This window comes from Megalobrama amblycephala, linkage group LG24 (assembly GCF_018812025.1).
Source record: "Megalobrama amblycephala isolate DHTTF-2021 linkage group LG24, ASM1881202v1, whole genome shotgun sequence".
In the NCBI taxonomy this organism is placed as follows: Eukaryota; Metazoa; Chordata; class Actinopteri; order Cypriniformes; family Xenocyprididae; genus Megalobrama; species Megalobrama amblycephala.
The window spans coordinates 18,965,330-19,088,947 of NC_063067.1; the positions used below are offsets into that span (position 1 = coordinate 18,965,330).

General features: G+C 37.7%; 2 protein-coding genes across 15 annotated transcripts in view; both read left to right on the forward strand.

The window, feature by feature from the left end:
• scn8aa (sodium channel, voltage gated, type VIII, alpha subunit a) overlaps positions 1-37,117 on the forward strand; it is a 76,115-nt gene extending 38,998 nt beyond the window's left edge. For 5 of the 10 annotated variants that reach the window (XM_048177341.1, XM_048177338.1, XM_048177337.1 and 2 more), the window contains 19 exons: positions 1,571-1,712; positions 3,475-3,681; positions 3,907-4,194; positions 4,754-5,059; positions 7,295-7,430; positions 7,515-7,753; positions 8,824-8,997; positions 9,846-10,202; positions 10,792-11,262; positions 11,761-11,878; positions 11,987-12,141; positions 16,693-16,866; positions 24,533-24,655; positions 32,134-32,418; positions 32,527-32,580; positions 32,652-32,789; positions 32,905-33,009; positions 33,106-33,376; positions 33,489-37,117. In XM_048177341.1, the coding sequence (XP_048033298.1) occupies positions 1,571-1,712; positions 3,475-3,681; positions 3,907-4,194; positions 4,754-5,059; positions 7,295-7,430; positions 7,515-7,753; positions 8,824-8,997; positions 9,846-10,202; positions 10,792-11,262; positions 11,761-11,878; positions 11,987-12,141; positions 16,693-16,866; positions 24,533-24,655; positions 32,134-32,418; positions 32,527-32,580; positions 32,652-32,789; positions 32,905-33,009; positions 33,106-33,376; positions 33,489-34,636 (4,891 nt within the window). In that variant the 3' untranslated portion in view covers positions 34,637-37,117. The remainder of the gene's footprint in view (positions 1-1,570; positions 1,713-3,474; positions 3,682-3,906; positions 4,195-4,753; positions 5,060-7,294; positions 7,431-7,514; positions 7,754-8,823; positions 8,998-9,845; positions 10,203-10,791; positions 11,263-11,760; positions 11,879-11,986; positions 12,142-16,692; positions 16,867-24,532; positions 24,656-32,133; positions 32,419-32,526; positions 32,581-32,651; positions 32,790-32,904; positions 33,010-33,105; positions 33,377-33,488) is intronic. The other 5 variants (XM_048177343.1, XM_048177342.1, XM_048177346.1 and 2 more) reach the window with 3 other exon arrangements.
• Positions 37,118-55,620: 18,503 nt separating this feature from the next.
• Positions 55,621-121,002, forward strand: fignl2 (fidgetin like 2). 5 transcript variants are annotated; one of them, XM_048178398.1, is made up of 4 exons: positions 55,621-55,933; positions 60,425-60,574; positions 107,676-107,817; positions 117,502-121,002. In XM_048178398.1, exons 3-4 carry the CDS (start codon positions 107,793-107,795, stop codon positions 119,556-119,558), a joined length of 2,082 nt encoding a protein of 693 aa, XP_048034355.1. In that variant the 5' UTR covers positions 55,621-55,933; positions 60,425-60,574; positions 107,676-107,792; the 3' UTR covers positions 119,559-121,002. The 5 variants fall into 5 exon arrangements, 4 of the variants coding, with proteins under 4 accessions (XP_048034355.1, XP_048034356.1, XP_048034357.1 ...); XM_048178399.1 differs by lacking the exon at positions 55,621-55,933 and adding an exon at positions 56,240-56,302; XM_048178400.1 differs by lacking the exon at positions 55,621-55,933 and adding an exon at positions 56,569-56,627.
• Positions 121,003-123,618: the final 2,616 nt, after the last annotated feature.

Consider the following 123,618-nt stretch of genomic DNA (forward strand, 5'->3'; position numbering starts at 1 on the left):
GAGAAAATCATTCAATGTTCTTGATAGCTTTAATAAGTATTAATCTATATTTAATTTATACAAATAAATATGTCTGCTTGAAAGATTGAAGAATGTTATGCAAGTTGTTATAAAGAATTTATCATTAATTAAATTTTTTTTTAATTTATAAAAAGTGGTTTATTTAGTTATTTAATTGTAAGATAAATAAAGATATGTTATACATCACAGCAGTTAAATCTATGTCTGTATTGCATGTTTAAACCTTAATATCATTCATATTAACAGACTAATAGATGTTTTCTCCAGGACTATGAGTTTGGACATTTTAGAGAAATGCTTAAAGGTGCCATCGAACATTTTTTTTACAAGATGTAATATAAGTCTAAGGTGTCCCCTGAATGTGTCTGTGAAGTTTCAGCTCAAAATACCCAATAGATTTTTTTAAATTCATTTTTTAACTGCCTATTTTGGGGCATAATTAAATATGCACCGATATATAGGTTGCGGCCCCTTTAATTCTCGTGCTCCCCCACCCCCGGAGCTTGCGCTTGCCTTTAACCAGCATAAACACAGTTCACACAGCTAATATAACCCTCAAAATGGATTTTTACAAAGTGTTCGTCATGCAGCATGTCTAATCGCGTAAGTACAGTGTTTATTTGGATGTTTACATTTGATTCTGAATGAGTTTGAGGCTGTGCTCCGTGGCTAAAGCTAACATTACACACTGTTGGAGAGATTTATAAAGAATGAAGTTGTGTTTATGAATTATACAGACTGCAAGTATTTAAAAATGAAAATAGCGACGGCTCTTGTCTCCGTGAATACAGTAAGAAACGATGGTAACTTTAACCACATTTAACAGTACATTAGCAACATGCTAACGAAACATTTAGAAAGACAATTCACAAATATCACTAAAAATATCATGATATCATGGATCATGTCAGTTATTATTGCTCCATCTGCCATTTTTCGCTATTGTTCTTGCTTGCTTACCTAGTCTGATGATTCTGCTCTGCACATCCCGACGTTCTGCCCTTGAACATGAGCTGGCATATGCAAATATTGGGGGCATACATATTAATGATCCCGACTGTTACGTAACAGTCGGTGTTATGTTGAGATTCGCCTGTTCTTTGGAGGTCTTTTAAACAAATGAGATTTATATAAGAAGGAGGAAACAATGGAGTTTTAAACTCAATGTATGTCTTTTCCATGTACTGAACTCTTGTTATTCTTGTTATTCAACTATGCCAAGGTATACTAAATCTTATATTTAGTTGACTAAAACTAGACTAAGACTAAAACAATTCAGATTACAAAAATATGACTAAAACTAAATGGCATTTTAGTCAAAAGACCATGACTAAAACTAAATTTGTTGTCAATATTAACACTGCAAACTTATTTTATTAAAGACAAAACATGAAGGAGCTGCAGTTGGAGGAAGATGCCTTTGTGCATTCATATGTATAAATAACATCAAGAATAGCACACGTAATTCATTGAGATTCTTCTTTGACTGACGTTGTACATAGAATGATGCCAAGTCATTATGGGTTGTGTGCACTTTTTCCCCTCTCAGTCGCTGTCCTGAAGGCTACACATGCATGAAGGCTGGTCGCAATCCAAATTATGACTACACCAGCTTTGACAGTTTTGGCTGGGCTTTCCTGGCTCTCTTCCGCCTCATGACGCAGGACTTTTGGGAGAACTTGTACCAGCTGGTAAGGGCGTGGTCTTTTTTTCCTCTTTCATCACTTTCAGTCCCATTTAAAGACTTTTTTTTTTCTCAGAAGTACTAACCAAATGATTCTTTTCTAAATCAAATGGTATATATTTTATCTTCCTAGAAGAATCTACTTTGAACAAAAATAAATAAATTGTAGTTTCTGTGTAAATTAAATTAAAATGGCAAAATTTTGCAGTTGCAACTTTACACAATTAAACAGTCAGTTGAATTTAATCATTTGAATTAAATGTAAATTAAATAAACTCAGTGCTTGAGTTATTCTCATGCCTTTAATACTTAATACTACATTTGTAAACAACAGGAAACGATATGCGATTAGCAATCATGAGGATCTGGGCCCCTCTGAATCCATCTTCCCAGATATTTTGTCACAGTGTTTTGCATTTAAAGTAGTTCAATATGCCTTGTTAATTATACTGTTAATTCATGCATGGAGGAGTGTTTAGGATAAGCCACAATATTTATGCTGCTGCAGACGGCCCTCGTTCTCAGGATGTGCACAAACACACTGAACCCTCTGGGATCAGGAGCAGTAATGGGCAGCTAGAAGACTAAATAGTAGAATGCTAAATATATCCTGAGCTCTAGTTCATTCTGTACACTTATGTGGAGGTACAAGCATAGGTATCTTGACCCTGTCTTTCATCTCAGCTTCCCTAAAATCTGTGATAATGCTGATGTTATTTCATTCAGAATCTTTCCCCTCACCAATTAAAAAATGTACATATTTGAAGCTTTTTACATTGCTTACTGTCCTTCAGTCTAGTCAGAAAGAGAAAGTTGTGATGAACAATTAATCCGTGTGAGTTAATGCACAGACAAAAAAAATTATTTTGTCACAGTAAACTTTAATCAAAATCGGAAAATTTGCTTTCGCTCTGGAATGGCGTTCCTTCTCTAATGATGTCAGTTTGACGGCTTGGGTTGAATATCCGTAACCACTCCCCCTCCATCCATCAGTCTGCTATGAGCAAGGGATTGAGAGGATGTGCGCTAAAATAAAACCCTGCCATTCAATATTCAATATAGTTGCAACTTCCGGTTTACGGCGACTATAAATACAAATGAATTATATTATGTTATATTATGTCACTTGAAATTTGTATTAAATTAAATACATTGAATAAAATGGCATAATTGTCTCTTAACAAGTAGTTTTAATACTCACAATGAACTAAATGTTATACACCCCGTATTCAGCAATTGAATACATTTTGTTTCTAGAAGACACGTAATTGCAGTTCTTTTAAAGCTGAGGAGAAGAAATGTCACTCCTCATAAGTTAGTCTTAGTATTTTCTCATTATTTTGTCAGGCAAACCAACCGTATTGTTAAAAACCATGAAATTACTGGTTATCTTTCTGTTCTTCTCTTTTTAATTTTCTCACTCCAAACAATCTGTCTTTCTGTTTGTGCACCAGCATCTCAGGGTGCCAGTGGCTGCCTTAAGTCTGTCTGTTTAATAGTATGTATGCATGAATGTATTTGTGTATGTATGTGTATTTGCATTCTATGCACAAGTAGGTCAAATGTTCTGAGGCTCAGAATAATGAACTGACATTTGAATTTTTCCAGAGAGTTCTCTTCAACATGTATGTAAGTGAAATAGCACAGACAAAATCCCTGAATATTATGTTTATGAGTGTTTAGAAATTTGTCAGTGTGTATGTGTGTGTGAAAACAAATTATTTTCTATAGTGATTTATGAATGCTCTCGATCTGTCCCTCATCCACAGACCCTGAGAGCAGCAGGGAAGACCTACATGATTTTCTTTGTGCTGGTAATCTTTGTTGGATCGTTCTACCTTGTGAATCTGATCCTGGCTGTGGTGGCCATGGCATATGAGGAACAGAACCAGGCCACTATGGAAGAGGCAGAGCGAAAGGAGGCGGAGTTTAAAGCCATGCTGGAACAGCTGAAGAAACAGCAGGAGGACGCGCAGGTCAGGCACTGTTACAGTCACTGTTTAATGCTAATAATATGGGTCCTCTTTGTGCAATTTCAAATGTACTCTTGTCAAATATTTGCCCGGTATATTGGATGGCTGCTTTGCATTTCGTTATTCTCTAGTGATCAAGTGTGGTTTTTAATTGTGGACATTTTTGTAACCATGATGGAATCAATATAATTTATATCAGTGAATGATTGATACATTTTGTGATGGCAGGCTAATGCTATGGCAACGTCGGCGGGGACGGTGTCTGAGGACGCGGTGGAGGATGATGGTGAAGGAGGTGGGAACTTGTCCTGCAGCTCATCTGAGATGTCTAAACTCAGTTCCAAGAGTGCCAAAGAACGACGCAACCGCAAGAAGAAGTGGCGGCAGAAAGAGCAGGACAAGGAGAAAGGGGACAGTGAAAAGTTTGTCAAATCTGAATCGGATGATGGAAGCAGGAGGAGCAGATTCCGTTTCCCTGACAACCGTTTAGGGCGTAGGAGTTCCATAATGAACCAGGTAAAGAATGAAATCTGTTTATTGTCATGGTTTATAGTTTTGAGGATTGTTAATGGTGCTTTCTATGAATAGGGTACAAAATAGGGTCTTGAAGGGATAGTTCACCCAAAAATGAAAATTCAGTCATAATTTACTCACCCTCAGGATCTTCCAAACCTGTATAAATTTCTTTGTTGTGTTGAACACAAAGGAAGTATTTCGTAATACATTCCTTAATAAAAAAAAATCTGAAATTATGATTTTGTGTGACTTTAAACGTTGGACTCAGTTGGGCAAGAAACTGTGCCTAATTCCACTGTTGAGAGCAAGTGTGTAAAACCAAAGAAGTCAGTAGTTACACTTTATTTTAAGGTACCCTTGTTACAGTGTAATTATACAAATAAGTACTATTAATTAACAACATGTTCTGGATATATAAATAGGGTTTGGTTTAGGGTTATTTGCTTGTAATTATGCTGTTATTATTATAGTACATCTAAGATGTGTAACAGGGACACTGTTAATAAAATGTTACCAAGTTAACATTTCACCCTGTTTTCACTGTTTTTCCTGTCTCTAGTCTCTGCTCAGCATCCCAGGCTCACCATTCCCCTCAAGACGCAACAGTAAGAGCAGCATCTTCAGCCGCTGTAAGGACGGAGGCTCGGAGAACGAGTTTGCAGATGATGAGCACAGCACGGTTGAGGAGTACGACGAGAGGCGTGATTCATTCTTAAGCCCGCAACGTCGCAGCAGCTACACGGGTTACTACGGCAAGCGCAACAGCACTGTGGATTGCAATGGAGTGGTCTCTCTCATCGGGCCGGGGCCTGGCGGACGCCTACTGCCTGAGGTGATAATAGATAAGGCAGCCACTGATGACAGCGTAAGGAAGTCTAAGAGTAGATCAGTCTAGGCATGGGCATCATCTATCTCTAAACCTTGGCTCTTTCTCTGTTTGGCTCTTGCTCTTTCTGATGCATTTGTGTAATGGTTATTTTGACTTTGCTCTAAAATGAGCTCGCTTTCAGTTGAGGACTGCTCTCAAAGCCTGTGTGATATGCTGCCCTTCTATGCCAGTTTGAAATTAGTGAACAAGCTGCTAACTATAGATTGACCTCACTGTATGAATTCTAAGATTCAGGTGTTTCATACATTCATTGGCGTTACTTTGTTTTAAAAAGTGGGTGAGACGGGGGGGGGGGGGAGGCGTTGTCGCCTCTCGTCGGCTGCGTCTGGACCAGCTGACTGCAAACTAGCATGTGCGTTCTGCATGTAAGGAATTTAGGGCTGTCAAACGATTAATCAGGATTAATCGCATACAAAATAAAAGTGTGAGTTTGCCTAATATATGTGTGAGTACTGTGTATAATTATTATGTATATATAAATACACACAAATTTATGTATATATTTAAGAGAAATTTGTTATTTATGTACAAAATATTTTATATTTATATATAATAAAAATTATATAAAAATAAATAAATACATATACTTGTAATTATTTCTCAAATATATACATGAATGTGTTTGTATTTATATATACATAATAATTACACAGTACTCACACATATATTAGGCAAACTCAAACTTTTATTTTGTATGCGATTAATCGTGATTAATCATATGACTGCCCTAAAGGAATTAACTGTCTATATCAGCAGGTATCTATAGTAGTGTTTCAAATTACCAAGTCGGTACTGAAATTTTAAAAATGTGAGGCTTTGAGTGCTGTTGAGCAGATTCGTAAACGCCTCTGATTGGCCACTGTGTTCACGCACTCAACAGATATGTCTGTGATTGGCTACAATGATCAACGCAAAGCACACGGAAGTGTTTGAAAGCTTGGGGCTGTGAGCGTTTGAAAGCAGGCGTCTGTCAGGGGACCGGTCACTCGACAATTCTCATTTCTCGTGATAAAACTTGATGAGTAAATAATTAAATAAGCAAGTAAATAAAGTAAATAGATGATCTAATAATAAACTTTTGCACCCCCCTCCCACTCCTCTCGCATTAAAATATTGTGTTTTTGGGTATCTCAGAGGTTGACGATAGAATTTCTTTTAAAAATGTTACTGACCCCGACTTTATAATGGTAATAAATGTTTTAGTATTTATTTTGCGGGATTTCTGCAGTCATGTTCATTTCTTGGGGAATTAGTATTCAGTGCATCATCTCATTACACACGAGTTTCATTTCATTTTCTACATTTTTAATATGCTTTTTTTTTAACGTAAATGTCAGCTCAATGTCCTTTGTAATTGTATTTTGGTTTATATTCATGTAGGTGAATTAACCATGAAATAATTCCACCACTTCCACCCTCCAGCCTACAGTTCTCTTTTAATTTTTTCTCTTCATCTACAATGTTTCTTTTCTTTTTATGTGTTGTATATAATTTTTCTATAGTGTTTCTTCATTACAGTTCATACGTGTTTTTTTTAATGATCAGCACTGTTGCATCCTAATTACAATGGTAGCATTGTACAGTAGTTAGCATGGTAGTCTGCCTTCTTTATGAATCTTAAAGAGCTCTGGTATATCTTCAGATCTACAGCATGAGGTTAATGGATCATGATATTTATTCTTTTCCTCTCTTCAAACTTCTTTGTATGAATGCATGCAGATGCATGCTGACTGGATCTCCTAAAAGCTGGAGATGCAGGGGCTTCAGATGAGGGGAGGAAGGGAGCGGAGGACAATGGCTGATTTATAATGTGATGAACTTGAATAAGTTACTAATTCTAGCCTTTCCAGCATTCTGGATATTTTAAGCAGTTTATAAAACAAATAGACTGTTTCAAATGCCCAAATGAGTGCAAATCCTTCCTGATGTTCTATATTTGAGCATTTTGATAACATGTAGCATGTTAGTCACATGCTTATGTTTCGTACAGAAACTAATGACAAATACCTATGTATCTCCACCCTACCTTCTCTCCTGTGAGAGTCCAGCATGTTTCCGCTTTAATGCATTCAAATGAAAATGGTTCCTTTGGACCAAATGTGTAAATTATCAAAAATGTTGCTCTTTTCCTAACCAACCTTTCTTAAACTCACAAGCTGCACTATAATTTTGTGATGGGTCTATTTAACCTCATTGTTTTCCTCCTGACAGCAAACCACTGATCTTGAAATCAAGAAGAAACTCTCAGGCTCTCTAATGGTTTCCATAGAGCAGCTTAACACATCGTTTGGGCGCAAGGAACGAGCCAACAGCGTGATGAGTGCGTTAACCAACACATTGGTTGAGGGTATGTTCACATCTTGTAACCTAGGGAATTACAGAAGGAAATCCACTGGTATCATGGTACCATAATTGTATTTTTTACTTCCAGAACTGGAAGAGTCTCAGAGGAAGTGTCCACCATGCTGGTACAAATTCGCCAACATATTTCTTATCTGGGATTGTGGCCCCGTTTGGATGAGGATTAAGGAGATTGTGAACATGATTGTGATGGACCCTTTTGTGGACTTGGCTATCACCATTTGTATTGTGCTGAATACTCTCTTCATGGCCATGGAGCATTACCCTATGACGGAGCAATTTGAGCATGTGCTAAGTGTCGGAAACCTGGTGAGGATTCTACATAACCCCTCTAGAAAGTCTTTTTTTTTCTTTCCTTTTTTTCAAGAGACTGAATTAAAATATGAAGAATTCTTTCATCGCTTGGTGAAACGGTCCCCCTCCCCCACAGCTTATATTTTTGTAGTCTCTGTAGGGACGTTGTTGGAACACTCAAAGCCATTTTTATGCCTGGCATAGAGACAGTGCTAAGCTACTGGCTGAGTGTGGTGGTGCAGAGCCAGCATAAATATTTCATGTAGCCTAATCAATGAGCAGCTCTAAAATGGTGGTGGTTTCATAGCTCTGGTGCTCGAACCTGGTAGAGAAGAGCAGATTATCTTCCCCGCTCATGAATCGTTGAACCAAATTGCTTTTCATATTACGTAGCCAAGTGATGTTAGGGCTCATAAATTCTGTCTGTCAGTGTGGTGCCGTAGACTGACCGCAAATCATGATTTCCCAAGTCACGTGACCTGCCTCATGGAGTAAATCATATGCATGCCTCTCATAGTGAGGCCTTTCTCAATGAAATTTCAGCTCTGCTGACATGGTGATATAACGATGCAAGTTTTAAACTGGTTCGGTACACCTGTGAATGCTCTGTTGTCATGGTAGCAGGGGGCGTTCTGGGATGGAGCAGGTCGTGGCTGTGCAGGCGGCAGTGTGAGTCACGTTCGCTAGCTGTGCAGACACACGGCAGGCCTCCTGGAGTCAAGGCCACCTTGTACCCTCCCCCAGATCACCCGCCTGCAGGGTGATTAAATGTACCCTTCAACCGTGACAGCAGGATGATCTGTTTGACACTTTAAACGTCACCGAGTCTTCTGGGGATTTGTCAGGAAGTTATTGTGAATGTGTGGGCCAGGATTGTGCACAGCTAGTTGTCATGCAATGTCAGGAAAGAGCTGGTGTGTAATAGATAAAATGCAAGTCACAGTTGAGTATGTATGTGCCTTTTGGTTGGTTGATATCAGATTGTTTTTGTAAATTAGTCTGGCATGTTAAATTTATAAAATGGGATTAAATAAGTCTGTCTTTTAGTCAGCATTCCATCTAAATTTTAGTTTTTTTATTTCTAGGTGTTTACTGGTATCTTCACTGCCGAAATGTTTGCCAAACTGGTTGCAATGGACCCATACTACTACTTCCAGGAGGGCTGGAATATATTTGATGGCATCATTGTGAGCTTGAGTTTGATGGAGTTGGGCTTGGCTGATGTGGAAGGTCTTTCTGTGCTGAGATCCTTCCGATTGGTAAACCTTTTTATTGCTTCAGAATTTTAATGCATTAATAATGTAATGCTTGATAATTATGTGAATCAGGTCACAAAATCAGTTCGCATGAAATGCATATTCACCTTATTTTCTAATTACGTCTTATTATGAATGATTCATCCATGCCTATTCTTCTTTCTTTTTTTTGACCTTGTAATTTTTAATCAAGATTTCATAACTCGATCTTCCAGTGAAAGATCGAGACTTCAGATTCAGACTTCTCTCTAATGATGTATGCCAGACTTCACAGCTTACAATCGACTAAAGCTCACATTCAGATCTGCTGCTACCCAATCAGCAACTGATGTAGAGAATATATATATATAAATATAAGCAAATTTTGAGCACCATGCTCTACTCATTGACCTACAGGAACAGCTTATATACTGTATGTCTGTATGTACAGTATGTCAGTTATAACTTTTTCATAATTCTATTATCATTTGATGAATTACTACTTCCAATTCCCAATAAAAAATGTGTAAGCACACATCTCTCTTAAATAAAATTCTGTTTAGCACCTTCTTTCCGTGGGCGGTAATGGCACAACGTTAATTGCATCAGGCAGACAGTGAGTATAATAAGTCTAATTTACATAGAAAGGAGGCGTGTTTGAACTGAAAAGAATGACAGTTATTTAATTTAAATACAGAGCAACATTTGTTCAATGCATTCAGCGTCTGGTTAAACTGGATTGTGCGTGGATAGTGAATAAGACATAATGAATATGTGCTGTAAATTTGCTCTTTGTTTTCAACAGCACACATTCAAAGAGTAATATTGAATGTTCATGGTATTTTAATCCTCCTTTTTGTCACTTTTAACAGCTGAGAGTGTTTAAGCTGGCTAAGTCATGGCCCACCCTCAACATGCTGATAAAGATCATTGGTAACTCAGTAGGAGCTTTGGGGAACTTGACCCTGGTGTTGGCCATCATCGTCTTCATCTTTGCCGTTGTGGGCATGCAGCTGTTTGGGAAGAGCTACAAGGACTGTGTGTGTAAGATCTCTCAGGATTGTGTGCTTCCCCGCTGGCACATGAATGACTTCTTTCACTCTTTCCTAATTGTGTTCCGGGTGTTATGTGGAGAGTGGATCGAGACCATGTGGGACTGTATGGAGGTGGCTGGACAGGCCATGTGTCTCATCGTCTTCATGATGGTCATGGTCATAGGGAATTTGGTGGTAAGTGTGCTTCGATGCAGAAAATGCATTTTTGTTGTGAAATCTAAGATGAGTTGTACTGAAAATATGGCGATAACACAAAATCTGTTCCAAAATTTAGTGTGGCAGCATCCCAACAGTCTTCATAATTCATAACCCTTATAAATGTTAGTGTTACTTAGCTAATATATTCTGTATATTATGAAATATGTATTTTTTTTAATTATATAAAATATATGTATATATAAAATTATATACATTAAAAAGAATATATTTTGTTATATGTATTATATACAGTGTATATATATATATATATATATATATATATATATATATATATATATATATATATATATATATAATCCATTTAATATTATAATATTATTTTATTAATGTTTATAAAAATAAAATAACAAGCCAGTTTTATATTATAATAATTTTTTTTAAATTAAATGTATATGAAATACATTTCAGTATATTAAATATTTTATCAATATGCTTCAGTATACATTTATGATTTATAAAATGTCTCTAAAGGCAGCTGTCTAGGTTTTGAACTGAGATATCAGTGTGAGACTAACTTATATTACTTTTTTCTCATGCCAATCAGGTCTTGAATCTGTTCCTTGCCTTGTTGCTGAGCTCATTCAGCGCAGACAACTTGGCAGCTCCCGATGACGACGGTGAGATGAACAACCTGCAGATTGCAGTTATCCGCATTAAGAAGGGAATTGCCTGGGTGAAGCTCAAAGTTCGAGAAGTGGTCAACATCATCCTCGGGAGGAAAGTCACCGATGAGGCCAAGCCACTAGACGACATGTACGACCGAAAGCTAAACTGCATCGCCAATCACACGGGCGTGGACATCAGTCGTGACCTGGATTATCAGAAAAATGGCAACGGAACCACCAGTGGTATCGGGAGTAGTGTGGGCAAGTACATGATTGATGATGACCACATGTCCTTCATCCACAACCCCAATCTGACAGTATGTGTGCCTATCGCTGTGGGCGAGTCTGACTTTGAGAATCTCAACACTGAAGATTTCAGCAGCGAGTCTGAGGCAGAGGGCAGCAAAGAAGTGAGTATGCAAAAGAGCTGATGCTGTGATGCTTTCAGGCTTTGACCTAGATGCTAGCGGGTGAAATGTAATTCTTGTGGTTATTGATTTGGCCTCAGGAGTAAATGCTCAGTGATTCTAAATGGAGGTATTTGCAAATTTCTGTCCATGATATTGATATATATGCAGTAAAGTGTGGTATATTGTTTCAAAATGATGTTCAAACGTATGTAGGCCATTAAGAAAACTACATTGTGAAACATGAATACAGATTCTTGACGTTTCATTCTTAAAGTTAAATGTATAATTTCTTGGCGTATCGCAAAAAAAAACAGAATTGCAAAAATAGTGATTTTCAAACTGGTTTACAAACACTTTTCTTGACTTGCATTGGTCAAGCAAACATATACTCCTGCCCGAAACTCTTGTTATTGATTGCTCTCTTTGTTTGAGCATCATGACCAATTACAATTTTTTTTTTTTTTTTTTTTAACACTTGTGACTTCTCTTCTCAATTAGTTGGATGATATCAGCTCATCAGAGGGCAGCACCATAGATATTAAACCAGAGGTAGAGGAAGCAGTGGTGGTGGAGGCGGTAGAGGAATATGTTGACCCAGAAGCTTGCTGGACCGAAGGTAAATTGGCTTATGCATTTTTTTCTACTTCTCAGTTTGCAATTTTTACATTAAATATAGAAAGTGTAAAGGATTGTGAGAACAAGTATAATTTGTGTCATTTTGCAGCTTGTGTGGCCCGATACAAGTGTTGTGATGTGCCCATCACGGAGGGCTGGGGAAAGAGTTGGTGGTGGCTCCGTAAGACCTGCTATCTCATTGTGGAGCACAACTGGTTTGAAACCCTCATCATCTTTATGATCCTCCTCAGTAGTGGAGCATTGGTGAGAATGTACACAAACACAGCTTTCTTATAAGGATGTGCACAAGTATTTTGTTCTATAATTAATTACTTCAGTAGAGAAATACTGCTTAAAGGCCATGTACACACTGCAGCTAAATTTCAGTTTTAAATTTAAATTTCCCTTTTTCAGTAGGGATGTGATGGTGAGGAAACTTTTCCACTGGTTAATCAACGAGTGACAACACCAGTAATACTGGTATCACTGGGGGTGGTGGGAGTTTTTCCCTCTTTTCCACCTCACTTTTAAATCGCTTATGAATGCCAGTGCGCATCTACTTTCACTTTAGAATTAGCGGCAATTTAGGGGCGGCAATTGCTTGAATGGTGGGTTCACTGTTATTCTTAATGAAAAACACAACAACTAAAAAGTACAATGACAAACTCGCTTATATTAAACATAGAACTTGTATTAATAAAAAGAAGTTTAAAATGGCTGTAATAAATAACAAATAACTTGCACATAGTTTAAATAAAAAAACTGAAAATCAGCAAACACTGTGGAATCAAATAAATAAGAAACAAATATAAACTCTTCTAAATCTTCCGCCATTCCTCCTGCTGCTGATCTGTGCTGCCACTCTCGTTCGTCTCGCACTGAATTGAGCAGACGTGTTTAGTTTTTAATTTTTGTGTCTGTTCTCTAACTGAACTAAATGATTTTTATTACTATAAAAAATCAAAACGGGTAGGCAAGTGGTGTAATGGGTGTGCTGCTGAACACCATGTAACATTGGTAACACCTACTGTTGCAGCAAGCCTAGTTGTCTAATTTTTTTTCTCGCTGAGCCAAACTTTTCTCTGTTGAGCGCACATTTTGGCCACCCGAGCAAAAACATACTTTATATTAGACCTGTACAATCAACGTAAACACACACAAAAAAATGGTTTTATCATGCAACTGTAACATTTAACTTTAATGTGCCGTTTCTATTTTATTTGACCCTTGATGTGACTTAGTGATATATTAAATAAACAAGCAGTTCAGTCACTAAATTAAGCACATTTTAGGTTACTTGAGATTTTTTCACATTGCTGTATTAACTGTACCAGTCTTTACCAAGAAATTCTATTAAAAAATGTCCTCCTTGAGTTTGTCCTCCTGCAGGACAGTTCAATTCTTTATAATAATATAATATGAGCAGTTCCAATGATGGTTTGGGACAACCATAATGTGTTTTTGTACAGTCAATTATTAGCAACAGACAGTGTTAAACCATCAAAATTACAGATTTTATATACCAGGAGGTTTCAAGAATTTTCGTGGCAAGGAGCCCTAAACAATCCCCTTGTGAGATCATTTTTTTATTAGGCTTACATTATAATATAATAAAATATAATATAATATTTAAGTATTTAAACTGATATACAGTATTATATCAGTTTAAATGCTTCCATTTGTTTTAATATATTATAAAGTAAAAACAAACTGAAGCATTTAAACAGATCTGATAGCTAAATATTTTTAAGAAAAGTGAACATGTTAACTCTTTTATAGTTATCTAAACATCCCTGAAACCCACAGCACCACCACCACACACAAAAATCTATTTAAACTGAGGTATATCACTGATGTATTTTGAGTTTGCAAGCTACACCTTTGGTGGGTGTGGAATTGTAAATGTCTCAGAGTTTTGTTAGCATTCTGTGCCCATCATCCGTTATTTCCGCCACTTTTCATTAAAACATGACGTTTTATTTCACATTTCTTTTCATTTCGCGTTGCCTCTCGTATTGAGGTATTTAGTCCGCAAACATTACAGTATTCTTACCGCTCAGGGCCAGCCAGCTCACACGCGCTCAATCGTTCTCTTTCTATGAAACCTGTAAACCGCATTCACCAGTTCCAACTCTATAGCGTTCGCCAGTTCACCTTTTAGTGCTTAATCCTGTTCTCTACAAACATAGTTCACTAAATTACAGTGTGACAGTTAATTAAGTTAGTCAATTCTACATTTGAATTAACTCCCGAAAAGTGCAGGTATTGACAACCGCATTAACAAAAATTAGTGTGTATGGAACCAAACTGAACAGATAGTTGATGTATTTAAATGCTCATCAGAGATGTGTCTCTTTTCTGTATTCACGGTGCAAGAAAATCACAGGGAAATAGGTATGAGTCTTGACTCTTGCTAAATAAAAAATCAGCAAGTAAGAACAAGCCCATAAAAAACCAAAATAAATCTAAATGCTTTATACTGAAAACAAGACTAAAATATCGCAACCTGCACCTGCTCACTTAAATAACACACATAACCCTGATCGGTTTATGAGCCAAGACCAAACAACAATCCCAAAAACGTTGCTATGGTTACGACAATCGTGTCAATCATGTTCCGTACACCCATGGAACGATAATTAAAGGGATTCACTTCCACATTTAAATGCAGTTTATCCTGAAACTTTGCAGTGTGTGCATGGCAAAATATTGCATGATTTACTGTAGTTGGGATTTAATTATTATATGGTCTATAAAATTAAAAAAATAGTTTTTTTTTCTTATACTTGACAACAAAATAAAAACTGGATTCTGTTTGGATTATTTCTATCTGACCATTGTATTAATGTCCAGGTGAGATTTGTATAATGTGTAGTTCAAGCAGGCATTGTCTCATTGTAGAGACCTGGCGCCAGAGCTGGGTGATGTGATTAATGGACTGTACTATTCATTCAATTGGATCTATTTCTGGCACTGGAAATGTTCCTGTCTTTAGCACTGCTAATGTTGCCAAAAAAGGAATATAATAGAATCAACAACCTTACCTTATACAGTTGGATTTTGAAAGCTGACTCTAACCTACAGTACAGTCCAAAAGTTTGGAACCACTAAGATTTTTAATGTTTTTAAAAGAAGTTTCGTCTGCTCACCAAGGCTACATTTATTTAATTAAAAATACAGTAAAAAACAGTAATATTGTGAAATATTATTACAATTTAAAATAACTGTGTACTATTTAAATATATTTGACAAAGTAATTTATTCTTTTGATGCAAAGCTGAATTTTCAGCATCGTTACTCCAGTCTTCAGTGCCACATGATCCTTCAGAAATCATTCTAATATGCTGATTTGCTGCTCAATAAACATTTATGATTATTTTCAATGTTGAAAACAGTTGTGTACTTTTTTTTCAGGATTCCTTGATGAATAGAAAGTTCAAAAGAACAGCATTTATCTGAAATACAAAGCTTCTGTAGCATTATACACTACCGTTCAAAAGTTTGGGGTCAGTAAGAATTTTTATTTTTATTTTTTTGAAAAGAAATTAAAGAAATGAATACTTTTATTCAGCAAGGATGCATTAAATCAATCAAAAGTGGCAGTAAAGACATTTATAATGTTACAAAAGATTAGATTTCAGATAAACACTGTTCTTTTGAACTTTCTATTCATCAAATAATCCTGAAAAAAAATATTGTACACAAATATTTTGTACAATTGTACACATTAAATGTTTCTTGAGCAGCAGATCAGCATATTAGAATGATTTCTGAAGGATCATGTGACACTGAAGACTGGAGTAATGATGCTGAAAATTCAGCTTTGCCATCACAGGAATAAATTACTTTGTGAAATATATTCAAATAGAAAACAGTTATTTTAAATTGTAATAATATTTCACAATATTACTGTTTTTTACTGTATTTTTAATGAAATAAATGTAGCCTTGGTGAGCAGACAAAACTTCTTTTAAAAACATTAAAAATCTTAGTGGTTCCAAACTTTTGGACTGTACTGTATGTTTTTAACTGAATTATTGCACAGAAGTAGCCTTCTGTTCAGTTGTTTTCCCAGATATTCTTGTGCATAATAATAATAATTATACATATTATAAATAATATATTATTTAAATTACAATTCTCTTATTTTAAAGGCATTATATTTTAGTTTTTCATTTGAAATGAAATCCACTGACAGGTATTGTTACACTCTAAAAAATGCTGGGTTAAAAACAGCCCAAGTTGGGTTGAAAATGGACAAACCCAGCGATTGGGTTGTTTTAACCCAGCGGTTGGGTTAAATGTTTGCCCAACCTGCTGGGTAGTTTTATTTAAACCTATTGCTATATGGCTAGCTTAAAATGAACCCAAAATAGTTGGGAAATTAAAAACCAGATGCAATTAGAGGCAACAATAATAGACAAAAGGTGAATGTTTATTAATAAGCTTTAATATTTTATTAATATAAATTTAATAGTTTAATAGTTTATTAATATAAATGTATTAATAAGCAATTTAATAAATGTTTATTGTTTAATAATTATTCATTGAACTTTAATAAATGTTCATTTCCAACATACTTTGGGTTAATTTTAATTAAGCAATACAGTAATTTTTAAACAATAGTTGAGTTAAATAAAACTACCCAGCAGGTTGGGCAAACATTTAACCCTACCGCTGGGTTAAAACAACCCAATTGCTGGGTTTGTCCATTTTCAACCCAACTTGGGTTGTTTTTAACCCAGCATTTTTTAGAGTGTAGCAGCTGATAGTACTTGTGGTATTAATAATGCATCCATATGTTGTGTGCTGCAGGCTTTTGAGGATGTGTACATTGAACAGAGGAAGACTATTCGTGTCATTCTGGAATATGCTGACAAGGTCTTTACCTACATCTTCATATTGGAGATGTTGTTAAAGTGGGTAGCCTACGGTTTTGTCAAGTACTTCACCAACGCTTGGTGCTGGCTGGACTTCTTCATTGTTGACGTAAGTCTACTACTTCAATTGTGCTATGTTTGTTGTTCGTTTAATAAATGTCCTTGACATGCGCATCTTGTTGATGGGTTCTATCCTGCCAAAAGCAAAACCTAGCGTTCAGTCGAGTCACACCTGAACAGCAAAATGCAGTGCCAAACATAACATATTCATTTCTACTGTAAAGTTCTGTTGAGCAAGATTTTGCAGCAATGAGGCGTCACTGTGGGGTGGGGCCACGACGTGTGACGTGACACACCATATGGCTGCTTTGGATAAAAAAAAAGCATGTAAGGGATTTTATGTTTTTTTTATTATTATTATTATTATTGTTTGTTTGTTGTTGTTTTTTTTACGTGGGAGAGATTTGTTGTCACTTTGTGTTAAGCGGACCTAGTTTAGAAAGTGTTGACTGCTAGTAGAAGTTAACGATTAAAGATTGATGAAAATTGCTATTTCAGCATATTAGCACAGAAAAGCAGGAATGAAAGTCTCACCTTTCAGTTAAAAAAGCCAATTGCTTTATGTTAGTGTTCTTTTTCTCTACAACACATGCACATTAACTGAACCAACCTGAAAAATACTTATTTATTTATTTTAGCTTACATGATTTTAGTTTTTATGAACAATTAAATTATCAGATTTTATTTGCTATTTTAAAACGTCAGTTTTGACAAACAGCTTTGGACATTTTCTGTCTTTTCCCATTCAAGTAGATAGGAGCTGTATGTCTTTTACCTACATCAAAATTAGCTGCAGTGGGCGTTACCTAGATGGCCGTCGAGTGACTTGTCTTAAAGGGACTTTAGGAGCTTTGTTTAAACTGATAAAATAAATTCTTTGGCATTTCAAACAGTATAAACTCTGCATATTCATAGACCTGACAATAACATTTGCCAGTCACAGCAAGGTAAATTTAAAAGATGGCTTAAAAATAGCTGAACACTGGTGTAGTACTTTCTTTGAGCTGTCAGTTTAAAAAGGTGTTGCAGGGGAGATGAAAAGACAAATATCTGCCCACTGTCTTGTTTCTATGCAGATGTCTTACATGGTAAACAAAAAAACAGGATGGTTAATTTTTCAACAAGATGTGAATGTTTTGAGAAGAGTCAAATATGATCTTTTATATGAAGAGTGAAGCTGTGTGGTGTTATGCAGGGGTGAAGCTAGAAGAAAAATGGTGTGCTTATCTTGAATATAACTGATTATGTAATATATATTATTTGTGTCTAAATCGTGTTATTTCTTAAGATTACATCACCTCTTTAAGATCTATCACCCATGCATAGCCATGCAAAAATGCTAGATTTCTGCGTGACCCTGAGATGCTTGAATATCTGCCATCAAGAATGATAAACTGGCTTTAAAAATCACCATTATTGTGCAAATAATTGTACTTTTCGTTTTCCCCTTTTGTATGCAATCAATAGTGAGTTCCTTGTGTTAAATGACAGATGCCATATCCATCCTTGTATGATTTAAGTGTTGGAATGGAAACAACTAGCCAGAATCAGTCTATCAATAACAAGGATTATTGATCTGTGATATTCAAGCAATTCACATTCTAAATGAACCTTGTTTTTAATTCTAGTACATATGTGTATGATGTCTATATTGTGTGAACAATAAGATATGTGTGGCCTCTGACTGGTTTCATTTTCTGCCCTGCCCTTATTGTGGGAGACTCACCAAGTGTAACATGCATTTTAGAGTCCGTTATAAGTTATGAGTGGAATCAGTTCTTCCATAAACACAGGATATTTTATATAACAAATGACTGATGTTAATGTAGATCTACATTATGAATCAAAGTATTTGATGGAAACATTTTAAGCAGTTTAAGTGACTAAAATGCTCACACTTGGACTCCATACTAAGGGATTCAGAGGAATGTGATGTGGATGTGCTTTTCTCATGATATGTGGAGGACATGTTACAATTGCAGTGACGATGTCAAGATACAAATTGATTGTATGTGTGTTCTGACCTTGTTCCTGAACTAACCAAGTTTTAGCAGAACTCGTACACCTACTGTAATACTGTTTAATGAGCTGCTGTGGATATTTTTAGATGCAAACACAGTCTATCTGGTGTTTTTTATATTATTTTTATATGTCCTTAAATGTGATCAGAAGTGAAATTCCATTTGCCAACCGTTTTTGTCCACCTGAAATCTTTCCAGAAGCATAGAAAAGATCTGTTGTTTAGCACTATATAAAGAGAAATTTAGTCATTAACAAAGAATTAAATATAAAATTAATTTATTTGCATACTTATTTATACACACAGCCTGGTCCCTAAATTATAGCTGATGCTGCATTCCATTCCAACTCAGAAAGTCGGAATTTCCTGCTAGGACAATAATAATAATATAATTTTTCCAAAATTGTTTGGTTATTAGCTAGCTAGGCTAGTCTAACAGTGTACTATCTAGCTTTAATAACATGATCAGTGTGGGCAATATGACCAAAATCTTATAAGAAAACCACAAAAAATGCCTAATATAACACTCAAGTAAACACCCAGGACTAAAATAAGAACAAAGAAACAAATGACAATAGTACAAATAAATACAACATAATGATGCATATACGTATAAACAGTGTTTTTTCCCTGTTGTTGCTGTTTAACATTAACGACTCAAGACAGCAGCGGGCAAATTAGGTGTCAATTTAAGACTTACACCCCCGGTTTCACAGACAAGGCTTAAGCCTAGTCCCAGAATAAAATGCATGTTTGAGCTGTTTTAACTGAAAGTACAGTAACTTGCACTGACATATCTTAAAATATGTCACTCCCATTGTTTTGTCTCAAGATGCACACCAGTAATGCATTTTTTTAAAGCACGTTTAAACAAGCTTCTTAACTGTCCTAATTGAACTAAGGTCTAATCCTGGTTTAATCTAAGCTCTGTCTGTGAAACCAGGCCACAATAATGCACAAATCCAAAACTGACATGCTTTCCAAACTGTTTGTTCACTTAAAGTTAGTGTAGGCAATTTCGGAAACATCCCACCCTCCCTTCGGAGCGCTCTTCAAAGCCACACCTCCTTCAAAACACATGAGCGCCAGAGCAGATTCTGCAAAGTGTCACGAGAGACGCTGTTAAATTACCTCATATCTCAAAGCACATCATTTTACAATAATAATGAACGTAAACAACTTACAGAGCTCAGTTTTGTACCAACTGATTCATTTTGGCTTTGATAGTGTTGCCAGAGAAACGCATAACCGAATGCAATGATTGGATGAACATTTTTTGGTCCTTAGACTTCCATAGAAGATATATGTAAATTTTTTTTTTTTTGTATATATTTAGACAACTTCTATTACTGATTGCTATTAAGATTTGAAGAGAGTTTCAACCAGAATAACAAAGTGTTTATTAAAAAAAACTGCCTACCCTACCTTTAAGACACAACCACTAAGATGGACATTTTGACGTAATTATGTGTGTAATCTGACTGTTCAAGTGCAATAAGCCTAGAAAGAGAACACAATTTTGTACCCGCATGCTGACAGGCAGCAAGCGCACAGAAATGCACAGCTAGTCTTACATCGGTCAGTATGTGCCGAATTAAATTCTCTTTCGCGGTATACCGCGCTTTTAAAGGTGCCCTAGAATTAAAAATTGAATTTATCTTGGCATAGTCAAATAACAAGAGTTCAGTACATGGAAATGACATACAGTGAGTCTCAAACTCCATTGTTTCCTCCTTCTTATATAAATCTCATTTGTTTAAAAGACCTCCGAAGAACAGGCGAATCTCAACATAACACCGACTGTTACTTAACAGTCGGGGTGTACGCCCCCAATATTTGCATATGCCAGCACATGTTCCCAACATTATGAAAGGCATTACACAAGGGCAGCCAGTAACGTCTGGAGCAGCACAGCCGAATCATCAGACTAGGTAAGCAAGCAAGAACAATAGCGAAAAATGGCAGATGGAGTGATAATAACTGACATGATCCATGATTACATGATATTTTTAGTGATATTTGTAAATTGTCTTTCTAAATGTTTCGTTAGCATGTTAATAATGTACTGTTAAATGTGGTTAAAGTTACCATAGTTTCTTACTGTATTCATGGAGACAAGAGCCGTCGCTATTTTCATTTTTAAACTCTTGCAGTCTGTATAATTCATAAACACAACTTCATTCTTTATAAATATCTCCAACAGTGTAGCATTAGCCCGTTAGCCACAGATCACAGCCTCAAATTCATTCAGAATCAAATGTAAACATCCAAATAAATACAATACTCACATAATCCGACGCATACATGCAGCATGCATGACGAACACTTTGTAAAGATCCATTTGAGGGTTATATTAGCTGTGTAAACTTTGTTTATGCACTGTTTAAGGCAAGAGGGCGGAGAGCACAAGAATTAAAGGGGCCGCGCAGCATAAATCGGCTCATATTTAATGATGCCCCAAAATAGGCAGTTAAAAAAATTAATTAAAAAAAATCTATGGGGTATTTTGAGCTGAAACTTCACAGACACATTCAGGGGACACCTTAGACTTATATTACATCTTGTAAAAAACGTTCGATGGCACCTTTAATAACTCTGTTTAGTACTAACAAGCATACTTTTCATTTGGTCATTCATCCATGTTTCTTAATCGCTTCACCCGGTCCTTGGAACTTATGTGAGATGGCAGGTCACAAGTTAGCTTTCACTGCTTCACAAACCACTGACATCATGTGCGTGACATCTCTATCCTCATGAAAATAATGCATTACAACTTTAATTAAATTAGGGAAATCACAATTGTAGATATTTTTTGTGAGTGTTAATGATGAATTATGCAGGATCGCTGATTTTGTTGACTTTGCATTGTATTCAGCGATAGTGGAATCGTGACAAACTGAATGGGCGGTGTTGTGTTCCTGTAGTTCAAGAGAACAGAGAATGACATTAGTAACATCAGGGTAATGGGTTTGATTCACAGGAAATGCATTAACTAATAAAATGGAAATTCCTTTTAATAAAAACATCTAACAAATGCATTAATGGATCTTGATACTGTATGTCTTGCACATCTTCTGAGCACTGTGGCAGTGCAATGCTTTTTTGTTCTGAAGTCTTAAGATTAAGTAAGAAAATCCCACATCTGACTTAAAATGGAATGCAGCATAACACACAATCTGACCATCCAGCAATTGACCGAGTCATCCCACTGCTAAAAAAACCCCCCCTCAAGTTTGTGAGTTTGCTCTTACTACAGTCCATACCCACCCTCTGTCCAAAAACCCCTATACCTCAGCCCTAATCGAGGCTGATGGGAGCTATAGTCCTCCGTGACTATTCCCGGGGTGCTGGACTAACACTTGTGCTAGTTGGGAAGAACTCCATATCCCATAGATGGATCAAAAGTTCATTCCTCCCTTCCCCACTCACACCTGCTCTTCCCTTCCTTGAGGTAGTGCTGAGATGTGTTGATGTTGAGGACATGCAGCAGACGGTGAGTTGTCCTCCTGACTAGTCTATGCTCTGTTCCTCCACTGTTCTTTGCTTTTGCTTTTATGGGTGTGATGCTCAGGGGGCTTTCACAAGGGGCCGGCATCATATCTAGCATGTGTTTGTGTGTTTATGTATATTTATATACTGTATATGTGCCATTATTTCCTATAGTCTGTGTCATACTATATATCTGTGCCATCAACCATACAGCTTATTATTTGACTGCTCATATTTCTAGTTTGTGTGTGTGTGTTAAGGGAGTGTGTGAGTTATAATCCAAATTCCAAATATATATATATTTATATTATCTTTATATAATTCTTTATTAACTTAATTTAATCTGGGGAAAATTCACTTAATAGCCAAAGCATTGATCACATAATGGTATGAGTGACAAACATCAGCCATTTTTGATTATGTTTTGAATCTATTCAGTTTCAGTTGACATTTTTTTTTTTTTCCTGTCTTCATTTGGTCACAGCCACACATCTCATTGACCTTGCCTTGCAGAGCGAGAGTGCTGGCAGATGAAGAAAGCTTACACTGAGGGGCCATCTCAGCCGGTTCAGGGGGCCCCGGGGCCCTCCATAAAGGGGCGCTTGTGGGTTCCGACTGAGGCTAAAGGTGACAATTACCCCCAAAGATCACATGATCTGTAGATGAAGGAGAAAGCTTTATTGCACAGAATCTCCTGTAAAGGACTGATTTTGTGAAGATACAATGTATAGTATAAAACGAGAAACTCTTGAGAAAAACTTTTTTTTTTTTTAAATACAGTAAGTGAAACAAAAATGTAGTTCATTTTAATTTATGACCTCAAATCAATACAATTTTTTTTTTTCAGGAGAATTTAACCACGGATATTTTTTGTGTGCAGAGATTATTGATGCATACGGTGCCCTTGTGGGTCAAACCTATTGAAGACTGTCAGTTCTTGGCTTGTGGTTTCTAAAATGACAGCTAGCATGGTTTCTTCAGTGAAGGAACATGATATCGTCGTGCCATTGAGAATAAAGCTTTCACCTTTAATAGAATCCCCTCTGTGAGTTGGTTAGCTTTCGATGTTGTGGACTTTTGCTGTGTTTTTACCAAGTCTTCGTCAGTGGTTGGTTGGAGGTGTGAAGGTCTGTTTGTATTCCTTTTCAAAGGGGTGCTCAAGCCTGGTGTCCCAATGCCACTGCCTATCCATCAACATTTTTGGTTCTGAACAATTACAAGCTTTTGTGACGTTCTTGTTTGCACCAATCCTTTTCATTGACACCTTTGACGCATGCAAAATAATCAATACGGTTCTCTGGAGAGCCATTTTGACCGATATGACCTTTCTGCCCTTTGCGTTCACATTCGTTTTATCCATCCTGCTAGCATGGAGGGTGTTTACCTTTCCACAATGGATGGCATTTTGAGATTCACCAGGGCTTGAGTTCCCGCAGAGTGATTTTTGTCCTTTCAGTGCTGTCTAATGTCCATTTACTATCTGCGACCCCCTGATCTCCCCCTCTGCTGTCACTTTACTGTGTCAATGTGATGCTCTTTAAACTGTAAAATCAATGTAACTTGCAATTTGGCATACATGTACATGTTTACCTGTATTCTTTCTCACAGGTTCCATTAGTTTGTCTGTCTTAAATTAAATGGGATTAAATGCCTCAGCCAAGAGCCACATGGAGAGACAATGTTAGAAGGGCAAGGGTAAGGTTCTTGCAGTATGTTGGGTTGTTTTTATTTTAATGCATCTGCAGGGGTCACCTCTATCTTCTCAACCCCCACGTCCCCAAGGTCTCCTAACGTACTTCATCAGCCATGTGTTTTGCGCTTCTCTGTCTTCTTGTGTTGGAGTCTTATGCTTCTCTCTCTGTCTCTTTCTTTCAATCATACGTTTCTCCACAGGTGTAAGGAAGCTCACAAGGGTTGGTGACCTCCCAAAACTAATAGAGCGCAAAATCCTGGGTTTATCCTCTGCCTCTAAACCCCTATCTGTACCTGTAACCAATACTAAACATGAGTCTTTATATATCTCTCTCTCTCCTTCTTGGGGATATATACATGTATAAATGCAGTGTTATATATGTATATACCCATCCGAACTGTTGTGTATGTGTGTAAACCAACGTTCCAGCAGCTCTAGAGGCCATCTCTTCCCTCAAGAGCTTTCTCCCGTCTAACAGTATGGATCCTTTTTTGCTTCTCTGTTTCTGTGTAGGTGTCTATAGTCAGCCTTATAGCTAATGCGCTGGGCTACTCCGATCTAGGGCCCATTAAATCACTCAGGACACTAAGGGCCCTGAGACCCCTCAGAGCATTGTCACGTTTTGAAGGGATGAGGGTAAGATACAAAGCTATAGAGCTGATCTCTCTGCATGCCCATTCAGCAGTTACAGCATGCTAGAACTGATCGAGAAAAAAAAAAAAAGCGAACGACAAGGACCACCAAAACCATACCGGGGGATTTTTTTTTTAAAGACAGCCGCCAATGAAAAGGACCCATCCTTTTCATGCACACCTCTTCTGTACCACATTAATGATCCAGTCATGACGCAGCTGAGATAACTGTGAAAAATATGATGTGAAAAGCATCTAACTGAAATTGGGTGTATGATTGATAACTAGTTAACTTATGTAATTCTCAAATTGATCAAAGCTGCCTCATTACAAATAATATTTCAAATTGGCCCTGGAGGAAAAAAAATAGCATGAAAAAATGATTTACAAACCAAACACAACACCATTCAAATCCCTTCTCATTTCACACAGCATTTGATCTGCAATTGGCTGTTCATTTAGCCTGACCTCTCAACTTCTGCTTTTGATGGAGAGCCCCCTTCCTTCCATTTCTCCTCTGTTACACTGACCCTGTCTCTCAGAGAACAACCAGCAGCACAGAACACTTTACCACTGAGGTCCCCGCTTCACTAGTACTGCAGCATACTAGATACTCTCGTACACTAAGGATTTAGAGCACATTTAATATAATTGACCTTTCACTAAGCATACACATCATGCACTTCTAAAGATTGATTTAACGATTAGAAAAAATGCTTAATGTGTATCTTCTTTGGTTTATCCTTGGCAGCTATGTTTTACCATAATTTTAAAATTTATTAAAATAAAAAAAGGTATTTTTGTCTAGATAAATGCACCTTGGTGAGCATAAGAAACGTCTCTAAAAAACAATTATCGACCTCACACTTTTGGAATGCTAGTGTTAAAACTATTTAAACACAGATCCGCCATTGACAAACTATAAAAGAGCCAAATCCTGATGTGGCATATGTGACCTTGGACCACAAAAGTACACACAAGTCACATGGGTGTATTTGTAGCAATAGCCAACAATACATTGTATGGGTTAAAATTATGCCAAAAATCATTAGGATATTATGTAAAGATCATGAAGATATTTTGTAAATTTCCTACTGTAAATATATCAAAAAATTATTTTTGTGAGTGGATATGCATTTCTTTTCTCAATATTTTGATTTGTTTTTTTTGTTTTTTTTGCACCCTCAGATTCCAGATTTTCAAATAGTTGTATCTCCTAACAAACCATATATTAATGGAAAGCTTATTTATTCAACTTCAGATGATGTATAAATCTCAATTTAAAAAAATTCTCCTTATGACTGGTTTTGTGGTCCAGGGTCACATATAGCAAGAAGGCGGGGCTTAGCAAAGAGTCAATTGGTCATGGTGAAAAAATGCTTTATTTACTTTAGTCAAAGTGCAAGAATACATCAGAGTGACCGTTTAACCAGAAACAATAACCACCTGGCAGTGCCGAATGTTTCAACACATACAGGTCATCCATAGTCGTCATCTTAACAAATTTGGCAAAGATAGGTACCTAACCCCTTTGATGGTTGTGAACAGTTGCACCTGGTTGTTGTCACTTTCAGTCTTTCTTCTCTTACCTGTGGACTGGTTGCCCTGAGCTTCTGTACCCTCTCCTCACCTTCTCCCTGCCCCTCATCTGCAGCACCGTGCAGCGTCCTCCTTCCCTCCCTCCCTCCCTTCATTTCACACTGTTCACTTCAGCCCATCTGGCCCCGCGCTGCCCAGCCCAGAGCAGCGGTGAGGAGCCAAGCCGCTGGAGGCTCACCTCACCCCTCTTTGCTTGTCTAGGATCTGCACATGGGACTGTAAAAAGAAAAACCCTGGGTCTGAGAGGGGAGATATTTGCTAAGCTTCTGTATCTCTCTGTATTTTCCAGCTGGTTTCCATTTGAAGCCTTTAGCAATGTGGAGTGATGTCTTTTAGATTTGATTTAGTTTAGACATTTATAATAATTACTAGTCAGTGGTTTTATAAGCAGCTAACACAGAAGCTTAGGAAATGTGCGAGACTATGGAACAAATAGCAAGTGAGAGGTTTGTGTTAGTGTTTACTTACAAACAGTGTGAAGCATAAAGAGATTCTGCAATCTCACACTGCTGTAATGACTAAAGGTATACCAGAACCCAAAAATGATAGACAAGGTTTCTCAGTTATCAAAATTAAAGCTGTATTTGATGTTATGTTTGCCCTCATGTATATAAATCTACTAACAGGGCTCCAGACTGCAACTAAAATGGTTGCAAATGCGACAAAAAAAATCTAGTGACCATTGTGTTTGCGTCCATATGCGGTTTTGTCAGATATAATCATGTTATAATCATGTTAGATCATGTTAGACGGTTCTTTTTAATGTTTAAGATTCATGAAACAAATTTAGTCGTTTGAATCAGACTTGCTCAGTCAGGGTATCATTCAGGCAGTAAGTTCCCTCGCTGAACCCAATTCATTTTTCAATCCAATTTGAAATGAATCAGGAACTGTTTCTTATATAATTAAAGACAAAACAAACAAAAAAAACATTTCAATATTTTACTTTATTTTTAATCATCGGTTAGCGTAGTCAAAGACATTTGGCTCCTAAATGTTTTATTTTAAGAGCCAGTGGCTCCCTAATCATTTTTATTTTAATCTGGAGCACTGTTATAGTATTTTATGCCGTTTTATTTTATAGTTTTTTGTAGTTATTTTGTTTCTGTCTTTCTGTCTTCTATCTCTTAATACTTTTAGTATTGTACTTAGATTAGACTGTCATTTTTGGGTGAATCAAAATGGTTTTCATAGATTGTTCTGTTTATGTACCTATAATTGGATTCATGAGGGTGTGTGAAATCAATTTTATGTAACATGTAGTAACATATTAGTCAAAGTACAGAGAGAACAATGAGTTCTTACCCTAGTGAATAATTGATTTCAATGTTCATCAACTGATATGCTGTTTTGTTTGAAATTAGCAAAAAAAAGTTAAAAATTAATAAATGATTTGACAAAGAGACACAACTTTGGAGAGAAAAACCCCCACTTAGACTGGAGTGTTTGCCATGTTTAATAGCCAATTCTCTGGCCTGATACAACAACCCAGTATAGGAAATAATTCTTGTTTGATGTATGTTTTAAATTAACTGGAAATCGATTTACCGTATTCAATTACAAAACATTTATCAAACCCCAGCCAGCTTTGAAACGGCAGAAATCTCTCCATACTGCTGCCTCTCCTGTCCATTTATTTATTGATTTTAACGGTTCTTGAGATTGCACAAAGATGTCATGTAACACGCATGTCCTGTTCAATTGCCAATGCACATTATGCACTTTTGAAAGCCATTTTCCCTCACTTTTAATATCTGTGTCGATTCTCACAAAGATATTTTATGTCTATGTGACATTTGAACATGTAGTCTCTATTGAAAGATGGACAGTAATTCTCCTGACAAGTGCTTTTTCCTGGGGGTCTTTTCCTTTAATCTTAAGCACTCCAAATTCTTATTACTTGTCCTGTATTTCCTGTACTTTTACATTTTGAATATGTAAAACAAATCAGCACTCAAAAGCATAAACTAAAGCATAAAGCTAAAATCAGACTGGTCCCCTGCACTTGCTGAGAGAATCCTGCCGTCCTTTGTGCCTCTCTGTGTGTTTAAGGGGGGAATATGGCTCCACTTTTCAGTATGTGAGAGATCTGCATGCTCAGCTGCCTGCCTGAGAGCTGCGGCTCGGCTGCCTAACACAGTTAGTGAGCGTCTCCTGGCACGCTCTGCTCATCGCTAATCACTGATGGACAGTGTCCTGACTGGGACAGTGGGGGAGGGGAGGGACGTGGAGGCAAATGGGGTTGCGGGGAGGATGGGTTGATGTAAAATGTTTTATGTTTCTCAAGCTTGCCATGGCTACGTTAAAGTAGTTGGGTGGTGGGTTGTAGTTTTAAAGGTGCAAATGTTTGCTTTGGGTATGTAGAAGTCGTTGTGTGAGTCTGTGTGGCATATTTGTATGGAAGGTGTTGCATTCATTTTTATAAATATACTGCTAAATCAGAAGGCTACTATTTAGGGCCATGGTCCTGGAAGACCCCAGCACCTCACAGTACTTTAGGTCTCAATATGCATAAATTACATTCGTAAAGGAGAAAAAATATTAAAATAACCTGCTGTTTCCACAGAGAATCTGAATTGTGCATCCTCTACAGTGGCCTCATAGGTCACATAACAGTGCGAGCATGGTGGATGTAGTGTGTCAAGATTGTACTCGTACAACACACCTGCATACTTACTTCTCGACTGCTTAAAAAAAAGTACATTCTGTAAGTTCTTCATCAAATACAGTATGTAATTTTGGACGCGTCTATCCATGTTGTGCAGTGCTGGGGTAGTTCAGGACCAGAAAAGAGAATCACTTATTTTTGGGATTCAAAAGATTTCTTGAAACTAGTACTTACTTTTTGAAACTAGTATATGCAAAGAATAGTATTACCAGTGTCGTAAGGCCACCCAAGAAAAACAGAATGTCAAACCATGCTTATGTATATGCTAAATTCCACCAAATTACAAACTGATTGACAAGTTAATTTCTTGACTCTTTATAATAACCCTAAAGAGACTTAATAACTTGCTTTTGAATTAATATTCATGAACTAAACGTGCACTGTGTTGAGACATCTCAACCAGTCTATACACTGCGTTCCAAATTATTATGCAAGTGACATATCAGTAAGATTTCAGTAGAATAAACATTCAGATTTTAGTTTTTTTCTAAGAAAATGTTTGTTTGTTTATTCATCTATGTCTTTTTAGATAACTGGTATCGATCTCAGACAAAATAATTTGCCGGGTCTATGGAAACCCTACTTAGAGGTTGTTCCACATTATTAAGCAAGTCACAGTACTCATGCAATATGGAGAGGAAGAAAGATCTTTCTGAAGATGAAAAGCATGAAATGGTGCAATGTTGTGCAAAAGGCATGAAAACAACTAATAATGGAGAGCTTCTTGAGACTCCAGAAACACCAGCAGCTTCAAATACCTGTTTGCTGCTCAACACTGGCTTTTTTTTTTTATAGCTGTCCTTTTAATACAATTAATTTTTTTGACAGGAACTTTGCTTAATAAGCCTTTATCTGACTGAGTTCTGCTGTGCTTTAAATCACTCACAAATCTTATGATAGTTTGATAATCTCCATTCAGTTTCACACAATATTAGTTGTTTTCATGCCTTTTGCACAACATTGCACCATTTCATGCTTTTCATCTTCAGAAAGACTTGCTTAATAATGTGGAACAACCTCTAAGTAGAGTTTCCATAGACCCAGCAAATTATTTTGTCTGAGATTGATACCAGTTATCTAAAAAGACATAGATAAATAAACAAACATTAGCCTGACTTCGTCATACTCATATTCTAGGCAGAATGTGAGTCTGATACTGCTCCATTGCACTTGAATTATGGGGCGTGTCTTAACCGAACCAGTAAAAAAAAAAAAACTCTGCACTCAGTTGGATAGACCTACAACCAATCAGAGCAACGCAGTAAGTGACGTATGTTGAACTTGTACTTAAACTTTTGCCGAATCCCGTTGGAAGGACGGCAAACACATCTTTCCCATCGACAAATGCCTTGATTGCGGTTCTTTGTTCGTCTTTTAAAATTAATGCGCTGTCGATTTCTTTTATTACAGACGTGATAGCGGAATCTAAACATCTTACTTCTCCAGCTGCAGTCATCGTTGGTGAAAACCAATTCAACCCAAGCGCTCTTTGATGACGTGGGTGGTTACGTAACCGCAGATAGCCTGTCCATCATCGATTAAAGCCCGCCCTGGCAATTTGATTGGCTCGGCCTTCTGGGAGCCGAGCATAATTACTCCACAATGGATCGAGTCCAGACCGAACTTCCCGTCCAAAAAATGTTGGGGGCGGGGTTTGGGCTGGCACCCAGGCTAAACAAACATACATTTTCTTAGAAAAACTAAAATCTGAATGTTTATTGTACTGAAATCTTACTGATATGTCACTTGCATAATAATTTGGAACACAGTGTAGTCAGCAAGCAATAGCCCACCGCACTGCAGACATCTTAGAAGAACTGGTGTTGAAAACCAAAAGAGACTTTAATATATGTGCAGGAATACAAATGAATAATCTTTGGTTGCCGGTTTTGTCACAGAGTATGTTGATGCCTGTCTGCAGCCTTACATAATGCAAGGTGACGGCATCTTTCATACTTTTTAAAAAATGACCTTGGGAATGAATAGGCAGAAAAGTTATCTTTTGGTATAACAAGGCTGAACACCTTGCAAACATAATGAAAACCTGCTTGCAGCCAAAGTCGGCTGTAAGACTTATAAGCATTTGTTTCGGAACCTGGTGCATTTTCTCCATTGGTTTGGTTTGTTTAGGCATATGTGATGGCAATTGCGCTCGGATCCGCACCGAAACAATCAGTCTGAGATCGCCTGAATGAGGTGGTCTCAGCCCGATTGCAAACGAACTCTTGAGGCGATTCGCTTGAGATTTGAAAGCAATCTGACCCAACGGACCAATGAACCAAACGATATCATAATTCATAACGGGAAATGTTATATAAAATGCACCTGTGTTTGATTCTGTGAGTAAGCACATTAGTTACTGCAGCTGAAACCAAAGAGTACCTCTTCATCTTAAAATATTGTGTAATCACGCTTCTTTGTGGGAAAATGCTGTCCAGATGAAGCCTTGATTCCCGCTCTGCTGCATTATAACATTCGTATAGTGTTTGTATGCGTCTCGACACAGCCTGCTAGACAGTGCTGGGAGATCCAGAGAGAGCGCGTTTGAATTTACCACAGCAATAATACGAGTGTAGTATATAATTTAACAGCTGGAATGATGGCGACATTCGTATAGTGTTTGCGTGTGTCTCGACAGTTACAAATAAAGCCACAATAAGCTCATGGAGCGAACTTGTCAATCATCTTGATGGATGATGCATAGGAAACTCTGACCAATAAGAGTACAGTTTTACTTGCATAACATGATTTGCATAAACAAATTTTGGTACGCTTTGAAATGTTGCCTTGTGAAAGCAAACCGAACCAAGAAAAAAATGCAACATTGTCCCTTTTTCAGAACAAAACAAGGTGTGTATTGGCCTTCGTTTTAGCTTAGATCCCTGAGCACAAGTTTGTTGCCTGTGTGAGACGACAACAACAAAAAAACAAGTTGAGCAAAGAATTATAGCAAGAACTTAAAAAAACATACCGTTCAGACAATGAGCTTAAAGCAGTTTTCTTGGATGGCCATGTGACTGAAACATGAATCAAAAATAGTATATAATTTGTTAATATTTGAACATGTGAGCAATTTTCATAGTGGCATTCTTTTTTTGTTGTGCCATCCAAATATGCAGCCACAAATGTGAGTGTGTTTGAATGTGTTTCTGTGGATTCTGAGCCATTTCCGGTCTCTTACACTATACCGCCTTGTCTGTCCTACTCTGCTCTAGGTGGTAGTCAACGCCTTGGTGGGTGCCATCCCTTCCATTATGAATGTGTTGCTGGTTTGCCTCATCTTTTGGCTGATTTTCAGTATCATGGGCGTCAACATGTTTGCGGGGAAGTACTACTACTGCTACAATGAGACCGAAAAGGCGTACTTCGATCCCGATACGGTCAACAACAAAACAGAGTGCCTAGAATTGATGAACCAGAACTTCACTGAGGTGCGCTGGAAGAACGTCAAAATCAACTTTGACAATGTGGGCGCTGGTTACTTAGCTCTACTGCAAGTGGTAAGTCTACATGAGTGTTTTTAGTCTCTTGTTAGATGGTACACTGGCTAAAGAAATATGTTAGTGTTGATATAACACTGATATTAACTTTCCCTTTCTACCTCTAAGGCAACCTTTAAAGGATGGATGGACATCATGTACGCAGCAGTCGATTCGCGAAAGGTGAGATGTTTGAGCAATCTTAACTGCCACCTGAGTCAAAGTACCGGTTTAAAATATCTTTCTCTCCTCAGGTGGAAGACCAACCAAAGTATGAAGACAACATCTACATGTACATCTATTTTGTCATCTTTATTATATTCGGCTCTTTCTTCACCCTCAACCTCTTCATTGGTGTCATCATCGATAACTTCAACCAGCAAAAGAAAAAGATAAGTGTCTACTTTTTACCTTCACTTTAAACAATTTGCTCATTCTGAAGAGCGGTTTTCACAGTAACTTTTGACTTCTGAGTAGATTTTAACCAAATATTGTTTATGACTATACTTTGGAGGTCAGGATATATTCATGACTGAGGAACAGAAGAAGTACTACAATGCTATGAAAAAGCTTGGCTCAAAGAAACCTCAGAAACCCATACCCAGACCCCAGGTACATCACTGTTGACAAGTGAGACTTTGCCTACTGACTTGACACAAATAGAGTCCTATTCTCTAATTTGTGCTATTTTTGTCCCCTCTTCTTTAGAACAAGCTCCAGGGGATGGTGTTTGACTTTGTGACACAGCAGGTCTTTGATATTTCCATCATGATCCTTATCTGTTTGAACATGGTCACCATGATGGTTGAGACAGACGATCAGTCACCAGAGACCGAAAACATTTTGTACTGGGTCAACTTCATCTTCATTGTGGCCTTCACCTCTGAATTTGTCCTGAAGCTCTTTGCACTGCGTCATTATTACTTCACCAACGGCTGGAACATCTTTGACTGTGTCGTGGTCATTCTCTCTATCGTGGGTAAGTGAACGGCGTTTCATAGACTTTTTCATTTACGCTTTGAAATACAGTGCTTTATTTTTGGCTCATTTCGTCCTCTTCTTCTCCTTGTTTCTTATCACCCAAACCACAGGTATGTTCCTGGCTGACCTGATTGAAAAGTACTTTGTGTCACCGACGTTGTTCAGGGTAATCCGTCTGGCTCGAATTGGACGTATCTTGCGTCTGATCAAAGGAGCAAAGGGCATTCGGACTTTACTGTTTGCCCTGATGATGTCACTGCCGGCCCTGTTCAATATCGGCCTTCTGCTGTTCTTGGTCATGTTCATCTTTTCTATCTTCGGCATGTCAAACTTTGCCTATGTGAAGCGGGAGGCTGGCATAGATGACATGTATAACTTTGAAACATTTGGGAATAGTATGATTTGCCTGTTCATGATTACCACCTCAGCGGGATGGGACGGCCTTCTCGCTCCCATTCTCAATTACCCACCAGATTGCGATCCGAACAAGGAGAATCCAGGTACTACGGTGAAAGGTAACTGTGGAAACCCTTCGGTGGGCATCTTCTTCTTCGTCATGTACATCATTGTCTCATTTCTCATCGTGGTAAACATGTACATCGCCATCATTCTGGAGAACTTCAGCGTCGCCACGGAGGAGAGCGCTGACCCACTTTGTGAGGACGACTTTGAGTCCTTCTACGAGATCTGGGAAAAGTTTGACCCCACTGCTTCCCAGTTCATCACCTTTGCCAAGCTGGGTGACTTCGCTGACACTCTGGAGCACCCGCTGCGCGTTCCCAAGCCCAACACTATAGAGCTGATTGCCATGGACCTGCCCATGGTGAGCGGCGACCGCATTCACTGCCTAGACATCTTGTTTGCCTTCACCAAACGCGTGCTGGGCGATAGCGGCGACCTGGACATGATGCGGCAACAGATGGAGGAGCGATTCATTGCTGCCAATCCTTCCAAAGTGTCTTTTGAGCCCATCACCACCACTCTGCGGCGCAAGCAGGAGCATATGTCTGCCTCAGTCATCCAGCGTGCTTACCGTGCCCATCTTATTCGGAGAGGCTTCATCTGCAAGCGCTTGCTCAGCAGCAGCAGGCTGGAGAATGGCGGGACCAATCAGGAAAAGAAAGAGAGCACGCCTTCTACTGCCTCGCTGCCGTCCTACGACAGCGTGACCAAACCTGAGAAGGAGAAGTTGGAGGAGAGTGACAGCAAGGGCAAAAAGGGCAAAAACCAAAAAGATGTCAAGGAATCTAAGTGTTAGGAACGATGGAGACGAACTCCCGAGTCAAGACTGAAACTATCTATTCCAACAAATGTATAGAAAATCATTTGCAACAAAAAACAAAGAAATCTTTGGAGAAAAAGGTTGTTTACAGACAACAAAGGCACCAGTGCAAGAGGGAAGCAGCTTGGTTTTTACAGATTTAATGATGACCAAACAAACCTATGAGCTTACTGTCTTACATTTGTGCTCAGTGACCAAGATTTTACTGTTCCAACTGCAGCCAAAAGGCACTTACAAGGAGAAACAAAATAATGACCTATGGCAGACATCTTCGATAGGGACCACCTGCCAAAGGACGAAGCAGTACAAAGCAAACTCATTATATGGATTCCTTTGCACCACCATGCGTGGAGTTCAGCATTCCTCCTCTACGGACATCCCTTTCAAACACTACACTGCCGAAATCCGACGGAAACCTCCCGCTCATCCCTGGAGGATTCTGGGACGTTGTATTTTAACCATAAGAGAACCAGTAATAATGATGTTAACTCAATCATGTGGAGTGTCCGCAGAAAAAAACAACAAAAAAAAACAAAACAAAACAGAACAATATGCAAGGGTTTTCAGTTGTTGTGATGAATATCTCACCTTATTTGACCCACAAAAATTAGGGGGAAAAGTTCAGCCCATGTCATTCATCTCGTCATCATCTCTTTGTTATACTTACAGGAAGAAAAAAAAAAAGACATTTTATACATGGGCTTTCACATCGATATTGGGTTGGGGATTATCAGGGTTTTGACTTGGGCTGAAAGGGACTTACTCAGACCGAGTTCCTGGTAAATAAATAATTAATTGTGCTCGTTCAATGCATAGAAATGACTTGCATGGTGGCATGTTTTGATCAGGAATCATGCATGTATAATCATAGTCCACTTGACACTGCTACTCAAACCACATCAGTGGCTTGACCATACTTTCGATGCTGTCCACTAGTAATCAAATTAAATAGATATAGCTGGGAAATGATTGGTCAATAGCAACATATTTAACTACTGGCTATGACAAGTATGTTTATACTTACCCCTCGTAAAGCTTGCTTCCTGATTAACCGATTCTCACACCATGCGTCATGTGCGTATTTCAAGGTGGCCGATCAAAGCTATTCCTTCGTTTGGATGTACAGTATGGCAACTGCACATTCGTCCACCCGTAGAGGTGTTTCACTGCCCTGGACTTGAGGAGAAGTTGGGATGAAAATTTGGAGAAACAATTTCACTCTGATCAAATCTTGGGTTCATAAACCTTGATTTGCTTTTTTGCACCAGCAATATGATTCAACTGCCCCTCAATGTGCAGCTGAGGCTCCAGTAGGGCCTTCAAAAGGTACAGCCACTAAGGTACATGCCATTTTAACCCTTACAATGCTTTGTCAGGCCTTGGTGGGAGGCAATCTCTTCGATTTTCCTGGAGGTACTTGTCTTCATGTCAGCACATTCTCATGTTTACCATTTAGGGGTTGTCAGTTGTGTTAGCATCTTGTTTTGTCTTAAAGATGTTGAGGAAAGCACTCGAGTAGCCATTTTAATGCATCCTGTAGATGTTAATAGCTTTCTCCTTGTTGAATGAAAAAGTGACTCATGAGTATTCGGTATAGCTCGGATTATACATGTAAACTGGCCTTACCCAGGAAAACAAAGCAGGCGGCAGTTTTAGAATGAAGTGATGAGTACTTGTGTTGTCTGATAGCATGCGGTTTATGATGGTGATACTACAAATTGGCTTTTTTACCTATGTTGCGACCTCTTGAGCAAACTGCCATCCCTTCTTGCTCTGGGTGCAATGGAAATTGATTCGATTTGCAACAGTAATTCTTCCGTTTACAGTTTTTTGAGTGTCGTTTCATTACCTCTTCTGTTCGGTAGGAACGAATGCTTATTCTGGTGTGGGCTAGCCCAGTACAAGATGTTACGGTGGACCCCAGACAACATAATACAATGCTGATACATACTCTGTTGGTATGGGATTATGAAAGATCATAGGACATTTCAAACTGCTGGGTCAGTAGACGTACGCCACCAGAGCCGGAGTGCTGGAGAGCGCACCAGTTTACAAACCCACTTCCTCTACTTCTCAGACCCATAGGTCTGCTTACTGCCTGAGATCTCTAAATCAGCGTGGGTGCTGTGGACTTAAACCAAATGAAGCCTGGTGAAACACTTAGACTACCATGTAGTTTCCCCCAACTCCCATTTTAGTTCAGATGTGAAATGGAAAAATCACTCTCACTCACTGTATGACAAGTTAATGTATCATTCAATGTACAGGATGGGGCTATGATGTACATGGCACAATTGCTGAAAAGAATGAACTTTTTGAGGAAAACTATAAGCATTGTAATATATTATTTTCTTTTAAATGGCATGCTTTGTTGTGGGTTTTGTAAATACAGAATTTTAAAGAATTACTGCTATTAATCTAATAATAAATTATAACAATGATATAGAATGGCTTTCAGCTGATGCCCTTGTCACATATTTTAATTTTTTGTTTTTCTAACACATTTCACTTTTATTAAAGGGAACCGAATGATATAATGTATCAAGAATACTCTATTAGACAAAGAATATACAATACCTGTCAAAGGTTTGGAAAATTACATTTTTTTTTTTAAATGTTTTTGAAAGAAGTCTCTTATGCTCACCAAGGCTGCATTTATTTAATTGAAAATACAGTAAAAACAGTAATATTGCAAAATATTATTACAAATTAAAAGAACTTTTTTTTCTATTTGAATATATTTTAAAATGTCATTTATTTCTCTGACGCAAAGCTGAATTTTCAGCATCATTACCTTCATATGATCCTTCAGAAATCATTCTAATATGTTGATTTGGCACTCAAGAAACGTTTTTAAATGTATTAAAATAGAAAACAATTATTTTAGATTGTAATAATATTTCACAATATTACTGTTTTTACTGTATATTTGATTAAATAAATGCAGCCTTGGTGAGAATAAGAGACTTCTTTCAAAAACATTAAAAAATAATATGTAATGTTTCCATACTTTTGACAGGTACTGTATATATATGTATAATATATGTATTATATATTATATATATATATATGTATGAAAGGATATACAAATGAGCACTGTAATATTTCATTTATATGCAACATGTCCAGTGGATGTCGAAAAAAATTATGTTGGAGACGAACTCACGCACGATTGTTATCAGTGCTGCTTGGATATTTTAATCTGATACTGTATGATGAGAGGGTTATGCAACCAGCACACCTCTGTAACCTTGAGGTTTTATAGACACGCATACAAACACACATTTTCACGTGAATGCACATATATGCGCCGTCCTGCCTATGGACATTGTTTGGTCACCCACCCGAGCCTGAAAGTCTAAAACAGTCAGCGAGCAGTTCATGTATTGTACTCTAAAGGCCTCCCCGAACACTTCAGTGCCGATACTCGTGGGCCTGAACAACAGTTTTGTATGCATTTCGTATCCGGTTTTTATGTGTTCAGTGGTCTGTTTCTAGTGCTACTTCACTAATTGTCGTGTGCCTTTTTCTGCATTTTCTCCATGTTCCTACATTTTCTGAATTGCATTTCACTGCAATTTTGGAGGATGGTGCCATATTTAACATTTAGTTGATGGTGGGGGGAAAGACAGGAGAATACAAAATGGAGCACAATGCAAATCAGGGACTATAGTCTGAACAAGGCGTATGGTATACTGCCAGAGGAACACTGAAACCTACCAAGAAAACAAGCCCACTTCTTCCAGATTTGATGTTACGAAATCTTCTGATGTTCTGTTTTCTGTACTTTGTGTATCATCCACTTGGCTTGTAAAAAAAAAAAAAAAAAGTATAGCTTGCCTTCAGACTTTTATGTTTTTTCCATCTTTGAAACTCACTTTTGTATCGATATTCAGTTACTGGACTTCCATTTTTAGCATGACTAAAATGCTTTCCATTTTGCTGAAAAGATTTCAAAAGTGCTTTTCAAACTGTTGTTTTGTTTGACACAGTGTTGTAGGAGGACATATAATGGTGTGTATGGCACAACCACTGGAACTCTTAGTAAGAACATATAAAAGATTGTCTTCATTTGAGCACGAAACTTTTTAACAATAAAGCAGCCTTCCAGTTGCACAGAGTCGTCACTGATTTTGTTGAACGTGAATGAGAAGACACACATTTAGGGTGCGTTCACACTTGTCATGTTTGGTTCGATTAAAACGAACCCTGGTGCGATTGCTCGGATAGTGCGGTTCATTTGAACATATGTGAACGCTGCCATCCGAACCCTGGTGCGAACCAAACAAGCGGACCGAGAGCGCTAAAAAGATGGGTCTCGGTCCGCTTCCAAACGAACTCTGGTGCGGTTCGAATGATATATGAACGCAACATGGACCAAAGACATGTAACCGAACCAAAAACAGGAAGACGAGACCCTAAAAAGGACAGAATCCTCACGCATGTCGGGTTTTCTTGTCATAGTCGCGAGTTTGCCCATCACAGGCATCAGACGCGCGTCTCCATGCAGCAGATCATTTGTGTGTGTGACGGATGGATTCCCGCCGCTGTTTTGACTACTTTACACATTTTATAAGCTCTTCACGAGTTCACAGCTGGCCAAAATACCATCACATGCAGGCTACGCACACACAACGAGCGCATTTACCTCAGCACACAGCATTGTTTTGGATGTTCGGTAAGTTCCGTCTCAAATACGGCAATACGTCATAAAATCCGACCAATCACATTGTGAATGTATCCCTATGCCTTAAGGTTCGGTATCTTTTGGTTCGGTGATAAAATTGCCAATGTGAACGCTAACCGGACCAGGACTAAATGTTTTTTTTTTTTGTTCTTCTTTGGTCCAGATCAAATGAACCAAACGAACCGAACTACAAGTGTGAACGCACCCTTAGTGCCCGTATAATGTCAAGAAATTTGTCCCAAAAATGAAACTTCTGTCATCATTTACTCACCCTCATGTCGTTCCAAACCAGTATGACTTTCGTTCATCACACAAATGAAGATATTTTTGATGAAATCTGAGAGCTTTCTGTCCCTCCATTGACAGCTAAAAGTTCATAAAGAGATCGTACAACTAATCCATATGAATCGAGTGGTTTAGTCCAAATTTTCTGAAGAGACTTGTTCGCTTTATATGATGAACAGAACTTTTACTCGCATATAAACATTTATCAGAGACATGTAAACAGAAGTTCCACCAAACCTGCATGACCCGTTAGAACAAACCTCATTCTGATGTGTCAGATGATGAATGTTTGTTAATAAAAAAACAAGAAAGCTCTCAGATTTCATCAAAAAAGATCTTCATTTGTGCTCCAAAGATGAAAGGAAGTATTATGGGTTTGAAACAACATGAGAGTAATTAATGACAGGATTTTCATTTTTGTGTGAACTAACCCTTTAATCTGCTGAACTCATGTCTGGCCCTCCATAAAACTATAGCCTATGCATGTTTTAAAGATAATTTTTATTTTACAATTGATTGATGACCAAATTTTCCATTTTGGGGTAAACTATTATTTATCCTCATATTGTTCAAATCCTGTATGAATTTCTTTCTTCTGTGGACCACAATAAAAGTGGTTTCATCCTCTTTTTTTTTTTTTTTTGCCTATACAATACCCACTATATGGACAAAAAACATACATTTTTAAAATATCTTTTGTGTTCTGCAGAAGAAAGCAAGTCATCTCAAACCCTTAATTTTGTGAGAATTTTGCATTTTTGTCATTGAGAGTTTGACACCATGATAAACATTCAAATAAGTCTCAGGGTGAGATGGGATCTGCATTAATAACATTTCTATCAGCGTCACTGCAGATTGTGGCAAGAAATGCTCCCTCTGTTCATCTAGCAAGTCATGGTTTACCAGAGAGATCAATAGAAAGCTATTAGCTTTGAGCTTAAGTTTCAATGACACTCATCTGACTAAACCTCAGGGGGGATTCAACCCAACCACTAGCTCTTGGTTGAATTGATTTGCACTTTTACCAGTATAGCAGTGGTTAAATGATTAGTTCAGCCAATAATGAAAATACAGTTATCATTTACTCAACCTTATGTTACTTTCCTCTGTGTAACCTGAAAGGAGTGTGTGTCATCATTTTCTGTAGAAGTACAATAAATGGGGACTTTAATGCTCAAAAAAAAAAAAAAAAAAAAAAATCATCATCATAAATGATGAATGATGAATTTGTGCATTATATTGCAAACTAAAGCCATACAATAGCTTTTGAGAAACAGACTGAATTTTAAGTCACTGTTCACTCATCCTGCCCACAAGTTGATATTGAGAACTGAATCTGTCTGATTTATGAATGAATGAGTGGTTCTTATCCAGGAAGCCTCAAGAGGACTTAAAAAAAAGATTATTATTATTTTAATTCACCCCCTCAACAACTGTCTTGAAAAACCTGGATATACTGTATAAGGAAGCCTAAAAACACGTAAAAGTGTTATTTCTAAACCTGGAAAAGTCATGCAAATTGTAAAACTTTATATTTGAATTTTTATAACGAAATATATGCCAAACTCTAAAATATTTCCTGGACAACCGGAAAACTCATCAGTGCCTTTGAATATTGTTGTGGACAACTGGGGGCCCTGGAGTCAATGGTTGAGAACCACTAGACGGATCAGCTGATTCATGAAAATATATGAATTAAAAGATTCACAAAACGGGCATTGCTACTTTTCATATTAACCGTTTTTTTCTTCTTCAGTAAATAATGACTTAATTTTTCGAGTCAGATGGATCTCACTTTTAATTTCATTTTGGAGATTGACAGCAACCAGTCCTCATTTACTTTCATATATATATATATATATATATATATATATATATATATATATATGAAAGTATTCTTATGAAAGAATGAAAGAAAGATGTTGAATAATTCTATGAAAGAATTAGTTCTTCATACAATTATTTTCCCTGAATGAAAGTCATTAGGCTACTGTGTTTCTACATTTCCCTCGCTTTTCCTCCATTTCACAGCTGAGCAGGATTCTGTCCCTGCTCCCTTTCTGCAAGTCACAGGGCTTGTCGTCTCGCTTCCCTCCTTTTACTCGTATCGCCAAATCTTTCGACGCACGATATCACCCATCGGTGCCACAGCCACTCGTGATACGGACCTGGAATTTATCTTAAAATGTCTGTCTCACCGCCCCCCGTTTCAGTATGCGCGAGGCGAGGTGGAGACAGCGCGGGGAAGAACAGCGAGGAGAGAGGGTGCGGCGCGGCGGAGCACTGCAGTGCAGATAAATGAATGCACCATTGGTGGCTGAGTCAGCAGCCCACTCCCAGTTTGGCCTACTGCCTGCACCAACTGTGTCTGAGGCGGAACAACATGCATGCAGTCAACACAGACATACACACATGCGGTCAGTATGCCTCTTGCCTGGTCGAAGACGCACCGAGCGTTTTGCTCTTAATGTTTCACTGGCCAAATTATAAATGTGCGCTTTAGTTATCGGTGATCTTGGAAGCTTACGGGCTTGACCCAATTTTTTGAACAGATTCAGCATGACATGTAAATATGACCTTCATTTCAGACTGTTTTTGAGGGGCTATTTATTCAAAATAAAAGCTGTCAAGTCACCATGATATCCACCAATCGCAGAAGCCACGACGGTTCCTGAACTCCATCACCTGAGCAGCATGAAACTGCACTGGAACTACAAGCTTAATGGAGAAACACCAACATAGTGCTGCTGGATGTTGTGGGTATTGTAGGCATACTGAATGAATACAGTGCTGAAGTCACGTCACATTCAATATGTTCTTGAAATATCCAAATAATTACATAAACCAATGACACACCTAACTGTTCTTCTCATAAGCTGCTTTTATATATTTATTCGTTTGTTTGAATTATTATTTATTGTAAATCTTTCAGGAAGAAGTCTTTGAAGTACAACCATGAATTTGCACTGTGAGAATATGTTTATGCATAGGCCTATGTATTGTTTGTAGGGTTTTATCGAGTTTTTAAAAAAAAGATTGCTAACAGACATGCACATTGCAATAAAGCTGCAGCTAGAGAACTGGTTCAGGCAACGAATTATATAAATCTTCCCTTCACTTGGGGTTTTCTGCACAAAAAAGGCTTAGTACAATTTATAGCAGTTCATATACGTTCAGGCTTGCATCATGGCATCTCTTATATTCAAATGTAAAAGACTGATTTTATCACTACAAAGAGTTTGAAAATTACTTACATTGTAGTATTATAGCAGGTTACTTGTATATAGGCCTATCAATCTTGGGTAATTAACTATTATCGCGGATCTTATTTTTTAGTATTAATAATTCGTTGAGCTCCATGCAACAAACCCGTTTTGAAGTAAAGCGCTCCAGCTAGTGGTGGCTAGCATAAGTGCATTTCCTCACATTTTACTAATGGTGTGAAAAGGTAGTTCTGTTGGAACAAACTTACTAAAAATGTTAATATTTCTGATAGAAATGTCAAAATAATGATGCTATGTAGGTAATACATCTGATCTCACATGTGTTTTTAGTACTGCAGTTATAGTGTTATAGGATGGCCTATAGAAAAATCTGAATATATTTTTAAAATGGATCAAATTAAAATAAAGAAATGGGGAAAAACGCTTTATTCCTGATATTTTTAAACCACTGAAACTATATTCCAGTGACAGTTCATTAAATGGGATGTACATGGGATGTGAAATAAGAATATATTTTCCTTTAAAAACATCACAGGTATGTTTTCTGTTGACAGATATTTGTTTAAATGTGGTTACAACTTTCTTGTTTGCTTCTCCATGTCATTGGAGGAACTAACATATTCTATATAAAATGTTACAAATCAAATGCAGTTCTCTGTTCATATGGGGAAACGGGATGTCAAATGCTTCATTATAGATGTTATCTGCTGAAGGAAGTGTGTTTTTATGTGAAACAGTATGACGAAACACCTTGAAACTGCTGTTGTACACTTGTCTGATTATGGTGTCTGCTCTTAAACATAAATGTTATTTTAATACAGACAACTCCGGGGTCCGGTATAGCCTCTCTCAGGTCATTTTAAGGTAGACTTTTTTGCTGTATGTGTTACATACTAAGATCCCTCATGAACTTTTCAACTAGTTCAAGTACTTGAAATACCACTGTGGATGTGTAATGTCTTTCTGACAGCTGCACAGCAGATGCTTTCAAGTAACAAGTCTGGTCCTGAGTGCACAAGTGACCCTTCATTATAGTTCATCTGATACTTTTATATTTTCAATTCAATGTTGCAAAATAATAACTTGTTTTTCTTTTGACCATTAGCAATGCATAAATGTCTGTTCCACTTCCCAGCTTATTCAGGCTAATTGTCACCTACTTAGAAAGACACTGATGTGGAAAGCAATCTGCTAAAAAGTAAGATAAAGTAAGTACCTCAGAAACAAATGTATCCATCCAGTCAGCACTAAGAAAAATAACATGACTTTGCTGTCAATGTGCTTCTACAGAAGTGGCCTGGCAATAGTTTACACCTGAATAATGACACAAATGTTAATTTAGCCATGAATACAGTTAAAACATATTTATTGAGACCAGTTAGCACATGACCAAACCCAGGCTCCTAAACCATTCAGTTTTAGATTGTCTTTTTTATGCTAATTATTATTCTATCTCCTTACAATTTCTTGATGTTTAATACACACAAGTATGGCCCGAGAAGAAGACAGAGGGGGAGGAGATGGCAGACATTGATATTTGAGAGTGAAGGCAGAATTGCAGGGAACTGAAATTACTTAAATCCAGCTGTTCAGTCATGCGCCAATTTGTAGGCCAACCCAGAAAGCTAATTTACCATGACTTCCTTTAAGAATTTCCTTTGAATTGTAGAATATAATATATTAATTAAAATTTATGAGTACAATAAAGTCTGTGGTTACTTGCAGAGATCAACATTTTATTCTAAAATAAAAATAACAGTAATATGTAAAATTTGGATTATTAAGCTGCTGTGATTTTTTTTTTAATAAGTTGCTAAAAATTTGGTGCAAGAACTAAAGCAGGTAAGATATGTTGTTAACATCTTATATTTTTAAAAACCTGTGGCTAAAGATTAAATTATTTTCTGGGGTTTAAGAAGACTACAAACTGAACATCACTATTTCATTCATATTATATAGGCTGGTTAGCGTTACAGCCTGGTACAAAAAGTGGTTTTAGTCTATACAGCTTATTTATAGTCTATGTCAGTGGTTCTCAACCTTTTTTGGGCCAGCGCCCCCTATCCATTATCTAGGTCATTTCACTTATTTAGTGATGGCCGATTTCAAAACAATGCTTCATGAAGCATCGGAGCATAAATGAATCAGTGTGTCGAATCATGATTCAGATCGCGTGTCAAACTGCCAACGGCTGAAATCACGTGACTTTGGCGCTCCGAAGATCTTATGGGTGTGGAACGGTATGAAGGTAAGTAATAAATGACAGAATTTTCATTTTTGGGTGAACAAACCCTTTAATTTGTGTCGGAACAAGCCGGATCCGGATTCGGATCCTTCGAAATCTGATCCAGCACCTCATTTAGGGGATCCCCCTCTCATATAACACCAAAACTGGTCCATGCCGTGTTTTTTGTTTTCCGACACATAAGCAACATATAAATCAATGGCGGTCAAACTTTTTTTTTAAAGAACGACCCTTTTTTTAAATTGACGCGACCAAACCAAGTCAAGCCAAGCATAAGAATACATAAAATATATAATATACATATACAGAACAAGAATAAAAACTAGCTATAAAGCCAAAACGAATTAATTCGAAGCAAAACTGAAAGTAAAAACCGGTGTTCTCAAGCAGCTACCTCTCTCGTTCGGCACGAATTCAAATGTTTCCATATTAGCAATGTATTTGGATGCTGAACTTTTATTTATTATGTCAAATAGGATTTGTACTTCACTCCCGTTTCAATATCAACGAAAAAAAAATCAACCTCTTCACATAAGCAAAAATGTGCTTGGAAGGACCGGTTTCACGCTGAATGGCACATAGGATAGCTACTACGGAGTATTTAAAATGAGCACTGTCATTTTTTAAATGTTTGGCTGATGGTAGGCCTATTTTATTTTGATAATGAACAGGCTGCGATGTCAGTTTGCAATGAATGTTGTGTGCGCACGCGAGGTGCCGGCGCGATCACTTCAACTGAGCAGAAACAACTTAAATACTATGAGTAAAACATTATTCGATACTGCGAAGTTTACTTAATTCCTTGAACTTTGTGGAGCGCCGCGCCTCACAAAAATGAATCAAACCCAGCAGTAGGCTATATTATTTGTCACAGTTTTTTCTTTCGCTTTGTTAATCAATTAAGTGAAATATATTTTGTTTATTTATTCAATTTAGACTATGCTTTTATGAAAAAGTTAACCCATTTTTTAAGTCTAATGACACAGGGTTTGAAACAGGCCCGACTCCACGGGGGGGCCAGGGTGGGCCTGGCCCACCCAATCAGAGGCTTGGCCCACCCTGGCCCCACACCACATAACAGCCAATCACAAAATTAGTGTGATATTCAATTCAGCTCCAGACCAAGCGGCAACCTCCCCCTTAGTAGTGCTGCTAAAATATATATTTTTTCTAAACATGTCTCTAAAATATGTTAAACCGTTCAATACCGCTTCTCTACAGTATCCATATGACAGCGAGTTCACGCACATCGCAGCCTCCTGTCACTCACTCAGCGCAGCGGCAGGCCTCGAGACTCTCGTTCGGTCCGGTTGAAGCGTTTTTGTTATGATAACAACTGATACGACAACTTTAGCATTCATTCATTCAGTGTTTCCCATTAATGACCCTGTGCGCCGCCACCGTTTCATAACGAACCGAAAATTTAAAACATAAATGGTCTCTAGGCTACATTGTATTTTGCCAATGAACTAAAATCAAAACCGTAATGGCTTTGTGCCTTAATAAAGCACCAAAATATATACAGTGATTAAGTATATACTATTTAGTCTGTTTGTGCTGCGTGTTTTAAAGAGAAGTGCGCACTTTGCTCACACGATCAGCTGGCGATTTGGTGATCAAAATTGATTAGAAATTGGCTACAAACTAGTATTTTAATTTTCCTATACGTTGTGTAAAGTAGCCTAACCAATATATATATATTAGATTGCATTTGTTACAATAGCCTATATGGATATTACTGTCATGTATGTATTATTATTTTATTGTTATAATTGTTCGGCATCCTAAAACACCTAAAACGATGTAGACTTTATATCACAACTAAAAATATGTTTGAACCCTCTTTAAGTCAATGTTGTTTTTGGTCAATTTGCACACTGTACATGAGTTGAAACTCTTAATTTTGAGCTTCCAAAGTGCACCAGATTGATGCATTTAACCTTAAAATGTACAAAATTTTCTTACGGGGGTGCATGCCCCCGGACCCCCCTAGAGGAGGTATTGGACAAAAGTTCTAATTTCATACAGTATAAACAGCTCGTGCAAAAAAATTTAAATAATAAATGTTGCAAATATTATTTATGTTATCTCACATTATATTTTGTAATGTGATTTTTCAAAATAGTATAATAGTTTATAACAATAACAATAACAAACAACCCTAACAATTGCCTTATCTATATCAATAGACATGTGAGATTAAAGCATTAAAGCCCCCCACCAATCCGACCGGCCCACCTGGAATATCATTTGGCCCACCTTTCATCTCATATCTGGAGCCGGGCCTGGTTTGAAAACGTGATATAAAGAATACATATAAACTTTAATGTTTTATATAAATTACATAAACTTGATTGATTGAAAAACTTGGATGGCTATGTTTTCTGAAACTTAATCATGCAAGTCGCATGCTTCGCATTATGAAGGGATCTGTGACTGCAGAGAGAGCTATTTGTGTTGTTGGACATCGTTTTATTAAAATGCTCTGAGGAGACGCAGAAGAACTGATGAAATAGCTACGGGTGATTAAATGCGTATATGGCCATACACTGGCAGCCTCCACATAAACGCGCTCGCGCACAAAATAACTACGAGTTTAAACATTGGATTTCTATGGGTGTGTCTCAATCAGTTCCCTAGCTCCCGAGCTCGTGAATCAGTATATCGTGTATACGAATTCGGGCACTGATAAGGACAGTAAAAGATGCTGGTTCACTACACATTGGGACACTTATGACTCTATTTCCGGCGACGTGACAACGTCCTCATTGTACAACATCACTACTGGTATTTATGAACAACAACAGAGCTGATATTTTCTGACATTACTTGTAATGTTATTTAAAGTACATTGTGATTAATTATTTGCTTGTTACATATACGTGCAACATTTCAGCCGTGAATAAATTATAAATGTTAGCTAGATTATGTTCATTACCTGTCTAGCGATGTATGTTTATGCTGAAATATAATAAAATAACGGTTTGTATTTTAAAAAACATCTATCGCGTATCGTTATGTGTAGTGAGTTGGCTCACGTGATTCAAGTTTCGCGCTTCAGAACTTCCGTTAAGGGAGCATAGTGAGCATCGATGCTCCCTGGTTTTCACGGTGCATTGTGGGAATTTTCAGGGAGCGAACGTTTCAGTGCCCTGGAAGGATTCTGCGATTGAGACAGCCCTTAAAATGGCCGACTCCCTGGTCAGTGCCCTGACTACTGAACTAGGGAGCTGATTGAGACACAGGGTAAGTGTTTCCCATAATCCACCCTGCCAGTCACCTGCACACACTCCACACTAATCACTAATCACCACACCCAGCTGCAGCACATTAACCGGACTATAAAAGACTCTCATTCACACATCATTGCGAAGTCTTGTTAACTCTGTTACATTTCTGAGCGTTGTTATTCTGTCTGCCTGTTACCGATCATGTCTGCTACCCGTTTATGATTCTATGCTGCATACCTTTGGACTGTGTATTGTTTCCTGACCTGTGAGTGATATCTGCCTGCCCCTATCTACTGCCTGTACTGTGATTACAATTCTGCATGGCCTGTACAACGCTCTTATCTAAATAGAGTGCCCCAGGGATGACGCGTTTTTGTAGGTCAACCTGGAAGTTAGCGGCGCACGGGTTCCCTCGACTGAAAGCCTATTAATTTTTCCCATAGACTTTTGGAAAATCGCAGAAAATAAGCTCTGTGTTTAACAAAGGGTTATGACACTTACACGTTTTGTCTATCAAGATAATCTTTACAAGTTAACACAACATTTATAGATTTTGAAGCCTAAATAAAGTGGTCAGATATAAAAGGCTAACAGTAGGCTATAAACGGACTACAGCACACCATGGTCGCGGATCAACGTCGTCACCACCAAGCTTCCTCAAACTTTATTTAGAAAACAACGTTATTTAAAAACATGCTCGCTGATTATGATCTGCGCTGTGTATGAATACTTATCCACATTTTCATGAGAAATGCTGTCCAAATGTCCTGTTTGTCATGATGACGTCTAAAGTCCCCGCCAAAGGAAGTAGTCCCTTTTAGCAATTTGTTAGCAACCGCCGAATTTAAGACACAGTAAAAGTTTTAAAAAATCACAAGTGGGTTATAACTGGTGTGTTTTATGTCATCGATCAAAACGTGAAAGTATTTAGAGGCTTTGTTAACCACAGACCTTATTTCAGGCGATTTAGCAAAAACCCATTCAAAAAACCCATAGACTTTACGGCGTTGGAACCGGAAGTCCTAAAATGCTAACTCGCTTCCGGGTTTTGCCTACAAAAACGCGTCATCCCTGAGGCACTCTATAAAGCTTGCATTTGGATTCCGCTTCGTCACAGTAGGGGCAACAAATCAACTTCCGACTCTCTCCCATGCCACTCAAAGTAGACATAAGATGGGCTGTCATTGGACAGTAAAAACGACCATATACGGTCATTTAAGCACTAATGTTTTATTATGCATTTAGGAGAATATTGCAAGAAGCTGCTTTAACATTAATCTTACTTCGAAAAAAATAAATAAATACAATCATGATTTTTCATGAAACATTATGTTATGATTATAGGCTTAAATACCTTGGTATCAGCTTGTTTTCATCAATGGTATATATTAATTAAATTCAAATTTATTTGGTTTGTCATGATTAATTTGTGTTCATAATCAGTAAAATAAAATAAAAATAAAAAAATCCTCTAACAAGAACACATATGAACAATTAGATTAAATTATTATTGTATTATTAATTATTTTTAACTAGCCTATCTTGAAACTATCCAAGCAGCGTTTCGCGCTCGGATGTGATGGTGGAATTAATTCATTACCTAAATGTGATTACAGAATATATTTAAATTAGTTATCCATCAAATTGTCATCTCTCCTTACATTCTTGCGAGTTAACAATAATGCCCAGTAAATTACTTTGTGAACAAAGAAAACATTTTGGCATTAGGCATTGGCATTAATGCCTAAAAATGTAAAAGTTTTACCTTATAAATAGAATTTAGTTTCATTAAAGGTACAATTTGTAGGACCTGCCACTAGAGGGCGCACTACCAAAACAATAACAATCGCGTGGTTTGATGACGCTAAGAAGGTGCGTGGAATGATGGGATTTGTTGTCTTCTACCCAACCGCTGACGGCCATCAATCAGACGGAAAGATAAATCATGGATTTAACGGATGAGGTAAAGTTTTATAAATGTATAAACTATGGATCAGACGCGTCCTCGCGCGGGTCTAGAGACGCGATGCTCCGCGTTTGGCGTGTATGCCCCATAATACTAATCGTGTTGATCGTTATAATGGCATACGTTTTCTGTAAAGATACGAATCAAAACAACTCACCTGTCGAGTAAAACACAAGTGAGATCGGCATCTCTTTCTAGGTGAAGTTTGTCGCGAAGCTCTCTCCATCTAGAAAATGCAACACTGAAATTGATCCTTGCTCTTTCTCTCCTCTTGTCCCAAACTCTTCTTTGGTCGTTTGGTTGGCCCGTACGCTTACGTTTACGGGAGCTGTCCTTGTCGACAGAACCAGCGGCAGATGGTAAACAGTAATTATGTTCCATAAATAAGTAACACAATCCACCATAAAACATGCAAGAAGTAAATAAGGAACTGCTTGAAGCAAGCTATTGTTTTGCTGGATGCTAGACACTACTTCCGCATTTGTCCACGACACTGTTGTCATGTGGTTTCTACGTCAGTAAAGGCGGTAACAAAGGGTAACTGACGTCATTGACAGGCGACTGCACTGCCCCGTTAGCCTGGGTAAACCCAGCCTGATCTGCCGGCGATTTGATTTCGCTCGGCAACTCAGTCTGGAAACCCGTGCATTCATTTCTGCTGCGCTGTTACACTTTTGCGGGAACCAATCACAGGCTGGCTTATCCACCTTGCTCGCTATTGGTGGGTATAACACAATGACGATAGAGAAGCGACGGCAAGCAGCTTTCAAACTCTATCTGATCTACCCGTCTCTCGCACGACCGTCACTCCAAAATAACAATGCACAATCACAGTGACGCCGATTGTGTTAAGCATTTACCTTATCTGAGAGAAATGTAGCAGAGCGTTGATCCGACAGTCTCTTCATAGGAAGATTACAAACAGCGATTAATGACACACAGATTCTCTGCTGTTATTTTGGTGGTTTGCTTCACGATGTGAGTACAGGACTCTTTTACTTCAATGCCCCTTGATGGTAGACAATATTTTTATTATTTGCTCTATATGTTTCGTCTCCCTGCTTCTTGAATCTCGCGCCGCCTGAGCTGACTGGAATTCTTTTTGGTTGTCATGACAATGACGTAGTTTAGGGCGGTTATATTCCGCGTTAATTTACACTGAACCAGAACAGTATCAGAGTCGCCTTTTAACCTCTCGACGATGCTGAATGACTTCTTTAGTGAGCAAACAAATCGCTCGAGTGGGTGTAAATACCACTCACTTTCATGTTTTTTTGCACAACCTGCAAAAATCGCTCGATGCCATTGCTGCTTCTGCAAACCGCGGATCAATGCTACAAACCAATACAAACTAACCCTGCGTCTCAATCAGCTCCCTAGTTCCCTAGGTCGTGAATCAGTATATCATGCAAGTGAATGTGGCTGATTCCCTGATCAGTGCCCTGATACTGAACTAGGGAGCTGACTGAGACACACGGTAAACCTGTCTGAAGTTTTCGCATCGCTCTGCAAAGTACGTCACCTGGATCGTTGATCTGATTGGTTGAAGGACTATCCAATTGTGTGACTAATGCTCGTTGATCACGCCTCTTGTGCAGTAGGAAATACATAGCAAACTCCCCAGACCAATGTTCAATTTTAAATTGAGCTTGGTCTGGTGATAGCCAGACTACTGCCCCGTGTCACTGTTTAGAATGGGAATTTTCTCATGATTTACAAGTAGTTGAAAACATTAGAGATATTGTTAGTAATCAGCTGGACATAATATATAACACACTAGCCTAGTGGTTTTTGGATATTTTACTGTGAATATCTTACAAATTGTACCTTTAATTTTAAAATTTGTCACTGGAGTGAATGGGAACATGATTTATTGAAAATATTTGAAAATATAAGTGGTTCTTAAATCAATACTTTTTTAATGGCTTGTCAACTTTCCATTCCTCCACTGTGTGTCCACCACCGGATAGTTGTCAGCGCGAAACACATTTTTTGTGTACGTGAATTCTTGTCAGCAGTTTAGCGCTGGTCTATGACTGGAAAAATAATCGTTGCAAAAGAAACGATACATAGCTTACATGTTGCGTTAAACTGGCAGATTTTAGAATGTTGTAGGCAATTCTTTTGCAAATAATTACAAGTTTAATCTGGTCTTGCTTGGATCTTTGGTGTAACCTAGTGAACGTCCCCCAAGAACACCTGAATGCCCCCCTTTTAAAAATCTTGCTTCCAACGCCCCCTGTTGTTCTCTGAACGCCCCCGTTGAGAAACACTAGTCTATGTTAAAAACATGTTTTCCCATTGACGGCCATTTTCCAAGAAACATATAAAGCTCAAATATTTTTGTAGGTGCCAACATTGACAAATTGTTTTGCTATATCACTTAATCTGATTGCGTGAAATGCTTAAGTGAAATGAACATTATATTAATTTGCCCTATCTCCGGATCAGTCACATGACATGAAGCAAAGATGGCAACATCCAATCACGTGATGCTCAAACGGAGCAACCTCTCCCTGCGTTCCATTCGGAAGGGCTCATCCCTATGCCCTAATCCCTTTAAAGGGTTTACCCTCCGGAGTGAGCTTCGAAGGGATGAAGGGTGTAGGGGTCAAAAAATGTTTGGAACGCAGTTCTGCGTCATCTTAACGAGACAATCAAGGAGGAGTAGATTGTGCAAGCTGCGCCTTTTGTTTAATGTTTATATATTTATTTATTTTTGGTTTATCGCACCATGTGTCTATGTATTTAAAAACATTTGAATGGACTGATAAAGGGAGCTGTAAGGTATTTTTGTTGAAGTACAATGTCGTTTTGACCATAATAATGTACTAAATCTAACTCGTATAAATATTACAGTAGTATAGAAAAATACTATAGGCTACAGGTAAAATCGAACTCCAACCCTGCGTCCCAATGTCCATACTATCTATCCTACATAGTATGTGAGATTAAAATAAGTGTGTCCCAAAGCAAATGCTGAAAAGAGTATGCCAAAAGTCCCTGGATGGTCTACTATTTCCGGTAGATTTTCGAAGTGTGGATCCGGAGGGCGATATATCCCGTTTAGAACGCATAGATGAATGGGAGCGCGAAATGCTAAAAGTACGATGGTAACCAAAGTTTTGGCCCAATAGTAGTAAGAACAATAAAATGCGTGTAGTAGGACTCAGCATAAATTCGCTCATATTTATTTTCCCAGCCAAACACTTTGCTGATTATAGTTTGCTCACTTCTATCATTTTTAAGTCTCTCTTTTTATGAATTCAAGAATACATCTACCAATTAACTTCTTAGAATTGTATTTTTTGGACTCCTGTTTTCCTCTGTCACGCCTAACTATGACATCAACATGGCAACAGCTCGTGAATTTCATGAATATTATAAGACAATTAGTTTATTTTAACACTCATATCAAAAGATTAAAACATGAAAATGGATATACTTTTTGGTATCTCTCAGGTAACGCTGCAATGCATACCTATAGCTCCCACAAGGGGGCGATATTTAGCTGATAATAGTCCATAATACTTAGGCTTATGTCATTTTAGTACTACTTCAATGTAATAACTTTTTTTAATGGTTCATTTTTTAAATATTTTAATATATATTATATTACTTATGACTAAGGATTTTCAGCCTTGTATTTTTCTTGTAAGATGTCAGAGTTGTGGTTGCAGTTCATTAAAATATCAGAAGATGGCATAGTTTCTCCTTTACGCTTCTCTGTCCCACTTGTCCAGCCACAGTACTTAATTGATTCAAATCCACGAGTCTGTTATTATTACTGTAAATGTAGAACTGGAAAGTGTATGCCAAATTGTCATGGATGTTTAATTCATCTCATGATTTATTCAGTGCATTTCCTCCAGTGTCTAGTACCCCAGTCAAAGTCATTATTGGATGAGGTATCAATTAGTAATGAATTTGTTTCTGTATTTTCTTCTCATGGTGTTTTTCTATTGTGCAACTAAAAGAATGTTTTGCAATGCACTTATGCATACATGCATGTGCTTGTATGTATGCGTTACTACACTCTAAAAAATGCTGGGTTATTTCAACCCATGTTTGGGTCATATATGGATAAACCCCAACTGCTGGTTTAATTAACCTAAATTCTAGGTTAATTTAAACCAGTGGTTGGGTTTGTCCATATTTTGTGCAAGTGTAAAAAATGTATATAAAATAGTGCATCCAATTTTTTTTTTTTTTCCATAATTTACTTTCCCTAATGTCACTCCAAACATATGGCTCTTTGTTCCATGGAACACAGCCAGCTCTATGAAGATTGAAAAGCTATCTTTTTACACTTTTGCACAAAATATGGACAAACCCAACCATTGGTTTAAATGAATCTAGAATTTAACCAATGTTTGGGTTTGTCCATATTCGACCCAAACATAGGTTGAAACAACCCAGGATTTACAAATATATGTTTGTATTCACTTGTGTATTGTTTTGTATTCATGTGTATTGCTTGTGTGAGTGAGTGTGTGTGTGCGAGGCATAGCAATATTAGCACGCGGCGCCTGGATGTCCTTTCTAGATTTGTAATAAGCAGACTGCATGTATTATTCAGGACTGTATGGACAGGTCCTACTCTGCTCCGTGCTCTCTCGTCCTGACCCGTCCCCTAGGGACTGGATGCCTAAATTACTATTTCTATTTGATATATTCCCATAGCCCAGCCCTTAAAATGCATAGGGAAAGAATGGCTTGTTCCATGGGGGTCACAATGTAGCGGTCACTCTCTAGAAGTCAAAGGTGGACTAGTGGATACAGATTTATGCATTCATTTCTGTGATATCATAAAAGAGCAATGTCACCTTTCCTCACATATGCCGATCTGAAGAGGTCAGAAAGGGAAAATTCTGTTTAACTGAATTGTGGCCATATTTTATTTTCTAATTAAATCATCCTCAGTGTTGTTAGAAGTTTACTTTAGAAGATAAAACTTCTTGGATTATTTTATTATTCATTATTCTAATCTATTAGCAGCTTTACATTGCTGGGTCAATGAAGAGTGTCGATGACAGAAAAGAAAAATGTTTTAAATAATGTAGTTTAAAACATATGTGTTCTTGAAATGTATTTAAATATAAAATGTCATGTGGTATAACCAACAAGTAAAAAAAAACATTTTCCCGTATACCTTGAATGCATGTGTGTACACTGTGATTTTTTTTTTTTTTTTTAATATGATTTAAAGGGAAAAAAACATGAATTATAAATTTAAAATGTTTTTTGGGGAGTTGCACTACATGACATTTCACAACCCAAACTACCTTTCATGTTTTTCCCTGATTCACTATGGTAAGCTTATAAGTCTTGATACTTGACGGTATGGTTTCACTTGTGCGTGTCTCGTCATATATGTAAATAGAGAAAAGTTGCTCCTGCATGTTTGGTGTTGGAGTGGCATAGGTTCGTTGTCAGACAACGAGCAAAACGAGCAAACAAGTTGACATGGAGCACGACAGCACGCTGAATCTCGAATCACCGGGGAATGACCCGAACAGAAGAGAGTGCTAGCAAAAAGAGAGCGCGACAGAGCTCGCAATCAAAGAGAATCAACATTGGCTTGGCGTTTTTCAGAAAACTGAGGGATTTGAAATTGCGTTTTTATTACTCAACAGGTAAGTAAGGTATTTATTGAACAGATAAATTGCCATGTTCTCTCTAACAGGGACATTACATTATGGTTGTTGTAGCGCTACATGTGCTGGAATTTATTTTCAAGTACTGTGTCTATTAATTAGTATAGCTTCAAGGTGCTTTCACGCCATGTGTAAATTACCGTAATTTCGAAGTTTCAACTTGTAAAAAGCGTTTAGGTCCTTGGGGCTTTTCTGAGAGCTCCTACTTGTCCCACGTGACTGCTGTACTACCTTACCGCTGTTTATAGTGTCGCCATAGAAACGCATAATTCCCAGTCCAAGGACGTGAACAGCTCTGGGCTGCGTCCGAAAACTGTAAAATGCTGCCTTCGGAGGACACATTTCAAGGTAGGAAGGCATCAAGGCACGTCCAAATCCAATGTTAGCTTCACTTCCTGTTTCCTGTGATACCTTCCTCTGATCGGGGAAGATGTATAGATGTATCCTTCGCAGTGTTGCCAATTTAGGGATTTTGTCACTAGATTTAGTGACTTCCCCGCCCCCTTTCTAGTGACATTTAGCCACCAGTTTTAGCTACTTTCAATTGAAAGCAGTTGGCATCCTTCGCTGTCTTTGATATCCCACAATCCTGTGTTCCATTCTGTGACAGTTGACCTAGAAAAATAAAGATGGCATCCGACAGTTGCGTTTGCTGGCCAGTTTGTGAGTAAATGTATGTTTTTGACCAACATTTTCCACTTTTGACGTAATTTCAAGCGAGAAATTACTACTGTAGTAATTAAATATTTGTTTAGTTCTCACCAGAGCTTGTGCTGTTTTGCGGTAGATCATTAAACTGTTATGCTGCCTCAGAAGTTTGTCTGAAATAAGTTTTGTGAGGTGCCTTAATGCACAAACGCTGCCTTCCAAGTCATTAGTTGCGTCCCAAATTACACACTATACACTGTGTACTTATATACTATGTACTCATCCATGTAGTGCGTGAAATGTATTATTTTGGTTATTTTGTCATTTAAAGGTGCAATATGTAAGACTTTTGCAGTAAAATATCCAAAAACCATTAGGCCAGTGTTATATATTTTGTTCACTTGAGTACTTACAACATCCCAAATATTTGCAACTATTTGTAAATCGTGAGAAAATTGCAATTTTAACCAAGGCTCCAGGACATGTGAGGAGTCGCCTGTCAATTGCATCATACCCGCGTTACCCTCGGTTTACGGTTTTATTTTGTAAAAACCATGGAAACACCAAAGATGCTTTAATATTTACATGTTTTAATAGACAAGAGAACAACTGTTTTAATATATTTATAGTCAGAAAACGAATTATTGTTATATAGCTCAACACGTTTAGTCTTATAATTTTCTTGATTTTTTGCGAGTACCATGCTTTACCATGCCTCAGAGAAAAACACTGTTTTGTCAAGTAGCTAACATAGCATAATCAGATGCAGCTTTATTTTTAGTAACAGTAATACAGCATTTTCTCCATCATACAATACATTTTATTTAAATTAAATAAATTAATTGCATGCCATTTATCAACACAAGCTATCCAGCATTTAATATGATATTATTAAATCGATCAGCTTACTGCGGTGTGCAACAGTGTCTCACAGCAGCCACCGAGCGAATGCACAAAGTAACGTTATAATATTTTCAACACACTCAAATGTATCTAATATGATAAACAGCTGCGTCACCTCATACTCATGACTGGAAAAGCGTAAGTGGAGTCGGCGACTGTGGCATAATAAAAGTTCTGCTGCTCATGAGGCGTGTGTTGCGCAATCGCTCCAGCGGCCTCGTTCAGCTCCCACAACACTCAGTCCTGCTCTGCTTCATACTACAGTAAGGTTAATAATCTCATCCATAGACATGATCTCTTCCCGAGTCCTATCCCAATTGTTTTCCACCGGCTGTGAGGTGTCCAGATTCCCCGTCATAGAATAGTGCATAAGTATGCGAATTGGGACGCACCTATTGCCTGATAGGGCAGCGAGGTAACATTTTTAAGTATAAATAGTGTAAGTGTGCTTATTTGCGAAGAGGCTAAGTGTTTTTCGGATCATTGTTGTAAAGTTGCAAACCTTTATGAGAGATGTCATTACGGTGAGGAGTGTCACGTCCAGCTTGTTTACTTCGAACCGGAAGACACTCCCACTTTTGACGCAAAGCCTCATGGGGCGTAGGAAACTTGTGGATATATAAAAGTCTTTTGATAGAACGCTTGTTGTCTTTTCGAGCCTACGATATTTACGACAGGGGGTGCTTCTCAATATCCCTCCTCGTTTCCTCGCTTTCCTCCATCCTATGACCCGGAAACCAATCGAACTCCGCCATCTTGAAGGACATCTCAATTCTCTAATTGCATCACGAGGAATGAGTGTACCTTTTAAGAATTTCATTTTTATTTAATTTTTATCTTCATTATGATGACATCAGAACATTATATCACCCTGACATTTTTTTACTTTATGACCCCCAAAAGCTCAAAATGAATTTTAGTCCAGAAAGTAAAAATAAGCCTCTTCTATAATGAGCATGTCATTTAGGCCTATGTTTAATGCATTTAAAAATGAATTTGTAGATTCAGACAAATAGAGCATCATTGACCCAATTATATGTGAAGTGAAGTGAAGTAAGTGAAGTGACATTATGTTTAATATTTAATATTTACTTTGATAAACTTCAACAAAATAAGCTTTTTCACTTCAGTTTTCCATTTTTGGTCCAAAAGAAACCATTATTGTTGAATATTTCATGTGTTCAGGCAGCCCTGAAAAAAAGATACGGCTCCTTTTCAAGTAAACATGTTTTAGAGCCTGGAGTAGTTTCATTGGCTTCTCTCCAGATGCTGTTTCATGGCCAGAGCTGTGAGCTAATTACACCTTTGTTGCTAATGTTCCTGCCAATAAACACTGTAACTGAGGTCAATAGTTTAGCTGGGCCTTTTTTTCTCCATTTATTTGGCCTGTTAATGATGGGATATCAGATTCCGATCTCTTTTTCCTGTGGTGGCCCCTCTTCGCTCCCCTGCTCTCTGCCATAGCCTGGAGGAGTGTGGAGCTGTGGCGAGCATCTGGGTGAAGCCTGCTGAATGGGGCCCATTCTTGCCGAAGCCTGCGGTCCAACGAACGTACGGCATCGCGCACGCTGGCCTAGCGAGAACGGCTCCTATCATAACAGCACCTCGAGGCTCGCTTTTCACATCTCCTCCTTCTTTCCTCCCTAAACTCACACCCTTCCTTTTCTGTCATCTCCTCCTGTTCTGTTTTCACCTTTCACCCCTCTTGCTCACTCCCCCGGTTCAGCGGTTAAAAAACCGTCGGGTTGGATTGTCTAAATGAAACGGCAAAGATTTCTGGTTTGCATCGGGCAGAAAGATTTATTGAAAACCGGGGAGGCATGGTGGTCCAGAGGGCCACCAAAGAGGTCAGATAGATGAAAATGACTTGTAACAAGATCATAAAATTCGGACAAAGCTTTGGCTTGCAAAGAAAAAGCCTTGACTCTTATGGCTAGGGGGTGGGAGCCACGTTCCTAAGAACGCATATTTTGCATGCAATGAGCAGCTGAACTGTTGTCTCTCAGGTTCAAATGATCTCGCAAATGAACAGACTCACAAGGCTCCGCCCCCTCAGTGAAGAGCTGGTGCATCCCAAGGTCACATCTTACGGACAGAAATGAAGTGATTTGGAGAAGAAAGACATTCCCTGCTTTCGAATATGCCTAATTCTATTCTATACAGTATGTGAGCCAAATAGTATGCCTAAATTCACAGTAGGTGAAAAGTACCCGGATGACCTACTACTAACGGTGAGATTCTGAAGAGTGCATCCAGTGGGCCATGGGAGAGGATTTGTACATTGCAGTGAAGCGATGCAACTGATGCCATAGGTCACATGCATGACCTATGACAACATGGCGGATGTAGTTCGTCCGAGTTTCACACTTTCATACGAAACATATTTTTTTAAGGGTCCTGATGAAGTACCATACCTGATGTTTTAAACCAAATGTAGTACCAACTATATAGTATGTGATTTCGAATGCAGCAGTTGTTCACTTGTAATATCATCCAAGGTCCTTCATATTAACGTTTCAGATTTCAGATCTTATGATTTCCACAGGTTCTATCCACCAATGCTAAGCTATTTTCTGTGAATGCGTGAGACTTACAGTTCATAAGCCACTGTAGGTAAATAACTAAGAACAGCAAAGTGCAGTAAAACGTAAAACAATTTACACCTCAAACCGGTGTGTTTATGACAATACATAAAAAAAAAAATGCAATGTCAAGCAGCATAATAAGCTGTTTTGTTGCCAAAAATAACTAAACAAATGACACCGGAAGCCTCACACATTCAATTTACAAATGACCATGCCCACTAAAAAGCTAACAACAGGCTGCTTTTGTGCATCTCATTCATGTCAGTATTAGGAATCTATCTTTTGAAATGCATGTGAAATTAAGGCTCCTCCATTTGTGACTTCCTGTGTACAGATTCAGCCTGCAAGAGGAGACACTGCACACCCTTCTGAGCCGAAATCCTGTTAACCCATGACCCATCACTTGACCCATTGGAGTGTTGGAGGAGACTAAAATCAAGAGTGAAACAATGAAAACTCTTAAGAGTCACAGTCTCATGCTTAAGTGAGTAAGAGAAAAGTAAATCTCTATTGTTGCTGTTTTACATTGGACAGTTTGTGTAGGAAATCTGATGCTATAAGTGAAGACTATAAGTGAGTCTCTCAGCCATTTGCACTAGTATTATATCAGAATCACTGTGACAGTGAACCTGATGTCTTGTTCAGTGATGCTCGTAGGTGAATGTATGTGTGATCAAGGACATTGAAGCACATCACTGCCACCTTACCTGTCAGTTTTAATGGCTTCCTGCTTGCTCCTCTACCTTACCTTTCCCGCTACCTCTACCACTGTATGTTTACATGATTAAAATAGACAAACCAAGCTCTAAAATAAGCTAAAACAGCTATAAATTAAGATGCAAGCCGACATCGTATTTCTTTTTCTTTTTTTTTTTTATTAGTTCCCTCAACAACTGTTTATTTATAACTTTTTATTTATGAACCACGATTCTCAAGGTCTTGGAAAACCTGGATATATGAGGAAATAAAAAAAAATAAAAAAACATGGAAAGTAATAAAATCTTAAAATGTTATAGAAATGTTTATAATATATATTTTTTCTAGTTATGTCAAGCTCTAATATATTTTATTGGGTAGAAATTGCTGAAAAATTGGTATTCAAAAAACATAAACATGAACAACCTGAAGTCATTTAAATATATTGATCATAAAAAGTGTAAATGCTGTAGAATATACGATTATTGGAAGTTCTGGAATTTTGGAGTTTAATTAGTTTAATTACTAAAATGAATGAATAAATAGATAGATAGATAGATTAAATAAATAAATAAATATTGTTACACTCCTAGTTTCTGTAAATAAAAAGAGTTTGAAAATGAGTAGCTTTGTCATTTACAGCAAAAGTACCAGAAATATTTTGGGTACCTTCAAATATTGTCATTTGACAAGAGAGGTTCTAAAGTCAAAAAGATTGAGAACTGCTGGTTACAAGTTTGATTTAATTTGGCTTAATCCACCATATATATGCATTAACCCTTAAATGCATGACTGTTTCGCCAATCATTCTTACATATTCGGGTCTTTATCGACCCGGATCTATATCTAACACGGAAGGATCTCTACCTGTCGCGATAATATAAAACTCCTCTGATATTAGAGTAACAATTACAGAAGAATAAAATAAAGCATATTTTGTTACCTTTTGGAGCTTGAAAGGGCTCGGTTTGAGCAGATGTTTTATGCCATCATCACTGTCCTCGTCAGAGCTCATTTCCCAGTACATTCAGCAAATAATAGGCTAGTTTTATGTTTGAGGTCACGAATATGAGCCCATTCGCGATCTCAAATGTATTCTCAAAACTGTATCATTTTCAACATCTTCAAAATCAATATTTCGATCGCTAGCAGCTTCACCAGATTCATCCAATAACAGTTACAGTCATATTTGATTGCATTCAGTACTTGCTCTGCAGTAAATCGCTGAGCCATTTCATGTTTTTCTTATTATTTCATTTTCTGTCTAAATGAGTCGTCACTTCAGCATTGTGTATCAGACATTGCCACCTTGTGGAATAAAGGTGAATTGCACTTATTCCATCATCTAAGATTCAATTATTGTTGTTCAGAAAAAAATATACGTACACTCATACACACCTCGGGTCGTTTGCGACCCTATACAATTTTTACAAAAAATGAATACAAAAATTTTATAATTTTATGATTTTTTTCTCGTTATATTCTTTATAATGAATTGATTGAGGAATACCAAGAAGGTTGATGTCTAACTTTAAAAAATGAACGAGGAGGAGGGTAGTGAATGACGTCCCGGGTCACTAAAGACCCGAGGTATGCATTTTAGGGTTAATCAGACTATGAATTTCTATGCATTTTGTCATGTATGAGACTAGACTAGCTTGTCTATGCAAAAACCTGCTGTGGCTTGATTATAAATATACTTTATGTGTGCTGCAGTGCAGAACCTGGATTTTAGTATTTAATAGCATTTTATGTATTTTATTGTTTCTTCTCTTGTAATAGATGACAGGTAGCAAAGGCAATAATATTCTATTGCTTCAATTATAAGAAACTGCTATACAGCTCTTTCAGCAACTAATCAAAACAGACCATGTTACCTCAACAGTTTTTGGCGGACATTTCAGGAAAACCTGTTGTGGTTAATTCCACATGAGTGAGAGAAAAGGTGTGGCAATTGCTGTAGAATCTTGTGGTCCACAGATAAAGCTTATCTAGGGAACAGAATGACAGACTTTCACACTTACACTGTAACCCTCCTCCTAGCATGTTAGCATTATAGCTCTGAGGAACATGTTAACTAGCTGTGCTTAAGATATGGTTTACATGCTGTATATTCTGTATGAGAAAGTACATATTGTTCTACCCTGTTTTATATTCTTCTTAGGAATATATTTCTTTGTTGACATGTTGAATAAAATTGATATCAATTACCAACCCCATCAATTTTTTAAGGCCGTGGATGGCAGATTAGATTTATTTCTCCCACATAGTTAATCCACTCATCTCAGTGTCTCATGCATTGAAGAGCACTCATAATTGCAGCATGGAGATAAAGGGGCAGAAGTACCCGGCTTACGTGCCCGTAAAGAAAAGGCCGATCTGCTGGAACAATGACAATCTGGATGGAGAATTAAACGCGTCACTGACCCGAGCTTTTCCCCTGTGCTCCTCGTCCCATTGTGCTAGGCTGATTGATTTTGACTGGGGTCACCTAAGCCCGTGCTGGGAGGCATGGTGCACCGCGCGCGGGGCTAAACATTTACATGCATTCATTTAAACACACATGCACAAGCACATACGCACATGCGCGAGCAAGGGCACACAGGGACAGCAGCCTGCGGAGGTTTTTCCTGTACAAAATTTCTATGTGTCAGTTTGGGTAATTTGTGAATATGCGTGCAAACATTATCAGGTCAGCAAGATTTTTTTCAGAGAAATTAATACTTTTGTTTAACAAGGGTGCAATTAAATTCATCAAAAGTTACAGTAAAGGCATTTATAATATTTTAAATAAATGCTGTTCTTTAGAACTTTCCAAGAAGCACAGCTGTTTTTAACACTGATAGTAAGAAGAAATGTTTTTTGAGCACCAAATCAGCATATTAGAATGATTTCTGAAGGATCATGTGACACTGAAGACTGGAGTAATGATGCTGAAAATTCAGCTTGATCATCACAGGATTAAATTACATTTAAAATATATTAAAATAGAAAATTGTTATTTTAAATTGTAATAATATTTCACAATATTTTTCATATTTGCACATAACAAAACTTTGTTTTTATTATTATTTAACCATATTGCACATAATTATTTAGTTCATCCCACTAAAAACACACCCTACAGAATGTTTACTAGTACATTACAAGAGGCCAACAAACAGCCAGGGTCCTTAACAAATATTAGAGATGCATGTGGGCTGGCAATGGCCCCCCGCTCATTGATCTATTGATCTGAAATCTATAGAGGTGAAGTTTTCCAATAATTCATTATGAATTGTACACTCACTTCCTCACTGGAAGTCAAGTGAAAAAGAGAAAGACTACAAGAGATTTCAAAATCTGTTCTACTGAACAGAATTTTTTATATATATATATATATATAACATATATCTTGTTTTTAAATACTAGTGTATAGTATTAATGTGCCTCAGTCATAAGTCATGAAGTATAGATCTTCCGAGAATGTCTGTGGCTTGTCTTAGAGGTTGTGTGTGTGACCTGTCTTTGTTCCGTCCATTAGTCTTTGTCTCTTTCGAGCTCTGCAGCAGTGCAGAGAACCGCTCCAGTGCTGGAATGGAACACATGATCTTGGATGCTGTAGTGGGCAGTTAAACTATAACAGTCACTGCTGAATGTTTAACCCTTGTTAGCACTGCATTTGAATGATACCATAATGATCTTGTTTTCAAACTGAAAGGGTTAGTTCACCCAAAATGAAATTTCTGTCATTAATTACTCACCCTCGTGTCATTCCACATCCGTAAGACCTTCGTTCATCTTCAGAACACAAATTAAGATATTTTTGATGAAGCCTGAGAGGTTTCTGTCTCTCTATAGAGATCCAACACAACTACCACTTTCAAGGTACAGAAGGTAGTAATGACATCATCAAAGTAGTCCACGTGACTCCAGTGGTTTAACCTCAATTTATGAAGTGACGCGAGTGCTCTGTCTGTAAAAAAAAAAACAAAAAAAACATAATTTATCACTTTACTTACAAAAATATTGATCTGCAATGCATTCACGAGAGCTTCATGACGCATGCGTGTTGTATTCAGACATGCGCGTCAACAACGCATATGCGTGAGTGTTGTGTTCACGCGAGAGCTAACATTGTTGCGTGAACGCTTTGGATAATGTTATTTTGTAAGTAAAGTGGTAATTTTTCTTTTTTTTCACAAAGAAAGCTCTCACTTCACTTGATAAAACTGAGTTTAAGCCAATGGAGTCACATGGTGTACTTTAATGATGTCTTTCCTACATTTCTGGACCTTGGAGTGGTAGTTGCGTTGGATCTCTATGGAGGGACAGAAATCTCAATCTTCATCAAAAAGATCTTAAAGGTGCCATCGAATGTTTTTTTGCAAGATGTAATATAAGTCTAAGGTGTCCCCTGAATGTGTCTGTGAAGTTTCAGCTCAAAATACCCCATAGATTTTTTTTAATTAATTTTTTTTCATATTTTGGGGCATCATTAAATATGAGCCGATTTATGCTGTGCGGCCCCTTTAAATCTCGTGCTCTCCGCCCACGGAGCTCGCGCTTGCCTTAAACAGTGCCTAAACAAAGTTTACACAGCTAATATAACCCTCAAATGGATCTTTACAAAGTGTTCGTCATGCATGCGTCGGATTATGTGAGTATTGTATACTGTTATATTGTTTACATTGATTCTGAATGAGTTTGAGGCTGTGCTCCGTGGCTAACGGCTAATGCTACACTGTTGGAGAGATTTATAAAGAATGAAGTTGTGTTTATGCATTATACAGACTGCAAGTTTAAAAATGAAAATAACGACAGTCTTGTCTCTGTGAATACAGCAAGAAACGATGGTAACTTTAACCACATTTAACAGTACATTAGCAACATGCTAACGAAACATTTAGAAAGACAGTTTACAAATATCACTAAAAATATCATGTTATCATGGATCATGTCAGTTATTATTGCTCCATCTGCCATTTTTCGCTATTGTTCTTGCTTGCTTACCTAGTCTGATGATTCGGGTGTGCACATCCAGACGTTAATACTGGCTGCCCTTGTCTAATTCCTTTCATAATGTTGGAAACATGGGCTGGCATATGCAAATATTGGGGGCGTACACCCCGACTGTTACGTAACAGTCGGTGTTATGTTGAGATTCGCCTGTTCTTCGGAGGTCTTTTAAACAAATGAGATTTATATAAGAGGGAGGAAACAATGGAGTTTGAGACTCACTGTATGTCATTTCCATGTACTGAACTCTTGTTATTTAACTATGCCAAGATAAATTCTATTTTTCATTCAAGGGAACCTTTAATTTGTGTTTCAAAGATGAACAAAGTTCTTATGCATGTGGAACGACATGAGGGTGAGTAATAAATTACATAAATTAAATTATTTTCATTTTTGGGTTAACTAACCCTTGAACACCACAGGTCCACCTTTTTACAGTTTTAAGGGAAATCATCCCACAAATGGTTTACTTATAGTATGATGTCCGATGTATATGCATATTAAACCATGCTAGGAGAAAGAAATTACAAACTTAGCTTTAAATTACATGCATGTTAGTTTAGTTATTTTCAATTTACTGCTGTTAAAATGTGGGGGTTGGTAAGATTTTTTTAAATGTTTTTTTAATGATGAAGTAGTGTAATATTTTTACAATTTAAAATAACTTTTTTCTATTTGAATATATTTTAAAATGTAATTTATTTTTGTGATGCAAAGCTGACTCAGTGTCACATGATCCTTCAGAAATCATTCTAAAATCCTGATTTGGCTCTCAAGAAATATTTCTTATTATTTCCTATTAATGTTGAAATGCTGCTTAATATTTTTGTGGAATCCATGATACAAGTTTTTTTTTTTTTTTTCAGGATTCTTCACTGCAAAAAATGCTGTTCTTTCTTAGAGTTTTTGTCTTGTTTCTAGTCAAAATATCTTAAAGTTCTTAAATCAAGAAGCATTTTCTTGACAAGTAAAAATTATTTTCTTGTTTTCAGGAAAAATAAATCAAAATTAAGTAAATTTTTCCTTAAAACAAGCAAAATAATCTGCCAATGGGGTAAGCAAAATAATCTTACTTGTCAAGAAAATGCTTCTTGATTTAAGAACTTTAAGATATTTTGACTAAAAACAAGACAAAAATTCTAAGTAAGAACAACATTTTTTGCAGTGTTTGGTAAATAGAAAGTTTAAAAGGACAGAAATTATGTGAAATAGAAATGTTTTGTAACATTGTAAAAGTCTTTACTGTCACTTTTGATCAGTTTAATGCATCCTTGCAGAAATAAAGTATTCATAAAAGTATTTATTGAAGAAAAAAATCTGAACCCCAATCTTTCGAACTGTAGTGTATTTAAAAACTAAAAAAATGCAGATTTTTTTTAAAGTTATTTATTTTTGCTGCGTATGGTGTTATTATTAGGGCACATGCAATTTATTTAGTTAAATATAGCCAGTGAAAATGGAGGGCAAGTGTCGTAGTGTGGTCTTTAAGATGAAAGAATATCTGTTATCTTCACCTTCACCAATTAACTCTGCATCTCTATTGTGCCCACCGATGCTGTGGCCTGCTGACTGACAGCTGACGGGATGCTTTTGGAGAGTTACCACATGGTGGTTCTCTTAACAGAGAATGTAGTGCATCACTGCACTTAACAGAGCGTCCTGTCCTCATATCACTTTACACTCCCGCCGCTTGCTGTTTAAATATTACTGCTTATTCAGGTGACTGTTGTTGTAGTGAAGTGTGTAATAGCTTTTGGCAGTACGTAGATATCTTCATCTGAGCCTGCGATGAAGCCTTTTGATTTGTGTGTGCGCATTAAGTCTGTGAAAGTGCGCCGCTGCACGTTCTCGTGTGTGCTTGTGCATTTGAGTGACAGGACCGTGGGAGCTGTATTGAGTAGTTTAGCTAACTTTGGCACTTCAGACTTTGGAGCCCCTATTCACACACACACATCCAAACCCCCCCCCCTTACACTCACACACGGCTCCACACAGACTCAAGGCAACACGCTTTGACTCACACGCTCACGCATAGGCGCACACTCTCACGCACGCAGAACGCGTCTCTTGGAATTCCAGTACGGCCAGGAGGCAGAGAGGAGGCTGATGGGGGACAATGGGCAGGACATCTGTCATGCGTGGCTGCACTCCGTCCACTCACAATGGAGAGAGGGGACCGGCGAGTGGTGCCTTTCTTTCCTCTCTCTCCTTTCCGGGGAGACTTCTGCATCTCACAATGGTCCTTTTGTCCCCTCATTGCTTTTTTTCCAGCGTTTAACCATTTAATTCTGCTCCTTTTCTGCCAGCCTTTCTTTCCGTCCTAAAAAAGAAAGCAAAATCAGAGAAGCTCCCTTCAGCTCCGCTGATCAGTGCATGCAGGGATATACATTAGTGTCTCTGAACTTACATATTTGAGAAACAGAGAGGAAATCATGGCAGTATTATAGAATTACTTGGTACTTTCGAAATGTAGGCCTAGTTTTTAATTTTTCATATGATTATATTATTAGAATAAACGTATTTAATATTTTAATATTTTAATGACATTTTGAAAATTGATTCTACTTTTCAAATTATTCATTATTTTATTCAGCTTTATTTCTACACTATAAAACATGCTGGGTTAAAAACAACCCACGTTGGGTTGAAAATGGACAAACCCAGTATTTAGGTTGTTTTAACCCAGCGGTTGTGTTAAATGTTTGCCCAACCTGCTGGGTAGTTTTATTTAACTCAACTATTGTTTAAAAATTACTGTTTTGCTTGTTTAAATGAACCCAAAATATGTTGGAAATTAACATTTATTAATGAGTTTAATGAATAATAATTAAACAATAAACATTTATTAAATTGGTTATTAATACATGTTCACCTTTTGATTATTATTGTTGCATCTAGTAATTATGTGTCTGATTTTTAATTTACAACCTATTTTGGGTTCATTTTAAGCCAGACATATAGTCATTTTTAAACAAAAGTTGGGTTAGACTTTGTTGGGCAAACATTTAACTCACACTGTTTGTCCATTTTGAACCCAACTTGGGTTGTTTTTAACCCAGCATTTGTTAGAGTGTATACTCAAGGTCCATTAGATTTTCTAAAGGTCTTAATTACGTTTAGAATTTTCAAATTACTATTTTTTTGTATCCTTTATCCTTTAAAGGTCCCGTTCTTCGTGATCCCATGTTTCAAACTTTAGTTAGTGTGTAATGTTGTTGTTAGAGTATAAATAAAATCTGTAAAATTTTAAAGCTCAAAGTTCAATGCCAAGCGAGATATTTTATTTAACAGAAGTCGCCTACATCGAACGGCCAGTTTGGACTACATCCCTCTACTTCCTTCTTTAATGACGTCACTAAAACAGTTTTTTGACTAACCTCCGCCCACAGGAATACACAAGAGTTGCGTTTGTAGAGTGTGTTTGTCGCCATGTCGTCGAAACGCTGTTATTTTCATCCCGCAGTCCAATTACCGGGTCTGATTCCGGCTCAAATTGATAGGGTAAAATTAAAGACATGTTTACAATAACACTGAGCGCGTGCATCTCCACGTTATAAGAGGCGTGACTTTTCCGGGCATGGTGCGCTCAGAGCTGTCGAATCACAACACAGGAACCGCTGGCACAATCAGAACTCGTTACGTATTTCTGAAGGAGGGACTTCATAGAACAAGGAAGTCATCAGCCCGTTTTTATGACAGTGGAAACAGTGGTATACAGATAAGTAAATTATGTGAAAAATACAGTGTTTTTTTACACGCGAAACATGAACACATGTTATATTGCACACTATAAACACAATCAAGGCTTCAAAAAACCATGAAAAACGGGACCTTTAACATCCAGAGTATTCTCTCCTTTTCTCTCACTCACTTGCTGTCTCTTTCTGTCTTCCACCCTATTTCATTTCCTGGGAAATCTCATTATAGACAAGCTTTCACACACTCAACTGTAGTCGTTTCTCCTTGGTTGATACCTTTCAGCTTATTGACCACCACATGCATATGAGCGACAGTCTTGCAGATAGCCAGAACTGTCCCGGGCACCATTGATTGGCCAATCCAGCAGCGTTTGTAGTAAGAGGCCTCTAATTACCGCCAGCCCTTCTCAGCTGTAGCTTTTAGCCTGTTTTCAACACACTGCCGCTCATGTAAATTGCAAATTGATTTCTCAGCCGGCCTCCCTTTCTTAAGGACTTAAGGGGTTCAAGACAGTCCACCATTGATTTAAGTCAGACTGCAATGTTTTATTACTGTCAGCCGTAAGGTTTTTCAAGGAGAAAACTTCAAGAAAGGCTTTTGGGTTTCACATTCAAGGACTTTGGAAAACTTTTGTTTCTTACATCCAATGTGATTGAAATGTTGTCTGAAGCCAAACAAATTGCTAGGTGAGCCACACGGGTGTGTCAGAAAATACTTCATTTAAGAAATGCAGAAGTTTGGAGTGAACTGAGGTGGATTGATTTACTTCTTGAGGTTCCCATGCTTGACTAGGCACTATAATACACTGACTGGCAATGCTTACTGCTGTGTACTGGCAGTTAATTGTTCCCAGCTGTTGTGGCTCAGGGAACAAAGACACTTTTGAAAAGGTGATCTGTTGATTGGGGCACCAGCCTGACTTCCTTTAATAGGATGTGGATCACAGGAAAGGTGGCATCTGTGTACAGCGTTGCTGGTTCATGTGGCCCAGGGCTAACACTCACACTGTAACAACAGTGGCCCATCTGTGTGTGTTTGTTTAAATCAGAGCGCATGTTGTTCGTGTTTCAAAAGGCGAAAAACAAAGCAAGCGGAAAAGAGAAATGGAGTGATTCTGACAAACACTTTTGCTTCTGGTGTGAAGGAGACTGTGGTTGGTGGTGTTTTTTTAGAGGTCAGACGTACAAGAGCTTTGAATCATGTGATTAGGGTTGTAGTTGAGTGTTGCAGCCTTAACATTTCAGCATTGAATTGCCTGAAAGTTTAAAATTAGATTTGATAAGTCAGTAAGACATCGAGGTAGAAGGTTGCTAGGTTTTACTGGGCAGAGGTGTTTTAGCTTTTAGTATTAATATGTTAGCCTTAAGGTTATGAATACCATAACAATGACAAAATTCACATTTAGGAGATATAAGCATTCAAAACTTAATTTCTCACTTCTGCTAAAATGGATCACAGATTTTCATGACATCATCTTCAGCTTCTCATCAAATCTTCTGTCCAATCAAATTCTGTCTAGAATCTGAAGTCCTGCCCTTCCTACACTATAAACAGAAGCTGAAACTGCAGCTGAAATCAGTCATTTGTTCACACATTTACTAGTTTCTATATGGTGAACGTCACATAGTGCACTATATAGAGGATAGGGAACAATTCAGACAGTAAATATGCTTTCCATTGACGCAAATAAAGTCCTTTTCGCATTAGTGTCACGTGAACTGCCGCGGCGCGAGCACAGCCTACTCAGGTCCAGAAACACGATAGCACAGAGTGGATCATATGTGCGAGTCGGTGCAGACCACAAAACATATTGGACCCATTTGAATTCTGCACAGAATGCTATATTTTAAAGCGATATAGAGGAGATTAGGAGAAATGGTTAGAGATTAGAAGGAAACCAAAGCTTTACCGAGCTCAGCGGCTCTGGTCGAGCTGTGATATAAACAAAACGCTATTGGCTATTTTAAAAAAAAGGGTGTGGCTGTTCGATATATCCTGCCCTGTCTTCCTGTTTCAGTTGAAATTGTCAACACAATGAATAATGCTGCGCGTTCCAAGACACTTCAAGTAATAGTAGAGATAGATTATGCCTGTTACAGACCTGTGCGATTCGGCAATCCCATAAGATCATTACAAGAGAAAGAATAGTTGAAAATCGCAGTTGTAAATAAAGATTGTTGTAATATGTTTTACAAGAAAATACTATTAGTCTTTCTACTTCAAAATTTGTTAAATTTAATGTTTACTTTGTAATTATTTGTGAAATTTACTAGCAATTTCTTAGAAAAAAAAGTTTCAAAGCCTACACCATTTTTTTTTTCAGTATAAAAATAAATATTTTTAAAAAAGTCATTTTATATTTTTTCAGTATTCTTGTAACTGAAGTTTCCATGTGAAATTTTCTCTTTTATAAATGACACAAGTATGAGGATAGAAGTGGAAGATAAAGAAACATAAGACAGAGGACCTGAGTGAGCACAGGCAGACCTACAGAAGCACATGTAGAAAACGTTCTGCTCACTTCTCTCTACACTAGGATAAATATTTAACAGGGCCTGTCAGCAAGACTTCACTCTGTCTTATCTCTCTCTGGGATGAAGGGAAGTAGTGAGTGGAGAAATGTTGGCTTCATAGGAGAGAGGGATTTTTAGAGAGGAAGAAAGAGGGGAGAGAGAAAAACAAAGACAATGAGATACAGAAAGAGAGAGAGTGACAGAAAGATTTCACATTCTAGACTTGTGTTACTGGTTCATACTTCCCTTTGGGCCCGTGTTCACCATCAGACTGCCCGTCTGCTGCATGTCCTGACACGGCTGTGGCCTCCATTAGCTGTGAAAGTGAAGCAAAGAACAGACATTGGCTGAAATGTTTTTACCAGACGTTCATGTTCTTATAACTCTGAAGAAAGTGCAAAAATGTTGCACAGATTATCAAAAACAGCAATACTAAGGGTTAGATATTTAGTATTTTTAAATATGCTTAAAAATATACCAACATAGAAGATTTTAAGATATATTAACATATTTTGTCTTAAAATTTTGCCAGAATTTGTTTTTGCCCCTTTAAGTTCATTTTGTCCATAACACAGACGATGTGGGACAAGTTGTGTGCCGAAATGTAATACTTTTTAGTATGATGAAATTCATGTGGCTTTTTGAGGATACTTCTCTACTTTTCAAAATGATTGGATTTGATATTTTTACATAGCGGAGAAAAAAAAACATCATAAAAATTGGACCTGAGCCATATCAATAGGACTGGTCTGGAATAATATAGATCCTGGAATCTTTTTGAGCCAGTATGCAACTGCCTAGTAATCACCCTGACCACTTTAGCAATATCAGAACACCTAGTAGCATGGCAGTGAGTTTGCATCGGCATGTGGTTTAGTTTTACACAATGATGCATATCAGTGTCATTATCTTTGCATGGCTTATTTGGATTAATTATGTGCCAAGTATACTTTATCCCCATATCAGTTTTACATTTTGACTTCATGATCGACATGAGTGTTACAACTGATGGATGTCAGATAAGAAACATCACCACTAACTACAGAACCCCACTTACATAACAGTGAATATCAGTGTATCTCTACATTTAGATATGCACATGACCTCATTCCAGACACAGTGCATTGTGTTGCTCCAGTTTAGACAGAGGAGGGATTTGAATGAAGCGGACTGTTGCTGAAACTGAAACCGAAACCAGAGAAAGTAAGACAACACGAGCAGTCGGTCCAGCTTGGGTGTCTGTATTCAGTATAGTGTATGGGTTTAAATAGGAACTGGAGCACTGGAATGGGAGCCAATGAAACAGTAGATCAGCAGGTGACTTTCCTCAGTATTCAAACACAGCCTGCAGGGTTAGCAAGGCCATATTTCTGTTTTTCTTCATAATATCACAGTACTTCTTAACACAGTAAGCCATTAATGTAGACCACTCTGTGTAAACAAGCACTAAATGTAAGGAGAGTGCTACAGACTTATATTGCCGGCTCAGTAGGAGGAATTGCAGTAAATGGATAACCTCAATATTAGAGGAAATTAGATATGGTTAACAGTTGAAGCTGCCACAGCTGTGCTCGCCCAAAAGCAATTACGCTTTATAACATCTGCACAGCCACAGCTTCATAATAAAAAGTACCCACAACACCTGTGATGACCCCCTAGCCCCTCCCCCTCCATCTTGATTCACAGGCCCAATGGTGTTGTGACCGTTCAGGGTCAGTCTATCCTTGCTCTGTATTCAGAGTTATGTTAGAAAATCTCATAAACACAGCAGTCCATTCTGACCACTGGTCATCGGATGAAGAGTCAAGTTGAGAAACTCTAAAGGTCAGGGGCGCTCTATGTCTAGTTGCCTGTGAAGATCACATGACTTTTATTTTATTGTTCCAAAATAATGTTTATTTCAAAGGGGTTCTTGATTATGATTTAACTTTTTTAAAATTTATTTAGTGTGTAGTGTTGTTGTTTGAGCATAAACAACGTCTGCAAAGTTACGATGCTCAAAGACCAGTGCAAAGGGAGATATTTTCTTTTACAGAAATTGCTTTTTAAGGACTACAGCAAGCTTCTTTCCGGGTTGGTGACATCACAAACCCCAAAATTTACATAAACCCTGCCCCTGGGAACACGCAACAAAGGGGGCGAGGCCATGCTGGGCTGCTTTAGAGAAGAGGAAGAGTTGTTGTAGTAGAGTGTTGTTACAATGCTGTCATTTTACGTCAGACTGCTTCACAAATGAGGGTCAATTCAATGCTGGATTTGCACAAAAGATTAACATGACGGCATATGCTAGATGATTAGTTGAATCAACTCCACAGCAACTACATAAATTTATCCACTAACCGTTCAGAAACGTCCAGATGCATTCTAAAAGTTGTAACTTCTTCCTGAGTCTTTCCATCAGTGTCCGACTCCGGTTTGAACAATGTAAGGCTGAACACCGTTACTGACGATCGTCATTTTGGCTGCGTGAGATTGTCCAGCTTTGTTGTTGTTGAGCAACCGAAGCGCAAGCTGTTAAAGCTCCGCCCTCTTCTGGAAAGTCGGCGGAAGCAGCAGCTCATTTACATTTAAAGGGACACACACAAAAATGGCGTGTTTTTGCTCACACCCAAATAGGGGCAAATTTGACAAGCTATAATAAATTATCTGTGGGGTATTTTGAGCTGAAACTTCAGACACATTCTGGGGACACCACAGACTTATTACATCTTGTAAAAGGGGCATTATAGGTCCCCTTTAATTTACTTGTTTCTCTCCAAATTATGGATGTCAGTTTTAAAATGTGGAAATTAGAAGTTAAAGGGTTAGTTCACCCAAAAATTAAAATTCTGTCATTAATTACTCTGTGTTCTATGTCAGAACGTTGACTCATTGGCCGGCTCTTGCGTCTGCATCACACACATGCGTCATGCTGCTCACGTGAACAGCGTCGGCCAATACTGAGCGTTCTGATGTAGAACCTGGAAGCGCTGAACATAAACAGTGTAGGATAATGACACAGAGGAGAAGAAATTGTTGAATAAAGTTGTTATTTTTGTTTTGTTTTTGCGCACAAAAAATATTCTCGTCGCTTCACAAAATTAGGGTTGAACCCCTGTAGTCACGTGGACTATTTTAACGATGTCTTTAGTACCTTTCTGGGCCTTGAAAGTGGTGATTAAATTGAGTCGGAGAGCTCTCAGATTTTATCAAAAATATCTTAATTTGTGTCCCGAAGATGAACGAAAGTCTTACGGGTTTGGAACGACATGAGGGTGAGTAATTAATGACAGAATTTTAATTTTTGGGTGAACTAACCATTTATCGCCAGCTTTTGTTTACATTCGACCCGACTTAGTCAACCTGTAAAAATGAGTTGTGCAATGTTATGTATATTAAAAAAATAAAATTTTTGTTGCATACCTGTTGCTGCCATAATAAAGGCCCATTTCAAAGGTTTAGTTGATGTTTTTTTTTTTTTTTTTTTCTCTCTCCCACTCGCTATTCGGTTGTTAAGTCTGACGTCACGCGGCAGCTCTTCCGGGTCCAAATGCTCTATCTCATACCACAAGAAAAACAACAAACGATGCTAATATACACACACAGTGTGGTGTAATACAACAAAAACATCATCAATCATAACCTTTATCTCCATACCAAAATTCCAGATGGCCAGACAGTGATTCATCTTTTATAAATCGTTAAAATATTAATGTCTTTGACGCTGTGAGTATGGACACTGTTGTGTAGACTGTAAGTATTTAAAATGTTAAACTTTTTAAAATGTTTGATGTTTAATATGAATAAATAGTGCTCATAAACGGCCGTCGAAACGAGTGAAACGAGTTGAGGCTTGGACCCAGAAACGGCGTTCCTTACGTAACGACTTAAGCGGATAGACGAGCAGTGACAAAAAAAAGAAAATACAAGGTTTGCAAACAGTCTGCTAACGAATCTGTCAGAATAAAAGCCTTGTGTTTTGACAAACAGCAGGCATGGATGGAACAAAAGTGACCAAATTTTCCATTGTGGAGTTTGCCTGGCTTGATTGTTTTCCTGTGTTTAACGTTAGCCCTGTTTGTGTGTGTTTGAAATGAATGGTTGGCAATGAAGCTCTGTGTGATAATAAATACAAACTGAAATTGAATGTTTTTTTTCTTTCACTGTTTTGACAAACACCATTCTCATGTGGCCTTGTGTCAAGCATCATCTCGTAGGCTTTCACTATGACAATTACAGTCATAGCCCTTTCTTCTTACAAGGCTCCAAGTCCTCTGTTGTATTAGCAATTTCATCTGACAGTGCTCCAAACAGACCAGATCCCTTTTAAATGGGAACAATAATATGGAAAATGACTTCTATGTTGACTCACTCCCGTCATTCTCTCCCTGCATGTTTTCTTCAATGTGGGGCCATTAAGCTATCAAGGACGAGGCTTGAGGGAAATGAAACACTGTCCAGAGCTGAAGGATTCCTGCGTGCCGAAGGGAGGACAGACGGAGGGAGGGGCACGTGATAGGATGATGAGGGGCAGACGCGGGGAAAAGGGTGCTATCAAAGCTGAAGGAATGCAGAAGTAGACTGATGCAGTCTGGACTTCAGTCTGTCTTTTAAACACCTAATTACAAACAACAGACTGAGAGACACTCTCCATATGATGACCACATGGCAGTTTAGACACCGTTGCTGGAAACTGTCCCATAAGAAAAGAAAATCAGAAATGCTAAATCTTTTATTTTCACAATTCTTTCTCCAAGATAGAAAAGAGATAACATGGAGCTCAATTTGAGAAGTTAGCGGATAGTTCGCTCAAAAATGAAAATTGACTCACCCTCCTTTCCAAACCTCTAAGACTTTCTTGATATTGTGGAACACAGAAAAAGATATTTTATATTTGAAGGTTGTTTATTTATTTTTTTTTTAAATTTTTTTTTTTGTAAATACACAAAGTCAGTGGGGTCCAATGTTGTTTTGGACGAAACTGACTGTCATTATATGGACAAAAACAGTTGAAACATTCTTCAAAATATCTTATTTTCTGTTTTCTTTTAGCTATTATGCTGCAAAACAATAATAATGCACAATATACAGAAGCACTTCTTTTCAATAGCTGTTTGCTGCATATCTTCTTTTACGTTTTATCCAGTCAGAGCTTTCTGATCAGAAATACTGCTATTGTGAGTGCTTTTGCCCTTGCAATCTTCAAGTCTTACTTAAACGAACTGTTAAATAAACACATAAGTGTTTCAGGGTAAACCTCACAATAGACTCATCTGAAATGCTCTTCATATGAGGAATAAAATATCCTTGAGAGAGAAAACAGTGGTCAAGAAAGGATGTGTCTCATAATTACTTTGAAGAGGTTTCAAAGCTATTGGTCCACATTCACTTTTGTTTCTTTGTTTTTAATGGAAGAAAGTTAATTTCTTTGTTTCCATGGACGCAAGAAACTTTCGTCCTTGTTTTAGAACAACATAAGGATGAGTAAATATGACAAATTTCCTTTTCAGGCAAACTATTCTTTCAATGAGCTCATCTTACCAATATAGACCTCAATTTTCATTTTGTTTTACATTAATAAAATTCTTTAAATGGCCCCTTTGCTATGACAGTAATGTAATTCTTGTTCTTCTCATATCTACTTTTCTTATTTTTTTTATGAGTAAGTGCTTTCTTTCCTTCATATCATCAGTCAAGTACTGCCCTGTTTATTATTTTACATCTTCATGGTACTCTTTTATACCCTTTTCTGTTTCTTTGACACCCACAGCCACACTCATGCATATATGCATCTACAATAGCGTGAGTCGAATCCGCATGCTGCCGTCTGTCACGATCATTAGCTTGCTGAAATTTTGGGTTACTTTCACCGCCTCCGTGGTGTGAGCGAAAGCAACATTCAATAATTATTGATCTGTGGACATTCAACTTTTACTGGAGCGCCCATTTAATCACAAAAGCTGATTTATTGTTGCCTCTCTGACAATCCCATTAAAATGCTGTCTAGCTAATCAAGTCCATTCACTCTCCTGGAGGACTAATCTTTTACAGGGCTGCCAGAACAAATCCCTGTGGTAACAGGATTGCCAGGGAGTGAGGAGGACTGTTCATCTGCTTTGCCCCATAAAAGGAAAAATAAAGTTTACTAGAGTTTTGTGATTTCCCCTCCTGATCCTTAGTGTTTTTCTCCTGGTGAAGTACACAGTCATTGTTCTGTTATAATCATCAGTCATAATAATGCACTGGTTCTATCTTCCATTCCTATGATGAAGGATTGAAAAATTGTAAATCACATTTACAACTTGTACAACTAACTTCTTTAAGTGGTCTATTTTATATTTTTCTTATCAAATCAGTGCATTCATTATTGCACAGTCCCAGCTGATTTAGGTGCCAAGGCCAGAATGTCTATTTTCAAAACGCTTTTCACTCAAAACAAATGTCCTTTAAGAAAAAAGTAATTCATAATTTAATTCTGAACACCTGATGATACTCATTGGTGTGTATAAAATCTCTAAGAAGCAGTAAATCAGTACACCGAAGAAATCTCTGTTGACTTATTTTATCCTTTAATATGACTCAGTAAGCTTTTCTTAAAGGACATTAGAGTGCAGTTGAGATATACAATATATTAGGGGTGTAACAATATATCGTGTCACAATATATCGCAATACAAAAATGCAACAATATGTATCATGGATAGTGACAAAATGTGCTGTGCATAGTTCACCCAAAATGAAAATTACTGAGAAAAAATCCAAGTTTACAGAGTTTTAGTGTTAGTACAACATTAAACTACTATATATAATGTTAAATATATAATGTTTAATAATGCAATGGGGTATATTTGTTGGTCTTGATGATGCAAAATGTCTTAGGTTACCAGTAAAAAGTGGCCTACGTTATTTGACAGAGTGCAAGCATATTGGTCTACAATAAATCTGTGTTTCAGCGTTAGAGTCAAGAATATTTTTATTCTGGTGTCACTAGTGTTACCAGCACCAAGTCCAAGCCTATTCATTTCCACTCCCAATGTAATACCAAATTTAGCATTTTAAGCAACAGTACATTTTTTGTTATCCTTTTACCATATGTCTTGGACTATCGCAATACCATTTTTTCAGTCATGCCATTGAAATATTTGTATTCAGGCCATTATGCAAACATACTTGTGTGGCTCATGCATCATTGACAGTAAGCTGTCTTTGTGGCCGTTCTTTGATCTTGTATTGTTTGTTCCAAAGCCTTTTGTGAGTGAATTGGTTTGAGGGCTTCCACGTTTGGACTATGAAGTATTTGCACTCTGATAAGACGCTGTGCAGCGCTCTGTGTAATGGGTTAGGTGTGGCAAACTTCACTGCACACATATCTGGACCATATACATTCCAGAGTCATGCAGTTATCTGAACTATTTGGTTGGAGGCAGTGCAGGCTCAAATGTGCAGAGTCGTGCTTGTGTGATTTTTGGTCACAATACTGGTTTATAATTACGCATGTGCATGTTTTGTATTTTTTAAGAACCTCCGGCTTGAGGTAAAAACAATTTAATGCTCCTCTTTGAGATAAAAACAAATTGATTCCAGTGGAGGCACATAAGGTCCTAAAGCTAGCTATAATGAAATTGTACTTTTAAAGCCTTCGGGTTTCTCCTGTGTGGATATATTCGAGGGGGAGCTGTGGTTTATGAGTTTTTCATTGTGTGTGGGGCTTCATCCACTAAATGAATTGAGAACCCAGTTGAGAGCGACAATGAAACACTGGAGATGCTTGGGCGAGCTTTACAGCAGAATTTTTAATTTAGCTTTGTATTTGAAAACCTTCTTCTAAAGAAAGATCGAACAAGGAGCATCTTTGGACATTTAAATCTGTCAGCTTTACAAATCTACGAAAATTAAAAAGGTTTTGCGTCTTAAAATCCTCACTTGTGAGGATGTGTCTCACTGAATCATTTGAGGTTATGAAATCACTGGAGTGAGATATAGGTCTATAAATCCAACTATGGAGAGTGTATATCTCACACTGCCTTTTTCTTATGAATAAAGAGCTTTTATTTGGAGACACTATGATTTTGTACGTTGTTGGTGGTTGCACTTTTGTATTTCAGCTTCTCTGACCCACAATTCAATCTGATATGTCCATTGTTCTGCTATGCAGGCTCTATGGAGACAGTTATTAAAGTAATGTGTAATAACGCCATTTTCCTACTGCCTCTAGCTGTGTTTATATTGCATTATTTTATCTGAGGAAAACCGTTTTTAGCCAATTGTGAGTGATAAAGGGAGTTCATATGTGCGTAGTGATCAATGCTTATTATAGGAAGAGGTATTGACTCTCTGCTCGTTGTCACCTGATAGAAAGGTGATTGTTCCTCCTTCCATATGTATATTCTTCTGCTGATATTAGGGGTAAATAGCGAGAGATGACCATTAAAGGGAAGCATTTGTCCTCATACCCAGACATGGAGAAGTATCGACCATCATCGCAGACAGGCATGTCGTTTTTCTTGTCTTACAGAGATGCATGCAAATGCTGTCTCACGGGCCACTGCACTGACGTGCTGCAACAAGCTCTTCATTAGAACGATATGCAGAAAAGCTGCCCATCTATTGATCTCACTGGTATTATAGTTCCTCTCGATGCTTGGATCTCATCTCCGGTGAAGCGTATCGTCAGCTGGCTGGTATTGTTACAGACAGGCAGTGGAACATGAGCCTGCTGTCTGGACAGGAAACTGTCAGCCAAGCGTCCTCATTTTACCATTTTATATTTATTTCATTTGTTTTCTTATAGATCTCCAGATTGTTGATATTAAAGCGAAACATATTCTTTTTCAATTGTTGCTTGCATGGTAGAATAAGCCCAAGTAAATGTACCTCTCGATTTACAGCATCAGTTTCAGGCGCTTGCTCCATTTACTTTCACTGCTTTGCTCTAAAAGATTGTCAATCTGGGAATGGCCGCTGCCGCTGGAGTGCCAGTAAAGTCTTGTCGATTTCATTAAAAATGGGGACAGATGTTTGTCATTACCCTTATTGATAAGTGCATGGTCAATAGTGTGATTTATTCTGGAGGCACAGGCTAAGCTTTAGTCACAAGTTTTACAGTGACTTGATCAATAGTGCACAAAGAACAAGTACAAGAGCAGCACACATGAACGCAAGAGTGTAAGCAAAGGCTTTTGGTGCATTTACGATCAGTCAGGGCCAATAACTGAGCTGCCTGGGCTACATTATTAATACTTTGATGGATGTATAAGTTATAGTCAAGGAATGGATTACTATTTGTAATGCTTACATCTGTCTCAAATAACCATTAAACAAAAGTGGAGTAGGATTATTTTCAGTTCTTTGTGTGTTAAATCAGACTCTATAAGAATAGCTAAGATGTCATCAGTCTAACTGGATACATTTAGTACCATATCATGTGTGTGGATGCTTTCCTAAGCCTTACAAGCATGGTACAACAGAAGGGGCTTTTGCTTGACACCGGTGTCACAGCGTAGTTTGTCAAAGCCTTTGGTCCGAAAGTAGATCAGGACTATGGTGAAAATCTCCCACAGACGTCACCGTGTTCAAGAAGATGGATCTATTACACAATTTGTGACAGTGAAAATTGCACGCGCCCCTTACCGCAGGCCCAAAGCTTGTCAGAACCTGTGCTGCCAGATCCAAAAATAGAGCCTCAAGACACTTCAAATTGTAGGTCAGGCACAATGGCTTTAGTACATTATGAGTATAATATTCTCCAGATATTATGTAAAACTCAGTGCTCTTAAGGCCATCGTGTTAACTAGCATATTAGTATATGTACTTATATAAAGCATATGAATACAGTACCATTCAAAACTTTGGGGTCATACTTTTTTTTAAATGTAATACTTTTATTCCACAAGGATACAATAAATTGATCAAAAAGGACAGTAAAGACTTATATGTACATTTATATGTATATATACAGTTACAACAGAAAACTGGTCACTTTTTGTTAGGTGTTTAGGTGCCCTAGAACTTCTTTTTAAAAGATGTAATATAAGTCTAAGGTGTCCCCTGAATGTGTCTATGAAGTTTCAGCTCAAAATACCCCATAGATTTTTTTTAATTCATTTTTTAACTGCCTATTTTGGGGCATCACTAACTATGCACCGATATATAGGTTGCGGCCCCTTTAATTCTCGTGCTCCCCCTCCCCCGGAGCTCGCGCTTGCCTTGAACAGCATAAACACAGTTTACACAGCTAATATAACCCTCAAAATGGATCTTTACAAGATGCTCGTCATGCATGCTGCTTGCATACATTGGACCATGTAAGTATAGTATTTATTTGGATGTATTACATTTGATTCTGAATGAGTTTGAGGCTATGCTGCGTGGCTAAAGCTAACATTACACACTGTTGGAGAGATTTATAAAGAATGAAGTTGTGTTTATGCATTATACAGACTGCAAGTGTTTAAAAATGAAAATAGTGACGGCTCTCTTGTCTCCGTGAATACAGTAAGAAACGATGGTAACTTTAACCACATTTAACAGTACATTAGCAACATGCTAACGAAACATTTAGAAAACCAATTCACAAATATCACTAAAAATATCATGTTATCATGGATCATGTCAGTTATTATTGCTCCATCTGCCATTTTTCGCTATTGTCCTTGCTTGCTTACCTAGTCTGATGATTCAGCTGTGCATTCAGACATTGTCTAATGGCTTGATCATGGGCTGGCATATGCAAATATTGGGGGCGTACACCCCGACTGTTACGTAACAGTCGGTATTATGTTGAGATTCGCCTGTTCTTTGGAGGTCTTTTAAACAAATGAGATTTATATAAGAAGGAGGAAACAATGGAGTTTGAAACTCAGTGTATGTCTTTTCCATGTACTGAACACTTGTTATTCAACTATGCCAATATAAATTCAATATTTTATTCTAGGGCACCTTTAACTACTATTTACTTGCGTTAAACAAAAAATTGTTAGGTACAATGTACTTATTGTGTTGTACTTTTGCTGCTTTTGAGGTGGTATACGGGTAAGGTTAGGGACCGGTTTGGTGGTATGAGTAGGTTTAAGAGTTGAGGTGTAAGAGAAGAGTCAACAGTGTAATTATAGATGTAATTACTGAAATGAATCACAGATAAAATTACATTCAGATATTTTTTTTAATATAAGCACAATGTAAAAACATGGATGTACACAATAAGTGCATTATCAAATAATTAATTTGAATCGTATTACACAGTAGTTGAAATTTCTGTTAATCAAAGAATCCTAAAAAAAGGTCACACGGTTTCTACAAAAATACTGTTAAATATAACTTATATTTTAAATGTTTCTTGAGCAGCAAATCAGCATATTAGAGATTACAGATTTGACATCACAACAAGAATACATTACATTGTAAAATATATTAAAATAGAAAATAGTTATTTTAAATTGCAATAATATTTCACAATTTTTAAACAAATGCAGTTTCGGTTAACATAAGAGACTACTTTCAAAAATATGTATACAAAACATACATGTGAAAGGCCTGTAGATGTTTTTGAAATAGACAAATTACATCCTTGTCCTCATGAACAATGACTATTTGCTCTAAAGCAGATATCTTGCTCTGTGTGTGCTGTGGGGGTGGCCATAGAGCCATCTGTTTGTCTGATCAGGTCGTTTCTGGATCCACTGGACCAGTCTGACCAGAGAGAGACACATTCCTCTGACTGATATAGAGCCTGAAGATGCTGCAGCTCTGGGTTCCAGCGCAAATGCAATTACGGCAGCCTTACAATGTCAGGGCAGACACGACCCTGACAGCGGCTAAAGAATGAGCAGTTTAGAGATTGAATTATCCTGCTGCAGCACCGCTGCCTGTCTGGGGTGTGAGGGATGATGTAGAGCTGTCTAGAGCTGAGCTACATCTAATTTTCTCTCTCTCTCTCTCTTGCCTTTTTTGTGTATAACTGTGTGGTGAAATCTCTGTGACATTAATGTAAAATAAAGGGACAGTTCAGCCAAAAATTAAAATGCTGTCATCTTTTACTGACCTTCATGTCATTCCAAACTCATATATACTATTTTTTTCTGGGGAACACAAATGAAGTCAAAGAATCTTTATGCAGCTCTTGCCATTTCAGGACAGTTTATAGTGCCTTTAGCTGTCATAAAACACCAAAAAGAAAATATTATCCTTTAGAAAGGCTTAATTTCAGTTATGGTGGGTGTTATATTTTTCCTTTTTGTAGCTCGACCGCCATAGTCACAATGGCAAGAGCTGAGTAACAATTCTTCAAATATTCTGTCACATTATAGTCCAGATGAAGATGAAAAAGATCCAAATTGTTTAATAACATAATGTTCAATAAAATAAAGTCTTTATTAAATAATATTAATATTTTTATTTGATAATCCAAAGAAGAAAAGAGCCAACGTATCAGCGTATAGACACAACAATACCGGACAACCAAATGGAGAACAAAGAGCAACTTAAATACACAGTGATGATGACTAAATAATGAGCAGGTGTGATATTAAAATGTAACTATAGTAACTATGTAACATAGTAACTAATAATTGGTGGGAAACTAGAATAAAGGAAACAGGAAACTGACTTCGAACAATCTAAAATCCATGAAAGTGAAACTAACTAAAAACGTTGGGGTCAGTAAGGCCAATGTTAAAGGTCCCGTTCTTCGTGATCCCATGTTTCAAACTTTAGTTAGTGTGTAATGTTGTTGTTAGAGTATAAATAAAATCTGTAAAATTTTAAAGCTCAAAGTTCAATGCCAAGCGAGATATTTTATTTAACAGAAGTCGCCTACATCGAACGGCCAGTTTGGACTACATCCCTCTACTTCCTTCTTTAATGACGTCACTAAAACAGTTTTTTTGACTAACCTCCACCCACAGGAATACACAAGAGTTGCGTTTGTAGAGTGTGTTTGTCGCCATGTCGTCGAAACGCTGTTATTTTCATCCCGCAGTCCAATCACCGGGTCTGATTCCGGCTCAAATTGATAGGGTAAAATTAAAGACATGTTTACAATAACACTGAGCGCGTGCATCTCCACGTTATGGTAAGAGGCGTGACCTTTCCGGGCAAGGTTCGCTAAGCTGCTGTCGAATCACAACACAGGAACCGCTGGCACAATCAGAACTCGTTACGTATTTCTGAAGGAGGGACTTCATAGAACAAGGAAGTCATCAGCCCGTTTTTATGACAGTGGAAACAGCGGTATACAGATAAGTAAATTATGTGAAAAATACTGTGTTTTTTTACACGCGAAACATGAACACATGTTATATTGCACACTATAAACACAATCAAAGCTTCAAAAAACCACGAAAGACGGGACCTTTAAAAACTGTTGTGCTGCTTAATAATTTTGTGGAAACCATGATTGATTGTATTCGAGATTCTTTTAATAAAAAGTTCAAAAGAACAAAATTGATTTGAAATCAAAATCTTTTGTAACATAACATTATAAATGTCTTATACTGTTACTTTTGATCAATTTTATGCGCCCTTGTAATTAATAAAAGTATTACATTCTTGAAAAATGTATTACACACCCCAAACGTTTGAATGGTATTATATTTCTTTATGTGTTCCACAGAAACAAATAACCACCGGTAATTATTTGGAATGACATGAGAGTGAATTAATAAGGCACAATTTTCATTATTTCATGAAAAACTAAGAAGAAGCAGTTATTTCAACGAAATTACATCAAATGTGAAGTGTCATGCAGGGAATTGTGGGAATGTCAATTTAAATTATGTAAATTATACAATGACTTATTTTTCACTACCAAAAACTGTAAATTTTACAGTATTTTACTGTAAAATTACATTAAATGTACCATTAGATCTATTACAGTTAATCACCGTATATAGTACAGAAACTTTCTGTAAGCCAATTAACTGTTTTTCACCATAGCATTTTTACAGTCTTTTACTGTTAAAATCACGATCATATTTTACTGTGTATTTTTCCCTTTGCATTGATAGGACAGAAAGGAAGAGGCCATGAAATTATGGCAAGAAGGCTTAACAGAATCAGGAAATGACTCAAGCTGTACTCAAACACTGCCTGTCCATTTGAGCTCAACACACATATTTTCTCAGTATCTTCTGAGTTCTGTAAGCTTTCATTCTTTTTTAAAAAGCAATTACTGTGATATTATTAAAGACAAGGCAGATGCAAGGAACCACCATGTTGTGTAGAATTCATTGCTAATGAATTTGCACCTCACCACTGACAGAAATCAATGGACATTTTCTCTTCACTGTCATAATCAGTATAGCTGAAAGTATGCTTACGGTAAGAACCTTGTCCCATCCCCTGACTGTTCTATAGTCTCTCCTTTACCTCATTTCATTTTCTATACCTTACCTAAAGTCACTTTCACAGATTAATTAATGTTAATGGCTCTTATAATGTTTGCAGTGTAGTGCACATGAGCCACTGGGTCGGTCATGTAATGGAGGCTTAAATGAACTATTAATTCATTTGGCTGAAGGATAAAGGGACGAAGGGAATGGCTATAGATAATAAGAAGACCCTATGTAGAACAGTGGTACAGGTGGAATGCTAAAAGACCTATCCATGTTCCTCATACAAATGTTTAGTAAATACAAAGTTCTGGCATGAAACTCAGGTTACTGGCCAGGTTAATAGGTCCTTTAACTCATCCTGCTCATAATTACATCATTATCGATAGGACACAGATGATTGGTTCCTGCTGTATTAGTAGCCAATGAACTTGTGTGCTCAATCTTCAAATACATGAGTTAGCATTTGCCTTAGCAGTGCCGTGCGCTTTCAGAAACCCGCCACCTTCCCCAGCTCCACCTGTATAGATCTGCTATGGGTAATTTATGTACGTTATATTGTGCAGCATGTCTTAGTTGCTCACAGCAGCGTGTTGTGTATGTATTGGCAGTAGCATGTCCCATACTTGCTCTGCAGCAGCAGCAGCAATAATCAACAGCAGCAGCGTAGCAGATCTATTCCGCCAAGACCAAACATGCCAAACACTCTGAGAGTTGTCATGACAGAAATACATATTACACCTGTGAGTCCAGCTATCAGTCGGTGTATGCATGCTTTGGTAAGCAGAGAATGATGATGATTTGCAATTCTGTGTCCTAGATGGGGGAGGAGGTTTGCTATGCATTATTGAAAATCATTTAGACAGTTGTACAGTTTAACCTTGAAACAGCACTGTCATGTGCAAGAAAACAGCATTAATTGGAGATGTCAGTGTTGTATGGTGAGAGACTGGTCTTTTTATATAGAGATAATGTTCCTTTTGTGAGTAATGCATTTGCTTGATGGATCACAATATTGACTGTATATAATTTGACAATTTATCAGCCTGTCTTATAATACTGAACTCACAAGGCCTCACAGTACGTCTTGTATGCTCACCAAAGCTTTGCATTGGTGTCATACATATGAAGACGACCTTAATCTTAAGCTTAGATTTAAAGGATTAGTTCACTTTAAAATGAAAGTTACCCCAAGATTTACTCACCTGACGCAACCAAGCTTTATAATAGCAGTGAATGGGAAAGAAAGTGTATCCATCAATCATAAACGTACTCCACACGGCTCTGGGGGGTTAATAAAGGCCTTCTGAAGTGAAGCGATGCGTTTGTGTAAGAAAAATATCCATATTTAACAATTTATAAAGTAAAATATCTAGCTTCCGCCAGACCGTCTTCCGTATCCAACTTACGAAGAAAGTGTGAAACTCTTGCAAAGCGCTTACGCTATTCTACGCTTTCTGTATTCAACTTAGGAAGAAAGCATAACTGACGTCGACGTTTTCTTACACAAATGCATCGCTTCGCTTCAGAAGGCCTTTATTAACCCCCCGGAGCCACGTGGAGTGTGATTTGCTTTGGATGGATGTGGATGGAAGTACTTTTTTTTTAGCTCATACTCCATGTTTCCCATTCACTGCCATTATAAAGCTTGGATGTGTCAGGATATTTATTAATATAACTCTGATTGTGTTCATCAGAAAGAAGAAAATCATATACACCTAGGATGGCTTGAGGGTAATTTTCATTTTAAAGTGAAATAATCCTTTATTGTATAGAATCAATAGAAATATATAGTGGATTGAAAAACAAACTGTGACAACTAGTGAAAATGCTTGTATTTTGGCTAATTTTTTTTACTTATTTTATTTATTTTAAAAGCATTTTGTAGTATTTGTACTCTTAAATGTTGCTTTGTTTTTATTTTTATTGTTTATCTTATTTTATTAATTGAATTTAAGAACTTTCTAGTATTTGAATTTATTCTTAAATTTTGCTCTCACTCTTATTTTTTTCATTTTATTTTAAATGAATTTCAGAATTTTGTATTTGATTTTAATCTTCAATATTTATTTTTATGTTATATAAATTTCTGTATATTCTCAGGTTTTTGAAACTTGATTTTCATTGTGGTCTCAGACTTCTGGATCCCTCTGTATATCTAAAGCCATAGGCAATCACTAACATTATCAAACATATTAGTGCTTCGAGACGTTTTCTGAAGATTTTGGGCTATCAATTTGTCGCTTACTTCCAGGGAACATGGCCATGAAACATTTTTCTAAATAGAGACTGAAAGTTAATTACTAAGATATTTTTCCCAGTTGTCTAAGCTTAGGACAGTAGCTTAAAAGAACTGGACTGTAACCCAGTGATGGCACTTAAGGGAGCTGATGAACAGTTCTGGGAGCACTAATAGATTCTGCGTTCTGGCAAAATGGATCCTGTCTCCTCCCAGGCCTCTGTGTTGTCACTGTATTTGTGGATCAAATAAATTATTGATGGATAGCTGATCGGCAACTCAATTACAGGCAGATTACTGAGGAAGGCGGACACTAGGAGACTGACAGCCTGATTGAATTAGCACCCTCGCACAGAGAAAGTGTCCTTCAGACTCAGCCCTCCTTCAGGGACCACATGGGGATCCCAAATGCCTCAAGCCATTTCTGCCCACCTCTTATGTTCCATTCCGCATCCTGTGCAGGTTTGAGATGCAGTTTCTATAGGAAATTTGTTGGACCAATTATGATGTCTTTTGAAACAAATGGCCAACAGAAAGCTTTCTTTTGATATTTTATATGTGCATTTCCCCATATTTTGCAGCACATTTGCTTTTAAATGGCCTGCATTCAATGTGTCTATAATGGAATGGTCTTATCAGAGGAGTATTCAAAGGTATTAATGTTTGGATGTGTTAATATAAGGAGCTGTATATGGATATGTTTACATACATTTACTTGCACAGACCTTGGCACATCTGTTGAATATGTCTGTTGCAGCTGCTTCCATCTGAGCTTCAATAGGAGCAACAATGAGACAGACGTGGGCTGAAAATATATGTACATAAATATTGGCATTTATAGGAATCTCATTCATATAACATGATATGTTGAATTGGAATCTTGCCTCCCACGGAAAGAAGCTATTACAAAGTTAATGTGAGCTCTGGATAGAGAGCTAGAGGCTGAATTGGGTGCATTTATCTTTTTCCACTGGTCAGCAATTGAAAGGAGAAAAAAATAAAAGGAAAAAAAGGTTGCTGATACGAAGAAACACCTTTATTGAACAGATCAATTTGCTTCAGTCATCAGACACTTTTTTTCTAAGGAATTCTATATCCCTTTTTCTGCACCCAGGGTCAGAAATCCATATGTATTTTGGTAGTTCAGGTAAAAATTTATATAAATGTAACACTTTACAATAAGGTTTTATTTGTTAACATTTATTAATGCAAAAGCTAACGTGTAATAACACCAAACAATACTACTGCAGCATTTATTGATGTTATTTTTTACATTTTTAAATTGAATGAATTAATGAGGAATAGTATATATTGTTGACCTATTAGAAAATACTGTGTATATATAAAAAAGTTATTGTTACCTAATAAATAAATTCTGGTTAAATTGAACCTTTTTTTGTAAAATGTTGCCAGAAAAACATTTTTTTTAAGCCTTATTAATCATCCTTTAATAATTTAAATAATTATTTAATAATTTCATTACTTTAAAAATGTCCTGTGGTGTGACAAATCCATTTTAATACATAGTTTGCCCACTTACAAAGAAATTAAGGGTCTGTCATTTTTATGGTAGGTTTATCTTAAAGGTGCCCTAGAACCTTTTTTTAAAAGATGTAATATAAGTCTAAGGTGTCTCCTGAATGTGTCTGTGAAGTTTCAGCTCAAAATACCCCATAGATTTTTTTAAATGCATTTTTTAACTGCCTATTTTGGGGCATCATTATAAATGAGCCAATTCAGGGCTGCTGGCCCTTTTATTGCTTGTGCTCTCTGCCCACGGAGCTCACGCTTGCCTTAAACAACATAAAAAAAAGTTCAAACAGCTAATATAACCCTCAAAATGGATCTTTACAAAGTGTTCGTCATGCAGCATGTCTAATCGCGTAAGTACAGTGTTTATTTGAATGTTTACATTTGGTTATGAATGAGTTTGATAGTGCTCCGTGGCTAACGGCTAACATTACACACTGTTGGAGAGATTTATAGAGAATGAAGTTGTGTTTATGCATTATACAGACTGCAAGTGTTTAAAAATGAAAATAGCGACGGCTCTTGTCTCCGTGAATACAGTAAGAAACGATGGTAACTTTAACCACATTTAACAGTACATTAGCAACATGCTAACGAAACATTTAGAAAGACAATTTACAAATATCACTAAAAATACCATGTTATCATGAATCATGTCAGTTATTATCGCTCCATCTGCCATTTTTCGCTATTGTTCTTGCTTCCTTACCTAGTCTGATGATTCGGCTGTGCACAGATCCAGACGTTACTGGCTGCCCTTGTGTAATGCCTTTCATAATGTTGGGAACATGGGCTGGTATATGCAAATATTGGGGGCGTACACCCCGACTGTTACGTAACAGTCGGTGTTATGTTGAGATTCGCCTGTTCTTCGGAGGTCTTTTAAACAAATGAGATTTATATAAGAAGGAGGAAACAATGGAGTTTGAGACTCACTGTATGTCATTTCCATGTACTGAACTCTTGTTATTTAACTATGACAAGGTAAATTAAATTTTTGAATCAAGGGCACCTTTAACGTATAGAGACAGAATACCAACCAAAAAATCCAGAAAAAACACATTATATAAAGGTTAAAAATTGATTTGCATTTCAGAAGTATTTGATCCCCAAGCAAAACATGACTTAGTGGAAACCCTTGTTGGCAAGCACAGAGGTAAGACGTTATTTGTAGTTGGTCACCAGTTTTGCACACATCTCAGGAGGGATTTTGGTCCACTCCTGTTTACAGATCCTCTATAAATCCTTAAGATTTCTTGGCTGTCGTTTGGCATCTCGAAGTTTCAGCTCCATCCGCAGATTTTCTATAGGATTATGGTCTGGAGACTGGCTAGGCCACTCCATGACCTTAATGTGCTTCTTCTTGAGCCACTCCTTTGTTGTCTTGGCAGTATGTTTTGGGTCATTGTCATGCTGGAAGACCCATCCATGACCCATCTTCAGTGTTCTGGCTGAGGGAAGGAGGTTCTCGTTCAAGATTTTACAGCACATGGTGCCGTCCATTTGTCCCTCAATGCGGTGAAGTCGTTCTGTACCCTTAGCAGAAAAACAGCCCCAAAGCATAATGTTTCCACCTCTGTGCATGACTGTAGAGATGGTGTTCTTGGGGTCATAGTCAGCATTTCTCTCCCTCTAAACACGGCGAGTCGAGTTAATGCCATAGAGCTCAATTTTGGTCTCATCTGACCACAGTACTTTCTCCCAAGCCTTTTCTGAATCATTTAGATGTTCTTTGGCAAACTTTAAACGGGCCTGTACTGTGCCTTCTTGAGCAGGGGGACCTTTCTTCACTGCAGGATTTCAGTCCATTGCGGCATAGCGTGTTACCAATGGTTTGCTTGGTGACTGTGGTCCCAACTGCCTTAAGATCATTAACAAGCTCCTCCCTTGTAGTTCGGGGCTGATCCCTCACCTTTCTCATGATCATCCTTATCCCATGAGGCAAGATCTTGCGTGGAGCTCCAGATCAAGGCCGATTGATGGTTGTTTTGTATTTCTTCCATTTCCAAATAATCGCACCAACAGTTGTCTCCTTCTCACCAAGCTTCTTGCTGATGACTTGTAGGCCATTCAAGCCTTGTGCAGATCTACAATTTTGTCTCTGACATCCTTTGACAGCTCTTTGGTCTTGCCCATGGTGGTGGGAGAGGTTGGAATGGAAGATACAGATTGTGTGGATGGATGTCTTATACACCTAATGAGCTGACATTAGGAGTAACTTCAAGACTAATCTATGTTCCATATGGGAACATAACCAATCTGTGGCAGCCAGAATTCTTGCTGGTTGGTAGAGGATCAAATACTTATTTCACTCACTGAAATGCAAATCAATTTCTAACCTTTATATAATGTGTTTTTTCTGGATTTTTTGGTTGATATTCTGTCTCTATCCATTAAAATAAACCTACCATAAAAATTACAGACCCTTCATTTCTTTGTAAGTGGGCAAACTTACAAAATCAGCAGGGGATCAAATAAATATTTCCCCCACAGATATATATATATATATATATATATATATATATATATATATATATATATATATATATATATATATATATATATATATATATATATATATATATATATATATATATATATATATATATATATATATATATATATATATATATATATATATATATATATAATATTATTACACGTATAAGAAGCCATAAAAAGTTGCAAGCCTGATAACTATAAATATGTGACCCTGGACCACAAAACCGTTCACAAGTCACACGGGTATATTTGTAGCAAAAGATTTTTCTTTTATGCCAAAAATCATTAAGTAAAGATCATGCTCCATGGAGACATTTAGTAAATTTCCTACCTTAAATATATATATATAAAAAAATGTAATTTTGTCAGTGGATATGCATTGCTAAGGACTTCATTTGGACAACTTTAAATGTGATTTTCTCAATATATAGATTTTTTTTGCACCCTCAGATTCCAGATATTTTTAAATAGTTGTATATTGACCAAATATTGTCATATCCTAACAAACCGTACATCAATGGAAGCCTTTTTTTTTTTTTTTTTAAATTGACCCTTATGACTGGTTTTGTGGTCCAGGGTCACATAACCAAAATGCTGTTTAAGGTATAGAATATGTCATAATGCCAACTTCCCTAAAGTATTAAATACCTACTGCCCATTCATCCTCAATCTAATTTTACTACACACTCAATATATACCTTTGTACATTTGCCATTGTTTCTCATTGTTTAAATTGCAAAGGAAATGCTAAATGAGGACACCTGTTTGTGGCTTTCATTGTCATTGGAGATACTGACATAGCTGGACAAGAGTGGCTTTTGTTGCTACTCCGTTGTGTCTGTGTTCAGGAATATTCTGAGACTTCGCTTAGTGTTTCTGTGCTTGGTCTTGGGTTAGATGTTGCACTCAAATGCAGCCTATGGCATAGTGTTCTAATACATATACACATTTATTGATAGTCTATAAAGATCATGCTGATGTCAGCTTTACTGACAGCCTTGGTCTAACAGGCACCAGCAATATGGCTCACCACCAGTTTTCCACGCAGTGTGGGTGGGTTGTATCAGTGTCTCCGTCTCTCTCTCCAGACGCCATTCTGGCTCCAACAGCCCTCCCAGTGTTTCAGCCTGTTCAATTTATTGCAGCTTCAGGCTCTCTGCTAGAGCATCAAACCTTCACCCAGCTAGATATATTGTGCTCATGTCAGTCAAAATTTTCATAAAGTTGAATGTTTTCAGCCACATCATTGATCACTGCTGCTTAACGCTCTGCATTAGATAAACCACCTGACTGATAAATTTTGTTTTTTTGCTAACTGAATAATTTCTGATCAATATGTCGACTGACTCGCTACTCTGAAACTATCAATCACAGAGAAGCAGAAAGGAAATCAACCGTACTAGATAATGCTGTGTTTATGCCTTTTAAAGTCAATGTAAACAAAGTAAGCACCTTGAATGGTAAAGAGCCACTTTTGTGATTTGCCAAGTACGATGACATTGATCGGATGAGTTGCAACTGTGAACTTCATGAATCATGCAAGTGAGAATCGGCTGGTGTGTGTGAGCTGGAATGTGTCCATCTCTCTGTACGTGACTCATCCGTGCCAACTCAGAGCTGCAGCTATATTTAGAGTTCCTGACATCAGGCGCTGTTGAGGGAAGAGCCGGTGGAAATGTTATCCCGACACAATGGGCCAGTCGAGGTTTGAATAGACAGAAGGAGCTCAAGTGACACACAGAGAGTTGCAGCCCAAAAGTTATTGTTCACATGTTGCCTAGGGAAAAAAACACTTGAATATTTATGCGCCATGTTCTTTTGAAATTTGACGTTTCTGACTGTTTGAAATTAGAGTAGATTTACAGAAGTGCTAATAGCAATGTCTATGACATTGTTAAAAATAAAAAGTTCAAGGTTATGAGGTAGAGATAGTTGAGAAGTGCAAATGACACACACACACACACACACACACACACACACACATAAATATATGGGTCAATGACATGACGGGTCATTTTTTGTCCAAAGGCCTTAATAATAAAAAACAAACAAAGATATGACATCCAATCTATGTAAGGTAGTACAACTAGATCACTTTTATTGAATTTAAAAGGTTTTAATTATATTTTGCTACATATAAAGGTATTTTAAAGATTTTGAAGTGTCAAAAGGTCAGTCGGTTTAACCGTCCAAAGGCCAATGCAGCCATTTCATTTGAGATTAAAATATCTTAAAATGTAATAAATGTATATATTTTTTATTCTGGCATGATTTTATAACATCATATATCAACATAGTGCAAAATGGTATTAAAATTATGTGTAGAAGTCTTCGCTTTGTTATGAGAAAGAATGTCCAGAAAAATGAATTTCATTGATGTCATTCGGAGTAACCAATGCAGACTGAATCCCAAATGGCCCCCTTAACCCTCACGGTCTCTAGTAGCTCGTAAGGTCTCCGTAAAGTAATGCGTAGTCGCATAATATGACGTTTACCCTCAGTGATCCTTCAAATTCAGGAGCAGAAGTTGTTGAAATTCCGTGAATTTCAGTTTATCCTTCATTCTAACTTATTTTGCCTCACGTAGCTAACAGTAAAAATAAGTTCCCATTAAATATAATAGCCTACTACTTAATCATAAATGTTTTTATATGTAAATAACATTCAGAAACTGTATTTGAAACAAAATGAATAAGGATCAATCAATAAATACTGAAACAACAACAACAACAAAACATAAGAAATGACATTTATTGATTATGACTGATTTTATTTGACATGCCCAACAATGAGTGATAGGACCTATGCACACAGCGGCACGCTGTTTAACGGGTTCGTTTGAAGAGTGGCCAACAAAGTAATCTTTTCACATGATGTTCTCTCTCTTAAAATGTAAGAGAGTGTAAATGTCAGCAGCATCATATATGTGTAAAGAATGAAGTCTGTCAGGTAAAACAAGAGCTTATTGATGCAGTTCAGTCGTAAATAGCCGTAAATATTTAGTGTATACGTAGAGTTATGCTTCAACTAAGTTTAATGGTGCAACACAAAAATATTTAGTAGTGCGTAAGTTGTAACTTAGTGCCTATTTACGTCAAAACTAGTCTACGTTTAGTAGTAACTTGCGCACAGCTGGTTCAACTGGCCCCAGGTCATTCAGTACAACCGCTATAAAACATGGAAAATGTTGTAATATTTGAAAAACTTGTACTAAATATAAATGTTTGATCATCCTTTTGCTAGCTAGCTAGCTAGCCTGTTAGCATTGTTTGAAAATATCGTCATTCGGTATAACCAAAAGTGTCATTCGGTAAAAACCAAAATTTTGGTTAAACCGAATGACTTTTTGGGTGACACATTTTATCCATCTTGTAAAACATGACAAAAGCAGTGTTAATTGATTACAAAAACCACATAATCTCATTGTTAACACTTAATAAAACTTCAAAATTAATTATAACTCCATTGGTTTTTTTACACTTTTAAAAACCTTATTCGTCTATGACCCTATTTATTTTTTTTTTCTTAAAAAAAATATTTATTTTACTACTTTAATGTTAACTTTTTGAGACCTGAGACATATTATATTTTTCAGAGGCCATTTGAAGTGTCTTATCAAATTTAATTTTTAATTTTTTTTTTTTTTTTTTTTTTTTTTTTTTTTATTTTATAAAGTTTCTATTAGGGCTAATGACCAGTGTTGGTGAGTTTTTATTTTTGTATTTTCTGTTTTCATTTTAATTTAAGGTTTTTGTCATTTTGTTGTGTTTATATAATTTTTTATTAATTAGAGTTATTTATTATTGTTTAAATATGTCTATATAGTTTTTCATTTTTATTTCAGTTTTAATTTTAGTTATTTTAGCACATCAAGTTAAGCTAAATCAGAATAAAAATATTGCTTTGGCAGCTAGCTGAAATAAAATAAGTTTAATGTTTTTTTTAATAATTTATTTCAGGTTTATTTTATTTTAAGTAATGGAAATAAATTTTTTTTTAATTGTTTTAGTTTTAGTAATAAACCTGCCATGACAAAATAACTTTTTTCTGTATGACATTTAAATTGGTAGGTGATTAAGGTGAGTTATAAATGTACTGACATGTAATTATGTGAACAAACACGAAATGATAGCTATGTTTAATACGCACACACACACACAATTGTGGCCCTGTTTAGTCACAAGTGAATGGCAACCATGCGAGTGGTTAGCCACAGTAACCAGAGTTCTCCCCTGCAGCTAGTGGATTAGCCCACCTCTGTCTTTAATTAGAAGTCTAAAGCACTCTCATCTGACTCCTCTTTCAGCCTTAGAAGAGCATTGGCTCTCTAATCAAAGAAAATTTAAAACCACATACTTCCCCTGAAGTCTTTGCGGGTATATTTTGCAATATTTCTCTAAGATGGTTCCAGCACATCTCTAAAAACACACAGTGTATCCAAATGTGACTAATATCTCATGGATCTCACTTTTTGTTTTTATGTTTCTCGCAGTGGCTTACGAGTACTCTTTTCCAAGTTTGTGCCAGTCTAAACTAGACTGAGCATGTATATGCTGTGTTTGGAATGGTATTAAAATCTAAATTCATCATAGGTGACCCATGTGCTGCCCTAAACGCCATGCCTGCACTACACAGAAAGTTCATGTTTCTCCGTGGGCTGTCACATGTTCCCAGCCAGATTAGCAGCCTTGCATGGACGTGGGAAAGGAAGGCATAAAAATGGAGCCCAGTTGCATTTGCTGCTTCAGTCTGAAATTAATTCCACCCCTGCTATTGCAGAAACTTTGGTGCTTCCAGTGTTGTGGAACTTAATGATACATTGTTTTGTTAGAAATATATTGGTGATTAGCTAGTCTTTAATATTTTAGGATATTTAATGTTCTCATTTATGTCATAGATGTTTCTCTGTTTTTTAGAATTAATGTTAATGGAGCAGCTCAGATAATTTGTTCTTTCAGTAATTTGATGAATATGTTTAAGTTCATACTGAAATCATTGAATTTTGATTGCCGATTTTGTATCTTGTTAAATCTGAGCAGTTTGTGTATTGTGATCACTTCTGAAACTTTTTATGAGATTTCAAGGTCTTTTCTAACATTTGTGAATCAGGATCCTCTATTTTCTCTGATCTCAGAGAAGAAATTGACATATTAAAGAGATATAATTTGTGTTTTTTTAGGTGATAGAAGAGCAGCAATGAAAGGCAGGAGTAAACAAAAAGAATCCTATTCAGCAAGTTTCTTGCTTTCTATCTTCCTCCATTGACTCAAACCCCAACTGTGTGGAAGCACAGAGCATAAATAGCTGAGAAATGTCTTTTCTGAGGAGCCAAAGTGCTGGATTTAACCCCTCTGCACTGATCCCCCAGGCTGCTGCTTAATTCTTCAATTTTCAGCTGTTAGAGATAGAATAGGAATAATAAACATCTGAAACAGCCAGTAATAATCCATCTGACCCCTCTCCCTCCTCTGTATGGCACAGAGGCCAGGCTAGAGTTTCAGTCCGTCCTAATCTCTGCCAAAGACTCTGCACTCGCCCGGCCGACTAATGACACCATATCACCAAACTTGAGCAGCCTGGGACTGATTATCACCACATTCATGTGCACACCCCCAAAAATCTCGTGCACACACACATTTTGAACTTTGACTACTGCGTATAGAATGTATAGTGTTTTGTATGAAATATGTTGTTAAGACTTGTTGAACTGTGAATTGTTTCTTTTTTTTTAATGAATTTATTCATCTCTATGTGGAATTAAAGGTAACACAGTATGTCATATCCAATGAATTCTTCAAAAAGAGTCTAGTCACACTGATAATGTCATGCTATTGATCAAGTATATCTATCTACCAGTATGGTCATGGACAAAATTGTTGGCACCCTTGATAAATATGATCAAAGATGACTCTAAAAATAAAACTGCATTGTTTATGCTTTTGATCTTTAATTCATAAAATAAGCAAAAATGTAACCTTTCATTGAAGGAAAAGAATTGAAAGTGGGGGAAAATAACATTATGAAATAAGTGTTTTTCTCCTAAACACGTTGGCCACAATTATTGGCACCCCTAGAATTTTTTATGAGTAAAATATCTCTGAAGTATATTCCCATTCATATTTACATTTTTTAGTTCACCAGGGTGATCATGAACATGAAATTGTCTAGCCATGACTTCCTGTTCCACAGGAGTATAAACATGAGGAAACACAAAGGCCAAATTTCCTTAATCATTCATCACAATGAGTAAAACCAAAGAATATAGTTCTGATGTGCAGCAAAAGATTGTTGAGCTTCACAAAATAGAAAGTGGCTGTAAGAAAATACCTAAAGCATTGAAAATCCCCATTTCCACTATCAGGGCAATAATTAAGAAGTTCCAATCAAATAAAGATGTTACAAATATGCCTGGAAGAGGATGTGTGTCTAAATCATCCTAATGCACAGTGAGGAGGAAAGTTTGAGTGACCAAAGACACCTCAAAAAAGGTATCAAAAACACCTACATCCCCACAAGTTGTTTGGGAGGGTTTCAAGAAAAATCCTCTGCTCTCATCCAGAAACAATCTCTGGCATATTCATTGTCAGACATGACTGGAACTTCAAACAGGATCTTCTATGGTCAGATGAAACTAAAAAAAGAGCTTTTTGGCAGCAAACCCACCAGATGGATTTGGTGCACACATGGATAAAAAGTACTCCATGCACACGGTTAAATATACTGCTGGATCTTTAATGTTGTGGGCCTGTTTTTCTGCTGGAGGTCCTGGACATCTTGTTCAGATATATGGTATCATGGATTCTATCAAATACTAACAGATAAAAAATCAAAACCTGACCGCTTCTGCTAGAAATCTCATAATGGGCTGTGTTTGGATCTTCTGTCAGGACAATGATCCAAAACAAACATCAAAACCAACACAAAAATGTGTCACTGAGCACAAAATGAAGCTTCCTGCCATGGCCGTCCCAGTCCCCTGACCTGAACCCTAAAGAAAATGAGTGGAGTGAACTAAAGAGAAGAAGCATCAGCATGGAGCTGAAATCTGAAGGATCTGGAGAGATTCTGTATGAAGGAATGGTCTCTGATCTCTTCTCAAGTGTTCTTCAAACTCATCAGGCATTATAGGAGAAAACTCAGAGTTGTTATCTTGGCAAAAGGAGGTTGCAAAAAGAATTGAATAAAAGGGTGCCAATAATTGTGGCCAACGTGTTTTGGAGAACCCCCAAGGTTAGATTTTTGCTAATTTTATACTTTTTTAATATATTTATCTCTATATTATTTATTTTACATTTATTTTACAGTTTTATTTTATTTTATTTATTTTTTTTTTGGTTGATTGACATGTTTTATATTTGTTCAGCTATGGCAGAGAATGAACACATGTCTTCAGAAGAGGCATTCTCTCTGGCTCTGAATGGCATTGTCTAATTATAGACTCATTTTATTTTAGGTGGTTGCTGGAAAAAAGCATGACAATATTCCCTCTGTCAGCCATGTGTACCACTCAGCAGTGTACAGCTGTCACCTAAAATGAGACCTGAAAATTAGCCCATTAAACAGAATAGTGCAGCATTAGCCAGGGTAAATCTTAAGCTAGGCCTAACACACAGACAGATACATACACATATGCAGGTATATGGAATTTCATATATCACTACCTTTAAAAAATAATTTAAGATATAATTTTTATGTTCTTGAAAGGTTGCATTTATTTGATTAAAAATACAGCAAAAATAGTAATATTCTGAAATATTTAAAAATAAGTGTTCTATCTTTCTGTCCGATACATTTTTTTTTTCAGGATTCTCTGATGAATAGAACGTTTAAAAAACATCATTTGTTTGAAATAGAAATAGAAATTGTAACATTATAAATGTCTTTGTCACTTGTGATCAATTTAATTCATCCTTGCTGAATAAATTATTAATTTTTAAAAAAAGAATCTTACTGACCCCAATCTTTAGAATGAATTATTAAAAACCCAAAAATGAAAATACTGTCATTAATTACTCACCTTCATGTCGTTCCAAAGACCTTCGTTCACCTTCACAACACAAATTCTACCAGAAAGACTCGGGGAGCTAAGATAATGTGACAACCATATTTATTAACAATCAGCAAGCAAAATGTTGTAAGAAAGTTCTTTGGCGTAGGCCCCATCCGTAGCTCAGATCCTAAAGGGTTGCGGACTCTGCATTTCCTGCCTGAAGATGAAGGCAGGGGCGTAGCCGACCCCTTGGTAGGTATGGACAGGGACCATCCTGGTGGTGGTGGGGAGGATGGAAGGATTGCGTCAGCATCTGTGGACTCAAACATGTGTCAGCAATCTTTTATACTCCAAGTGCAAGATAATGATTGGTTAGCTCTAAACTAATTGGTGACGTAACATTGAGTCTTCCTGGCAGAACTTACGCAAGAGCTTTCATTTAAGATATTTTTGATGAAATCCAAGAGCTCTCTGACTCCTCCATAGACAGCAACTTAACTACCACTTTCAAAGCCCAGAAAGGTACTAAAGACATTGTTTAAATACAGTGGTTCAGCCTTAATTTTAATTTTAAAAACAAATTTTATTCAACAATTTCTTCTCTTCTGTACCCATTCTCTTACTCTGTTTAAGTTCAGCACTTCCAGGTTCTACGTCAGAATGCCGACTCATTATTGGCCGGCTCCTGCATCATGTGAACAGCATCAGCCAATACTGAGCTTCTAACATAGAACCTGGAAGTGCTGAACATAAACAGTGTAGGAGAATGACACAGAAGAGAAGAAAATTGTTGAATAAAGTCATTATTTGGTAACACTTTACTTGAAGGGGTGTGCATAAGACTGACATGACACCTTCATAATCATTAAATGACACATGTCATGAATATGAAGGAGGTTTTATGAATGTTTATGACAACTGTCATTAAGTGTCATTCGCTCAATTATGTCGTTTTTAATGCAAAGATGACATTGTTTGAGATGTCCGAGTTATGACAACTTGACATAAACCAATACATCATAACCTGTCAGTGTCTTTGTCATGACAACTTGACATCATTTAGCTTTATGGGTTAACATTACATTAAACTGTCATGAGGCCATTATAATAGTGTCATGAATATGTATCTTGAGCTCAAGTACAGTGGTACAAATTGAACTTGTCATTAAAATGTCATTAAGTGACAATACTCTGACAAATAATTTTATAATTGTGGCCTATTTTTCATTTCCTGTTTTTTTTTTTTTTTTAAGTTTCCTCCAACAGAAGGTCAGATAATAGACAATTTCAAATTTTGAAAAAAGATGACACTGTTATAAAATAATGGTAACACTTTATTTTAGGGTCTTTTAACTAGTTGCTTATTACTATTAGCATTCATATGGCTAAAATATTGGCTATTTATTAGTACTTATAAAGCACATATTAATGCCTTATTCTGCATGATCTTATTCTACATTCTTAATCCTACCCAATACCTAAACCTAACAATTAACTATAATAAGCAGTAATAATCGTTATAAAATAATAATCGTTTATATATGTGTTCCCTATACTGAAATGTTACCAAAATAATGTAATGTAATGTTAACCCATAAAGCTAAGTAGTTTTTTTAAGTTTGATAATTAATCGGCTATGTCATGTTTATGACAGGTTATGATGTTTTGCTAATGTCAAGTTGTCATGACAAAGACACTGACAGGTTATGATGTATTGGTTTATGTCAAGTTGTCGTAACAAAGACATCTCAAACAATGTCATCTTTGCATTAAAAATGACATAATTGAGCGAATGACATTTAATGACAGTTGTCATAAACATGCATAAAACCTCCTTCATATTCATGACACGTGTCATGTCAAGATTATGAAGGTGTCATGTCAGTCTTATGCACACCCCTTCAAGTAAAGTGTTACCCATTATTTTTTTGTTTTTGTGCACAAAAAGTATTCTCATCGCTTCATAAAATTAAGGTTAAACAACTGTAGTCACGTTGACTATTTTAACTATGTCTTTACTACCTTTTTTTGGATTAAAAGTGTTAGTTAAATTGCTGTCTATGGAGGAGTCATATACCTCTCGGATTTCATCAAAAAATATCTTCCTTTGTGTTCCGAAGATGAACGAAATTCTTACGGGCATGAAACGACATGAGGGTGAGTAATTAATGGCAGAATTTTCATTTGTGGGTGAACTAACCCTTTAAAACAATATATTTTTTATATAAATATTTTTGTCTGGTAGAAATAATAAATTAATATAATTTAAAAAAATATATATTTTATCTGTAAATACTGACTGAGAAAGGTTTGGGAACCTTGTAACACAGATGAGTGCAGCCTATTTTAGTTTAAAACTGAAAATCACTAGCATGTCATCTTCATTAAGGGGTGTGCTGGAGCAGTCCTGCTCTTTTGCTCGCTTAATGAGTACCAGCGGGGGACGACTGCAAGGCTTGCAGCTTCTCATTCAACCAAATTACTTATTACCCTGATTCATCACTGGGCCGTCATTTGTGCACCTGAACCCCCTGCACTGTACAGGCGGAAGATGGAAAAGCTGCTAAAAGCTGGCATGACCTCCAACAATGAGGTCAGATTGAGATTTTCAGCGTTTTAGGTCATTAGCGGTGTTTCTCATCCTTAGTGTTTGTTTTGGAGTCCTGCATTAAGTAAGCTCAGCTGCTCTGTTCTTTAGTGCTCATAATCTAATATGCTCAAGATATCATGGGGTCAGTGGACATGTGGTGTTTGAGGTTGTACTGGGTGGTGAGTTGTGCACCTAGGTTGATTTTATGAGTGACACCTGTCAAACTCACTCTTCCCCTCTCTGTCTCTCCATTTCTAGCTCTGAAGTAAGACCGCTTTGTGGTCATTAGTGCTGCACTCAGCAGGCTTGCAGTAGCCAGACTGCTTGCCTCAGCATTAATGCTTCATTTTTTTTCTTCTGGTAGGCGATAGAGCGATGGGCCCGCATCCTCACAAGGCCCTGCCAATCTGCTCCCGTATACAGCCACTATCATCTACCAATTATAGTCAGCCTGGGAAGAAAAACTGCATCGTTAATAGAGACTGACGCAGAGTTAAACGGTGTTTCCGCATGGCATTGTGAATGCTTGTATTTAGCATTTTCACTTTTTAAATGGTGGATTGCGCACTTTTAAACTACAAAGAGTTGAAATAAAAGGATGAAAATGGCCGGCTACCGTTTCACCCCACGCTTTGTGCTGAGCTACAGTGATTTCCACTGGTGCGCCACTAAGAATAGTACCGGTTAAGGCTTTTTGTGAGGAAGTTTCTTTTGAACGGGGGTGGTGCTGAATGGCAGCATTGGGGATAAAAGACCTTTGTTGGACAAAGGATAGTTTTATAGATGCTGATGGAGCAAGTTGCTGTGTAGAGTTGACTTGGTTACTGGTTGCACGGTGGGCTTTTTTCCTTAGGGGGTGTCGAACCCTTGCATATTTTTTTCCCCCTAAACATTCCCACTGTTTTTAAACACTGAAGTCTGCTTGCTTTTTGTTATTAGGTGAATTTAGAAGCGATAAAGTGGTGGACATTTACACTCCGGTGCCGTGCGACGTGTTACATTTGGATGCAACGGATTTGAGTGCACATGGCTGAACACAGCGCTCTAAAAACAGATCCTCAGCTGTGCAGAAATGCTCCATACACAACCTCACACACTCTTTACACTCCTCACAAATTGCTGATGAGCTCCAAAAATAAAAGCTCTGGACTCTCCAGTCCACCTGTGAAAATGTGGGAGTCCGTATAGAATGTAGGTTCTATTACTTCAGGCCTCTCCTATATGCTAACATGCTAAATAGTTAGTGTGGCAGCTGCAGTCATATCATGTGTTCACACAAAACCATGAAACAAATTTCTAATGTTAAACTAAAATTATTCACTATGATATTGAGTGAATTGAGTTGTTTCTTATATGTTGAAATAGGTTCAGAAGCAGAGCTGAATCGCTTGAGCATGTCAGACTGGACTTTGGTGCCAATAAAGTGTTCCTATAGCGGTCATGACCTTTGCTGATGCAAGTCCAGTTAACAGATACAGAAATGATAGTCAGTGATTGCCTTAAAATTTCCACTAAATTTAGGCATAAATTATACATTTTGATAATATAATAGCAACAATATTTGACGTATAAAACTGTAAAAGTCTACTTGAAAGCTTCAAGTATGAGAGTCTGTGATCTAGAATTGGACAATTAATGATTCCGTGCTGATTTGAAGTGAAAATTATATATATTTATAATACAATGTTTTTATATATCTATAGTCACTGATAAAGAATTGTATAGAAATTTCCACTAATCTGAAGCAAAAGTTATACATTTTGATAATATAATTTTTACCATAAACTACCAGTCAAAAGTTTGGGGTCGATAATATTTTTTAAATGTTTTCTAAAGAAGTCGCTTCCGCTCACCATGTCTGCATTTATCTGATCAAAAAAATATATATAGATATATACAGTAAAACATTCATATTGTGAAATATTATTACAATTTAAAAATCTCTCTTAGGGTTGGGGTTTTTTATATATATATATATATATATATATATATATATATATATATATATATATATATATATATATATATGCTGATTTGGTGCGCATATTTTTGTGGATTTTCAGGATTCTTTGATGAATAAGTTCAAAAAGTGTATTTATTTAAATTATAAGTCTTTTGTAACATTATAAATGTCCTCACTGTCACTTTGGATCACTTTAATGAACGGTAGTGTATATTTGTAAGTGTAAAGTCAGCTTAGCAGCTATAAAAATGAATCTGATCTTGAATTGTCTAGAAATGTCTTGTTGGACTCACTTTAAGTTAGAATTAAAGTTCCAGTACTAATTTGTGGAATAATATAGTGTTTACTATATATTTAGTATTGATCAGAATTTTAGAGGAGTAATTTTGCAATTTTCAACCAAAATAAACATCGTCAAGCTAATTCCCTCAGGGACTAGCCTAGCTCAGCCTCTGGCTCTCCCTCCACCACAACTAGCCTTCTCTCTATATCTCTCTCAGAAAAAGAATACAAGCCTGCACTCCAAGCATGATTGGTCAGCTGCCCCCACCCCATAGTCCTCCTCTCATTCTCTCTTTCTCTCTCTCTGCTTAAATAGTTTTAACAAAAAATAGAGAGAGAGAGGTAGAGAGAGGGGGATGGGGAAAGCTGGGGGAGGGTAATTGTGTATGTGTGTGTGTGTGTGTGTGGGTGCTCTGTTGTCACTGGTTGGGAGGGAAAGAGAGAGAGAGAGAGACGGCCAGAGAGAGAGAGAGAGTTGAGTCGTGTCCCATATGTGGAAAAAAAAGCATAGTACTGCACACGCGAGCCTGTCTGCTCCAGGGATTATCTAACAGCTTTTGAATCTGATGTGGAAATGCAGGCATGAGTTGGTGAGTCTACCTTGACTATTAAACCAGACACTTTGCTGCTCCTGCTGTTGCTGCTGTTCTTGTCTGAAGCTGTAAATGATTGAAAGTCTTAACTCTGCATTGCACTGTTCTCTACTTCTCCTGATAGCATGTACTCTTCTTCTTCACTCTGTTTCATTGCATTCTCTCTCCTTTAATGCGAAACAGCCTCTTCTGCATTCCCCGCACCGCATGCAGGTGTCGTTTTTTAAGGGAATGTCTCTTGATGTCTGCATGTGCGTGCATGAGTTTGGTTTATAGATGTGTCAGCCTTCATTCTCGGCAAGTTCAGAGCTTGTTTATTTAGGATAGTGTTTCAGTCAGTGATCAAATGTAAAAGTTTCCATGTTAAGTTTAAAATATTGTGAAAGCATCATCCTTGAATGAGGTTTTGTATTTTTTCTGTCCTTAGATGATTTATGTCCTGAGTCTAACAATATTAGTTTTACAGTTTCTGTTTTTTGACTCAAAACCAGTAGTTACATGAACTGTAAGAGAACATATACATACAAGTATACAATATTAATTAAAGTTTCACATAATTTCTCATTTTTGTCACAAAACCAATAGTTATATGAACTGTAAGTGAACGTCTACATAAAAAAATACTATATTAACTAGCAGTTTTACATTTTTGTATCAAAACCAACTTATACATGAAACACTTCAGAAAAATATACTATATTAAATAAAAATTGTTAGTGTATTATGGTGTGTTATCACTCATTTACAGGTCTATATATCTTAAAACTGATCATTAAAACACTGGTGTGATTAAAAATATATATTTACACATTAACAAAAATAAATTCTGTACACTTAAAACAGTTTATATCATTTTTAGCATATAATTTTGTAATGAATGGTGTGTAAGTTGCCATTTCATTTCCTGAAAGCAGGGCTGGACGCCACACTGTTTGACTAACATTATTATGTAATATTTTTCATTCATGTGTGAGCTTTCATACACGCTGCCTTGAGAAGGAATGGCGCTGTCCTTTGGTAAACACTAAACAAATAATTTATATTAAATTATATAAAAAATTATATATAATGCTGTTTATTAATTGCAAAATATTGCTATATATATATATAAAATGTATGTGTGTGTGTGTGTGTATTATTCTTATATATATATATTCTTTTTGTGGTTGCCAATATATGGTAGTAGTTTTTTTTTTTTTTTTTTAATATGTCTTCTGTTAGAAAAAATTATAATTGAGCCAGGAGAGTGTGTGGCTAGGGATAAAATGAGCTTAATTTTGTGAAAGCATGCTTTGGCTGCTGTTATGAGGCGAGGGGAACAGCTATGGTATGCATGGTGCTTTTTGTCAGGGAGATTTAGAAAGCCCTCTTTAGAAGCAGGACACAACCATACAATCAGCTTAATGCCTGTGTGCAGGCTCTTAATGAATACCCCTGTGTGTGTTCAGCCCACAGTGAGAGTCCCTGTGTCCATGACTGTTCACTCTTGTCTAAAATTGAGATGAAGACTTAAAGGCTCTTAATTGTATGTTGCACACTAAGTTTGCATTTATGCATCATAAACTTGTTTGTTTTCATTTAAAAACATTAACATGTATTATATTTAGTGCAGTGTATGTGTATATACTGACCATTCGTCCCTCCTGAATTCTCCTCCTCTTCTTTTTTTTTTCTTTTCTTTTCAGGAACACGTTTTTTAGAGTTCCAATGTGAGTAGACGCCAGCGATGGACTACAGCCGTACAGACGCTAACCTGGGTTTCCCCGCAGAACTCTTACCGTAATCGAGACCAGATCCGCAGAATGCTGAGTCCCATTGTTCCCTATAGTAAGTGTAACGTTTTAAGGTCAAACCTCAGAAAAGGCAATGAATAACTTATTGTCATCTTTAGACTAGTAAAACAAAAAATTCCTACGGCTACTTGGGTATTTGGTTTGTTGATAAACCAGTTTGAACAATGGTGCATTTTAAAAACAAAATGTCTCAGATGTTCACCCCAGTGTCCTCATCATGATGTTTAAGTCACATTATTGGCTGTGAAAATACCTAAAGTATATTTCATGGTTGGTAGGGCAGGTGTGGGGGTGAGCTGATGGCTCTACCAGCAGAAACCCTGTGGTTCTGCCAGTGTCATCTCACCATGATTACCCACCAGCTTACTAGTTACTTCCTGTATCTCTGTACTTTTCTGTCATTCTTTCTCTTCTTTTCTTGCTCCCTTTCTCCAGCTCTCTTCCCCCTCCTCACTGTTCTCGACTGACCTAATAACTGACGTGTCCAGTTTTAGCCCCCATTCCTGACCCCCCTGCCAGGCTTCATTTGAGCTCCGTGCTGGCCCTCTCCAAAACAGCATTGTTTGTTGGCCAGCATGGGGTTTCTTCCCCCAGTTCTGCCTGAAGAGATGCTTTTTTCTCCACTCTTTAGCTCTTCTTCTCTGTGCTATATAGGCATGGCAGTTACATGCAAAGAGGGAGGGAAATCAAACTAAAGGACCAAAGCACCTCTATCTGAGATGTAATCGTGTATTAATGAGTCGCCTGCTTGAATACCTTTCAGCTGGCTTGCTAGGTTGTTGCAGCAACCGATTACCATTGATGTCTAATATGGTGTTATAATTCCATTTAGCGAGGCTTTCAGAGGACCTTTGTCCTATGTGCCAATGGAATTAATTTTTGTGTTTCTTCTGATAAATTCCTTTTGTCTTGAACTGAATTCTGTACATATGTTTTAGAAGACAGAGAAAACTTGTTTTGATGAAGGGAAGAGCTTTTATCTTTTAGTATCATAATTCCACATTTCCTTAGAGACTAGTTAGCTGATCCTCACAATTTGAGCACAAAGAAGTATTTTGTTTCCAAACTGAAATCACTTTTTTATGTCTAGACATACTAAATTAGTTTCTCTGTTTAGTAGTTAAAGAGCCACATTCTTGTCTTGTCAAGCTATATGACTATAATGGCTGTTTTTTCTCAATTTTTTATTTAATTTAAATTATATACAACTTATATAAAATAAATCTATGAAATATATAAATAAACATTTCTAATATATTTAAAATATTATATTAAAAAATCAGTCAAACGTTTGGGTCAGTAAGATTAATAAAAAAGTAAGAAATTCATATTTTTATTCAGCAAGGCTGCGTTAAAATTATAAAAAGTGACAGTAAAGACATTTATAATGTTACATAAGATTTCTATCTCTGGAAAAAATAATTGTGAAAAAATGTGTCATGGTTTCCATTTTCAACTGAGATAATAATAAGAAATGTTTCTTGAGCACCAAATCAGCATAAAATTATTTTAAAATTAATAATCTTAAAATTATTTCTGAAGGATCGCTGAAGACTTGAGGAATGCTGAAAATTCAGCTTTGACATCACAGGAATAAATTATATTTTATGATATATTAAAATAGAAAACAAGTGTTTTAATATTTCACAATATTTCTGTTTTTACTGTATTTTTTGGTTAAATAAATATATCTTTGGTGAGCATAAGCAAAAGAGATTTTTTTTGAAAATTTAGTTTATATATAAATGATTTATTGATATATTAATTATTTTTATAATTCATTATTAAAGTTCTGCCTTTGCTGGTATCATGAATCAGCAATAGTTTCTGAAACTGTCTTCTGTGTAGTCTGTCTCTCTTTGCACACTTTAAATGTCACAAAGCCCTGTCAGAATATTTTGAATTCTTTGAGGATCTGGAAAGTTGTTGTTTGTGTGCAGTTTAGTGCAAACACCTCTTAGCCACTGATTTTAGTTGGCTAATATCACAGATCCTGATTTTCCAGTGCTGCAGCATGCATTTAGATTTTGGAACTGATCTTTTTGTTTCTAAACTTTGATGTTTGTAGACTGTGCATATACGTGTGTGAATGTTTCCGTGAGTGTCTAGTGTGATATTAGGACAGCACACAAAGGTGTTAGATATCCCTCCTGTTTACCCTTTGAGCTTTTAAAGCCAGGCAAATACATTTTCCTCCCAGTCATTCCCAGTCCTGATATGTCCTTCACGTTCATTCTGCCTCATAATTCGACTGTGCCGGAGCCAGGTGAATGTAGGGCAGCTTATGTAGTATATATGTGAATAGTGTCACATCCATGCTGGAATTTTCTTTGTGGAGCAACTGAGCATTTCTGACATCAGTGTTTATGTTTGACTCCAGAGGATAGGCATTTTTGTACTCCTTATGTGCGTTTGAGTATTTTGTTTGATGTCTGTCACATGCAATTACATATACTCTCGTTGCATCCACAAACAAAAGTGTTGCATTGATGAGCATGTAGGAACCACAAGCTGAAGAGGTTCAGAGCCAGAGCTGAAGGAAATCTGAGAGAGATTCCTGGGGCCATGGATACTCCTGGAGGGATTTGGTGCAAAGAATCTGTAATCTGCACTTCAAACACACCCTTAAATCAGTCCCAGGCCAGCAGCCCATGAGTGCTCTAACTCTTGTTGCTTGGGGGCCCTGCTGTCCGACATATTCCTTGTATAAAGAGAAACAAGCACAGCCTCAGCTCTCTTGCTTTATAACCTCATTTCTTCCCTTCTCCACACTAAAGGCCTGGGCAGATGAAGCACTCTAATTGCATCTGTTAAGTCATTAAGGCTTTGAGTTCGGTCTATAGGGAGGGGTGCGTTGGATGCTGCAGAAGGAACGATTAACAACGAGCATCAAACACATCTATTCTAATGAGAGCGACAGGGTGAATACGGCTCTGGAGAGGCATGTGGACCCTTGAGTAAACAGGCAAGGTGCTGAAGTGTTTGTGTGAATGAGCGCGGGGTCATTAGCGGTGGGTGTGAATGGACTTTAATTAGCCTGCAGTGCAGTCAGTGAGATGGAAGAGAAGTGGCGGACATAGGAAAAGCGGCTTAGAGATACACATTCAACCACATACACATACTCCTGCCTCAGCTCATCATCTCACCATTGTTGAAGACAGCTCATTAGGCCACAATTATGCTTCCAATTAAGGCCCGGACTTCTGAGGGTTATTGGGTATCAAGCTTGCAATCACTGCTCCAAGATATCCCTCAAAGGGCTTGTCCGTGCTTCTCTAATTAAAGGTATAGTTCACTCAGAAATGAAAATTGTGCCCTTATGTTTTTCCAAACCTGTATGACTTTGGAAGTTGGAACACAGAAGAAGTACAATGAAAGTCATTGTATAGACAAAACCGGATAAAACGTTCTTCAAAGTATCTTCATTTCTGTTCTGCAGAAGATATATAAAGGCATGACTCTAACACTGCAAAGGTCAATGATTCCCAAGGAAAGCAATGTATTTGGAATGATATGAGGGTGAGTAAATGACAGAATTTTGTATTTTTGGGTGAACTATCCCTTTAAACTGGAGTGAGTCATTTGTGTAACATCAGTATTTGTCTGATATGTAGTCTACAAAGTCAAAACTACATACTATATGTCCTGCATTCAATCCAAGTCATATCTGTGAATGTGCACACAGAAAATCCCAACACGGTTGTAGGGTTATTAAATAAAGTGGCCAGGGAATTCGAGAGAGAGGGCACTGATACTCAGTTCGGGAACTTCGTGAGGGGGCAGGGTGGAAAGGAAGGAGGGAGGGGGGGAAGAGAGAGATTGGAAGAAGGAGATGGAGGAGAACAGGGGGAGATGGAGAAGAGATTGGGTAAGAGGGACAGATGGAAGGGGGTGATTGGTCATCACAGAGCCTAAGGACAGCTGTTCTTTGATATATTAGTGGACACAATGACCTAAACCTGGCCTGCGGCCGCAGAAAATAGGACCCCTGTTTTTCTTAAAGGGGAGGGGTGCCAGGCATTTGGCCATTTGTGGACAAAAATTAGCTGGTCAAGGGGGTGGGGATATTGTTTGTAAAATCATGAGCATCTAATCATTCATTCAAACCACCAAGGCCTATGGGGTTTTCTCATTTTTAGTGCATATCATTCACAAATTATACATGTAGATATTGCTCTTGACAACATGGCACTTTCATTTTTCCATCATGTGCCTATTTAATCAAACATGTGTACTGATTTCAGACTTAAAGGAAAAGATGTAGACAATTTGAAATGTACAAATGTTCAAATATGTAATAATTTCTAATGAATCAATTTCCCATGAGTAATAGCCTACATTATGTTATGCATTTGTCAGCAATGCTGATTTTTCATTATTCTCGCACTGTTGACACTCAAAATTTACTGTAATCATCATTAAAATGAACCCACAGATTGTCCCAAATGGCAAAGCAATAACACCTTCAAAGCTGAAAGATTATGGACTGCAGCTCACATGGATGACTAGTGAGAAAGAGGAGAGAGAGAGAGAAGGAAAAAAAATCTGATCATTCACTGCCACTCTAGCAGATAGGCTCCTTCCTCTAGGGACCCCACGGGGCCTGGCTGAAAAGAGCCATGGCGTCTGGCAGTGCGCAGAGGAGCAGGTGTGAAAACTCGTAAGGCCCACCGCCTCTTCTGCTATTACATCTTTTTAGGCCCATGAAAAGGGAGCAGATGAGCAGAAAGAAAGAGCAAGAGAAAGAGACAGAGAGATCATGTTAACCACACTGCTGTAACTAATGCATCATTTCATAAAAATTGTCATAGTTTTGCCCTGTTATGCATGTCTTGTAAATTATGAGGACCCCACCACATTATTTTCTTTATTCTTTATCTGATCTGCCTACATCCAGGACCATAAAAGTTTTGTGTAACAGGTATGTGCCTACAGTATGACTTTTTTTTTCAGCCAGAGGGAGACAGATTTTTGAAAAACGTATATTTTCAGTGTTTTTAAAAATCATTTTTAAAAATATTTGTTAAATAATTATCTCTATTAATTTATTTATATTGATTTAATATAAATTAATACAGCCTGAAGAAAGAATGGATTTTGAATAACTATCGTAAAGGCTTTGTATGACTTTAAAGTGCGCGATGGGATTACACCATTGACATTTTGCAGTTCCTCTGCCTAAAGCATCGATTCAGAGACATCTGTATACGGAATACAAATCAGCTGATGATTAGAACGCAGGGTGCCATCTTATCTGCACTGAGGTGATTAATTCATGTAAACACAATCCTCCCTTTGCAGTCTTTTCAACCAGATCTACTCTGTCTCTCTCATCTTTCTCCCTCTCTCTCCCTCCTTCATCTTTATTCTCTCTTGAAAGAGCCCTTCTTTTGTGGCATCTGTGTTCTTCAAAGTGAGTTCCACACATACCAGCACTGTGGGCTGAAGTTTCAGGACATAATTCTTAACAGGATGCTCACTGTTCACCCGTACAACTTCTTCTTTTTGGTTGTTTTGATGTTTAACTGACAGAAAGTGGTAGTAATTAATCAAATACTCAGAACTGAGCAAACGTGTATGTGTTGTTATTTCCAGTTGCTTCCCTTTAAAGTTGTCTCTTATTTCAACAGCGTTAGGGGAGCTGAATGAGTACTCTTGTGTGCTGTTTGTTGCATTGCAGAGGCTCACTTGAAGAGTAGGATTTGATATTTGAATTAGCATTGAGGGGGTGTCTTTAGTAGATAAACCTACTTAAATCTACGTGTGGGGTTTACGGAATGGGTGCCCACAATAATGCCTGATTGGATTGATTCAGCCTGCTCCTGTTTACAACTGGCCTCTGTGCAATCTGCCTGGTTTAATGGCCCCGTGTCCCAGAAGGCTTGTTGCATCCATGTAGGTTTTGTTCCTCAGGGCAGGAAAACAAAAGTGACGCGGCCTGAAAGTGCACACGGACCCCTGGGGAGCTGTGAAAAGCTGAGCATCCTCCAACAGCCGGGCCTGCTTGGCTCTCACATTGCAGAACCTTCTGCTCCGACATCCTGCTTGAAGTCGCATATTGGGCGAGTCTTAACTAAAATCTTGGTTATCCTAATTTTTTTTCAAAGAAATGGTTTATTGAAACCCACTGATGTTCACTAATTCATTATTTTATTTGGTACCACATATATTTGTGAAATATCAAGATGGCAGCACACACGCACATCTTCGAAGGAACCCTCAATAAATCCCAGGACGGCACAAAGGCTGTCAGCGCACTGCTGCTTGAATAGATTAATAAGATTTCCATAATTAGGCAGGCCTCTGACAATAGGATCCCTCAGCTTTTGTCTCAGGACCAACAGGATTGTCAGGCCAGGAGGACGTCTGCTGGATGGGCTGTGCAACAATGGACCCACAGACAGTAAGGCGAGCAGTGGAAACATCTGTCTCCCTGCCAGCCTCGAACCCGCACAGAGCCACTACAGCAAGCCACTCATTGCGGCTAACACAAAGCAATGGCCAGGAGCCCCCCTGTTTATGCCTCTTTTGTTAATAATGTGTGATTAGAACTGGTCCTGACTCCTGTGGCTATAATTTAGGCCTATGTGTGTGAGAGGGAGATGGGAAATGTTGTTGAGTCCAAGTTGAGACACAAAATCATGATACAGCTGCACTTTCTCCAGCATTTGGCTTGTCACTTAATTACCTGTTCAGTTCAGTCACTCCTTTTTTAAATTATTTTTGTTTAAATGTGCACCTTATAGTTGGTAGTTTAAATGGGGAATTAATTAATTATGGCTTATTGCAACTAGAGCATTTTTACAATGGTTGCATTAAAATTTTGCTGAAAAGTATTATACGACTGCTACTATAAAAAGTGCACTTCTGATATTCAGTTTTATTAGTTAATTTTATTAATATTAGATGATACAATTAATTTCAACTTTTATTTTTTGTACATTCATTATTTTACTATATTTTACAGTGCATAATTCTCATTATACCTGTTATGCTGCAAATGCTTTGGCAAGACAAATGTACAGTTTTTGTCATGCAAATAAAGAACCTTAAACTTTAAAATGATTTCAAGAGGTTGAGCTTGATGTTTGTCTAATCTTAACATTCTTTGTTCTTGTGTGACTGCAAAACTCATCATCTCCCTCTCTTTTGGCATATTTTATAAATTATTTCTTGGTTTGAAACTGTCATTTATTCACAGAAATGAATAGCCTTTAGTTGTCATTCCCACTTCTACCTGTGTAATTGGACCATCTATTCTCAAATGCCCAGAATGAGTTCATTTCAGGAGCTGTGGTGATTTAAATAGAAACACAGATTAAATCACATTTAGATTATTAGATAGTCCCTGCTGAGGCGTAGCTCTAATTGCAGACCAGTTCATCTGTGGTTGATTTCATGCTAATGGATTAGTAGTGTTGTCACGATAATGGAATTTCTAACTTCAATACGATACCTTGAAAAATATCTATATTCTTTACCATTTTCGATACCCTTGTGAAAACTGCCATAACGATATTTTTATTATCTCATATTTTTGTGGCAAAAGCTTACACATGGCATAGGGAGGCTTTATTTGTAACTTAAATTTACAAAAAAATGAATGAGACGAGTGCGTCAACTCACTGTCGGAGGGAAGAGAGAGTGAGAACATGCACCTGTTATCAGTGTATCGATACTGCAGAAAATGAGTATAGGAATCGTTTCAGATATTACAGATATTGTTGGGTTTTTTTGACCGTTAATGGATAGCGCTTTTAGCTGGGTAGTAGGATACTAAGGTGAACTCTTTAAGCAGCCTGACCCAAATAGCACTTCCATGTTCGATTTGGAAGCGATTTCCCGTGTGTCTTGGTGCACACACACTCATGTATATTGATGGAGTGGACAGCAGTTTGGCCGCCTGAATGACTTCCCTAATGTCAAGCCCCATCCTCTCACATAGACTCATGCGCGTGCATGCACATGCACACACGGCGGCCAGAGCGCCTGCTGTCCACTCCCCCTCCTTTCCACCCGTTGCAGGTTTTATGAGCTCCCCTGGGCTGCCATCCATCTCTGTCGCACACTGGCCCCATTATTGTGCTCCATACAGCACTTCACAAACCAGCCTGCAGATGTGATTGTCCTGCTGGACATATACTGTTTCTACTGACTGGACAATGACCAAAACCTGTGTTCACCTTGTTTACATATTCTGAATCGTTTTTGTGTTTTATCTTGAAGTTATTATTAGAAATAGGGGTAAGGTGTTAGTTTGGACATTGGGAACTTGAGGGTCTAGAGATGAATATGAAGGACATGGTAATCCAATGGCCATCTGGTCTGTTGGTGTGATCTTTTGGAATAAATAGCAGGCTAAATCTGAAGACACACATGGGAAGGTTTGGCAACGGGAGGGGCCGAGAGTTTGAGAAACAGAAAAAGCACACAAAGGGGGAGGGACAAGTTTTTTGGGGAGAAAAAGAGTAAGGGGGAACATAGCATACAGAACTGAGGCTTGATTTAAATGGCAATAAAGCAGCAGCTTGCACACTCTGACAGAAGTGTGAATAACAAATCATCACTTTCTCCTCAGATTGCAGCCTACAATGAAGATTTGCAGTTTATTCCATTTACCTCCACATTTCCCCCTGTAGCCCTCACCCCAGGCTGATTCCTGACAGTTCAATAATGTCAAGCTATGTGTGGAATTTAGTTAATGCCTCTGGAAGGAGCAGTTGCAGAGCCTCATGAAATGGCTGGTTTTAAAGCAATTCTCTGCTCCATGAAAATCTGAAAAAAGACCAAGAACAAAATGCACTTCCTATTGAAGTATTAAGATCTTTTTATTATTAATGGGCATAAATTATGCATATCTTAAATAATTAACATTTTGATTTTTGATGGTTCATTTTAAAATTAATTTCTTATGACGTGCCTTTAAACTGTGATGCTGTCAAGTGTTTTGCAATTTTAGATGCCCAAAAAAGGCATTTGTTTTATGTAGGGGAAAGGACAGGGCAGAGACTGGATGTAGAAATTTTTTATCGAGGTTTATTTTCCACTCTTCTTGTGCATTAAGATCCCCTTAGCATTAGGCCAACATAATTAATCACAGAAAAGCGGTGCTGGAGATAGCCAGAGGAAAGGGCATTCCACACTCCCAGTGCTTCATGGGAAGTGGCCAATGAATAGCACAACTATTTCGTCCACCCATCCCAACCCCCCCTTTCTCCCCATATTGGTCCCTCCCTCTCCCCCTCTGTTTCTTCTTCTTTCTCTTTCCCCCCTTCTGTCAAGCTGGCCATAGAGGCCTTTTGGAGAATTGCTTTGTGGATGGACTGGGGTGGTGGGAGGGGATGTATTGAGGGAAACATGCGCAGGGTGATAACAGTTTCTCCTCTGGGAGAACTGCAGATGGCAACACAAGGCTGCTACATGGCTGAGGGCTTGAAAGGAGCAAATTCACAGCCCTTCTCTTTTATACTTGTTGCAAAAAACAGACTCCCTCGTTGTACATGCATACAATACCATAAGAGTCCTCTCACCAAGCAAATAGCAACCAAAAAAAAATGCCCTGCAATCAGCCATTATTTGTCTTTAGTCGTTTTGTCTAGTCTTATAATTCTTTAAAAAATTACTATATCCATCCAGTACTGATTTGTGAATGCTTAGAATGTAAATTTTTGTTATATAGCACATTCTTGCATAATCTGACGAATTGCTATCTTCGCAGGCCTATTGAAGATGCACTGGAACCCGGAGCATGCCCAGCCCCTGAGCCAGTGGCCTGAGCAGCATTTGGACGTGTCCTCCACCACCTCCTCCCCTGCCCACAAGTCTGAGCTCTACCCTAGCCGCAGCCGTGGCTCCTACAGCTACGCCTGGGCAAATGATGACATCTCAGCCCTTACTGCCTCCAACCTGCTGAAGCGTTATGCTGAAAAATACTCGGGCATGCTAGACTCACCATACGAACGCCCTGCTGTGGGCGCATACACTGAGCCTGGAGCTTTTGGGGCTCTCAACGGAGGCCAGAAAAGCGAACTGGAACCTTGGCCTCTTACGCACAGCACTGATGGGGTATATCCCTTAGTGCCTCCTTCATCTCATGACGGTCTGTCTGGGCCAAAGGTGGTTCCCACATCAGCAGGCCCACCAGGCTCTGGCAATGTATCAGCTGTTAACAGCAACCTTTCAGACTCGGGCTACAGCGGGAGCAGCTCCTGCAGTGGGCCCCATTCCAGTGACTACCCCCCCAGTTACAACGGCACCTACCTCTCATCAGGGTACTGTCCCCAACCCAGTTCAGCACTTCCACCAACCTCGTTACATGCCCTTCAGCCTAACCCCACACTTCTCCCCAGTTACACACCTTCTGCGCCTGTGTACAACTACCCCCCTAGCACCTACCCTCACCAGACTAGCCTTGCTCCTAGTTACACCCACCCAACAGCCCCTTACATCCCCTCGGGCATAGCTGCCCCCTCTCCACTACCCTCAAGACCCACAGTGGTTGGTGGCAGCTATGGCTATCAGAACAGCAGTCTAGGGGGCTCAGAGCCAGGGGGCTCTCTGAAGAGAAAAGCATTTGAGATGACCCTGGATGAGGAAGATGGAGACAGTTCTCGCTATAGGAAGTATAGCTATGACCCCATGAAAGCTGGGGGAGAATCTCCATATGGGGTCACTGATAAAGCTGAGTGCCGTGGAAATGGCTTTGGAACGGGCAGCACAGATCCTCAAGCCTTTAAGCCTAGTAAACCTTCATCTCAGTCAAGCCATGAAGGAGATGAAGTTGGAAAGTACAGTGGGTTGAAGCCCTTGGTTTCACCAACATATGGAGCCGCAGGGGACTACAGCCCCCCAGCAGCCATGACTGGGGAGAACGGAGGTACAGAGCAGGGCTTCTCCCAGCATCGTTCTCAGAAGCGCTCCGATCCTATGAAAAGCATGGAGCCCCAAATGCTGGAGCTAGTAAGTCGAGAACTGCAGGATTGCAGTCCAGCATTGCTTTGGAGTGAACTGGCTGGGAACTGTCACATCAAAGCAGCGCTGGAGGAAGACCTGTTGTGGCCTGTCCTGCGACCCAACCCTGCCATCTGCCCACCCAGAACCGTCCTGCTGTTTGGCCCTCAAGGAGGGGGCAAAACCACACTGGCACGATCCATGGCATCTCAACTGGGTGCTACCTTCTATAGGCTGAGTGGTGCAACTTTGGCTTCTAAATTGAAAGGAGAGGCAGAGCAACTATTGATCACCCTGTTCTCGGTTGCAACGGCCCGACAACCTTCAGTGGTGCTGCTTAGCGAGGTGGAGTCCGTTGAGGAGGAGGGTCTCAGACAGCAACTGCAGGCTCAGCTAGAGAAGACCCAGCATGGTCAGAGCGGCCTGGTTCTGGTGGTGTGCACCACAAGACGGCCTGATTTGATCAAAGATCCCCTTCTGCGCTGCTTCTCCAAGCGTTACCATATAGGCTTGCCAGATGGGAGCACACGCAGACACGTGCTTCTGCAGGCGCTGGCGCCCCAAGGCTGCAGTCTGGGTGAAAGGGAGATGTCAGCAGTACTGCAGCGTTCAGAAGGCTTCTCTGTCTGGGAGCTGCTGCAGCTCTGCCAGCAGGCTCTGGCATCAGCTTCTGCATCGGCACCCGTGCCCTTGCATGGCCTCCCTGCATCCCTTTCTTCCCCTACCCTCCAAGACTTTGAAAATGCTTTCTGCAAGGTACGTCCTAACAGCACCCCCAAAGAACTGGACACTTGTATGGAGTGGAGCAAGGTTTACAGCCACTGAGAACCTAGTCATCCACTGGTTGGGGACTGCTACATTTGTTTTATTAAATACTTGTTGCAGCCAAAAGAGTGGAACTCATTGAGAAATTACAGTTTATGGTGGGGAGGCATTTTGGATTTAATGCATTTAATCTAGGGAACATGCCATGGTGTGTTGTTTTTCTATAAATATACATATACTTTATTTTTTCCCAAAGAAATGAAATATTAGGCCTTTCTTGAAGGGGCATTTATTAGTTGCTTGGCTTATCTGATAGAAAATCTCAATTATATTTTGGAATTTCACTGGAATTCCAATTAGCCTTGATCCTGGACTAAACCTGGAGGTTATAGATCACTTGACTTTTCTTGAAAAATACCCCCATTGATTGCAGCTCTCAGGATCCTATTTATTGCCAGTCCACTCCAGTGGTGTTGTATCTTTTGCATTGATTTACTTGAAAGATCATTTGGTGTTAAAGGGCTTAGGATATATCAAAACTACTTTGTTTTTACCAAAAATGCTCAACAAAACATTATTGTCCAAGTTACAGCATTCACCAAAAGGTATTTACTGTTATGCAACCTCTTGGCAAGAAAGCAACAGTATTTTGAAAAATTGATTGTTAGGCCACGGTCATATCTTGTGCACTTTGTCAAAATGGTCATTTTACCAAAAGAGTATGCGTTGCTACCCAAAAAGTATTAAATTGCTAATCCATAGAAAGTCAGATAATAGAAAGAGACAGGCTTTTATTGTTGGTACACTTCTTTAAGAACACTTTGTTAAAGGTAATATTTTTCCAAATACAACAATATGCTAACAACCCATCACATTCCTCACAATCTTGTGAGAGCCTTTGCTCAGGACCCTCAAACACAAAAACAAGCAAGGGTCCATGAATGACTATTTCTCTCTTCTGCTTTACTCATTTTATTTTATTAGTATATGTAGTCTTGTTTGAAAATACTCAGGAAGAATTTCTTTACCTCAGAAATGGTAACTAAAGAATGTATGTAATCTTAGGGTCTTAGTAGTAAGCATTGAGGTTGGAGGTGAGCAACAGACCTGACACAGACCTGTATACACACTGCATCTGTGCTGTTACCTCTTAGGTGAAACTTGAAAATGCTACCAAGACAAACAATGAATGTAATTCAGGTATTTCAGAGAATATCTGATGCCATAAATCCATGTTTTTAACTCTCTATGAATACATTTTCCCTTATCCTTACCCTTTATTTTTGATGTAGATTTTTGATGGAGTGATGATTGTCTTCATGACGTGTTATTGTAGATGGCAAACCAGATGTTTGATTTTGTTGGACAAACTGTTTTTAGAAACCAAGGTACAGAGCATATGTCAGTGTCCTTTATAAATGACCCATGCAAGTACAACAACATCGAAACAACCCAAAGATCAGAATAAGATTGTTATATCTTAGAATAAGATATATATATATATATATATATATATATATATAATTGGTAGTTAATCATGTCTAATCATAAATTGTGTTATACCATCATGTGTAATGTATACAAATTGTAAACATGCTCACCATATAGACAATCCAGATGGAGCAGCCTCTACCAATGTTTAAATATTTTTCAGCTTGTTTGCCTAAAGGGTACACAAAAGCTACATACTGTAGAGTGATCAGATGTCTTCAAATCACCACTGCTCTGTAGATTGGCTTTTGTGGATTGTAAAATTTCGATCATCTTTGACATAACAGCCCCTGATCACTCCTTTACCCCCAGCCCACCCCATCTTACCACAATGGTTTTTCCCCTTGGTTGTTGGTCATGTACAACCATGTGGTGAGCTGATTTCCCATCCCCCATTCCTCTATCTCACCACAGCCTTTTGGAGAAGCCATATTCTGATTGATGTCCAGTAACCCTATAGCACTGTTCGGCTCTTCAAGTACAGCTGGTGGCTTCACTCATGCCATACAGGTCAATCAGAATGACCCCAGGAGCATATATTGATCAGTGCCGAAGAGGCAGAAAACTACAGAACCTGGCAGACTCAGGGACATCCTAAGCACACAAATACATCATCTTGTGTAGAAAAATCAGCATCAATTCTTATTCATAAAAACAAATGGTGCTTTTTCACTGCATGGTACAACTCGGCACGGCATGGTTTGGCTCGCTTTACTTTCAGTTTGCTTTTCCACTGCAGATTAGTACCGCTTCAAATTGGGTGGAATTATAGACTGGTCATTATAGTTGCGCCGCCTCTACTGCCGTGGATCCGCTCCTCGGGTACCAACAAGAGGAACGTCTGCACCTCGTCTACTGACCACGATACAGCCATTTCTTTTTTCAAGTTGGGTGCAACAGTCATTTATAGCAAGTCATTTTTAAAAAAGTTGTGTGAACAAATGGTACTGTGGTGGCTGTTAAAATGTAGTGGGTTTGGTGTCTCGTGTTTCAAATTCAATGATGCTGGTACTGATGATTCTCTCTGACCAATCAGTGATCTGCAGTGTTTACACATCACATTTTGGTATTGGTACGGCACGCTTGGAACCTCAACCGAGGTGGTACTATTTAAGCAAGTCATACTGTACCGTGCTGTACCGAGCCGTACCATGCAGTGGAAAACTGGTTTTATTCAGATAATATAAGTCATATATTTGGCTGATTTCAAAAGAAGAACACAAAGATACTGAGCAATTTAACAGTTTGTCCAACAAAATTGTCATTAATTAGCTGTTTTGAATCTATTAGTACAGTAACTTTGTTCTTGGATCTTGTTCTTGTACATTTTCTGTAACCATTTCTACCTCATTTTTGCAGCATATTGTACATGAAAATATTTATTTCATGTCTTTTTTGATGTCTGTTTTAAAAATGATAATGTTCTTGAACTGTAATGGTCTACCTCAGAAAAGACTGTATTTTATGAAAAAAAGTATTACACAATATTAAAGAGAATATGTCAAAAAATCTTTCATGACTCAGCTTCCCGTACATGTCAAGAAGTGGCAGATCATAGAGGTGAATTGAATTCTCTTTAAATGATCTCAAAATATAAGGTCAGTGAGATTATGAAATGATTTAATAAAACTAAGAGTTGTGGGATATTGAGGGCCATGGCTATGAATAAACCAAATAAAAAATACAATGATATGAATGTAAGAGAAACTTCTACAAATGAGACTATTTGGCTAATAAGCTAGTTCAACATAGAAATGGATCTTTTCCATAGTTCACTATGTTGCTTGATTACATTCAGTGTTTAACACTCAACTATTCAATGATCGTGATTGCTTCCAGTGTCTAATAAAGGTGCTCTGTCATCAAGGGTTCAATATAGTCCAAAACTTCAATATAGTTGTCTTAAATTGTAGGATATACATCAAAACGTTGACCCCCCTCAACATAACCCTCATTAGGTCCAATATATTTTTAAAGATTAGATTAATCTCAGATTTAATGTAAAGTGCTGATGATTAAGTCTCTGATTAAGATGAATAATGGAGGGTTACACACAGTCCTTGCCCTCCAGTCTCTATCTGAAGGATAATTGTTCTCCAGCTGCCAGTGGAATAAAATAATATCCTACATCTACTCAATAACACACTCACCTTGTGGAAGCACTAAGGGTTAATAATATGAATTTGAAGGTCAATAATTACCATGCACTGAAAATAAATCTTTGAATTAAGGCTGTGGACTTACTAAAATTTAATTCTTTGAATTGTCCACTGAATATCTGAATACATTGCATTTAATTTACTATGTGTTTTTGCTGCTAACTGGCAAGAAAAATATTTCAGATGTAAAAAAAAAAAAAAAACCTTCACTGATTGGAGTGTTTTTCTGGCTCTATTTGTCTATTCAAGAGATGTGCTTGTATTTCTGTTCACATACTGATATACCAATCCAATAGTTCATAATTATATCTTAATTATTATTGAGTATATGAACGTGTAAAGTGCAAAAAACAAATTTACTTTAACAAGCAAAAAATTCCCCATCAATCTCTATATCTCTTCCACCATAACCCTCACCATAGCAACCATCCGTGTTGGCGTAGCCACTGATGTGACCTGGTCGGCTTGAA

Excerpts from the sequence above, each read along its gene's own strand:
- fignl2 (XM_048178398.1), top strand. The coding sequence starts at position 107,793 with ATGCTGAGTCCCATTGTTCCCTATA. Across the intron at positions 107,818-117,501 it reads GAGTCCCATTGTTCCCTATA|GCCTATTGAAGATGCACTGG; the intron begins GTAAGTGTAACG and ends CTATCTTCGCAG.